Here is a 144,179-nt window from a genome sequence, read left to right on the forward strand (position 1 = left end):
TAGCCGACGCTCTGTCCCGGTTGCCTGAATAACATTCATCTGAGCCACAGGAAGCCGTTTACCAACTGTCATGCTTTAGTTATTTTTTTTTAGGTTCTCCTGTGACATTAAATATTCCGTGTCCAATTTATTTACTTCCCTTTTTTTTCTCTCTTTCAGAGAATTCCTTTGTACTTTTCTTGCAGAGAAATTGTTGTTTTGATTGATTTTTCTTTTATGGCATAGATTTTCCTTTTTATTCTCTGCATACTCTTACAAAAAAATATGACTACTATTCTAGTAGTCACATTTTTTTTCTCTGAAGGGGGAGGAGTGTTACGACCCTGGGTTCCTCAAGTGGAAACCAGAGGTCAAAATTGAACTAAATAAGCTACGTTATATTAGCAAGACGCAAGTCGATGTGTCTGTTCGTATCTTCCCTGCCAAACATAGGACAAATCTTGTTGCTCACAAGCATTCAAACTCTTGAGCTTGTTGTGGATTAAGTATAACATTGTTATAAGATTAACTACCCTGAGAACGAGGAAAGTAACAATATGTTGAATAGGGGAAGATTTTTAATGTGTTTAGCTGCACGATCAATTAGGCTCCTCCCGGCACCACCACAATGCGGGAGGCCTGAGCTGGTCGCTGGAAGCGTTCTTCTCTGGCTGGCGTTCGTGGTGTCGAGACTTACTCAATGGCTGCACCCCTACTCTGTGGCTGCACCTCCCCTCTTCTACCTTCTCCTCTTACTTATTTCCCTTACCTTAAGTTCCTGTACTATTAAGTTAAGTACGGTGTGTTTTAAGTGTGCCTACTCTGGTAGCAAAGATTGGTGAGACCTGGGGGTAGTATTTGCCAGTGTTTTGGGTACCCCTAAGTGTTGTATTTTTGTATTAGGGTACCACGTGGTCTCACTACCCTAAGCTGCATCCAGCTTCAGTGCTTATCCAGTAGTACTTTACCCTAGCTTGTTCACAGTGTAAACCTTGTATCCTGTCTATGTGGACCAAGGCTTTTAACGTAAGATAGTGTGGTAAAGTAATTATTATTATTGTTATTGGTGTGAGTGTATATGGGGGGTTGTTAAGGGGTTAATAAATAAGTAAGTTAGTAACGGAGTATCCCTTCTTCCTGTGTGGGAGTGCTATGATCAACCTCTCGTCTGACATGGTCTAGTAGCAAGTTATTATTACTGTGGATAGTTTGTTTTGGGGGCCGGGCCTTTTAGTTCTCCCATATTTGATAACTCTGTATTCTAACTACCCTTACCCCTTAATAGTAATAGTTCCCCCATAGCAAGTCCACCATTTTCATAACAGTGGCGGAGATAAAGATGCTTACCTAACTACGGGAAAGCGACGTCTAGCTCATAAATGCCCTGCTTACGTTCTCGAGCTAAAGCTCCCAACTATGGAAGATATTCTTGTGCTCTACCCAGAGTTTGCTAGTCCAGGCTATTAGACCAGACTTGCATCTCATGATTTCTGCTGATTCCATGTATGACTAACCATCCTGTGAGATGGGGATAGTACTTGAACTCATAGTTAACTTTTGAGCTATACTTAGGTACACAATGTTGTTTATGCCTAAGCAGCCTGTTAAGAAAAAAGAACTGATCTCTTTATAACTATTGTGTTATAATTTAATTCGCCTGGTCGTTCGAATTTTATAAAAAAAAGGAAGAGGTTATCTCCTCTAGTATTTTTCTATAATTAAAATGTTACTAAAGGGGAAGGAAAGACCCAATGTATGCGTAAGTGCATTATTAATAACCAAATTTTCAGATGTAATCTATATCCATTGTATACAGCGTCTTGAGGATGTATGAAGTTACATCCGAAAATTAGGTTTTTAATGCACTTAAACATATATTGGGTGACAGTGTCAGACCACGAAGGAAGAATTGAAACAGGAATTTCCTTAAGTACTTTCGTATTTAATAATACATCTTCAGAAGGATTCTTATTAAATACGAAAGTACTTCAGGAAATTCCTGTTTCAATTCTTCCTTCATGGTCTGACAATGTCACATTTTCATCACGTGTAATTTTCGTAATTTGCACAACATATATGGGTCTCTCCTTCACCTTAATTCAAGCACTACGGCATGTAGTAACTTTTTCTAAAATGTTATTGTCATTATTATTATTATTATTATTATTATTGAGAAAATCATTTGGAGCAATGCCGGGAATTGTGTGTCACATTATTATTATCATCGTGATAGCCTAGTGGGCGAGCTTACCGCAGCAGGAGCGGAGAGAGCAGAGGCTAGCACCAGCAGGAGCACCAACAGCAGGGACCAGTAACTCTCCATGCTCGTACAGGAGCCACAGAACATCTGGGGCCCGGAGCCACTCCGCACCTCGATATATACACCTTGAGGATAACACACGAATATAAAAGAAATCTCTGATATGGATATGTGGGAATACAAGCCACACGCTCCACCTATCCCAACAAAGCCCCTCTCCCCGAAGCCACCCCTTGCCTCGACTCATCGCCACCCTCTACCCCTCCTCCACTCCCTCCCACCAAAGCCATCCGCCTCGTTCCCTCCAAAACCCACTTTCTCCTCCCCCCCCTCCGCCACCCCTTCCCAAAAACTGTATCTTTTAGCACACTTAAGTTATGGAAAGGTGACTCGCTGTCTCAGATCAGACGAAGCGCGAAGGACCAAAGTGTAAGAGCAAATAAGAAGATTAAGAAAGAGAGAGGAAATATTGAGAACAAAAATTGCTGCAGAACTTTTCAGAAAGAAGTTTTATGAATTTTGGGATTAAATATTAAAAATAATAACTTTATGTAAAAGCCTCACGGATGTCATAGATGACACCTCTGGGCCCCATAAAATATCTAATGCTTCCGGTGGATGTAGTATACATGCATTTCGCTAAAGCCTTTGATAAGGTACCACATGAAAGACTGGCAACGAAATTACAGGCCCATTGTATAAATAGTAAAATATTAGAATGTATAAAACAATGGTTGAAAGAAAGAACACAAAGGGTCGTGCTAAATGGGAACGAATCTGAATAGAGAAATGTGGTAAGTGGGGGTGCTACAGGGGTCCATTTTGGGGCCTACCCTTTTTGGCATATACATCAATGACATAGATGAGAATATTACAAACCACGTCATCAAATTTACAGATGACTCAAAGATGTATGGTAAAGTGGGAAATCATAATGATATTGAAGCCTTACAAAGAGATCTACATGAATTCCACAAATGGTCGAGACTAGTAATTGCTTTTTCACCTACAGGGTTAAAAGCCCATGGAACCGCCTACGTAAATACCAAAACTGTGCTAAGTTTTAAAATCTACCTGAAAAAGAATAAGGCAAATGGGGGGACCTTCGACAAGCCGCCGGCTTTCTGTCCTCGTTTGGGCCATTAGGGTTAGTGGCCCTCGGGTAAATCAGGTGTTCAAAGATTAATATTCGCCGTTGAACCACAATGCACTATACAGGATATATGTGACTGAACCTGACCTCTAACTACTACAGCTGTACGGAACACCTGTTTATGTCTTGCCTACAATTTTCAACACCTGCACTCTGTATCCCCCTGTAATGGTTGTTGTAACAGTTGGTAAAGACGCTAAAAACGGGAGGTATTATTTTTAACATGTCTCTTTAACATCTCCACTGACAACATGAAAGTGAGACGCTGAGACTCAGCATTTATCTGTGCATGTGTTGTACAGACTTTATCTCCCACGGCACATCGCTATCACCAACACCTGTACGTGTTCCCACTACAAGGACTCTCCAGCAACTTTGTCCTCGTCTCATGGCTACCCAACCATTTCCCTTCACACGTTATATGATAATAATTCATTTTGTCTAGGGACATGAAGATATATTTATATCTTGTACGTACACACATGCGCATTAGGCTACACGTTAGGCGCTTATATCGAAATCCCCACCGAAGGTCGACAATATTTAACTAACTCTCGGGCACCTATTTATTGCTAGGTGAACAGTGGCATTAGGTAAAAGAAATATGACTAATCATTGCTGTCCCGGCTGGGGTTCGAACCCGAGGTATACTGTAGTCCTGAACACAGTCCTAATGTAAACTCTGTATACACTGAGAAGCAAGGTACACCTCTGTATACATATCCTAGCATATATATATATATATATATATATATATATATATATATATATATATATATATATATATATATATATATATATATATATATATATATATATATATATATATATATATATATATATATATATATATATGTCGTACCTAGTAGCCAGAACGCACTTCTCGGCCTACTATGCAAGGCCCGATTTGCCTAATAAGCCAAGTTTTCCTGAATTAATATAGTTTCTCTAATTTTTTTCTTATGAAATGATAAAGCTACCCATTTCATTATGAATGAGGTAAAAAAATTTTTATTGGAGTTAAAATTAACGTAGATATATGACCGAACCTAACCAACCCTACCTAACCTAACCTAACCTATCTTTATAGGTTAGGTTAGGTTAGGTAGCCGAAAAAGTTAGGTTAGGTTAGGTTAGGTAGGTTAGGTAGTCGAAAAACAATTAATTCATGAAAACTTGGCTTATTAGGCAAATCGGGCCTTGCATAATAGGCTGAGAAGTGCGTTCTGGCTACTAGGTACGACATATATATATATATATATATATATATATATATATATATATATATATATATATATATATATATATATATATATATATATATATATATATATATATATATTATTAAATATGACCGAAAAAGTAAGATTAATAATTCTAACACGAATTTTCTCAATCTTTCGTACATTACGCTTCACTGTTGGAGGTAAATCAAAAATCACTTCTCCAAAATTCCTTTTTATTTCTAGTCTGACGCGACACGGGCGCGTTTCGTAAAACTTATTACATTTTCAAAGACTTCACAAATACACAACTGATTAGAACTTACGTCTCTCTGATATTATATCTACATTTGAGTGAGGTGGGAAGGGTGATGTGGCATTAACACAAGACAGAACAGGAGGGGATATTAATAGGGTATTAAAAGTATCAACACAAGATAGAACAGAAACAATGGGTATTGAATAGAAGTGTTTGTAGAAAGCCTATTGGTCCATATTTCTTGATGCTTCTATATTGGAGCGGAGTCTTGAGGTGGGTAGAATATAGTTGTGCAATAATTGGCTGTTGATTGCTGGTGTTGACTTCTTGATGTGTAGTGCCTCGCAAACGTCAAGCCGCCTGCTATCGCTGTATCTATCGATGATTTCTGTGTTGTTTACTAGGATTTCTCTGGCGATGGTTTGGTTATGGGAAGAGATTATATGTTCCTTAATGGAGCCCTGTTGCTTATGCATCGTTAAACGCCTAGAAAGAGATGTTGTTGTCTTGCCTATATACTGGGTTTTTTGGAGCTTACAGTCCCCAAGTGGGCATTTGAAGGCATAGACGACGTTAGTCTCTTTTAAAGCGTTCTGTTTTGTGTCTGGAGAGTTTCTCATGAGTAGGCTGGCCGTTTTTCTGGTTTTATAGTAAATCGTCAGTTGTATCCTCTGATTTTTGTCTGTAGGGATAACGTTTCTATTAACAATATCTTTCAGGACCCTTTCCTCCGTTTTATGAGCTGTGGAAAAGAAGTTCCTGTAAAATAGTCTAATAGGGGGTATAGGTGTTGTGTTAGTTGTCTCTTCAGAGGCAGAGACAACTAACACAATAGGCTTTCTACAAACACTTCTATTCAATACTCATTGTTTCTGTTCTGTCTTGTGTTGATACTTTTAATACCCTATTAATATCCCCTCCTGTTCTGTCTTGTGTTAATGCCACATCACCCTTCCCACCTCACTCAAATGTAGATATAATATCAGAGAGACGTAAGTTCTAATCAGTTGTGTATTTGTGAAGTCTTTGAAAATGTAATAAGTTTTACGAAACGCGCCCGTGTCGCGTCAGACTAGAAATAAAAATGAATTTTGGAGAAGTGATTTTTGATTTACCTCCAACAGTGAAGCGTAATGTACGAAAGATTGAGAAAATTCGTGTTAGAATTATTAATCTTACTTTTTCGGTCATATTTAATAATATATGTCTACAGGAAAGACTGCTACCAAAATATACTAATATATATATATATATATATATATATATATAAAACTGAAAACTCACACCCCAGAAGTGACTCGAACCCATACTCCCAGGAGCCACGCAACTGGTATGTACAAGACGCCTTAATCCACTTGACCATCACGACCGGACAAAATGAGGTGATAGCCGAGGCTATTTGAACCACCCCACCGCCGGCACTCGGATAGTAATCTTGGGCATAGCATTTTACCAAATCACCTCATTCTTTGGGGAACGCGTGAGGAACACAAATGCGAACAAGCCTGAATGGTCCCCAGGACAATATGCAACTGAAAACTCACACCCCAGAAGTGACTCGAACCCATACTCCCAGGAGCCACGCAACTGGTATGTACAAGACGCCTTAATCCACTTGACCATCACGACCGGACAAAATGAGGTGATAGCCGAGGCTATTTGAACCACCCCACCGCCGGCACTCGGATAGTAATCTTGGGCATAGCATTTTACCAAATCACCTCATTCTTTGGGGAACGCGTGAGGAACACAAATGCGAACAAGCCTGAATGGTCCCCAGGACAATATGCAACTGAAAACTCACACCCCAGAAGTGACTCGAACCCATACTCCCAGGAGCCACGCAACTGGTATGTACAAGACGCCTTAATCCACTTGACCATCACGACCGGACAAAATGAGGTGATAGCCGAGGCTATTTGAACCACCCCACCGCCGGCACTCGGATAGTAATCTTGGGCATAGCATTTTACCAAATCACCTCATTCTTTGGGGAACGCGTGAGGAACACAAATGCGAACAAGCCTGAATGGTCCCCAGGACAATATGCAACTGAAAACTCACACCCCAGAAGTGACTCGAACCCATACTCCCAGGAGCCACGCAACTGGTATGTACAAGACGCCTTAATCCACTTGACCATCACGACCGGACAAAATGAGGTGATAGCCGAGGCTATTTGAACCACCCCACCGCCGGCACTCGGATAGTAATCTTGGGCATAGCATTTTACCAAATCACCTCATTCTTTGGGGAACGCGTGAGGAACACAAATGCGAACAAGCCTGGATGGTCCCCAGGACAATATGCAACTGAAAACTCACACCCCAGAAGTGACTCGAACCCATACTCCCAGGAGCCACGCAACTGGTATGTACAAGACGCCTTAATCCACTTGACCATCACGACCGGACAAAATGAGGTGATAGCCGAGGCTATTTGAACCACCCCACCGCCGGCACTCGGATAGTAATCTTGGGCATAGCATTTTACCAAATCACCTCATTCTTTGGGGAACGCGTGAGGAACACAAATGCGAACAAGCCTGAATGGTCCCCAGGACAATATGCAACTGAAAACTCACACCCCAGAAGTGACTCGAACCCATACTCCCAGGAGCCACGCAACTGGTATGTACAAGACGCCTTAATCCACTTGACCATCACGACCGGACAAAATGAGGTGATAGCCGAGGCTATTTGAACCACCCCACCACCGGCACTCGGATAGTAATCTTGGGCATAGCATTTTACCAAATCACCTCATTCTTTGGGGAACGCGTGAGGAACACAAATGCGAAAACAGTTCCCCAAAGAATGAGGTGATTTGGTAAAATGCTATGCCCAAGATTACTATCCGAGTGCCGGCGGTGGGGTGGTTCAAATAGCCTCGGCTATCACCTCATTTTGTCCGGTCGTGATGGTCAAGTGGATTAAGGCGTCTTGTACATACCAGTTGCGTGGCTCCTGGGAGTATGGGTTCGAGTCACTTCTGGGGTGTGAGTTTTCAGTTGCATATTGTCCTGGGGACCATTCAGGCTTGTTCGCATATATATATATATATATATATATATATATATATATATATATATATATATATATATATATATATGTATATATATATATATATATATATATCCTGGTGTTATGTGCACTAGTATACCACTGTATGTGTAACTGTCATAATATATTAGTATATATACTAGTGTATTATAATATGAGTACTCTAGTTTTACATATGTGCTAGCATTATACCATGATACGTGAAGTATATTTAAATCAATAAAATTTACAGATTTAAACATACAAAAAAAGGCCCGTAAAATTAACTTCGGTTTTAGGTAAATTTTGAATATTACATAAATATTGAATATGGAATTTTGAATATTACATATTTGTGGGGTAAATTTAAAAATGATTTGTGGTCTAAACAAAGACATAGTTCAGATGGACGCATGCAAATTATGTAAATTAAGAGGATTAATTTGCATTGAGTAGGGGAGGGGGGGGGGTAGGTAGAGTGGTGGGTTATTATAACTTAAGGCTGTACCTGGCAGGTTGATGGGGGTAGAGTCTGGTGATGGGGTAGATTAGTGACGGGGTAGATTCTTGATGAGGTAGTCTCGTGATGGGGTAGATTAGTGACGGGGTAGATTCTTGATGAGGTAGTCTCGTGATGGGGTAGATTAGTGACGGGGTAGATTCTTGATGAGGTAGTCTCGTGATGAGAGTAGACAAGTGATGGGGTAGTTACGTGATGGGGGGTCTCGTGATGGGGTAGACTAATGATGGGCTAGACTTGAGATTATTTTATTAGCATTATTTTTTGTTTATATCGGTGGGTACAGGAATAGTCGACTTGTGGCTCCTGTTTGTAGGCTTAGAGCTCTTCCCTTCCCATAGCTCATTGTAAGCCTCAGTCCTACTAGGTTTCCCCTGGAACACAACCCACAACATGTGTTCATCCTGGTCGACAATTACTGCTGGGTGACCAGCTACGGACTGTTGCCCAGTCGATCCTCCCTGACGGACGGTCGCACCCAGACGGAATCTCTCACACAAGCGATATATATATACAAGAGGTATACCCCCATTTATCAACCAAGGTACACCGAGTTTACGTTAGTTATGGTCTACAATGAGGAGTATACTTGCTGGCTGGTCAGTGAGCCTATGTCAGCACCCAAATAACCCTTGAGCATTTAATAGGCCTATGGTAACACATTCGCACCGCACCTCGCGAGTGATTTGGTCTGGGTTCGAGTCTTGGCCAGGGAGGACTGTCTGGGCGCCAATCTTTAACCATTCGCCCCTGTTCGCCCAGCAGTAATTGCGAACCTGATTGTTAACCGTTTGAAGAGTCTAGCTCCAAGGAAAACAGGTAAGGGTTAGGCTTGAGCTACGGGAAGGGAAATCACTCAGACTTCTAGCAGGAGACAGAAGTCGTCTCCTCCTGTACCCACCTAATTAAAATATATATATATATATATATATATATATATATATATAACTGAAAACTCACACCCCAGAAGTGACACGAACCCATACTCCCAGATGCCACGCAACTGGTATGTACAAGACGCCTTAATCCACTTGACCATCACGACCGGACAAAATGAGGTGATAGCCGAGGCTATTTGAACCACCCCACCGCCGGCACTCGGATAGTAATCTTGGGCATAGCATTTTACCAAATCACCTCATTCTTTGGGGCACACGTGAGGAACACAAATGCGAACAAGCCTGAATGGTCCCCAGGACAATATGCAACTGAAAACTCACGCCCCAGAAGTGACTCGAACCCATACTCCCAGATGCCACGCAACTGGTATGTACAAGACGCCTTAATCCACTTGACCATCACGACCGGACAAAATGAGGTGATAGCCGAGGCTATTTGAACCACCCCACCGCCGGCACTCGGATAGTAATCTTGGGCATAGCATTTTACCAAATCACCTCATTCTTTGGGGCACACGTGAGGAACACAAATGCGAACAAGCCTGAATGGTCCCCAGGACAATATGCAACTGAAAACTCACACCCCAGAAGTGACTCGAACCCATACTCCCAGATGCCACGCAACTGGTATGTACAAGACGCCTTAATCCACTTGACCATCACGACCGGACAAAATGAGGTGATAGCCGAGGCTATTTGAACCACCCCGCCGCCGGCACTCGGATAGTAATCTTGGGCATAGCATTTTACCAAATCACCTCATTCTTTGGGGCACACGTGAGGAACACAAATGCGAACAAGCCTGAATGGTCCCCAGGACAATATGCAACTGAAAACTCACACCCCAGAAGTGACTCGAACCCATACTCCCAGATGCCACGCAACTGGTATGTACAAGACGCCTTAATCCACTTGACCATCACGACCGGACAAAATGAGGTGATAGCCGAGGCTATTTGAACCACCCCACCGCCGGCACTCGGATAGTAATCTTGGGCATAGCATTTTACCAAATCACCTCATTCTTTGGGGCACACGTGAGGAACACAAATGCGAACAAGCCTGAATGGTCCCCAGGACAATATGCAACTGAAAACTCACACCCCAGAAGTGACTCGAACCCATACTCCCAGATGCCACGCAACTGGTATGTACAAGACGCCTTAATCCACTTGACCATCACGACCGGACAAAATGAGGTGATAGCCGAGGCTATTTGAACCACCCCACCGCCGGCACTCGGATAGTAATCTTGGGCATAGCATTTTACCAAATCACCTCATTCTTTGGGGCACACGTGAGGAACACAAATGCGAACAAGCCTGAATGGTCCCCAGGACAATATGCAACTGAAAACTCACACCCCAGAAGTGACTCGAACCCATACTCCCAGATGCCACGCAACTGGTATGTACAAGACGCCTTAATCCACTTGACCATCACGACCGGACAAAATGAGGTGATAGCCGAGGCTATTTGAACCACCCCACCGCCGGCACTCGGATAGTAATCTTGGGCATAGCATTTTACCAAATCACCTCATTCTTTGGGGCACACGTGAGGAACACAAATGCGAACAAGCCTGAATGGTCCCCAGGACAATATGCAACTGAAAACTCACACCCCAGAAGTGACTCGAACCCATACTCCCAGATGCCACGCAACTGGTATGTACAAGACGCCTTAATCCACTTGACCATCACGACCGGACAAAATGAGGTGATAGCCGAGGCTATTTGAACCACCCCACCGCCGGCACTCGGATAGTAATCTTGGGCATAGCATTTTACCAAATCACCTCATTCTTTGGGGCACACGTGAGGAACACAAATGCGAACAAGCCTGAATGGTCCCCAGGACAATATGCAACTGAAAACTCACACCCCAGAAGTGACTCGAACCCATACTCCCAGATGCCACGCAACTGGTATGTACAAGACGCCTTAATCCACTTGACCATCACGACCGGACAAAATGAGGTGATAGCCGAGGCTATTTGAACCACCCCACCGCCGGCACTCGGATAGTAATCTTGGGCATAGCATTTTACCAAATCACCTCATTCTTTGGGGCACACGTGAGGAACACAAATGCGAACAAGCCTGAATGGTCCCCAGGACAATATGCAACTGAAAACTCACACCCCAGAAGTGACTCGAACCCATACTCCCAGATGCCACGCAACTGGTATGTACAAGACGCCTTAATCCACTTGACCATCACGACCGGACAAAATGAGGTGATAGCCGAGGCTATTTGAACCACCCCACCGCCGGCACTCGGATAGTAATCTTGGGCATAGCATTTTACCAAATCACCTCATTCTTTGGGGCACACGTGAGGAACACAAATGCGAACAAGCCTGAATGGTCCCCAGGACAATATGCAACTGAAAACTCACACCCCAGAAGTGACTCGAACCCATACTCCCAGATGCCACGCAACTGGTATGTACAAGACGCCTTAATCCACTTGACCATCACGACCGGACAAAATGAGGTGATAGCCGAGGCTATTTGAACCACCCCACCGCCGGCACTCGGATAGTAATCTTGGGCATAGCATTTTACCAAATCACCTCATTCTTTGGGGCACACGTGAGGAACACAAATGCGAACAAGCCTGAATGGTCCCCAGGACAATATGCAACTGAAAACTCACACCCCAGAAGTGACTCGAACCCATACTCCCAGATGCCACGCAACTGGTATGTACAAGACGCCTTAATCCACTTGACCATCACGACCGGACAAAATGAGGTGATAGCCGAGGCTATTTGAACCACCCCACCGCCGGCACTCGGATAGTAATCTTGGGCATAGCATTTTACCAAATCACTTGTACATACCAGTTGCGTGGCATCTGGGAGTATGGGTTCGAGTCACTTCTGGGGTGTGAGTTTTCAGTTGCATATTGTCCTGGGGACCATTCAGGCTTGTTCGCATTTGTGTTCCTCACGTGTGCCCCAAAGAATGAGGTGATTTGGTAAAATGCTATGCCCAAGATTACTATCCGAGTGCCGGCGGTGGGGTGGTTCAAATAGCCTCGGCTATCACCTCATTTTGTCCGGTCGTGATGGTCAAGTGGATTAAGGCGTCTTGTACATACCAGTTGCGTGGCATCTGGGAGTATGGGTTCGAGTCACTTCTGGTGTGTGAGTTTTCAGTTGCATATTGTCCTGGGGACCATTCAGGCTTGTTCGCATTTGTGTTCCTCACGTGTGCCCCAAAGAATGAGGTGATTTGGTAAAATGCTATGCCCAAGATTACTATCCGAGTGCCGGCGGTGGGGTGGTTCAAATAGCCTCGGCTATCACCTCATTTTGTCCGGTCGTGATGGTCAAGTGGATTAAGGCGTCTTGTACATACCAGTTGCGTGGCATCTGGGAGTATGGGTTCGAGTCACTTCTGGGGTGTGAGTTTTCAGTTGCATATTGTCCTGGGGACCATTCAGGCTTGTTCGCATTTGTGTTCCTCATGTGTGCCCCAAAGAATGAGGTGATTTGGTAAAATGCTATGCCCAAGATTACTATCCGAGTGCCGGCGGTGGGGTGGTTCAAATAGCCTCGGCTATCACCTCATTTTGTCCGGTCGTGATGGTCAAGTGGATTAAGGCGTCTTGTACATACCAGTTGCGTGGCATCTGGGAGTATGGGTTCGAGTCACTTCTGGGGTGTGAGTTTTCAGTTGCATATTGTCCTGGGGACCATTCAGGCTTGTTCGCATTTGTGTTCCTCACGTGTGCCCCAAAGAATGAGGTGATTTGGTAAAATGCTATGCCCAAGATTACTATCCGAGTGCCGGCGGTGGGGTGGTTCAAATAGCCTCGGCTATCACCTCATTTTGTCCGGTCGTGATGGTCAAGTGGATTAAGGCGTCTTGTACATACCAGTTGCGTGGCATCTGGGAGTATGGGTTCGAGTCACTTCTGGGGTGTGAGTTTTCAGTTGCATATTGTCCTGGGGACCATTCAGGCTTGTTCGCATTTGTGTTCCTCACGTGTGCCCCAAAGAATGAGGTGATTTGGTAAAATGCTATGCCCAAGATTACTATCCGAGTGCCGGCGGTGGGGTGGTTCAAATAGCCTCGGCTATCACCTCATTTTGTCCGGTCGTGATGGTCAAGTGGATTAAGGCGTCTTGTACATACCAGTTGCGTGGCATCTGGGAGTATGGGTTCGAGTCACTTCTGGGGTGTGAGTTTTCAGTTGCATATTGTCCTGGGGACCATTCAGGCTTGTTCGCATTTGTGTTCCTCACGTGTGCCCCAAAGAATGAGGTGATTTGGTAAAATGCTATGCCCAAGATTACTATCCGAGTGCCGGCGGTGGGGTGGTTCAAATAGCCTCGGCTATCACCTCATTTTGTCCGGTCGTGATGGTCAAGTGGATTAAGGCGTCTTGTACATACCAATTGCGTGGCATCTGGGAGTATGGGTTCGAGTCACTTCTGGGGTGTGAGTTTTCAGTTGCATATTGTCCTGGGGACCATTCAGGCTTGTTCGCATTTGTGTTCCTCACGTGTGCCCCAAAGAATGAGGTGATTTGGTAAAATGCTATGCCCAAGATTACTATCCTAGTGCCGGCGGTGGGGTGGTTCAAATAGCCTCGGCTATCACCTCATTTTGTCCGGTCGTGATGGTCAAGTGGATTAAGGCGTCTTGTACATACCAGTTGCGTGGCATCTGGGAGTATGGGTTCGAGTCACTTCTGGGGTGTGAGTTTTCAGTTGCATATTGTCCTGGGGACCATTCAGGCTTGTTCGCATTTGTGTTCCTCACGTGTGCCCCAAAGAATGAGGTGATTTGGTAAAATGCTATGCCCAAGATTACTATCCGAGTGCCGGCGGTGGGGTGGTTCAAATAGCCTCGGCTATCACCTCATTTTGTCCGGTCGTGATGGTCAAGTGGATTAAGGCGTCTTGTACATACCAGTTGCGTGGCATCTGGGAGTATGGGTTCGAGTCACTTCTGGGGTGTGAGTTTTCAGTTGCATATTGTCCTGGGGACCATTCAGGCTTGTTCGCATTTGTGTTCCTCACGTGTGCCCCAAAGAATGAGGTGATTTGGTAAAATGCTATGCCCAAGATTACTATCCGAGTGCCGGCGGTGGGGTGGTTCAAATAGCCTCGGCTATCACCTCATTTTGTCCGGTCGTGATGGTCAAGTGGATTAAGGCGTCTTGTACATACCAGTTGCGTGGCATCTGGGAGTATGGGTTCGAGTCACTTCTGGGGTGTGAGTTTTCAGTTGCATATTGTCCTGGGGACCATTCAGGCTTGTTCGCATTTGTGTTCCTCACGTGTGCCCCAAAGAATGAGGTGATTTGGTAAAATGCTATGCCCAAGATTACTATCCGAGTGCCGGCGGTGGGGTGGTTCAAATAGCCTCGGCTATCACCTCATTTTGTCCGGTCGTGATGGTCAAGTGGATTAAGGCGTCTTGTACATACCAGTTGCGTGGCATCTGGGAGTATGGGTTCGAGTCACTTCTGGGGTGTGAGTTTTCAGTTGCATATTGTCCTGGGGACCATTCAGGCTTGTTCGCATTTGTGTTCCTCACGTGTGCCCCAAAGAATGAGGTGATTTGGTAAAATGCTATGCCCAAGATTACTATCCGAGTGCCGGCGGTGGGGTGGTTCAAATAGCCTCGGCTATCACCTCATTTTGTCCGGTCGTGATGGTCAAGTGGATTAAGGCGTCTTGTACATACCAGTTGCGTGGCATCTGGGAGTATGGGTTCGAGTCACTTCTGGGGTGTGAGTTTTCAGTTGCATATTGTCCTGGGGACCATTCAGGCTTGTTCGCATTTGTGTTCCTCACGTGTGCCCCAAAGAATGAGGTGATTTGGTAAAATGCTATGCCCAAGATTACTATCCGAGTGCCGGCGGTGGGGTGGTTCAAATAGCCTCGGCTATCACCTCATTTTGTCCGGTCGTGATGGTCAAGTGGATTAAGGCGTCTTGTACATACCAGTTGCGTGGCATCTGGGAGTATGGGTTCGAGTCACTTCTGGGGTGTGAGTTTTCAGTTGCATATTGTCCTGGGGACCATTCAGGCTTGTTCGCATTTGTGTTCCTCACGTGTGCCCCAAAGAATGAGGTGATTTGGTAAAATGCTATGCCCAAGATTACTATCCGAGTGCCGGCGGTGGGGTGGTTCAAATAGCCTCGGCTATCACCTCATTTTGTCCGGTCGTGATGGTCAAGTGGATTAAGGCGTCTTGTACATACCAGTTGCGTGGCATCTGGGAGTATGGGTTCGAGTCACTTCTGGGGTGTGAGTTTTCAGTTGCATATTGTCCTGGGGACCATTCAGGCTTGTTCGCATTTGTGTTCCTCACGTGTGCCCCAAAGAATGAGGTGATTTGGTAAAATGCTATGCCCAAGATTACTATCCGAGTGCCGGCGGTGGGGTGGTTCAAATAGCCTCGGCTATCACCTCATTTTGTCCGGTCGTGATGGTCAAGTGGATTAAGGCGTCTTGTACATACCAGTTGCGTGGCATCTGGGAGTATGGGTTCGAGTCACTTCTGGGGTGTGAGTTTTCAGTTGCATATTGTCCTGGGGACCATTCAGGCTTGTTCGCATTTGTGTTCCTCACGTGTGCCCCAAAGAATGAGGTGATTTGGTAAAATGCTATGCCCAAGATTACTATCCGAGTGCCGGCGGTGGGGTGGTTCAAATAGCCTCGGCTATCACCTCATTTTGTCCGGTCGTGATGGTCAAGTGGATTAAGGCGTCTTGTACATACCAGTTGCGTGGCATCTGGGAGTATGGGTTCGAGTCACTTCTGGGGTGTGAGTTTTCAGTTGCATATTGTCCTGGGGACCATTCAGGCTTGTTCGCATTTGTGTTCCTCACGTGTGCCCCAAAGAATGAGGTGATTTGGTAAAATGCTATGCCCAAGATTACTATCCGAGTGCCGGCGGTGGGGTGGTTCAAATAGCCTCGGCTATCACCTCATTTTGTCCGGTCGTGATGGTCAAGTGGATTAAGGCGTCTTGTACATACCAGTTGCGTGGCATCTGGGAGTATGGGTTCGAGTCACTTCTGGGGTGTGAGTTTTCAGTTGCATATTGTCCTGGGGACCATTCAGGCTTGTTCGCATTTGTGTTCCTCACGTGTGCCCCAAAGAATGAGGTGATTTGGTAAAATGCTATGCCCAAGATTACTATCCGAGTGCCGGCGGTGGGGTGGTTCAAATAGCCTCGGCTATCACCTCATTTTGTCCGGTCGTGATGGTCAAGTGGATTAAGGCGTCTTGTACATACCAGTTGCGTGGCATCTGGGAGTATGGGTTCGAGTCACTTCTGGGGTGTGAGTTTTCAGTTGCATATTGTCCTGGGGACCATTCAGGCTTGTTCGCATTTGTGTTCCTCACGTGTGCCCCAAAGAATGAGGTGATTTGGTAAAATGCTATGCCCAAGATTACTATCCGAGTGCCGGCGGTGGGGTGGTTCAAATAGCCTCGGCTATCACCTCATTTTGTCCGGTCGTGATGGTCAAGTGGATTAAGGCGTCTTGTACATACCAGTTGCGTGGCATCTGGGAGTATGGGTTCGAGTCACTTCTGGGGTGTGAGTTTTCAGTTGCATATTGTCCTGGGGACCATTCAGGCTTGTTCGCATTTGTGTTCCTCACGTGTGCCCCAAAGAATGAGGTGATTTGGTAAAATGCTATGCCCAAGATTACTATCCTAGTGCCGGCGGTGGGGTGGTTCAAATAGCCTCGGCTATCACCTCATTTTGTCCGGTCGTGATGGTCAAGTGGATTAAGGCGTCTTGTACATACCAGTTGCGTGGCATCTGGGAGTATGGGTTCGAGTCACTTCTGGGGTGTGAGTTTTCAGTTGCATATTGTCCTGGGGACCATTCAGGCTTGTTCGCATTTGTGTTCCTCACGTGTGCCCCAAAGAATGAGGTGATTTGGTAAAATGCTATGCCCAAGATTACTATCCGAGTGCCGGCGGTGGGGTGGTTCAAATAGCCTCGGCTATCACCTCATTTTGTCCGGTCGTGATGGTCAAGTGGATTAAGGCGTCTTGTACATACCAGTTGCGTGGCATCTGGGAGTATGGGTTCGAGTCACTTCTGGGGTGTGAGTTTTCAGTTGCATATTGTCCTGGGGACCATTCAGGCTTGTTCGCATTTGTGTTCCTCACGTGTGCCCCAAAGAATGAGGTGATTTGGTAAAATGCTATGCCCAAGATTACTATCCGAGTGCCGGCGGTGGGGTGGTTCAAATAGCCTCGGCTATCACCTCATTTTGTCCGGTCGTGATGGTCAAGTGGATTAAGGCGTCTTGTACATACCAGTTGCGTGGCATCTGGGAGTATGGGTTCGAGTCACTTCTGGGGTGTGAGTTTTCAGTTGCATATTGTCCTGGGGACCATTCAGGCTTGTTCGCATTTGTGTTCCTCACGTGTGCCCCAAAGAATGAGGTGATTTGGTAAAATGCTATGCCCAAGATTACTATCCGAGTGCCGGCGGTGGGGTGGTTCAAATAGCCTCGGCTATCACCTCATTTTGTCCGGTCGTGATGGTCAAGTGGATTAAGGCGTCTTGTACATACCAGTTGCGTGGCATCTGGGAGTATGGGTTCGAGTCACTTCTGGGGTGTGAGTTTTCAGTTGCATATTGTCCTGGGGACCATTCAGGCTTGTTCGCATTTGTGTTCCTCACGTGTGCCCCAAAGAATGAGGTGATTTGGTAAAATGCTATGCCCAAGATTACTATCCGAGTGCCGGCGGTGGGGTGGTTCAAATAGCCTCGGCTATCACCTCATTTTGTCCGGTCGTGATGGTCAAGTGGATTAAGGCGTCTTGTACATACCAGTTGCGTGGCATCTGGGAGTATGGGTTCGAGTCACTTCTGGGGTGTGAGTTTTCAGTTGCATATTGTCCTGGGGACCATTCAGGCTTGTTCGCATTTGTGTTCCTCACGTGTGCCCCAAAGAATGAGGTGATTTGGTAAAATGCTATGCCCAAGATTACTATCCGAGTGCCGGCGGTGGGGTGGTTCAAATAGCCTCGGCTATCACCTCATTTTGTCCGGTCGTGATGGTCAAGTGGATTAAGGCGTCTTGTACATACCAGTTGCGTGGCATCTGGGAGTATGGGTTCGAGTCACTTCTGGGGTGTGAGTTTTCAGTTGCATATTGTCCTGGGGACCATTCAGGCTTGTTCGCATTTGTGTTCCTCACGTGTGCCCCAAAGAATGAGGTGATTTGGTAAAATGCTATGCCCAAGATTACTATCCGAGTGCCGGCGGTGGGGTGGTTCAAATAGCCTCGGCTATCACCTCATTTTGTCCGGTCGTGATGGTCAAGTGGATTAAGGCGTCTTGTACATACCAGTTGCGTGGCATCTGGGAGTATGGGTTCGAGTCACTTCTGGGGTGTGAGTTTTCAGTTGCATATTGTCCTGGGGACCATTCAGGCTTGTTCGCATTTGTGTTCCTCACGTGTGCCCCAAAGAATGAGGTGATTTGGTAAAATGCTATGCCCAAGATTACTATCCGAGTGCCGGCGGTGGGGTGGTTCAAATAGCCTCGGCTATCACCTCATTTTGTCCGGTCGTGATGGTCAAGTGGATTAAGGCGTCTTGTACATACCAGTTGCGTGGCATCTGGGAGTATGGGTTCGAGTCACTTCTGGGGTGTGAGTTTTCAGTTGCATATTGTCCTGGGGACCATTCAGGCTTGTTCGCATTTGTGTTCCTCACGTGTGCCCCAAAGAATGAGGTGATTTGGTAAAATGCTATGCCCAAGATTACTATCCGAGTGCCGGCGGTGGGGTGGTTCAAATAGCCTCGGCTATCACCTCATTTTGTCCGGTCGTGATGGTCAAGTGGATTAAGGCGTCTTGTACATACCAGTTGCGTGGCATCTGGGAGTATGGGTTCGAGTCACTTCTGGGGTGTGAGTTTTCAGTTGCATATTGTCCTGGGGACCATTCAGGCTTGTTCGCATTTGTGTTCCTCACGTGTGCCCCAAAGAATGAGGTGATTTGGTAAAATGCTATGCCCAAGATTACTATCCGAGTGCCGGCGGTGGGGTGGTTCAAATAGCCTCGGCTATCACCTCATTTTGTCCGGTCGTGATGGTCAAGTGGATTAAGGCGTCTTGTACATACCAGTTGCGTGGCATCTGGGAGTATGGGTTCGAGTCACTTCTGGGGTGTGAGTTTTCAGTTGCATATTGTCCTGGGGACCATTCAGGCTTGTTCGCATTTGTGTTCCTCACGTGTGCCCCAAAGAATGAGGTGATTTGGTAAAATGCTATGCCCAAGATTACTATCCGAGTGCCGGCGGTGGGGTGGTTCAAATAGCCTCGGCTATCACCTCATTTTGTCCGGTCGTGATGGTCAAGTGGATTAAGGCGTCTTGTACATACCAGTTGCGTGGCATCTGGGAGTATGGGTTCGAGTCACTTCTGGGGTGTGAGTTTTCAGTTGCATATTGTCCTGGGGACCATTCAGGCTTGTTTGCATATATATATATATATATATATATATATATATATATATATATATATATATATATATATATATGTATATATATATATATATATATATATATATATATATATATATATATATATATATATATATTTATACTGTATATAAGCCCAGCGCCAAATAACCATCGCTATGGAATTCCTCGGAGCAAGTAATTATCAAAAGAATTAGACACCAAGCCTGTCCTCGGGGCGACATTGACGTCACATGTTTCTTCCGTCCAGACAACTTCACAGAAAAAGGATTGCAGCGATAACTCAAGAAATTAGGTAATAAACTTTTCTGGCCATTCTCTCGCTTCAGCGGAGATATGTTACGAATATCCAGGTCAAGTTGTTTGCGCCTGCTGGATTGAGTTTCAGTACTTGGACCCCGGCCTTTGGTTGTTAGTTTTCTATGCAATGGGTTCAGAAACTCTTAGATTTATTTATATATGCAATGAGTGGTATTAGACTCGAATATCTGCTGAAAGCTTACTCTTCTTAGACCAAAGAAATATTTCTATTGCATTTCTGTGGAATACCTGCTCCTGTAGCTTCAATCCATACATAGTCTCTCGTCCTTCTGTAGCACGAGCTAAACATATCATCTTTATCTACATTTTGTAAAACTACAGAAGATCTTGCATGTCCAGATCATGTCTTCATTTTCTCGTCTCTTACCTAAAGTGTTAAGAACTAATTCCTATAGTTTTCCCCGCACTCAAGTCCTCTCAGATCTGGGGCCGGTCTTGTGCCATACGTCTGAACTTTCTCCAGTTTTGTTGTGCTGAGTAGGGAGGGAGGCTGAGAGGGTTGTAGGGAGGGAGGTTGAGAGGGTTGTAGAGAGGGAGGTTGAGAGGGTTGTAGGAAGGGAGGCAGAGAGGGGTTGTAGGGAGATTTAGCAATTTAGTTAAATTATTAAGCTCCCATATACCCATCCTGTGGGTGGTAGTGGACCCCATATCCATCCTGCGGGTGGGAGTGGACCCTATATCCATCCTGCGGGTGGGAGTGGGCCCCATACCCATCCTGCGGGTGGCAGTGGACCCCCATACCCATCCTATGTGCGGTAGTGGAAAACAGAGGCACAAAATAGCCTCAGAAACTGAACCCCCTAAAATTAATTTGACTAAACTAGTTAGAGTCGTGATAAGTTACACATAATTGTATTTGCTTACCAAGCACCCACTCCATCCATGCTATGTTTGGGGGAGGGGGAAGTTTATAATGATATTAACATGCACTACTCACACAAAGAAAACTTGAAAATTTCGGTTAAAATTTCTAGAAGTACATCGTTTTTAATTATCTCTAAATTCTACGAATTTTTCACATTCAATTTCACAGTGACACAGGTTTGTGAATAGTTCTGTTGACAGAGAGTATACATTTGGTCAGATCTACTTCAGCAGCTGGTATAGACTTTTTTAGGATAGGCTACAAGTACCTCTAGCCTATAAATCGTAACGTCTAGACTCAGAGTATGCTGATAGATGACCCAGAGATATGTAGCTCTTTCTCCGTGATTATTAAATTGAATAACGAGTGTGAATTTCACTCTGCCTCAGGTCCACTAAATTGTGTTCTCGGTATATTGCTGCACTCAGGCAGCAAAATACCGCTGAACTGCATCGATTACCGCTGAACTTCGATTTCCATCCTAGGCAACCCTCTATGGTAATCAACGGATTCCTCGTTAAGAGCACAAACTGTATTGACCTAGTTGTGCTTACGGAGGTTGAGCTTAGGCTCCTTGGTCTCGTCTCTCAACTGTCAATCAACTGGCGTACAGGTTTCTGAGCCAGTTGGGCTCTATCATATCTACACTTGAAACTGTGTATGGAGTCAGCCTCCACCACATCACTTCCTAATGCATTTCATTTATTAACTACTCTGACACTAAAATAATTCTTTCTAATGTCTCTATGGCTCATTTGGCCATTCAATTTCCACCTGTGCCCCTATGTTAAATAAACTGTCTTTGTCTACCCTATTAATTCCTACGAGAATCTTGTATGTGGTGATCATGTCCCTCTTAACTCTTCTGTTTTCCAGCGACGTGAGGTTTAATTCCCGTAGTCGCTCCTCAGAGCTCATGCCCCTCAGTTCAGGCACTAGTCTGGTGGCAAAACTCTGAACCTTCTCCAGTTTAGCCTTATGCTTGACGAGATATGGATTTTCTCGTCTCATAATTTGCCTTTCGATACGCCAGCCCCTTCTTTTCTAGTTCTGTTTTGGAGGAGACTGCTCCTAGCTGTACCAGGTACGCAAATATCAGTACACTGTGATCACTCATTCCCAAGGGGGCTTGCAACTTAACTTCCCTTATATCCGACTCATTCAGGGTTGCAACCCGTTCTCGCACTTGCTTATTGTCAATATTGGCTTTTTTAATAAGTGCATATGTGACATACTAATTGATTGTGAATATTTTAGTTTACCTTGAAAAGCTTCATAGAAAACACCAACCTCACCTAACCTTCTTAGTATGTTAAGATAAGCATCTTATTGCTTCTTATTTACAATTATTACTTAACCTATCAACGGTATAGGTTAAGTAATAATTGTAATTTCCGTTCTCGCACTTGCTTATAGTGTGAATATAGGGTGAATATCAGATCAAGCATGGCTGGTTCGCCTTCTCCTCTCATTCTTATCGGTCCATTGATGTGTTGGCTTAGAAAGTTTCTTGTTGCCACGTCCAGCAGCTTAGCTCTCCATGTGTCTGGTCCTTCATGTGGTTCTCTGTTCTCCCAATCTATCTTCCCGTGGTTGAAGTCTCTCATGATTAGTAGTCTGGATCCGTTCCTGCTAGCTACAGAAGCTGCTCTCTCTATTATGTTAATATTGGCTATGTTGTTTCTATCATATTCCTGTCTGGGTCTTCTGTCATTTGGTGGGGGATTATATATGACTACTATTATAAGTTTTGTCCTGCAATTGCTATGGTACCTGCTATGTAGTCACTGAAACCTTCACAGCCCTGAATAACCATCTCCTCAAAACTCCAACCTTTTCTTATCAGCAGAGCTACACCACCATCACCTCCTCTTCCTTCTCTCTCCTTCCTCTCTACATAGTAATCTGGCAGAAACACTTAATTTGTTATGGTTTTCGTTAGCTTTGTTTCTGTGAGTGCTATTATGTCTGGGGTTTTCTTCTAGTGCCCATTCTCCAAGTTCACTTGTTTTATTTGTAATCCCATCTACGTTAGTATACATTGCCTTGAAGCTCACTTTCTTCTGTTCATTCTCTCTAGCGCGCGCGCGCGCGCGCGTGTGTGTGTGTGTGTGTGTGTGTGTGTGTGTGTGTGTGTGTGTGTGTGTGTGTGTGTGTGTGTGTGTGTGTTTTCACCTAGTTGTGCTTGCAGGGGTTTAGCTCTGGCTCTTTCGGCCCGCCTCTTAACTGTCAATCAATCAACGGATTATTTTTTTCACACACACACACACACACATCCCCAGGAAGCAGCCAGTAACGAGAGACCACGGGGTGAGAGTGAGGCATACACAGGTGTCAACCAAACCCCAGGTGTTCACCCCAACACTTGTTCACCGTGAGGCGGTGTCGCTATGGTGGGCGCACTCTACTCTCGCACGGGCGCACTCCCGGGCCGTCCCTTGCTACCGAGGAACACAAACAGTGAGTCCTTTTTCTTGTACTGTCAACATTCACCAAGCACTCTACCCGTCCACACACTCTCCTCTGAGTGCGTGAGCTACGCACTCAACAAACATCGGTGTTTGTGAAAGTGTTCTGTGCAAACGAGTTTTGCTTCGTGTGTGTTCAACGAGCTGAACCCAGGTTCGATTCCCGGGTAGAGCACGTTTCCGAACACCTGATTCTTCGATCACCTGGCAGTAAATAAGTATCCGGGAGTTAAGCGACTGTTGTGGGTTGCATCGCGGGAAGGTCAGGCGCTGGCCTAGTGAGGACCTCAACAAGCTAGTTACACAACGTAAACCCTGTCAGAGTTTACGGGCTCACCATAGCCCGTGCTACTGGAACTTATTGCTCTGAGTAGGTGAATCTAGAACAACAACACTGTCAGAGTGCGCGGTGGGTTCCAAGGTCCTGCGCCAAGCTGTATGGTATATATGATGTTTTTATATCTATACCTAGCATAGAGTGTCTGCTTGTCTGTCTGTTCAAAGTTAGAGGTCATGCTTCAAAGTTGGGGGTTGGAGGCCCAATTCCCCCGAATTGGCAGAGGGAATGGTCTGAGGTACGGGATGAACATAGGCTCGTCGAGGGTCGCCATAATTCAACAGTTAGCAGCGTGACAGGGGCACACTCGGACCCCCACGACGACTTTTAGCACTGCCGGCCACTACACAGACAAAAATATTTTGAAGAAAATGCACATAATATATTTTTCATATATAAATGTACATTATTATGCACTGATGTCGGGAAAATTAACAGAAATTTCCTGCTGTTTAAACTAAGTCAATAATCTCATAAAACACGTAGATTATATTATGAAAGATTTCCAATAGAAAACGAAGCCAACTTACAACTTCCAAAGGGGGAGCTTTAATGAGCAAATCCACAAGGGCCGTGATGAGGGGTTCGAACCTACGCACGGGATGTTCCTAGATGAGCCTTAGTCAACTGTGCCACGACATGGTAAGTCATTGTATACCAAGTAGTATGGTATACCATGACATAATTAAATAATTAATAATTTATTGTGTCGGGGGGACAGACAGCCAGTTTATCAATACATGTTAAGCTTATATCCAGCATTCTCCCCAGGGTCGAGTTAGTGACCCTTCCCAGGAATCAACCACACAGTAAGCTGACTAATTCCTGGGGTGACAGGATGATGAAGATTAAGCCACCCAAAAGGTGGCACGGGCATGAATAGCCCGTAAGTGGTGGCCCTTTTGAGCCATTACCAGTATCAAGAGCTGATACTGGAGATCTGTGGAGGCGCGACTGCACCCTGCGTGACGGGAGATGTCTCCCGGACCAAATGGTGAGCAAATGGGGGTGACAGGAAACGCACTCAGCCTTTTCTATCCCGCCCGGGACTCGAACCCGGAATTCTGGACTGTGAGTCGAGAACAAACCCGACTGTTCTACCGCGCGCGGGTTGTGACAGGCGATAGCTGATGGACGGATGAGAATGAAGGAACCGATATACAAAGCACAATACTCTATTTGTTTAACCTTCGTGATTCCATGTTTATTGTCTCGCGAGGAAATCCCTAGTAGATCACCCGGAAGTACTCACCCTGCGGAACACATGAAACGGGTTATGAAGTGCGAGACGAGCGGATAAAGAACACTTTAGTCTTAGTGTTTTTCCTGCCCGAAACGCTTCGCGTAATAGTGGCTTTAGGCATTGTATGTACTAGCTCTATCTATAAATCCATCAACGTTTTGTATCTCACCTTGTATGTATGTACTTTACCTGAATAAATATTTGATTTGATTTGAAAACGAATGGATGGCTGACTGGAGACTCCAGTCAGCGCAGGGAAGCCTCTTCCCTGCGTCGCATGGACAGCGACGGCCGTTAGGAAGTAATGACATACATCTCACATATATAAAGTTAATTCTTCTGTTTAGAAGTCCGATTGACATCATTGTGTGTATTAATGGATTTCACATGCTACGGGTACAACCCTGAGTATCCAGGTTTAGCGCTCCGTGTGTCCCTCGCAATTACGGCGGTGATTAGGAATCCGTATTGATTAATTGGGTTATTACAGTGTTAAGTGAGGCTGTTGCTTGGGGGATCCATTAAATCGTTCAAGTGGAACTCCCGTATGACCCTCGGTTGTGATGAGCTTTGCTCGTCCCAAACCGTAAAGAAACTCCCAAATGTATTAGTGTAAAGTTTAGTGAATAAACATTGTTAACTATAAAATAAATAAATGTTTATTCAGGTAAGGTACATACATACAAGAGATTTTACAAAAATTGATAGATTTATAGATAGAGCTAGTACATACAATGCCTAAAGCCACTATTACGCAAAGCGTTTCTGGCAGGCGAACTATTTGATACGTTTGAGCGAAACCTTCTCATGTAAGAGATAATGCGACTCCTTATGATAGCCTGAAGTGGCGTGATTTGTTGTAGTGTTCTCCCCGGCCAAGAACTGTTCACGAGAACACATGGCCCGATAAGATTAACTTTGGAATACTTGCTGAGGGAGGCCGTTATCGCCTGAGGCCTTTATCTCGACGAGTAATTCCTGGTAGCGGTCTGATAATAATAATTTATGTATATGATATTCAAAGGAACATGTTACAGTGGTTACTTAGTGGGTGCAATAATTTTATATTATATAAAACCGTCAATTACGCACAGTGTTATGGCCATAACTTAAAATAATAAAGGAATTTAGTTATACATTTATTGGGAGAATTTTCTCTTAGTAAGCTACCCCGTCTAGCCGTAATGGCTTGGCGCTCACTCCTAATAGTTCCCGTTCTTAGTAAGCTAATACATAAATTGTTTCGAAATTTAGCAAACGATATTCACTTTTTTGTTAATGATACTCAACAATGAAAGGCATAGACTACTTTATTGTATAGTCAGTTACTTTACTGACAACTACAGTATAGTAACACTACAGATACAGTATTTAATACTCACAATAACAGCAGAAATTGTCTTGTTTATGACGAAGAAACGCGTGTGAATTTTGGAATAATCTTAGGTGTGTATGTTGATTATTCCTAAACTCTGGACTCTGCAGAACCTGAGTCTTCAGTGATGGGGGAGTCTTCGGGCAGAGGTCAGGTCACCTTTGACGAGAACCACGTCAACATCAAACTTCCCAACAGGTCAGATAACAGTACGAAGTGTGTTGAAATTGAAATTGAAATTGAAATAAGTTTATTGAGGTAAAATACACACAAAGGGATGAGGTAGCTCAAGCTATTCTCACCCCGTTCAGTGCATCGTGTTAATACATACATATATACACACATCACAAACAATAAACATATTACCACACATTCTGAGAGATAAACATCTACATTTCCTGAAGAGTGTTTGTGTAATACCGTCTTGTCTGTCTTGCTTGGTTCTTATTAGTTACACAGTTGTGGAGTTTATTGTTTTAGTATTATTTTGAGCAGTATCACATTTGTTATATACGAGAATTACTCTGTAATTCTAGTGAATAGCCTAGTCTTCGAACTGCTAATTAGGATACCAGTTAATCATTTAGACATTTAATTGTTAATTGTATAGTCATATAAGTTATTATGAAAAGAAAGCATTAACTACTACTAACATTAGCATTATACTAATATTATACATTACATACTACATTGACTAACTAACTACTATATATGGATTATAGAATTGCATGCATATCGCTATAACCAGCTCGAATGTCAATAATTATTCATGTAAATTTTCTCGTTCTGTTGGTACCAATGTGCCATTAATTTGTCAACAGCATACCTTGGAGTAATTTTCGAGGGGAGAGAAGGAATAACGTTTTTCAATTGCATTCTGCACTTCATATTATTGCATTATGCACTTCATATTATTATTAAATATATATATATAGGTTTTCTTGGTTAAGGGAACACTTTAACTAACCCGCAGTCGGTTTGCCTCCCTTGAAAAGATAAGAGCCTAGTCCTCCTGCAAGACCTGATCAGAGGTTAATGTATCACAAACCAATTATACAATGTTGTTTCTTCCGCAAGTAGGTGTCGGAGATGCCAGTGCTACAGCGAGGACCCCGACGCTCCTTCCCTGAGGGAGAGTTACGTTATTCTTCTGCGACGGATGATGACGAACTCCCCGGGGGACGCGTGTTTCCTGGTGTGCCTGGCACTGCCGAGCCTGGCACTGACGGTGGTGTCACTGTTGCTGCTGCTCCTGGCTGGCTACCGCACCGTGGCCGGAGCTCTGTTCCACTGCGGCATCTTCCTCTGCCTGGTGTGGGTGTTTGTGGTCAGGTACTTCGGCCATCGCTACTCCAAAGTCTATTCCACAGAGCATGACCTTCTGTGCCTAAACACCGCTAGGATTATATGAGGCTACGGAGAGCTATGTCCCAACTTGGCTGTGCTTGAAAATCTGACGGTTTGTTGTTGAAAGTCTGTCTGTGTGTGTGTGTGTGTGCCAGTTAGTTGTGACATTTGTTTGTGAGTGGGTCAATTATATTGGGACTTGATCAAATTGCAAAAATTTTGGCAGTATTTTTACATTTACTGACAAAATCCTGCTTCGGCATTGTTTACAACGTTAACAAAAAGCAGGTCTATGATTTGTGGACAGAGAGTGTACATAATTAAGTGTTCACACTTACACTGAAGGCACAGGTTTTATTTAACGGAAGAGCACATATTCTCTTCATCTTGGAAAATATACTATGTCTCCACATATTACATTGTCGATGATTTAAAAATTATGTTTTTACTCTTCATATTATATATATAATCCTAATTGATGTTTTTCCCTTCTATTTGTATTGTTCTGTGTATTATTACATAGCCATTGTATATACTGAAAGCTAAGGCAGCATGTAACAATCATTAAACTGAACTATAGGACTAAGTATCCCAGTTTCTAATATTAAATCCACACTACTACTAAGTGTCCCGGTAAATCCACACTACTAAAGGTTACCGGTCCTCTGTACCGAGAATTCAGGGTTCGAATCCCGGGAGGGATAGAAATGGTTGGGCGCATTTCCTATCACCTAATGCACCTGTTCACCTAGCAGTAAGTAGGTACTCAGGTACCTGGATATAAACCTAACGTGTATGAATACACTCAGGCTTCCTGTACTCCGACGCAATGAATTATAAAACTACAGAAAACTGGATTTCATAGAAGAAAAGTCAGACTTAATGGCCAAAAAGCATTATAATTAAGAGCTATGATTTGTCTAGCATAGCACAAGGCGTACACCTGTGTCTCAGCAATTGAAATAATTAACTTGGAATATTGTTATTTATGATAGATGACTACAGTAGACAGGTGACTACAGTAGACAGGTGACTACAGTAGACAGGTGACTACAGTAGACAGGTGACTACAGTAGACAGGTGACTACAGTAGGTGACGAGACTTCCGACACTGAGCTGAGAGTCCAAGCCTAAACTTTATGAATTCAAATTCAAATTCAAATATTTATTTAGGTAAAGTACATACATACAAGGAGTGATACAAATATTGATGAATTTTGAAAGGTAACCAGGACACTGTCTTGAATTTAGACAAAGATATACCCGTAGCTTTGTAGCTATTTAATTCATTTACGGCTATTAGGGGAGAGCTTCCTAGTGCATCTTAAGTGCGCTAGTGCAGGCTAGTGGACTCGTCTCTGTACAGGCTAGCAGAATCTAATTTCCATTCCATGTACGATAACCATTCAGCGAAATGGGTGTATTAACCGAGAACGTAGCGGGTTAAAATGTTTTGTGTTTGGAACATTTTTGTTCTGGATATTAGGTACGACATACATAACAAAAATTTGCTGGGTTTTAAAATACAGATAGAAAAGATCATCCGGGCAAATGTGGGGACCTTTGACAAGCCGCTAGCTTCCTGTCCTCGTCGAGGCCACTAGTATTAGTGGCTCTCTGGTAAATTCAGGTAAATCCACCGCTGCCTATTGGATGTAAAGGATATGTTTATTGTGACACTGGCTCTCCACATAAATAATAATAATAATAAATGTTTATTCTTGTACATACATACAAGATGAGTTACAGATTGTTGGATTGCTAGATAGAGCTAGAACATATTATGCCTAAAGTCACTAATATGCACAGCGTTTCGGGCAAAAATTGTGGATGTTGCTATTTATTGGAAAAAAAGACGGGAAAAACACTTAGACAAAACTAAAACTTAAAACTAAATGAGATCAAAGCATAAATAGAATTGAAATAGGGGGAAAAAAGATACAAAACTGATAATTACATGATGGGTGGAACAGCAGAAATTGCAACAGAATAGCAGAAGTAATTTTAACTAAATAAACAGAAGACTACAATTTTCTTCAAGTTTATACATGGCAGATAACAGCAGTTAAACAAGTTGGTCAATAATCAACATTATTTGAAAATAGCAAGTTACAGGTTGACATTTACGAGGTAAGTTAGGTTACATGGACTTTATTAGGTAGTTCTTAGTTTTTCTCTTAAACTGGTTGAGAGAGGTACAGCCTTTGACATGATTGGGAAGGTCACTCCCAATTCTGCTGGGTCCCTTATTTTGTAGAGCATTTCTAGTTTGGTTAAGGCGCACTTTTGGAATATCAAATAGGTATTTATTTTTGGTGTGATGCTCATGAGTTCTGTTACTACCTTCTAGGGAGCGTTTAAAGTCAGGATTGGCATTACAGTTCAGAGTTTTAAATACATAAACACTTGAGAGGATGTGCAGTGACTTAAGCAACATATGTCAGTTGCTTAATTTAGAAACAGTAATTGTGGTCGGTCTCTGGCCCAATGTTGATGTGACGATGTGCATTGAATTTTGTAACTAGTTCATCAAGACTGTAACTTGCTTAGCTAAATGAATTGTGGGGTCCCTGAGCCCATTATGTGCCTCTGTAACCCTTTCCACTACCGCCCACAAGATGGGTATGGGGTGCATAATAAATGAACTAAACTAACTAACGGTGTTACACTTTCTCTAATGTAGCTATGTCCTTCTGAAGAAGTAATCTCCACGCTTGGATACAGTAATGTATCCTATACATTTTTGCATCAGTTTGCACCAGAGAGACAATTGAATCACTACCTTCTTTTCCTACTGATATACATTATACATATATATATATATATATATATATATATATATATATATATATATATATATATATATATATACATCGGGTATTAGCTGACCACTTTACTCATATTAATGAAATTGTAGCTATATTATGAACTAATGTGAATATATTGAATGTACTACATTCGAAATTTGTTTTATAATATCTAATGTTGCCCAGTTGCCCGAAACGCTATGCGTACTAGTGGCTTTAGGTATTGTATGTACTAGCTTTATCTATAAATCCAACATTATGTTTGTAATTAATCCTCTATGTATATACTTTTACCCGAATAAACATTTGATTTGATTTGATTTGAATGTATTTTCTTGTGAATTAGAGAGGCTCGTAGTGCACCTCCCCGGGACTTGTAAACACTGGCCATTTAAACGACGACGACTGGAGATTTAAACTGTCCAAATAGCCCCGGAGGAAACACGCTAACTGCACGTCACACAAAGACGACGACGACGAAGAAGAAGAAACCACCAGAATAGTTATTATTTCAGTCTCTACGTCAAGTTAACTCACTCTAGTTAACCAACTGAAGAATAGCTCTTAGTCAGCCCAATCCCACACTTATTTTTAAATTTGTTAATTTTTAAATCTGAAGTGAAAATAGGTACTGTACTATTAACATTTCAAGATTAGGGGACAGAAAGCCCTATGGGTGTAAAAGAGTTATGGAGTCTTGTGTCACCAACTGGGGAACTTCTGTCGCTGTCTGCTTTAGAAGGTCAGGCCGTGGCTGTGGATCTTTCCTGTTGGGTAGTAGACTCGCAGTCGCTGCACTTGGGAAATGTAACACGCCCACATCTCAGGTCAGTTCTCTCTTCATGTTGAGTCAGATAGGAAGTGTAACAAATTCACTTTGTAACAAATTCACAAAATTTACATGCCCGAAACGCTTTGCGTAATAGTGGCTTTAGGTATTGTATGTACTAGCCCTATCTATAAATCCATCACTCTTTGTAAAATCTCTTGTATGTATGTACCTTACCTAAATAAACATTTGATTTGATTTGATTCACCTTGGGAAATGTTATCCCACACAAGAAATGCAACAAGTTTCCATTCATGCCAGTAACTGAATTGGTGACAGTAAGGACATTCTTGCCCCATGATTAGATGGACCTTGATAAGCTTAACAAGCTTCCAGTCTCCAACACTGGTACATCATATACTGTACCATATCATATAATGTATTATTATCTAATAATACTGTAACAAATTATTTAAAAAAAAAAATTGTTAAGGAATGCAATAGTTTGTGCTCAATTCATTGTTTGGTCTCTGCAAGTTACAGTTTTAGATCAGTGAATTTAAGCCAGATAGCATTTTGTAGCCCTTGGCATAAACTACAACAGATCCTTAAAAAAGATCGGCTTCTGTGTGTTATAGAATTTGAGTAGAATATTGCGGAAACATTTGCCTACACTATGCAATGAGATCACATCTGTATATTACTGTACAGTACTTTGTTCCTCCTTTTTCCGTGTTTTGCCTTACCAACATAAAAAAAAAACTTTCTTCAATAATAATGGAGCACAGTATAACATAAAAATATATTCTTTATGTAAAATCTACATTATGAAAGTAAAATAAACAAAATGTTCAGTATGGAAAAGTCACTTGTTTTATTAAAATATTGTACATTAGAGGCCACCATCCCTTGGTTACGTACTCAGGCAGAGCATATGTGCAATGTATTATAATTGAATAAATAGCTTTGTACAGTATTTCTCATTTTTTTTTTTTTTTTTACAATGCCATGTACTGTATTATATTATAAAGCCTGTTCAAATATTTTGTTAAGTAATCACACCAAATCGCAAACAGTCCACCCCTCGGTTTTATTTTCTATTAATGTACAGTATGGAATGAGCTCGATTATCTGGACTATATGAGAAGGACTCCACATCCGATAAACCCAACATCCGGTGACAAACACTCCCTCCCCATACCTTCATGCACCTCCACCCATTAAATTTATGCTTTAAATTTAGTTGATTGAGAGTTGAGAGGTGGGGCAAAAGAGCCAGAGCTCAACCCCCGCAAGCACAACTAGGTGAGTACAACTAGGTGAGTACCCTACCTTTGCCCTCCCACCACCCAACGCCCACCCAACCCTCGTCATCACCCAATCCTCACCCTCTCTACCCATGCCATGCCCCCATCCTCCCCTTTCCCAGCTCTTTCCGTAAGATAGACTATCAGGCTGCACAGTCTGTGTCCCCTCTCTCCCTTCTTTGCTGCCTGTCTCCCTCCTTCCATCACCAGTTTGCTGAGAAATTTAAATAATTTCACAAAGGAAATTTTATAACTAATTGTGATGAGCTGTGAGAATGATGGCAAGTGGTGTACAACTAGTGTTAGGCCGGGCATTTCACGTGTTTATCTCTCAGTGGTAAAGGTTCACATTTTATATTCAGCGGCAAGTCGAACCTCTGATTTTGGAGATTTTTCTTTTATGCTTTAAATGTTAACTTATATGCCGGAATATACAGTAAACTCTCTGCCTGTCTATTTGTATCCAGACAAACCTCCGGTATTCCGGATTCTATGGGCATTCATCCGGATATGGACATAAAATATTCCAGATGCGATTTTGTCCAGATGACCCCAACGTCTGGTTTAGCGGAATTCGGATAATCAAGTTCATACAGTACTTGGGTTCCCTGTACTATGCCTATCCTAATTAACCTAAGGGTGGTAAAAGAATAGCTCGGGTATTGCAAATTTTGTGTTAAAGTGTTCACTATAAGTATTTCTGGCACACAATAAGATATTAGTGATAGGAATTTTTATTTGTTATATATATATATATATATATATATATATATATATATATATATATATATATATATATATATATATATATATATATATATATATATATACTATAATATATATATATATATATATATATTTATTTATTTATTTTGTGCAATTGCTTTGCAGGAACTTATTTTTTCGTACACTGGCTCTCTTGAATGCTGGAGTGTTGCCAGTCTTTGTATTGGAAGGGGTTGCACCAAGCCTAAAGTGGAATACTATCACATCCCGTAACCAGAGAAACTTTCATCATAAAGGCGCTTCCAAGAAGGTCTCCGTGAAGACAGGACAAAGATCCCGGTTTAAGTCGATGCTAAAGGAGGTGTGTTGCATCTTGCAGTGTCTGATGTTGTACAAGTTTGATGTAGTGTAGTATAGTGTAGAATTATATAGAGGCACCTCTAAAATTGGGATCATACAGTTTTCTGAAAATGATCTGGATTTGTGAATATTACAGATATCCAAATACTGTATTTGGCATTTGTCATAATATTTGTTTTCTTAAGCCACATGATAATTGCTTATTTAAACATGATAAATAAATAATGGTTTGCTTATATTTAATACTAAATATGATGAATATTGTAATTTTGATTTAATAAAGACACATCAATCCTTTTAGTTAACAGTATGGTCAACCATCAACCCATCCTTCTAATTGAGTGTCATATTTTGACGCATATTTTACCTAAGGTAAAAAATCATCATACTAGAAAATGATAGCAGCTCGCAAAATTGACATGCACTGTATTGTCCAGTTTTCGGTTCTGGGTCCTCTGGTAGGTTAGTATAGGGGACTTTAGTATGCCTTTGTCGATGTTGGGAACCTTAGGACAGGCTGCAACCATATTAAATTTTGCAAAAAAGGAAAATGTAAAAATAATGGGTAACTTTTTATTAAAATTTAAGGAACTGATATAAATATCTAAATTTAATTAATATGAAAATTCCATATATCCAAAGAAATACTGTGTAGTACAGGTATATGAAATCTTTGTAAAAATATCTGTAGTCAAAGAAACATCATCTTTACCAGTGATGTCTAGCAGGCATTTTCTTGCAGTGTGGTGAGCTCCTTGATCTTCTGGGCATACCGTGGGTGCAGGCAGGTGGTGAAGCAGAGGCAACGTGTGCTGCTCTCAGCTACCACCAGGTTTGTTTCACAGTATGATTTAGTCTCAAGTTACAATGGTAAACCAACTACAGTCTGAAATTCGTACTGTAAGGATTTTTCATGTGATGGATAAGTTCATGGAACAATAAACTTCAAGAATTTGAAGTTTGGAGATTCAAGGATTCTTGAAGAGACTGTAAGAGCTACAAACGTATTGCATAACCATTATCAGCGATGGTTGCAAATACCTCGGTAAAATGATAAAAAAAAGGTATTGCAGAGTAAATAGTTAGTGAGCAAACATAGAATCTTTCACTACTACTGTACTCGCCTATAAAAAAAATCTATTGAATTTAGGTAAGGGAACTGAACCAGTGATGGAAGAGTCGTCTCATGATATTCTGTTTCACTTTGGAATAACAGAATGTGAAAATATTGTGGATGTATTAAACAGTTTATGTAATTATAGTGACTTGTGTCTTAACCTGTATGTATGTTTCTAAAAATATAACTTGAATGATTCATACTACTTTATATTCATTGGGATAATTTCTTAACACTCGTGTTATCAAGAAACATTCCGATGGTGCAGTAACTTATGTAGTTTGCTTGGATTTCCACAGATGGTTAAAGGCGTCATTACCCAAGACAGTGATGTCTTTTTGTATGGGGGTCAAACAGTATTTCGCAATTTTACTGGCAATCAGCAAAAAGCAACAGTTGAGAGGTTCAGGTAATAATATGCAGTACAATATTTTTTATTTAGAATTATTATATTTATTATGATCCCAACGTGCATTATAATGTGGTGCAATCGGCTTAGCTTTTCCTCCTTTTCTTTATTTTCTGTAACCTGCTTTTTATTGTATAATTTCCTTTTTTCTGGGGGTTGCCTTCTTCCCATTCCATGGAAATGGAAAAAAAAAGAGACTGGTGAATGTATTTTGTTTATCCCAGTTTCTTGTTAAGGTTTGTAACTGTATTAATTTTATAAAATTTATTTTAAGTGTGGACTGTTCTCACCCAGTGCCTGACAGCTGAGTGGACAGCGCTTCGGATTCGTAGTCCTGAGGTTCCGGGTTCGATCCCCGGTGGAGGTGGAGATAAATGGGCAAAATATTTCTTTCACCCCTGATGCTCCTGTTACCTAGCAGTAAATAGGTACCTGGGAGTTAGACAGATGCTACGGGCTGCTTCCTGGGAGGGGAAAGGTGTAACAAAAAGGAGGCCTGGTTGAGGACCTGGCCGCGGGGACGCTAAGCCCCGAAATCATCTCAAGATAACCCACTGTCAGGGTCCTGACAGCTGAGTGGATAGCGCTTCGGATTTGTAGTCCTGAGGTTCCGGGTTCGATCCCTGGTGGAGGCAGAAAAATTAGGCAGAGTTTCTTTCACCCTAATGCCCCTGTAACCTAGCAGTAAATAGTAGTACCTGGGAGTTAGTCAGCTGCTATGGGCCGCTTCCTGGGAATATACTCATAACAAAAAGGAGGGCTGGTCGAGGACCGGGCCGCAGGGATGCTAAGCCTCGAAATCATCTCAAGATAACCTAGAGATAAAATAACCCATTCTTGTATTCAGGGCAGACTTAGGATACTATGCGATCACATCTTGTCGACCAGACCTCTTTTTCATATTGTGGTCACAGGTGGAGGTCTTAAAACTGTTGGATATGCCCAAATATTTGTTCCGTGTATTGGAGAGTCATGACATATGACATAGCTTATTAGAAAGAGTGATATAACTGTGCATGGTGCCATTTTGCAGGATGTTGCATGGAGTTTTCTAAAGCTGCAGCTCTCAGTTTCTCCCAAAATATGATCCTATTGGTCCCTCAAGAAACCAAAAGGATCAGGAACAGTTTGGAAATGTCAGATTTTGTGTTGGTGCAACAGGGATATTTTAAGACTTCCTTGATGGGTCAGAATCACCTCCAGAGGGTTCATCCCAAAATATTTACTGACCTTTCAAATGCTACTTAGCATCACAAAGGTCTCTAATTAATGCTCTCAATAATGAAATCCCTGGTTAGGATGAATACAGTGTGGTTAGAATGACATATGTAGAATGAGACACACTGGAGTGGCATGAATATAAAAAATCACGTGTTGGAATTTTGAAAATGGACAATCTGACATATACATTTATGCTGCTAGGTTGATGGAGTAAGGATATTTTGTATGAGCTCGCTTAAGCGGATTCCACTTAACCAAATATTTGGATTATCAAGCCAAAATCGCTTCCGATAATTTTCTGGCAAAATTTCATAATATCTGGATAGTAAATTGTATAACCAAAGGTTTGGCCAGATAGCTCAAACTGGCATGGAGTCCAAGTCATGTCCAGATAATTTTCTGGCAAAATTTTGCCATATTTAGACAGAAATCCAGATAACTGGAAGTTAGGTTATGTACATTTTCAAGAACTACACATTTCAAGATCTACAGTATCAAACAGGAACACAAACTATAGCAAGGTAAGCTGAACTTTCTCTTTTAAATTATTTTGTTAATTTATAGTGTGTGTGGAAATTCAAGTTAGCTTGATTGTGGTACAAAAAACTGCAAATATGGTCATTTTTGGACTTTCCTGCAAAAATTCTGCTTATCCGGATGTCTGGCTTATCTGGATGTCTGACTTATCTGGTGAGGGGTCCTTCCCATATAGTCTGGATAAGCGAGCTTAGACAGTAATTATCATGGAGGTGTGTAGTTCAAAAGTTGGTAAATCGTAAGACTGAGTTGTGTGTTGATATGATTTGGCCATGTTAAATAAAAGTATGATAAAATGGTACAAAGAGTGGCCATAGGTAATAGAATTTGAGTGTAAGAGGAGAGATTGCAGTGAAGATGGACAGGTAGTGAGTTTGTGAGTGAGGATTTAGTGCAAAAAAATTATTGTTTAGGATAATTTGACAAATCACAGGAAGCATACTACATATACAATATGTGAATTAGCAGTATTGTGCTGTAGATGTTTGACGGGAGTTGTAATGATGATGATTCTGTGTGATGCTGGTCAGTGTGGGAGATAAGGTGAATGAAATACTGGTAAGTGTCTTTTGTATATTTTGAACCATCTTTTCTATGTTCTATGTTTTCCCTACATCATGTAAATGGGAACTAGGATAATAATGAGTACGTCACAATTTTTTTTACATTTCATGGACTTGCTGTAGAATTTTTTATTTTGTCGTTATTGGTCCCCTTTCTCTCTCTTTGAACGGGTGGTCATTAGTTACCTCAATATTAATTGCTAAAGGTCTTTTCTTACACCTGACATTTGGTTGGGCTTAGTCTTTGTCAAAAGTCTTCCTGTAAAAACAAAACAAAGAGGCGGCAAGTTGATACTGTATATTGATTAATGCTAAAACATTCCAGTAGTGTTGAAAAAATGTTTTTCAACACTACATTCCAGTAGTGTTGAAAATCTACAATATAAATATGAGGATGTGGAGGTATGTTGATGGTCTTCATTTACCCTATACAGTACTGTATTTGTATTAGAAGACAGCTGTAAGTTACATAATTAATTACAGGATCTTATAGTGGTAAATTACAAAATTGTGTATTTATATTGGCTTTAAAATTTTCATCATAGTATGGAAATCCTAGAAGATCGACTGCAACTCACTCGTGGAGGATTAATAGTTCTTGGCATTTTGCTTGGATGTGACTACTTGCCAAGTGGTGTACAAGGAGTAGGCAAGGAGACGGCAGTGAAACTCCTCAAGGCTTGGTACGAGTCTGGTGAGCGAGACCCGGTGCGAAGGTAAAATGTAAAAGTATTTACAGTTTGTTGCGTGTAAATTATTAGTTAAATTAATAGGTCACAAATCAAGTAGAATTCATCTGTTGGATGATCTTGTAGTTTTGTGATTGTGCCGAGTTATCCGGTGGTTCTGTGGATGTGGTAGCCAACCTGGTGAATGAGGTGAGCAACCTGGTGGATGTGGTGGGCAACCTGGTGGATTGGTGGATGTGGTGGGCAACCTGGTGGATTGGTGGATGTGGTAGCCAACCTGGTGGGTCAGTGGATGTGGTGGACAACTTTGTGGCTCAGTGGATGTGGTAGGCAACCTGGTGAGTCAGTGGATGTGCTACAGTGTTCACTTCAAGTCACATTGAAAACAGGACAACTTGGATAATAAGGCTTGGACTTTCAATCTAATGCCAATGTAAATGTATTGAAAAATAACACTGAACAAAATTTCATCCTATTCCTAATAAAATGATAGTACGTACAGTAGCTATTTGACACAAAGTACCAATATGTAGTGCCGGACCACCGAAAAGTTCACATTTTGTACTTCTAAATTTATAGTGTGACGAAAAAATAGCTAAGCTCATAAACATTCCTAGGCTTAGTATAGCACATATATATGTAGTATGTTACACCTAAGATAGCATGTATTAGGCCTAGGAGGGCAGGTTAGATTAGGTTCTTTAGTGAACAAAGTTTAGTTTCTTAGTTTCATAGTTTCTTGTATAGTTTCTTTTCATATTTAAAAGAATGTCATTTGGGCTAATTCAGTTATGCAGAATGTGAATTTTTGGTGGTCCAACACAAATATTGGTACTTTGGATCAAATAGTTACTATAAATACTATCTTTTAGGAGGATGAGCTGAAATATTTGAATGATATGGATAAAAAAAACTAGAAGACAGCCAAAGGTAAAGTGAAATATTAAAGAACAAATACAGTACACAGAAATGCAGGTATATTGAAGTCAGAGTTGGAGCAAGTTTTTTATAGTAAGTCCAAGATCCGAGAAGTCCAAGTAAGTCCAAGAAAAAAAGGGAGCCGGTCGGCCCAGCGGACAGCACGCTGGACTTGTGATCCTGTGGTCCTGGGTTCGATCCCAGGCGCCGGCGAGAAACAATGGGCAGAGTTTCTTTCACCCTATGCCCCTGTTACCTAGCAGTAAAATAGGTACCTGGGTGTTAGTCAGCTGTCACGGGCTGCTTCCTGGGGGTGGAGGCCTGGTCGAGGACCGGGCCGCGGGGACACTAAAGTCCCGAAATCATTTCAAGAAGAAGATGTACGGTACTCACAATGGGTTGTGTACCAAAGATATCTTGCATGAGACTTACGAAAAGATTTGCAGAATATAGTTGTATAGTTTGTTCTTGTCTGTTTTGCAGTAGCTATGACTTGAAGATATGTACCTGACTTGTATGATAAAAGCGTCATCTTTAAATATTTGGCTCCTCACTTATTTGAGAGTTGGCAACATGAATAGTTAATTGAAAATATGTATACTAAAAGATTAAATTGTGTCAGCGAGTAAGTGATTAGTTATCTTTTTTCTTCTAGAATGTGTTCTTGGTCAACCCAAGATAACAAAGCCTCTCAGCACACTCAAATGAGTTCCAGAAAATGGAAAAATGGGTAAGTATCGATGGCTGAAATGTTTGGCAAAGTTATTACACTTAGTATAGCAATCTTGGATGCAAAAGTGTGGAAAGCATTGAAATATGGTACATACTGTACCTGTAAATGACAGTGTACCTGTACCTGTGAAAGACAGTGTTCATTAGTGTTCAGTTGGCCACACTATTTAAATATTGATGATCTTCCCAATTAATATTGTCTGTTTTATGCCATTATCTCTGCATTAGGAGCATTGAAGAACTAGAAGCAGGAGTCAGGAATAGGGTAGTGACAACAGAGGGGTTCCCCTTCACAGAAATCATCCAGGAATTTCAACAGAAGCTCAGTCGTCCAATCTCTAAAATTCAGTGGAATCAGCCATACTATGAGGAACTTGTGGTAAGCTAAAATGAAAATATTTTATTATTATATGAGCATTATAAAAAAATACTGGTGATAATCAACAAATTGCATTTAATAAATTTGTCTATAAATACCAATTGGCTTACATCAAATTGCATTTTTGTTTTGTTTTATTTAATATAAATACACAGGTACTGTATAAATTCTCTAATATACTCTTATTCAAATGTAGGAACATTTGTTTACTGAAGGTTGTTTCATTGCCGATATCATACGTCACATGGTGCCATTTGTCAGTTTTGGTTCTGTATCCTGTGATAAGCACACTTGTTCTTCCAAGTATTATTCAGTATGAGTAATATATCCACTTAATGGCAGATGACTATTCCACAGCTTTTACCATGAATAACCTTGTTTAATATCTGGCTGCATAGGTAGGCGAGAATTATATAACCATACCAGGGCCAACACCACACTTGTACCTTATCTATGTTGGCCAGATAGCATCCATTAATTGCCATGTTTTATACAGTCATGAAGAGTGTGCTTTACATGGGGAAGGGGGGAATTTGAGATACTGCCAGAAGCCACAGACTAGTTGAATGTGACTTATGAAGGAGAGGAGTCAGATCAAGCTGTCTACTGTAGATGTTGAGTATACACAGTAAACAAAAAAAAATCTTTTCAAAGAACTCAAGTGCGATCGTCAATAGGCAAAAGGCACTGGTAAACTGAAGGGTGCCTCGCCTTTGCCACCGGGAACCACACACTCGGTCGACCCATACGTATATCAACAAACTCTCCAAGCGAGGCAAAGCTCATAAACCGAGTCAAATTTTTTGAAGAAGTTGAGCTAGTAAACTGAAAAATTTGTGAAGAGAGGCATTCGTAAACTGAGGTTCTGAGTAAACTGAGCATTAATAAAGTTTTGATTGAGCAACAGAAAATAACTTGATGTTTTACAGTGATAAATTACAGGTACTAAGATATGGTGAGAATGAAGACATGAAATGAAAATACAGGATACAAAACACTAGCAAATCTATCCGTAGTAGGAAAGTTACATGTAAAGGACCTTGGCGAGTGAATGAATTAAGAGTGGGGCCTGACAGCTGAGTGGACAGCACTTCGGATTTGTAGTCCTGAGGTTCCGGGTTCGATCCCCGGTGGAGGCGGAGACAAATGGGCAGAATGTTTCTTTCACCCTGATGCCCTGTTACCTAGCAGTAAATAGTGTACCTGGGAGTTAGACAGCTGCTACGGGCTGCTTCCCGGGGAGGGGGTATGTAACAAAAAGAAGGCCTGGTCGAGGACCGGGCTACGGGGACACTAAGCCCCGAAATCATCTCAAGATAACCTCAAGATAGCCTCCTTTAACAGGTAATGATTCACCTAGTTATCACAGTCTGCTCATTATAAGATATTATCACTGCCTAACAGGAAAAACAATAAGGATCTACAGCCCTGAGCTGGCAAATTCCATTTCCTCAGTATTCACTAACCAGACTGCAGATGTCGAGAGTTGCTGAGCTGAGCTCCCAGCCTCTAGACACAGTGTTAACAGATTGTCTGTTAAAGATTTTTCTCCTACTAATTAAAACACCTAAAACTTATTACTGGCAAGTGTAGAACACAGTCAACCTTTAACATTATTCCTATAAACAGTTATTCTCCATAAATTATAGTCTCCACACTGGCTGCCTTAACTAAGGACACTGGTGTTGGAAGTATACTTGGCAGTATCTCATCAGCTGACTGTCGCGACTGGTTGAGCTTAACTGGTTATTACCCGTGACAAGGTCTGATAATAATAATACTTATTGTTTCAGAAGTAATTTTGATTAAGTAAAGTAATTTTACATTTACTAGCCTATTCAAACAATTACTGGCCAACCCAAAACATGCTTCTGGAATTTCACATACTACAGTACATATTACAGTACAGTACTTCAAAATATCAACATAACATAACAATCCATATAAAGCAAGCAATGGTTTGCAAATTAATCAGTGAATTAAGTCTAGGCTGATGTGAATTAAGTCTGTACCTGATCAACCAGGCTGTGACTCGTACGTCAGGCTGCGAGCAGCCGCGTCCAACAGCCTGGTTGATCAGTCCAGCAACCAGGAGGCCTGGTCGACGACCGGGCCGCGGGGACGCTAAGCCCCGGAAGCACCTCAAGGTAACCTCAAGGTAGGCTTGCATTAGAAAGGAATTCAAATTTAGTTATGACTAGGGTACTCCCTTATTCATAATGGTGCCATCTAGATACAGTCAGCTGATCGAGAACATTTCAAGGTCGCAGTATTTGCCGGAGCAACAAAAGCACATCTGTATAGTTTCTTTTGCAATTAATTTTTAATCATTTTCTCAGATATGAAAAATCATGAGGGCTCATATTTTTACATACTGTATTTTCAAAATAATTGCTCATGATCTTTAATTATTTCTTGGATGCAGTTTTTTATCTATTTTCTCTACAGATTGCTTAAAACAAACTGTAAAATGCTTCTCACGAGGAATCTTTCAGAAATGGTGCATCCAGAAACTAGACTGGACAGCAGAATACGCAGTGGAGAAAACCTCTCCAGTTGTAACTCGATGGATTGTGACCCATGGGACAATGCTTCGATGTCTTCAGGTAGGTTTTCGTATCAAGTTGTTGGCTATTTTATGGGCAGCATAGTCAAAATTCTCATGGTTTTACAACTTTTCTAGAGTAAAGAAAGGTGGCAGTGTTGAACGATTGTAGTACTGTACTGCAAATGATATCTGTGGTGTACTGTGGTGCAGTACATATGGGTCCTGTGCTGTATTGTGGTGCAGTACATATGGGTCCTGTGGTGTACTGTGGTGCAGTACATATGGGTCCTGTGCTGTATTGTGGTGCAGTACATATGGGTCCTGTGGTGTACTGTGGTGCAGTACATATGGGTCCTGTGCTGTATTGTGGTGCAGTACATATGGGTCCTGTGGTGTACTGTGGTGCAGTACATATGGGTCCTGTGGTGTACTGTGGTGCAGTACATATGGGTCCTGTGCTGTATTGTGGTGCAGTACATATGGGTCCTGTGCTGTACTGTGGTGCAGTACATATGGGTCCTGTGGTGTACTGTGGTGCAGTACATATGGGTCCTGTGCTGTACTGTGGTGCAGTACATATGGGTCCTGTGCTGTATTGTGGTGCAGTACATATGGGTCCTGTGGTGTACTGTGATGCAGTACATATGGGTCCTGTGGTGTACTGTGGTGCAGTACATATGGGTCCTGTGGTGTACTGTGATGCAGAACATATGGGTCCTGTGCTGTACTGTGGTGCAGTACATATGGGTCCTGTGGCACGGTGGTCTATATCCTCAACTCAAAACCAATGGTCCCGGGTTCAGTCACTAAGCAGGACAGAAATGGTTGGGCATGGTCCCTTTCACCTATTGCCCCTGTTCATCTAGCAATTAATTAGGTATCCATACAATAGGCAAGTGTTGAGAGTTGCATCATGGGAAAGGTCAGTAGTTGGCCTAGGGAGACCTCGATAGGCCTATGTATGTACTTCCTGTCCCTGATATTGTTATAAAGGTTATCTCTATATTTATATTCTACACTTGGGAAGGAAGTTGGGAAAAATTCGCTCTACAACGATCACTTTTAAATTAGTATTGGGCCTTGACGTGGGTTGGTGAAGCTTGTTTCAGCATGTATCAATGGGCAAGATGGATTCCTGTAACTCGTTTGTAATTTTCTCATGCATGTAGGGAGGCTTATGACTGAGCCACTAGTGATGCTATTAATGAGTTTATGAATCTCAAAAAAAATTCATTTGTAATTTACCCACAAAAAAAGTGGGAATGCATAAATGGTGAAATCTTGAAAATGCAATGGTTTAACATGATATAGAATACCATCATCATCTTTGCCTGTACAGCCGGTTGGTATTATGAGGCGATGTGTCCGACGTGGTGTAGTGGCATACGAGTTGCAGTGGAAAGTTATCACGTGTGACCTTCCTGAAGACACCCCAGATTACCTCATCACAGACGAACCTCTCTATCTTATCCAAAAATCATTGCCTCAACTTCTGCATGAATTTGAAGAAAAAGCCAATTCCAAGAAAAGAGGTAGGCTTATGCATTGGTTTCATTGGTACAGTACCTTCATCTTAAAGGATTGTGTTACTTATCAATATACCAATTGTAAAAGTTTATGTGAATAACATCTATTATGCACTTGTTAGTTTTATTTTACAAAATTTTAACTTTTATTTTGACATTTTATTGGTTAAATGCTTTTTATGCTAGTAAGACCCTCCAGAAAACCTGTTTATGGATTTGCATTCCTTCAGAAATGTTGGTAAATTGACAGTTTTTCTTTTATTTTAATATTTGGTTATAGTTAAATCTAGATATGCATATTACATGATGAAATCAAAATGGTATAACTTAAAAAAAAGAAAAAAGTGGATGAATGAAGGGTCGTTAGAAACTGTAAATCTATTTCTGTTTTTCTTATCAATCTGACTTATAAAAAAAATTCAAATTTCTGCCTGAAGCTCGACTTATTGATTTTTATTATTTTCTTTTGAAGGTAAAAATAAGAAGAAGCCCAAGGATGATGACAAGATACTTGTTGATGATTATCATGTGAAGTTAGCTCAAGATAACACAAAGAAACCGGATAAACATTACAAGGATGAATCCAAGACTCTGCTGGTTAAAGATGATCTCAGGAAACTGGCTGAAAACAACTCCATTCAATTAGGCAAAAATGATCTAAGCAAATTAGTTAAGACAAGCCCCATAAAAGTTATTAAAAGCAAAACTCCTAAAATTGTGACGAGCAGTGTTAGTCCCATGTACAAGAACAGCAAACTGAATGAATATATCATGTTCAGCCAAAACAAAGAACAAGCAACAATTTTTGGAGAGCCTACTTCCAAGTGTGATTATACCGAAGGTGCATTAAACCAAACGTTGAAAGATGATGATGAGCACGAAGATGATTTGTCATTTATCATTGATAGAATAATCAACATCAAGGTTAATAACAGCTCAAACCACCGAAGAATTCACCAAAAGGGTATGCCACAAATGGGAATACACCAAACAGATATGCAAAGTGGAAGTGAAAAGTGTCAGAAAAATCAGGCACCAGTATATTACACTGAAAACCAGAGGGCAGTGATAAAAGCTGAAGATCATTATACAACTTATGATCTAGACAAGGAAAATGTGAACTTAAAGAAAATAAATTGTCAGAAATTATTAGATTCTACAGTGGGAAACCTGCCGCAAGAAGTAATTGGTTGTGAAGATGACAACGAGAGTTGTCCAGAAAGTTTCTTGAATAGAGTATCCAAAAGACTTCATAAACTTAACCAGGGAAATAAGAAGGGTCCAGCCAGCCTGCAACATCAGCACCAGTCATCTAATAAACAACATGGGAGCCCATATTCTGATCATAAGTCTGTTGATTCTTGGGGAAAAAGTTCATGCAAAGAGGTGCAGAACACCAGAAATGTCAGTAGTCACAGCTTTAATGATGATACAGAAGCACTTGCATGCAATAAAAATGCTCTGTGTGAATTTAAGCAGTCCTCAGAAATGTTTGTACAAATGGAAATTTTGTGTGAAAATAATAAATCATATTTGGAAATTTTCCCCAAATCACCTGCAGATTTTTGCAGCCCCAAATCCAAGGCAGATATAAATATCAATCAAGTGTCAAAGGATCTGTTTGATGATACAGATGATAGTCTTTGTATTGTTTCATGTTGTAGTTCATCATTACCCAGACTACAGTCCACTCCATATTTATCAGACAGTGGAGGCACAGTTGGAATGAGTAACTCGGCCATGATACTTCAGGATGTTAAATTCACTCCAAATGCACATGTGATTGAAAATGCTGATGACAAATGTTCTTGTTTATCTTTTGTTTCTCCTTTGCAAGACAACTGTAATAAATTGTTGTTTGATAAATGTTTGTCTTATTCTGCCACAACGTCTAAACTCAGTGACTTATCATTAAATGATTCTCTTCCAATATTAAACAAGCAAACTATTCCTTATATTGTAAAGGACAACAATAATAGTGCTGCTTTGATCAACTGTAACTCTTCTACCTTCAACAAAACCCCCAAAACCTGCAAAGAGCGGAATTTATCAAGAGTGACCTTCAGACTCCTTGATAGCTTCAGTGATTGTGAAAACAGTGTATCAAATTATTCAGAATTGAAGCCACCTCAGTCCAGTGTCACATGTGCAAAAGAATTACAAAAGCCTTCGGGAATGAACATCATTTCTTGTGAAAACCGTGAAAAAAATATTAACTTGTGTGGCCAGAGAAACAAGAATAAGTCATTAGCTATACCAATTATGGACAAGGGGAACAAACATGGCTGCAATAATGATAAACCAGAAATTGAATATAAAGCAATGAATGGAGTTTTAACATGTGACAGCCAAGAGACAAATGATGCAAGTCCATGTCTTGTGGGAAAAGATAAGACAAAGGTTTGTGATCCCTTTTCTCCATTTGTTGGCCTGACACTAGCTGAAAGACTCAAGAAGAAATATCCCAGCAAAACATTTGTAAAATTCCTTGATAATGTTTGATCCAAAAGTAAATGCATTAGGTTACATTTATATTTATTTTGTAACATTTTCCTAATCTGATAAATTAGTATGCAGTATTAAAATAGGTATATGCTTGGCAATTTGTCAACAGTATTGCATATTTAATTTTCTTTGGATACATAATCAGAGATCAGGCTTACTTGATCCAATGCACCTTTTATGGAAAATGAGATACTGTACAAAAGATAGGAAGTGATTGACGTTACTCTTCTCTATATTGTGTGTATACATGTGTAGGTCTTACTTCCACGATTTTTGTAATCCAGCATATCTTATTTAAAATATCTTGCATAAATTGACAAAAACGGTAGTCTTTTGTGAGGTAAACTTTAAGGCATATTTGATCAATGAATGTTTGTATGTATGGTCAAATGGTATAAGTATATACTTTGCATATATTTATAGTGTTCTGTTTTTCTATTTGCACAAATGACAAATTCAAATTTTGTTTATAAAACAATTATGGGACAAAATAAATAATTAAATTTGATCTGTGAAGCATAAAATGCACACAATCTTGGCATCTAATGCTTTAAGAATTTGGATAATATCCATAGGAATTGCTATATCTTTTAATGGTGGGAGCTTTGTCTTTAAGCATTTCTATACAGTATATATGCAGCAGTACTTAAATTCATGGTTGATAAATATCCACAACTTAGTTGAAGACACTTTTGGTGACTTCTTTTATGGATGAACTTCCAATCTTCAATTTTGTATTAAATATAATTGGCAAAATTTTGACTATTTGCTTGTAATTTTATATTCCTGACCACATTAGTATCAATGCCATTTGGATGAACTCAGTACATTTAATTTGCACTTTACCTTCTTGTGATATTAGAAATCTTGTCCTTATCTAGTGTTTGTTGGTGAAAGCAAGAAAGAAGTAGTTTCAATACTTCAGCTAAAGATAATCAATGGATTTCATTTCTGTTCCAACAATATCTCTTTGATAGAGATGGAGCTTTCTACACTAAAGCATTGCGAGGCTCCTCTGATGAATTAGTAACAAATTTAAGTTTAGTTGCTCGAGTCATGTTTACTGTATTACATATTCTGGAACTATGAGAATCTTAGTCATAGTTTTCTCTCTAAATTTCTACAGTTGTTAATACCATCAATCTATACTTTGCTTTTCTCCTCTCATGCAAATTTTATTCTTGTGCTATAGTCCTCAAGAGAGAGAGAGATTTTTGCTTGTTGCTCAATCCACCACATGGATGGGAAAGAGGTGACTGATTTATGCAATACACGTTAATCTCTGGAGCCATTTTCAGACTGCTTATGGGCATCTTCTGCAATAATAACTTTACTGGCTTCTTTTGTTGGGTTATTTTGTGATCTAGCTTTTCTCTCTTTTGAAATTCTCAGCATAAATGTATATTTTTACTGTCAGAAACCAGCTTTCTTGAGTTATATTTTTTGGATAGACTGTACTAGTATTCATGAAAGTAAAGTACTTTGTTGTATTTTTCTTTATTCAGTATTTTTTTTATTTAGTAAATTGATAAGTCTAATTTCTGGACGATTAGTGTGGAAGGAAAAAGTGCATTGCTGTCTTGGTGTTTCATCAATGCTGCATGAAATTAATTATTGCTTTTGCATTGAAATTTGTTTAATAATGAAATGTATTCAATAAACCTATTCTATATGTGGAGGTTATACAGTATTGTATATATGCATGTATATGTCTTACTTCTACAGTCAAATTAAAGAATATATTTTAAATATTTTACACCAATTTATATGTACAATCACCTCTTTTTCTGATAGAGGTGAACTTTTAGGCATACATATCAATGCATGTTTGTACAAAATGTCAAATGTATAAATATACACTTTGCCTATATTTTTAGTGCTTTATTTGCTTTTCCATTTTCACAGGCATAAGTTTTCATTTATTTATACCAATAACAGTCCTGTATGAACCTCAGGAGGCCTAGTCAGACTGGTCCATGAGGAACTGATCCCCAGAACCAACACAAGGTAACCCCTCTTTCCAGATATACAGTATATACATATATTACACAGTGGCACCTCGATTAACGAATTTAATCCGTTCCAGTACCGAGCTTGTCATGTGGAAAACTCGTCTTTCGAAACAACAACAACACTGTCGTCGGAGGTGTCCGAAAACCAGCAGGAATGCTCGTTAATCGAGCGAATGCTCGTTAATCGAGCGAAAGCTCGTCAGTCGAGACAAATTTTCTGCAAGTGGCTTGCTCGTTACTCGAAATGCTCGTAACTGGAGTCGCTTCTCACTCACGGTTCCACTGTATGTATGTATATAATGTATATATGTGTATATATGTGTATAACAAATACAAGACAGGACACAAGACAATGGGTATAAATTGGATATGAGAACTGCTGAAGGCCTAGTAGCCCATACTTCCTCTTGTTGCTTCCATATTGGTTTTGGGTCTTGAAGTGGGTAGAATATAGTTGTGCATTAATTGACTGTTGATTGCTGGTGTTGACTGATGTGTAGTGCCTCACTGATGTTGAGCCGCCTGCTATCACTGTACCTATCAATGATTTCTGTGTTTGTTAAGATTTCTCTGGTGATGGTCTGGTTGTGAGAAGAGATTATATGTTCCTTGATGGAGCCCTGTTGCTTATGCATTGTCAATCGACTGGAAAGAGACGTTGTTGTCTTGCCTATATACTGAGTTCTTTGGGGCTTACAGTCCCCAACTGGGGATTTAAAGGCATAGACGACGTTGGTCTCCTTTAAGGCGTTCTGCTTGGTATCTGGAGAGTTTTTCATGACATGCCTTATTTACCAAGTAAGTCATTGACCATTTAAGCCGAGGAATGTGGATGGTACCGAGTTTACCAAGTCTGGCACGCACTGAACAGGAGGCTATTACTAGGGTTGTTGTGGCATAACTTTGCCCCTCACTTGGCCAATGCTTTCCACAATGTTTTCATTGAGTGGGTGTGGGAATGTACCAGTACAGTATTTTCCTGAAGTGAAACTTCATCACAGTCAGTGTGCATACAGCTCACAATGGAAGCACATATAATGCCTAAATGTCTTGCAAATAAAATCATATAAGAAACTGTAAATTAGTGTGTGCAAACTACAGTATTATATTTCCGACTTTTTAAAGTGACCATTACCCCTTAAAAAAAAAAAAAATTGATTCTTCAAAGTTCTTGTGTATCTCATATATAAGTATTCTAATGACATACATCAATTACAGAAATAATTTAATAAATTATTGAATAACCCAATTTGGAATGAATGGTAAATAAATATGTTCAATATTTTTGGAAAATTAAAAACATTTGTTAAGGCTTAAAAAATATTTATTGTGATAAAATATGTATGTATTAGGTGAGCAATATATCTGTTGCTCATTCAAATGAAAATTGCCTTGACTAAAGGAAAGGAAAGGAAGTAAGTTTTCAAAACTGTTTGAAAATATGTGATAGCATATCGGTGCAGGTTTTTTCAAACCATGCACCTATATGCTACAGTATCACAATGATTGACAGTTGAGAGGTGGAACCAAAGAGCCAAAGCTCAGCCCCCCCACAAGTACAATTAGGTGAGTACAATTGGCATTTTTTCATTTACTTAAAATAACAATCTATAGTTGAAATTAACCACTATTTACAATCCTAGTAACATATATATACATATATACTGCACTATATAATTTTAAGTGATGAATTTAAATAAAAGATTATCAGATTTAAATTCAGACATCACGAAAGTTGATTACCTCCAACAAACCTGAGATATTCCTAGCTTCGTACATCTTACCAAAGATGTTTGCTGACTTTCTTGAAACCCAAGTAGTAGGATACACAGTTAGTCCAGAAAAATGCCCCCTCCTTCACCCTTAATAGCTGCTCAAGGTTTTGCTCTTACAATTTCTCTCCACCTAATTTCTTTAAAATTTGCTTTTAATTATTATTCTAGCAATAATCTTATGTATATTGTGCATGAGTGTACACTGGGACCACCCGATTATATGGATGACTGGGACTGACCCCCTAGGCTTTCAGGAGAGACATTTCAGCCCTTCTGACCACTAGTTAGATAATCTAGAGATCACGCGTATAAATCGAAGACGTTAATGGACCAGATCATTTTTTCACTATGATCTCCCATTACCCAGCTGGTGGTTAAATAACTTAGAGACTTTACATGAATTTTACACCGGTTGGTTCATCCAGATATGATAAGTCTGTAGAGAATGGGAAAGTCAGGAGGAGCCGTGACAAGGACTCAAACCCACACACTTCGTACTCCCAAGCCCCACTCCCTAGTCCAGACCACTACACCACGATATGGTAAAGAGCAATGCAACTTGGGATTTAACTGAATCCTCTAGGGGTCCTCAGGCTTCCACTGAAGCCCAATCAGGGATTTCACTCGCTGCCTCCATTCCCTCTGAACGTGGCCCAGTAGTTCAACCTGCAATGCTTCTCTTTTTAAATGCACAATGAATTCACATTAATATGATGTATCAATGAGAAAATCTTAGGAGCCACGAGGAGGATTTGAACCCGCACTACCAGAGTGCATGGGGGGAAGGCGGGGCAGTGTGTGTGTGTGTGTGTGTGTGTGTGTGTGAAACCCCTGATTGGGCTTCAGTGGTCGCCTCAAGACCCCTAGAGGATTCAGCTGAATCCCAGGTTGCATTGCTTTTACCATATCTTGGTGTAGTGGTCTTCACTAGGGCATGAGGCTTGGGAGTACCATGTGGGTTTGAATCCTTGTCACGGCTCCTACTGATTTTATCATTGTTACATAATGCTATGATTTCATTGTGCCTCTGTAGAGTATATTTATAACCTTCACACACACACACACGTTGGTTGCCGGACCAACCGGGCTGTGGTAGATATGTGGGGCTGCAGGCTGCTCCAAGCAACAGCCTAGTGGACCAAGCTCTCACAAGTCAAGCCTGGCCCCAGGCTTTACTTGTGAGACCAGGGTTCTTCTACTCTCCAGGCCAGGCTTGGAGAGTAGAAGAACTCCCAGAACCCCATTAAACAAGTAATCAAACAGGTATCAAACACAAAACATATTTAAGAGCAAGCCTGCAAAATTCTATATTCAAGTATCTTTCCACTCTGAATAACAATTAGCAGACATTACAAAAATTATATACCCACCTTCCGAATACTGTAGTGATAATAAACCTAAAATTAAACTGTTAAAAAATGACCAGACTTGAGACTGTATAAAAAGATTTCTTCAGCACACTAATAATCCTTGTTGCGTATCATGTCCCCTTTGTAAATCATAAAATTACCTTCATATTCTATTTTTCTGTCTGTTTCTGCATGCTGAAGCAATAATTACCACAAGGAAATATCAGTGACTGCGAAGCTCGATGTACATTAACCTTAAAGGATGAATGACAGAAGAATGCACATAGATGTTGCTTACGGCACAATTCTTTACTTCCATCTAAAACAACAGTAAAATACTTTACAACTAAATAACTCATATTTGTTTGATACATGAATTATAATTCAAGCCTCAACCTATGACTTATAAAGTTAATAGCATGTGAATGTACCCCGAGAGATTTACAAGAGTATGTACAGTACACAGCTAATTTGTTCTGTAGCACTTAGAACTATACTGTATCTACATGAGAAGCACATCTGTTATGATTTTACACACGATGAGTATATGTACATTAATGTACAGGACAGTAGTTCAATTGGACAAAATGTTTACATGTGTGTGTGTGTGTGTGTTGTTATTTGGAATCTTTGTATGCTAAACACCAAAAACAAAAAAATATATTGTGCTGAAACAATTATGTGAAAGTAAATAACCAAATTTATAGTTCACAAAATATTTCTTATGCTAATGAAACATCAAAACGTGTCATGTATGAATATTTAAATGTTTCTATTAATATCAGGCATTTTGGGGTTTGGGTAGAGAATTTTAGAGGTGGCGAATATGTGATGGTGCGACTGGTGTTTGTGACACACACACATGCTGGTTTGTGACACACGCGCACGCTTTCATGTGAAGTGCACAAGATCCTCCTTTTGATTGTGTCATAATTATGGTTAGGAGTTTTAGTCATTTAAATATATGGAGTATAAAATGCAAAAACATTATTTTAATGTGAAAAAACAAAAAAACAGACTCATTTTCTGGGTGAGTTCCGGAGGCTCCCTCAGAGTTATCAAAGCTGATATGTATCTTTTTAGAATTTGGCATCAGTCAATGTGGGTGGAGTTCTAGGCCTATCGGGGACCACGAGCCAGAACCTGGCCCCCCTCAGAGAGGCACGAGGAGCAATGGCCTATAGAAATGCACATGTGATTTGGAGCATTCTATATCTGTCATTGACCAGGACAGGCACCCAGAAAGGTAAACGACCAAAATATACAACTGAGTGGACAGAACTCTCCAAATGAAAACGAGCAAACGAGCAAACGAGCATGACATCACACAAGCCACGCCGCATGTCTGTGCAGCTCCCTCCTTTCTGGGAGGAGGAAGGGGAAGCACCAGACCACCGTGCCAGCGATCCACACCCCAGTTCTGAGGCTGGATTAAAAAAAAAAAAAAAAAAGCCGACTGGCGGGAGGGAGGGTTAACAGGGAGCCTGCAAGACTCACCCAGAAAATGGCGTTTCATTACATTCAATGCTGGTTTTCTGGGGAAACCCCTTCAGCTCCCCAGAGCTACTTCACCAAAGATGAAAACGAAAGGAACTTACCCGGGAGGCAGTTGGTGCTCACATCTCAACTTGAGGTCGAGACAACAGGCTGCAACTGCCAACCCAAAGTGACACAGGCCCGACTAGGCCCAAGAACATTAACGAGGTAGCGTGCAGGCAGGACCCTGTTCGACCGCCAAAAACCCCATGCCCGAATGTCAGCTCAGGGCATGTTACCAAAGACAGCTGCAAGCGCAGCAAACTTACGAACGTCATTGGCATAGGGATAGACCACAGGCTGCCTAGACTTAATAATCCTGCGGACAACCTGAGAGACCCACACCTGAGAACAGGGAAAAAGGGAAACCGGATCAACCCAAAGTGCGTCCCCGGACACAGAAGTTGTGGCACGCAAATAACGGCAGAGGGCCGCAACCGGACACAACAAATGATGCACCCCCCAGCCTGACCAACCAAGCATCAACAACCCAAGGACCCCTCCGGAAAGCAGCAGTCTCATTCTTCACCAGAAAGAGGGAGACGGTTGCAAACGAACAAACCTATCACCACGACCAAAAGAACAGAAACCCCTGCGTCGGAGAAGAGCAGGAAGCTCCACAACCCAACCCCCAAAGACCAATGCCAACAAGAAAGAAGCCTTAGAAAAACAATCCTGAACCAAAGGGGCCACAACAAACCAAGGAGAAGAGAGATAGGAGAGCACTCTGTCCAAAGACTAAGACGACTCAGGAGGCGCATGAGCAGGCTGGAGGTGAAACAACGCACGAGACAGCTTGGGAAAATGCGCAGAAGTAACATCTATACTGAAAGCAAGCTGCAGCGGCTCCGCCAATGCCGCAAGATATGAGGTGACAGTATTCGGCATAAGATGACGATCCTGAAACAGCCACGAGAGAAAGGACAAAACAACCTTAACCAAAAGGTAAGTAGAACAATGAAGAGTCAAAAAGAAAAAGAAAAACCTTGCAAGAGGACAGCGTACCCAGAAGGAACAGAGTCGGCCACTGTTATAAGTGAAAACTAGCTGCGCAGTACCCCGTGCCCCTACAAGTGCAAAACTACCACTTACCCCTAGGTAGACAAGAGTGGAAACCCCCCAAAACGCTCGGGGAGGTCAATCGCCGAGCAGCAAAAGACCAACAGAGGTATACCCAAGGTGACTTGTGGAAAAGAATCCCAAGCCTCAAGGGCGGTACTGTATTTACAGGGCACTCAGGGAAGGAAACGCTAAGCACATGCAGCCCGAGTACCTGTGAATATTACTCCCAGCTTGCACGCCCACCGTAAGAGCAGAACTGAACCAAAGGACAGCACAACACAAGAGGCTGGAGCCACACGACCATGCCATATCACATCAGCCGAAGATTTGAGGTGTGGATCGCCGGTGCAGGGGTCTGGGGGCTCCCCCTTTTCCCTCCCGGGGATGGGGAAGAAGGAGCTCCTCCTCGTACCTTGCTGAAGGGGCCAGCTTCTGGCTCGTGGTCCCCCGGTAAAGAATCCAAGAACTCTCCTAAGAAAACAATGGAAAAAGCAAAATATCATCAAACAAACTGCGCCACTCATTCCTCCCCACCCATCCCCGATCCGGCTGCTCGCCCCTCAGTTTGGAGACTGAGCAAACAAAAAGAAAAACTGCCATCCGGAGGGAGGGAGGGAGGGAGGGTGTCAGGAGCCTCCGTGGCTCACCCAGAAAATGACGTTTCATTACATTCAATGCTGGTTTTCTGTGGGAAGCCCTGTTGGCTCCCTGAAGCCAGATACCCACAGATAAGTAAAACAAGGATTTACCCGGGAGGCGGCCGCACGCGTCCCTCAGAATGAAGATGAGACAGCTACAGGCACCCCATAGCCAGACAGGGTCGCTGAAGACCTGGAACATTAACCAAAGAACGGGTGACCATGACCCTGTTCAAACGCCAATACCTCTGTGCCAAAAGTTAACCCAAGACATGTTACCAAAGACCGCAGCGGTCTTTTTGGTACTGCAAACTACCGAACATCATGGGCATGAAGGTAGATGGCAGGCTGGCTAGACTTAATAACCCTGCAGACAACCTGAGAGACCTAAGCACTGGAACTGGGAACGAGAGAAACTAGATCCACCCAAAGCGCATCCAAAGACACAGAAGCAGTGGCACGCAGGTAGTGGTGAAGAGCCACCACCGGACACAACACATGATGCACACCCGGCCTGACAACCAAGCATCATCAACCCACGAACCCCTGAAGCCAGCCATCTCATTCTTCGCCAGAAAAGGAGGAGACGGCTGCAAATGAACAAAACGGACACCAGGCCCTAGGAGCAGAAACACCTGCGTTAGAGGAGAGCGTGAAGCTCACTGACCCAACTCCCAGAGGCCAAAGCCAACAAAAACAAAGTCTTCTGAAAAGAATCTTAGACCGAAGGGGCCACAACAAGCTGAGAAGAGAGAAAAGAAAGCACCCAGGGAGGGGAGGGGGGGGGACCAATAGGCGGGGGGGTTGCATACCTTTCTGGGTGCCTTCCCCGGTCAATGGCAGACATGAATATACTCTCAAAGAGTGGAGTTTTCATAGGCCATTGCTCCCTGCACTTCCCTGAGGGAGCCAGGTTTTGGCTCGTGGTTCCCGGTAGTTAAGAACTCCATGTGACTGATGCCTCAGGCTAATATAGCATATTCAGTCTGATAGCTTCAGGGAGCCGTCGGGACTTCTCACAGAAAATCCCATTGAGAAGGGAAACACATTTACATTTAATGTCTCAAATGTTACAGTCATTACATATAAGATGCTGCCATTCTTTGCATTTAAAACAATTGGGTTTTTGTAGTTTTTTCATTTGATTTAATATTTATGCACTTTTAGTTCTCACATTTTTAAGCATATGCTATTTGGCAATCTTGACTTTACAATTACAATTTAAAGTTTATAATGGGTGTTACAGTGCACACACTTACCGCCCTCCTGAGACACTTGGCTTTGAGAGACCACAATATTCCCAGTGCCTGAGGAGAGAAAATGAGGTTTTGCTTGGCAGCTAATGATTCAAGAATTTGGATAATGTCCGTAGGAATAGTTTGTTATATTTTTTATATACGTGTCTTTAGATTTAAGCAATCCTATACAGTATGCACATCCATACACACTATATCAATATTTAAATGCTAAAATCTTTGGTTGATAAATACCCAGACCTTGGAGACATTTTTGGTGACTCCCTAATATGGATAACCTCTCATCCTTCAATTTTGTACTCAATCATCACTCGAGTCTTCCTATACCTGCCTGTACCACGATTATACTTATGACCACTTCAGTATCAATATGATATTTAGAAGATCTTAGTGTATTTAATTTACACTTGGGCTTTCTGAGACACTAGAAAGCCTTCCCTTATCTAGCGTTCATTGGCGAGTGCTGAAAAGATCTCATTTCAATATTTCAGTTCAGGATAACTTGATGGATTTCATTTCTATTCCAATAAAATCTTTGTGAAGCTCTTCTAATGCAGAGGCACCAAATTTATGTTTAGTTTCTGGAATTATGTTCATTGTATTACTTTTTCTGGAACTATTAGAATCTTAGTCAGAGTTTGCTCTCTCAATTTCCACAATTGTTAATACCATCAGTCTATATTTTACTTTTCCCCTCTCATGCAAATTTTGTTCTTTTGCTATAGTCCTCAAGAGAGAGAGATTTTCGCTTGTTGCTCAATCCACCGTATGGATGAGAAAGAGGCGACTCTGATTTATGCAATACACGTTGATCTCTGGAACCATTTTCTGATTGCTTATGGGCACCTTCAGTAATAATAACTTTACTGGTTTCTTTTGTTGGGTTATTTTGTGATCTAGCTTTTCTCTCTTTGAAATACTTAGTTAATGCATTCATTTTTTCCGTCAGGAAACTTCTTTCTTGATCCGTGTTTTTTTGGACATGTTCCTGAAATTTAAAACAATTTTGAGTCTATGATCGCATATATATATACACACAAAATCATACTCAAGAATATTCATTATATACCTACATAAATTGGAGCATAAAATGTCTGGACTTCAGTCATTCGGTAACTTTTACAATTGGGCCGGGCACAATTAAAAACCCAGTGTTGAATATAATGAAACGCCATTTTCTGGGTGATACCCTTCGGCTCCCCGGAGCTATCTAGGCTGATATGCTAATGTCAGACTTTGGCATCAGTCATGTGTATGGAGTTCTGTGGGCCTACCGAGGACCACGAGCCAGAACCTGGCCCCCTCAGAAGAGGCACGATGAGCAATGGCCTATAGAAACCCCTGTGTGGTTGGAAGCATTCTGTTTGCCATCGACCGGGTCAGGCACCCAGAAAGGTAAGCATCCCAAAACAAACCCCTAATCTGGTGAAAATTACGATGAAAAACAGAAAAAGTGGATAGAACTCCCCAAACAAACGGGCAAACAAGTATGACGTCACACGTCACCGCGCCGCTGTCTACGCAGCTCCTCCCTCCCCGGTAGGGGAAAGGGAGAACCCCCGGGCCGGCAACCCACCTCTCAGTTCTGAGGCTGGACATCAAAACACTTAAAAAAATGCCGACTGGGGAGAGGGAGGGTTGCTGGGGAGCCTCCGGGTCTCACCCAGAAAATGGCGTTTCATTACATTCAATGCTGGTTTTCTGGGGGGAAGTCCCGTCAGCTCTCCAGAGCTACCTTCCCAAAGATGAAACATGGGAAGGAAACATGTTGTGCCCCGTAACATGGCGAAGGTGGGGCCCCTTGATTGACTCAAGCATGAGTTGGACATGCATATGAGTGGGACCGGACGAGTATAATAGGAGCTGCCTCGTATGGGCCAATAGGCCTTCTGCAGTCACCTTTGTTCTTATGTTCTGATTTTTGTATCCAAAAACCACGAATCAGCGCCTGGCTGAAAGAGATGCCAGGCCGCATAAACTCATCTGCAGAACGTAAGCACGAATGTGTCACGACACAACGTAGCCGAGAAGATGCCGGGAGCACCGCCAGAGGAAGAAGGCCAGAGCCGCACCTGCAGGAGAAGAGTAGGGTAGAGGCGAATGAGGCACCCCACACCCTCTGCAGAAGATGCAGGGAAAACCCAGCATCTTCCCCATAGTGGCAACCCAGAACACCTCCAGCATCTATGGGGCACAGACTGGAGAGACAAGAGGAGGGAGAGAGGCGAAGCACCCATGAGAAAAGGACGCAGAACACCAGCACTTGTGTACACCGTACAGAACAAAACAAACTTCCACGGCGCATGCGCAGGACGCATGAGGTCCAAACTGCATAACCCAGCCCAGCCAAAAGGGCGCCAACAAGGAGAACTTCAAAATATTAGCAGTGCCTAGACAGAGCACAGAGAGAAGATATAATGACAAAAGAATGAGACAGTATCGAAAACCAAGAAGAAGCACGGAAGAGGACTGATGAGTCCAAAAAGGACTGGAGGTAAGCCTCACCGGAAGAAGACAGACGTTCCAACAATGTGGTTAGAATCGAAGACCTTCCTGAACCCCTGAGATCTCACAGAAGCAAACACAAAATCACAAAGGCTCATAAAGTCACAGTCACACCTGAGACCAAAAGTCATGCAGAACCCTGATAATAGGGGAACATAACCCCGACACGGCGGAAAAGGCCCGACCCAGAGAACAGGAGGTAGAATGGAGAAAAGTACCCACCAACAGGACGGAACCGAACGGACCCGAAGGGACAAGGATCTGAACCCGGGGAGGGACCGACGCCCAACAACTCGTATGCAGAGTAGGGGTAAAGGAAAAACCCCACTCCCCGTAACTGCAAGCCCCACTCAGAAGGTAGAAAACTGCCCAACGGGGCCTGAGGGCCCCCCAAGTCAGCCCCTCCCAAAAGCCCCAGCAGGCCCAGGGCCGAGCCGTCCCCCCCACCCCAAAGCCCCAGCCTCCCAAGAAATAGGCGGGGGAGCCGTAAAATTACTAAGCAAGGAACCCACTGGCAGACTCATACAACACGGCTGGAGGAACAGGCTCGAATGCCTCTGTTGCTACCCCGGAAGGGAAAACACCCGCGACTGTCCGAGTCTCAAGACCATCGAATCCCCGCCCCGACCCTGAACCTGCAGACGGATAGAATCCGGATGCAGGGAGGAAGGGGGAACGGGTGGTGACCAGACGAAACCACAACAGGAGAAAGACAGGGGGTGTGGAAGGAAACAAAACCGAAGCAATTAACACCCCCAAGCCCTGTCACAACAACCAAAACGGGGTACCCCTGGGACTTCCGGTATTGGCGCGTTGCAACCACTTGAACCCAACGTACAATGCCCATGCTGCTTGTACCCGAATAGTGAGCATAAGCCTGGGTAACCAAGTCACAAATAAGCAACAAAACTCGCAGAACTCTGGGTCGTAGGTGCCACCGACCCCACAGGCAGCAAACGGAGGCAAAAAACAATGAGAGGCACCCTGAGACAAGGGGACAGAGCAACCCTCAAACTCGCACAAAGCGAGGGAGGGACTCAGGGGTCATATCCATCGGACCCACGCACCCCCATGGGGATTCCCAGGGTCCTGAGATGGAACTCACGCTCAGATAAACCCAGGCAGGGTACTGCTAACTGGCGCCCAAGTCTACCAAACAACCTTCAAAGAACTGAACCCCTGGGACATGTACACTCTCGGGGACCAATCAGGGGAAACCACCGGAAACAGAAGAGTACTCAGTACACAGGGGGCAAGAACCAAGGCAGACCCCCCCCACCAAGCAGGCAAACAAAAAGAAAAAGAAAACCCCCGCAAGAGGACAGCGTACCCAGGTGGAACAGAGCCCGCTGCTATGATTGGTGAAAACAAGCTGCGCAGTACCCTGCACCCCTACCAGTGCAAACTGCTCCCTACCCTAAGGCAAAGAAGGGAGACAGAACACCCAAGCACACAAAGGGCGGCCGAAAACCAAGCAGTAAACGGCCTAGCAGAGGCAGAACCTAAGGAACTTGTGAAAGGTGGCCTCACGCCCCAAGGGCAGTATTTACTGGGCACCTAGGGAAGGAAACTCTAGGTGCATGCAGCCCGAGTACTGAAGAATCACTCCCGGCTCACGCACCACCTATCTTGAGGTTATCTTGAGATGATTTCGGGGCTCTAGTGTCCCCGCGGCCCGGTCCTCGACCAGGCCTCCACCCCCAGGAAGCAGCCCGTGACAGCTGACTAACACCCAGGTACCTATTTTACTGCTAGGTAACAGGGGCATAGGGTGAAAGAAACTCTGCCCATTGTTTCTCGCCAGCGCCTGGGATCGAACCCAGGACCACAGGATCACAAGTCCAGCGTGCTGTCCGCTCGGCCGACCGGCTCCCGACCGGCTAGAAGACAGTCACCACATACAAGATACAGTGCTGAAACAACCACTGGAGCTAGGGAACACAACCATTGCCTATAGCTCCAGCCTCAGAACTGAGAGGTGGATTGTCGGCAGGGGGGTCTGGGGCTCCTCCTTCACCCTACCGGGGAGGGGGAAGCTGCGCAGACAGCGGCACGGCGGCTTGTGATGTCATACCCATTTGCCCATTTGTTTGGGGAGTTCTATCCACTTGTTCGTTTTTATGTCGCAATTTTCACCAGAATAAGGGTTTGTTTTGGGATGCTTACCTTTTTGGGTGCCTGACCCGGTCGATGGCAAACATAGAATGCTTCCAACCACACAGGGGCTTCTATAGGTCGTTGTTCCTCGTACCTCTTCTGAGGGGGCCAGGCTCTGGCTCGTGGTCCCTGGTAGGCCCACAGAACTCCATACACATAACTGATGCCAAAGTCCAACATTAGCATATCAGCCTGGATAGCTCCGGGGAGCCGACGGGGCTTCCCCCAGAAATATATATAAATACTGTTTTAATATTAGTATATTTTGGTAGCAGTCTTTCCTGTAGACATATATTATTAAATATGACCGAAAAAGTAAGATTAATAATTCTAACACGAATTTTCTCAATCTTTCGTACGTTTCTTTTCACTGTTGGTGGTAATTCAAAAATCAATTCTCCAAAATTCATTTTTATTTCTAGTCTATAAATACTGTTTTACGTATGAACTATCAGTAATCATATGTTGGAGGAATATAGTCTGTGTAGTACATTCTGTGAAGTATGGGCCAGGTTTACTTATGTATGTGAAAGAAGGTAAGTAAGTGCTAGTGACGGTCACGGACAGTTTCGGAGGTAACAGCAGAGAAAGTTGTCAGAGGTGACTTTCCAAAAGTGTTGCCATTCTACCGGAACAGTGGAAGGTTTTCACCTGTTGGCTAGTTATTATTTAGTAAACCTTCATAGTTTTATACTAACATGCTTGTTTTTTCTCCTCCATTTCCTCTACGGTTAGAGCGATTGAGTTGTTGCACACCATACCTTTGCAAAACATGCTATACTGTACTGGGAAATTCCTAATACCACCACTAAGTGTGGTGAGCTATGTGTACTAGTGGGATCAGCTGGTGACCTTGTGTGCTATATCTGTTGTTGGAGTCATTTATGTTGGGGAAGCCCGATCGAGGGACCCGAGCTTCTGTGTCAACCGACACAGTAAAAAATGAAGCTGAGGAGGATCGAGTTTACTTCACTTGCTACGGGAGCAAGGCTGAGTTCTGGAAGGAACCCTACCTCGTAGTGGACTGAGGTGTTACCCCTGTGATCAGTGGCACCCAGCAGTAAAATGGGCAGCAAAGACCCACAACAATGCCTATGGTGAAAAACTATGGTGTAAAGCAAAGTTAAATATATTTTCTCATTGGAAATGCTATTTCCAATGAGAATAAAACCTTAATTTTTGTTTGTCTAATGAGACACATCATGAATATACAAGGTACAGAAAAAACTATGAACAAACCTTATACTTTTGGGCATGGTGAGAGGACTGGGGGTGAAGAGCAGCATCTTGTGCGTTCCACAAAATACTTTCGCACAACTCACAAATGAAGATCTTGGTTGAATGAAGAAATTCAGCCCCTAAGATAATATACATGAGTATCATGTCAAAAAAAAAAAAAAAAAGATAATTCTTAGATAAAAATGTTTATTATTATTTACCCATGAATCATTCATGCTAGCTTGATTATTAGCTTTGAAATATGTAAGGATATGTAGTATACATTGCATTACATTAACTTCTAAGCCTACTTATTGACTGGCTAAACAGGACTATGACATTTCCTTACCCAAAAATGATTCAAACTAGTCCAATCATGAAGTATGCAGCACTTGTGCAGGTTAATGCCAACACTTCTTTTGTTAAATTCCCAATTCAGATAGAAGGCAATTTCTTAACTTACTGAAACTTTCATATACCTTGTCAATTTAAATACCAAGTATTTCATTAGACTACAACAATACAAAGACTAATGGATAGCATAAACAGATTATAATATGCAACCCATGGTTTAAAGTAAGTACACATGCTTATAGGGCGTTTGCAAGCACGGCAACAGTACAAGGAAACAAATACCAAATAATATACTATAATGAAGGATCAAGGGCAGTTTTCACCAGTAAACCTTAAATTAGAACATTTTAAAGTGTGGTTATGACTATGGAACTTGCTACTATATTATGACTTGTGTACATACCAACAGTTTCTGATTTTCCTTCAATAACCTCCGAGTGATTCTTGGTTGTGTATTGCGGCATCTTCTGCACCCATGTCTCTTTACTCTCATCCTACTCACACACACCAAAGGCAGAAAATTAGAATCAGCAAAATAAAATGTTCCATACTAAATTATGCAAACCAGTAACTTCTCTTGAGCAATCTGAAGCTTATAAATTGGTAGACCCAAAATATAAAATAAAAAGGCAAAAAGACAATTCATGGGCAAGTGAATGTTAATGAACTAGAAATGAAACTGAAGAGAATACAATGTTATAATATCCTTACAATAATCTATGTAATAGTGAGAGTACAGTGCCAAAGATAATAATTACCTTAAGTTTCTCCATATGGGATGACGACTCCAGGTGCTTCACAAATCCACATATATGCGTAAAAAACACATTACATAACCTGCACCAGTGTGTGCTCAAGTCCTTTGACGAGTCTGACATTTTCGCTTTGTGGGGAGAAGTCTTGTCACATTTACTATCATCTTTGTTCACTGGCTTATTTACAATATTGTTTTCCTGGACACTGTACGGTAACTGGGCTTGCCGAAGCTGCTCTGGATGGGACGTTATATTTCTACTTGATCTTGCTATGTTGCATATACTATTACCAGTTTTATGTTCAATAAGAGGTACTTGGACCCACTCTCCACATTGCTTATCTTGTGGAAGTTCCTCTTTCTTCCTTTCCTGTTCTGGCAAATGAGGTGTCTGAATTTCAAGATTTCCTTTAAGTGGCTCTTCAGTTAGAGAGGTGACATCTTTATGGTGTATGTTGACCAATTTTTCAGTTTCATGAGAAAGTTTCCGACTTTCAGAAAGGTTCTTTTCAAACATTTTCTCCTTATTGCTTGTATTCTCACTGTTATTGTTAAAACAATCTTGATGAGTTTGTTCTTGTGTTTTGGACGATAAAAAGCATCCAAGAACACTCTCTTGTTCTTCCTTTGTGTCATCTTTCAGTAACACAGCTTTCTTCAAACTTTTACTATTTTCCAAGTCATTTATTTTCTGATTGGTGAGTTTAATCTCGGCATTAAATATGAGAATCTGAGCAGATACTTTTTTGGTAACCTGAGAATTTTCCTCAAAATACTGAGAAAGTTTAGTAGTGTCACCTGAAAAATTGTTCATAACATTATCTCTCTGCAAACAGAGATTCTTCTTTTCTTTAACCAAGCTCTTTATCTTGTTCACCAAGAGTTTCTTCTGTGATAACAGTGCCTTCAATTCACATACTTTATCACCACCCTCGTCTCCACCACCAGGAATGGAGTTTTCAGACTGATTTATTGGCTGCGAAGATTTAGACGAGCTCACAGGCCACTGGTCTTTGGACACAAAGCTGCTATCATGGCTCGGGCAGTCACTACTAGAATTTCCAGTGGGTAATTTGATATTCGTATTACTGTATTTCAGTTCTTGAAGTGCTTTGTCAGGTTCATTAATAATTTTAGACTCCTTGGTTGACAAGTTAGTTTTATATCCCAAGTCTCCAGCTTCTTTTGTATCAACTGCTGATTGGCAAGAAACTGTTCCATTCACTAAAGGTGTATCAGAAACTGTTCCATTTACTGTAGGTGCATAAGAAACTGTTCCATTCACTGCTGTCTGAGAAACCGTTTCATTCACTGCTGATGGATGAGAAACTGTTCCATTAACTCCAGGTGTATGAGAAACTATTCCATTCACTGCCAATGGATGAGAAACTGTTCCATTCACTACAGGTGTTTGAGGAACTGTTTCATTCACTGCTGATGGATAAGAAACTATTCCATTCACTGCTGATGTATGAGAAACTGTCCCATTCACTATAGGTGTATCAGAAACTGTTCCATTTACTGTAGGTGCATAAGAAACTGTTCCAATCACTGCTGTCTGAGAAACTGTTCCAATCACTGCTGTCTGAGAAACTGTTTCATTCACTGCTGATGTCTGAGAAACTGTTTCATTCACTGCTGATGTCTGAGAAACTGTTCCATTCACTGGTGATGTCTGAGAAACTGTTTCATTCACTACTGGTGTCTGAGAAACGGTTTCATTCACTGGTGATGTCTGAGAAACTGTTCCATTCACTGTTGGTGTCTGAGAAACTGTTTCATTCACTGGTGATGTCTGAGAAACTGTTCCATTCACTGTTGATGTCTGAGAAACTGTTCCATTCACTGGTGATGTCTGAGAAACTGTTCCATTCACTGGTGATGTCTGAGAAACTGTTTCATTCACTACTGGTGTCTGAGAAACGGTTTCATTCACTGGTGATGTCTGAGAAACTGTTCCATTCACTGGTGATGTCTGAGAAACTGTTCCATTCACTGTTGGTGTCTGAGAAACTGTTTCATTCACTGCTGGTGTCTGAGAAACTGTTTCATTCACTGCCGATGTCTGAGAAACTGTTCCATTCACTGTTGGTGTCTGAGAAACTGTTTCATTCACTGCTGGTGTCTGAGAAACTGTTTCATTCACTGCCGATGTCTGAGAAACTGTTCCATTCACTGCTGGTGTCAGAGAAACTGTTACATTCACTGCTGGTGTCTGAGAAACTGTTCCATTCACTGCTGGTGTCAGAGAAACTGTTCCATTCACTGTTGGTGTCTGAAAAACTGTTCCATTCACTGCTGGTGTCTGAGAAATTGTTCCATTCACTGGTGATGTCTGAGAAACTGTTCCATTTACTGCTGGTGTCTGAGAAACTGATCCATTCATTACTGGTGTCTGAGAAACTGTTTCATTCACTGCTGGTGTCTGAGAAACTGTTTCATTCACTGCTGATGTCTGAGAAACTGTTCCATCCATAATTCTGCTGCTTACATTAAGTAAACTTTTATCAGCCGAATTAATTCTTGAAGTATGCGAACTACTAGAGTGTATTAAGAAATTTCTTTGTTTAGGGTTGGTGTTTGTGAGAGGTAAAGACCTGAGTGCAGGTGCAGCCTTCAAAGCCACAGTAGGTGGAGATCCTAGACTGGTGGAAGGAGCATCCTGGACTTGTGAATCAGAAACCAGAAGTGGTTTCTTCAATATGGTACGGCTAGTGGCATTATCTTGTTTATCTTGTTTATTTTCCTCCTCCAACTTAAGGACATCCCTCTGACGAGGCTTTATTATTTGCAAAGATTTGGTCTGAGATTTCAAACCCATTATGCCCTGAAAATCTTTCTTAACTTTCTTTTTAACTGCATTTTTTTTCGTGTGAACAAGTTCTTTTGTGTGATACAATATTTCAATCTCGCTTGCTACTTCGGGAGGATTTCTGAAAAGAATATCAGTGAAAATAATGAAACATAAAAAATGCATAAATCTAGTGCATAAATAAAATACATCATCAATTAATGCAATTAAAAAGCAAATAAAATAACAAATATATACATAGGAAGTGCAAGTCATAATCATTATCCAATTTCTCACTTTGATTAGGTAGGAAGGTGATTAGGTCTAGTGCAAGGTCCAATCTCCTCTTAAAATACAGGGGGATGCAGGATTTTTGTGCAGTTGTTACATCTCTATGTTAAAATTACACAATCACAACTCACCTTTTCAATTCACAAGGAGCTTCAGAAACTGTCTTCCTCTTGACCACATTTTTGTTACAATGCGCAGTGCTTGGAGAAGAATGTTCAGAATAATGACTATTCACTTCTGTCAAGCATATCACTTCATTGTCACAGTGGCTGCTTTCTGACGCCTCCTCTGTAAAGCGATCTAACTCCTGCCCAACTTCTTCCAGCCCTTTACATAATTCTTCATCAAAACAATCAAATGGAGAAGAATTGGCCTCTGATGCAGAATTGTCCTTAACAGCAGAATTTTTGAAGCGCCAGTTTGGTGAAATGGATGACCACTTAAAGACGGAAGTCGTGCTCGCTTCTGGCAAACTTGTCCTGCGGTCCTTCCCCCTGTGCACAGCTGTTGGTTTCTTTGACACTGCGTGTTGAGTTACTGTCTAAGAGTATGAATCATGTTACTGAAATTAATGACACAATTGCAGTTAATCTACGGGTATGTGTGTGTTTCTGTACTCTCCTCTTCAGTAGGATTCCAAACCCATTTGCTCCTATGAAGTCAAAATTCGCCATGCAATAAAACCAATTTTTACTACAGTATATATACACTTAAATAATTGGATAATCTTAATTACACAATTAAATCATTATTACAGGGCATCAACACAAATGTACATTTTGCCTATCATAGACACTGATTTTAAAATAAATGAATTTAAAGTACAAACAGTGCATAAAGAAATGCAAGTGAGCTCATGACACAACTAATGATAATGCAGCTTTAAAGCTGGTAACGAATAAATTACAATAGACCATTAAACGAATCAGCTAAACAAGTGCCACACAACTATTTTTACTGTTTGATGTTCAATACAGTAATTGATCAACCCCTAAAGATACAATGAGAAACTGAGTCCTATTGTAGAAAACTCAATCTATGCCCCTCATAAAGGGACTCGAGACAAGTTCAGAAATAATAGTGGCAAGTGCTAATAATCCAAATACTATTAGTCTGCTTAAGGCCCTTTAAATTCTATAAACCAGTGCTCTGGATGCCAAGGTAGTCCAACAATGGCAGTAGTGGATAATATGGCTTTGTTTACAGACAAAATGGAAGGTGGTGGAGATCATCATGATTTCATCATCAACTCTAAAATTTACTTTGGAGAAAAGGAGAAACTTTAAATGAATAACAAGAACCAAGAAGAGAGAATAAATAATTTAACACCAGAAATCTATAACTATGAGTACCTGATCCCACAACTGTGAATCAAAGAACTGCATGTAAAATTATAACATAAGATCCTGATGATTGATCTTACTAATAAAGCAAGTTACTAAAAAGAAGTAGTCAAGGTAATGGTTATCTTGAGATTATCTCGAGATGATTTCGGGGCTTATCGTCCCCGCGGCCCAGTCCTCGACCAGGGCCTCCATTTTGTTACACATCCCCAGGAAGCAGCTCATAGCAGCTGTAATGCCCAGGTACCTATTTACTGCTAGGTGAACAGATGCATCAGGGTGAAAGAAACGCTCCCCATTTGTTTCTGCCGGGGGATCAAACCCGGAACCTTAAGACTACGAATCTCGAGTGCTGTTCACTCAGCTGTCAGGTAGAAAATAGTACTGTACCAAGTTAATGGAGGAAATAGAGAATTTATTAAAGAGAAAAGATAACATTCAAAATACAGTAACAGTATTTGCAGTTGTGAATACAAGTGAATAGAAACTCGAGTACAATTTGATAGACCATTTGTTAAAAAATTTGTTAAAAATTGGACTTGAGGTGGTGATCAGGCAGAGAAGGTTAAATTGCAACCAACAAAGATTATAATAGGACTGCAAGGAGTCATTTCCTAGATTGTTGAAGGAAACCACTGAAGAAAATTAGTGTGATTATACCGTACATAAAGCTGCAGAGTAGGTGACCCTATTCCCCTCGTAGTATCGGAATCCTACTGTAGTTATAGGAATTTACCTGAAGGCCACTATCACTCTAGTGGCCTCGACAAGGACAAGAAGTCGGTATCTTGTCAAAGGTCCTTCCCATTCGTTCTGACGACTTTGTCGAGCTGGATTTTGAAATTCAGCGGTGTTTTGGCATGGACAGCTTCGGCGGGTATCATCATGATACCGGTATTCTACCGGTGATACCGGTGGTATAATATTCTACCGGTATTATACTGGTGATACTACTCTATTCTATGGGTTTATAATTCTATGGATGAAAAAGTTTCCTGTTTTCTTTGCCACATTATGGCTTGTTGAGCTTGAAACCTTTGCTCTTTGTTCATGATACATCTTACTTTTGTGCTGGCAGTATGAACAGTATCAGCATCCTAAGCCTGGCATATATATATATGTGCATGTATGTGCATGCGTGTGCAAGCTTGCAGGTGTGTAGAGCATTCATGTTTAAAATGCATATACAGTACTCATTTAAGGAATGAAACATATTATATCTTCAAGAAATCATTATATTTTCAGTTATATTCTTGCACCCCTTGCAAAAGCCATGTATGCAAGGCTCATTTATTCGTAACACGAACAAAATACTGTATATTAATTATATGAACAAAAATTTGTCGGTTTAAATTTTGTACACACAGTTGCATAATACAGTGCTTAACACCTTAACATTCTGATCCATCGGCGTTTTCTCTACAGTAAACGTTGTGGGCATCTCGGGGTCCCACTCAGAGATGCCTAAAAGTGTCTATACTGCACTAGTTTTATGTGGTCTCAATTAGTTATAATTACAAATTTGGAGTCAAAATGTTTGGTAATGAATTTACTAGAGTACAGATGTAATACAAAAAGTGTTTTTATAACAGATTATGCGTGCTGGTGATGAATTCATGAATTAGCATCCTTAGCTTTTTAATGTCATCTAAATGTTTGCTGTCAGAGTATGGATAAAGAATTTTAGTGTCATCAGAACACTAAAGTTTTAATGTTAAAACAAATATTACAGCATGAAACACAAAGTTTATTTAATAGACTTTTTGGAAATTATGTGAATTCATAAATGCCAACTTTGCCTGACTAAGAGTTTGTTGTGTTAAAGCCTAGAAATTTGTGCTTGCTTTTATATTTATTAAGTCATCCCAGAAGGGCAAAGTCAGCAGTCCTCAGCCATTCCCAGAAAACTCTAGCGTTGAAAGTTTTTCTGGTGGGCCTCTCAGTGGCTCCATGGTGTTAGCAATATCATGCCACACGACACCCTTGTAAGTGTCAGAAACCCAACTGCAGACCAGAGACCCCAAGCCTGGTTCACTCAAAGAGGTGCAGGGAGAAGGAAATACTTAGATCACCCAACCCAAGAGGAAAAAGCCACCAAAAATGTAGAGCACACTTGAACAGACAACAGCAAGGAGCCCTGCACAATTAGAAACATTACAACCCTGCTAGTTTTGTGGTTGTCTTTATTGAAAAATTATTTGTGATTTTTGGCCAGTTTTCCAGGCACACAACCTGACAAATAATTGAGGGATGCTAGTATCGTACTGTACAAGCAAAAGAAAGGGGGGTGAGGACCGATGACTTTACCCCAATCTGATTTCTTAAAATTAAGTTTCTGGAATTAGGGCAACATGTTGCAAATAACTGCTTTAAAAGAATGACAATATATATTATATAAGCAGTGGTTGTTATATTATGTGTGGAGCCTACCTTCTGATGCAACAATTTCTTGTGAGCTTGGTTAACATGGAGAAGGGTACAATCAAACCTCTCGCACTGATCTCTCTCTGGGCAAACATAGCTGTGGACATATTTACAAAACTCTGGGTGGTTTTTGCATTTGTTACGTGTCCAAAACTTGCAGGTTGTGTATCTCTTCTTTGGATTTCCAAGGCATTTAATCTGCAATTGTACAATACATTCATTCATAATCATTGCCCCATTTCTCACTTTCATGAAATGGAAAGAAAGAAAGAAACACAGTAAAAATGTATATTATAGAGTGAATGGTTGTTGATATTTGTTGAACAGACCACACACTAGAAGGTGAAGGGACGACGACGTTTCGATCCGTCCTGGACCATTCTCAAGTCGATTGTTGTTGATATTTTTCAGAAAAGAAAAAATGCCTGTTCAATCATTATGTTAATCCTGGTATATAGCCATCACGGGTACACAAGCATAACAATACTCCGGCAGTTGTCCACAGAAGCATCCCACTACTTCTTAAGATTAGGTGATCAATGCTCCTCATGAATTACCATACTCAAAACTGTACAAACAAATTATAAACAAATACATCCACTCCCTTCATACAAACTACAGTGGAGCCTCGGTTAACAAATTTAATCCGTTCCGGCACCTAGCTCGTCATGTGAAACACTCGTCTTGCGAAACAAATTTCCTCATTTAAAATAATGGAAATAAAGTTAATCCATTCCACCCCTGAAAAACATCAATATGACATTTTATGATGTAATTATAATACTGTACATGTAATTATTATAAATGTTTTGCTTTACTGTTTCAATTGTACTTGAAAAGTACAATCGAATTTGTCCGAGAATTTACGAGAACCGCACCACTTGGTGTTCTTGTTAACCGAGCGGAAGCTCGTCAATCGAGACAAATTGTCCACGAGTGGCTCGCTCGTTACCTGAAATGCTCGTAGATGGGGCTGCTTATCACCTGAGGTTCCACTGTACTTCCATAACATTTCATTCCTTGCTCTATTCACTAAATAACACAAACATTCCTCATTCTTAACCAGAAATAAATTACTGAAAATAATTTAATACAAAATTTAATACAATAACTATGATTTTTCTCTAAATATATCTGTATATGAAAGGAACAGCAGGGTTATTACTCAAGTTATTATCAGAGAAGCTTGGTGTCGGGATGGGCTGCGGGGTAAGACCAGTCCAAGACTAGCCCATATTTCAGCCAAGGTTTGGTTCCGTGAAGAAGCTATTCACCAGGCTAAATGTTATTTGTAATAAACACTTTTCTTAGAATGGTACCTCTTTCAATAACTTCTCAGCAACGTCTGCAATTTGTCCACATCTTAATGATATTTAACTTTTCACATGCCTCTTTGTGACACCCACAGCAGCTCTTCTCTCATCTGACACAGCAAACTTGTGCTTTTATAAGAGTATGTACATTTTATCAATGTTCAGCTCATACTGCATTAACTCTTTTCAAACACGTTCCTAAACATTAAGATTAAAAAATTTGCTTGTTACTTGGAAAAATATCATGTCACATCAACTTTTATAAAATTTAATTAAAAAATGCACTGACTAATTAAGAATATATTTTTTACACCCTCAGATATCCAGTAAAGATCTGCAAGTAAGTGTTTACTACCCACAAACTGCAGCCCATGTTAATATTTTTTGCATAAGCTTTTAACACTGTACTGTAACTACTACAAGGAGCTTGATGCTAAAAGGGTTGACATGACTATCAAAACATAACTCTAAGCGAAACATGTATGCTCATTGGCAAGTTTTGTCGTGTTGTGCATTTAGGTACACCAAAAGGCATGTTACAGGTGGTGTTGTCACTTTTTACATGCAAAGAAATATTATCAATACTGTATTTGTTAGTGAAATTTATATTTAGATTGCCATAAAAAGTTACTTCAATCTTTTGTTGACTTTGGCTGTGTATACAATATAAATTGTTAAATGTTTTGTTGACAATGACTGTTTATTGAAGACCACAGGTTTCCTGTCTTAATTTTTACCAGAATTGCATCCTATAAGTGTCCAAAGAATTCCTCGTACATCTAGCCACCATGTGTAGAGCTCTGAAAAAATGAAGGGTCAGCCACGAGCTGGCAGACCAATTATCCTAGTGCTCTTAAATAAAGCTATACACTGGAAGTACATGATTGCCACGTATGTTGAAATGTGTTGTAATTAAAATAAAAAAAAATCATAATCATTAAATATATGATTTGTAATGTACAAACAAGAAATAATGTTCTGCATCACGAGGAGTCGGAAACAAATGCGAGGGGTATCCCACTGTACCACTCTTCAATCAAGGTATTGGCATAAAATATGGCTTTCAAATACTGAAGGTACAGTATTATGTTTGTGTGTGTATTTTCCTAATAAAAAATTATAATCCTACAAAAAATCAACTTTTAAAAAAAAAGAAAAGTCCTGGAATAACAACGTTTCTGAACTTAGTCCTTAAAGAGGTTAACTGTGTACAGTATATATATATAATAAGAGCCAATACAGTACTGTAAATATATGTTTGAAACAAAAATGCCAAGAACAGTATATTAGATAACTTACATCCATTTTTTGTCAGGTGTTGAACACAATACTTTTCTGCAACAAAATAAAGATACATTATCAGTCAAGCAGGTAGGCTGAATATACATAGATAAACTTTATCCCAGAACTCTGAAAGTGACTACTGTACTGTGATCTATGCATATTATAATTAAACCTAAATAATCTAAATAATTATAAAACTGAATAAAGGATTAAGCACAATTAGGGCATAGTAGTGTTTATAGCTGTGCCACAAAACACACCACCGAGTGATCAGCGGGACACAGAAATGCCAGTACTGTACAGCATAAATGTGTTCTCTGTCCATTGTTTTAGTGATGTGATGCAAAGGGTCAACCCTTACTGAATGTATCAATTTCAGTGGATCAGGACATAGCCTACATATATAGCTTATATATTACTGATCTTAGTGATGGTAAACACCTTATGTATAGATGGATGTACAGTAGATCTCAACACAATTTTTTTTTTTTTAAATACTGTACAAGAGTTCTTACATTTTTGTAAAGCCACTAGCACGCAAAGCGTTTCAGGCAGGTCCTTAATTCTAATTTTCCTCAGAATACGACCTACCAAATCGTTTAACAACACTGCTGGGTGAACAGAGGCTACAGTTAATAATTGGTGCCCAGTCAATCCTCCCCGGCCAGTATACGAACCCAGGCCAAATCGCTTGTGAAGCGCCGGGCAAGTGTTTTACCACTGCGCCACAGGGACTGATTTATTCTGGTTGGCCAGAATGAAGTAGTAGCGCATGGTCTCTGAAAATGATTTGTTTAGTAAAGAGCAAAACATTTTTAGAGCTAATTTTTGCTAAAAATTATAGTTTAATTAATCAGGCACTTAGGCCTATAAAATACTGTCTGATATTTAATCTCCTGGAGCCGGTCGGCCGAGCGGACAACACACTGGACTTGTGATCCTGTGGTCCCAGGTTCGATCCCGGGTGCCGGCGAGAAACAATGGGCAGAGTTTCTTTCATCCTATGCCCCTGTTACCTAGCAGTAAAATAGGTACCTGGGTGTTAGTCAGCTGCCACGGGCTGCTTCCTGCGGGTGGAGGCCTGGTCGAGGACCGGGCCGCGGGGACACTAAAGCTCCAAAATAATCTCAAGATAACCTCCATGCAATCTTCAGTAGGACAACTAAGAACTTCCAGACATAAGGATGCATCTCCCACCTGCCACTCGCCTATTGGGTATATGGAACCGAACTCGATAAAGTTCAGTTTAAGGGGCAACAGTTTATTGTTGGAATATGGTACAGTATTTAGGAAAAGCTGAAATTTAAAACATTTCATACTGTTATATTTACATTTCTGGCAAGGGAGATATATTTCCTAAACTCTTTTGACTCTAGCCTTAACTGAAAGTGACAAGTGTGAAAATTTAACAAAAATAATTGTATTTAAATGGGAAATATAATAAACACACTAATCAAGTTTGTCTCGAATGGCATATACAAATTACATAATAAAGCAATGCCTGTCTGACTAGTTATATAACAAAACCTAATGAATTTTAAGCAAATTTTAATTTAATATTCATCTGAAATAGTACTTTAGTATTGGTAGGAGTCAGGTCTAGCAGGTCTTCACAAAACTCATATTCTCTGTAATACTCACTGTTCCATACTAACTAAACAAGTCACAACCAAAAAGGATAAATAACCAATGGCTGAATAAAAGAAGAATACTTAAATCAATAAATAATACATATGAATATGAGAACACTATTTCCCAGACACTATAATCAAAGAAGTGCTCTAATAAAACCCAAGATTCCTAGCTAATGATGATGGAATGCTCAGTCCCTGGCACTGTTAGTATATTCAATAGTTTCTGCTCATCCATTGGCACATCCCTTGCAAATGAGTTCCCAGCATTCCAAACCAATGTAAAGAACTAACTCACAGGCAGCTGTCCAGAGTCTCTGTATCTATCCCCAACAAATTACATACTGAGAAAATCAGTAGGAGCCATGAGGAGGATTTGAATCTGCACACTGGGTACACATTAAATCACTGAACCATGATATGTTCAAAAGTAATGTAACCTGGGATTCAACTGAATCCTCTAGGGGTTCTGAGACACCAACTGATACCAAATCAGCATTTTCACACATTACCCGCATACGCTCTGGTGTTCTATAGTTTTTTGGGGGGTAGAACTCCTATACCACAAACTGCAACACTATGGAGTCAGGGGTTGCTAACTTCAATTGCAAATACAGTACTTACCTCAGCGGCAGGCACCAATATGTTTCTGTGAATAATGCTACTTCTCCCACACTGCTAATTAACATTGGTGTTCTTCAAGGTAGTAAACTTGCTCCACTCCTCTTTCTCCTTTATATCAATGACTTACCAAATGTCACTCAACATCTTTAGCCAATTCTATTTGCAGATGACACAACCTCCATTTTCTCTAATGCTAACCCACATATTCTAAATTGCACCATGAATACTGAACTAAAAAAAAAAAAGTATAGTTGTAGCTAACTGCTAACAAGCTCACCCTTAACATTTAAAAAATATATTACAGTACAGTACCTGAATTTACCCGAGGGCCACTAGTATTTTAGTGGCTTCTATGAGGACAGGAGCCGGCGGGTTGTTAAAGGTCCCCTCATTTGTCCTGATGATTTTATCAAGCTGGATTTTAAAGTTCAGCAGAGTTTTGGCATTTATGGCTCCAGTGGGTAGGCAGTTCCATGGATGAAAAAAGTGTCTTCTTTTTTTTAGTCCTACACTGTGGCTTGTCGAGCTTGAAACCATTACTCCTTGTCTGCGTTACATCTGACCTTTTGAAGAAGTTGTCTGGGTCAACATCCTCCAAATGGTTCAGTACAGTACTGTATTTTGAAAGTTTTAATGAGATCAGCCCTATCAGAGGAGGCCTGACAGCTGAGAGGACAGTGCTTGGGATTCGTAGTCCTAAGGTTCCGGATTTGATCCCCGGTGGAGGCGGAAACAAATAGGCAGCAGAGTTTCTTTCACCCTGATGCCTCAGTTTACCTAGCAGTAAATAGGTACCTGGGAGTTAGACAGCTGTTAAGGGCTGCTTCCTGGGTGTGTGTAACTAAAAAGAGGACTGGTCGAGGACCGGGCCTCGGGGACGCTAAGCCCCGAAATCATCTCAAGATAACCTGAAGATATTATGTCTGATTTGAAGTATTGATAGCCCTGTGGCCCTCAACCTGTCCTGGTATGAGAGTTGACATAGTTCTGGAATTATTTTTGTTGCTCGGTGTTGAAATTTCTCCAATGAAGCTATGTCTTACTGAAGATGAGGTTTCCATGTCTGGATGCAGTGATCCAGGTGAGGGGGAGCCAGAGAATTATACAAGTGGATGACTGCCTTCGTTTCCTTAAAGTCAAAGTCATGCTCGATTATTCCCAGGGTTTGGTTACCTTTTTTACTGCTGCTCCCACTTGTTGTGCAACTTCGTGAATGATGAAATCTGACTCCAAGGTCCTTTTCTTCATCAATCTGCTGCAAGGTAATGCTGTTAATTTGGTAGTTGTGACGTGGATTGTTATACCCCACATGCAAGGTCTTGTTGAGCTTGAAACTGCCACTTCTTGTTTGTGTTACATCTGATCTTTTGAAGCAACTGTCTGGATCAACATTCTCAAAATTGTTCAGTACAGTATTTTAAGTTTTAGTGAGATCTGCCCTGTCATGCCTGGTTTGCATTGTTGTTAGCCCTGTGGCCCTCAACCGTTCCTGATCCAAGGGTTGACTGAGCTCTGGAATGATTTTTGTTTCTCGATGTTGCAATTCTCCAAAGAAGCTATGTATTATGTTCTTATATCCTATATATTAATTATATCCTAACATCCCAATCTCCTCTTTGAATTTTGTCATGCATTTTCCCTGTAAAAATCACACACATCCTATTACAACTAATTAGGTGACACACATAACCTGGCAACAACCAATAATTTTAGTGATTTATATACAAAAGGTACATAGAAGTTGTGAGAGTACATAACACTGGTGTTCTTACATTCTTGCCAAGCCACTAACTCACACTATGTCGGGCAGAGTTGTCCAGATAGACTTATATCCTCAAAGAGAAAAAAAAAGGGTACCAATGTTGGGTCATTTCCCACCGCTTGCTCCACAAAGCTGAATTTAACAACAAAAACATGACTGTCCCAGTGACATAATACTGACAGTAAACTCACATGGATGTTTCCCACCGACACAATATTTATTTATTAATTTATTTTGATATATACAAGAAGGTACATTGGGTTTATGGGAGTACATAACACTGACGTTTTTACATTCATGCATGGACCACTAACACGCAGAACGTTTCGGGCAAACGGCTATGCCCGAAAACGCTATGCTACGTGTTGTATTCGGGCATAATACAATAAAATACAAGCAGGAAACTCACATGGGTGCTTCTTTTTATGTAAAAGGATGTAGTATATCTGTCTGGAGGTGCGGGAGAGTGAAGGAGGAGCTGCCCTAAGCTCCCCTACAGCATGTTGTCCTTATCTGTGTTTATGTTGTCCCGGCCACGCTCTCCGGAACCCTCGCACTCGACTTCTACTTCAATTTCAAATCGCAATTATCTCACTAAAATTTATATTCTGATATATATATTAGATATTTATTATATTTTTTATTTATTCTTTTGTTATGATCGATTATGATGCTAGGAAATGGTGGTAAATTCTGTTTTGGGAGGGGGAAGTGTAATGGGTTCGTTCGGACACGTGGGCGAGCACAGTGGCGGGAAGTATTGACTACAGGTTGTCCTCAGGAGGTCGTCCTCGGGATGTCATCCTCGGGATGTCATCCATAGGAAGTCGTCCTCATGTGGTCATCCTAGAGAGGTCATCCTCAGGCGATCATCCTAGGGTGGTCATCTTTTGGTGGCTATCCAATGGATGTCATCCTCAGGTGGTCATCCCAGGGAGGTCATCCTCAGGTGGTCATCCTAGAGAGGTCATCCTCAGGTGGTCATCCTAGAGAGGTCATCCTCAGGTGGTCATCCTAGAGAGGTCATCCTCAGGTGGTCATCCTAGAGAGGTAATTCTCAGGTGGTCATCCTAGAGAGGTCATCCTCAGGTGGTCATCCTAGAGAGGTCATCCTCAGGTGGTCATCCTAGAGAGATCATCCTCAGGTGGTCATCCCAGAGAGGTCATCCTCAGGTGGTCATCCCAGAGAGGCCATTCTCAGGTGGTCATCCCAGGGAGGTCATCCTCAGGTGGTCATCCTAGAGGGGTCATTCTCAGGTGGTCATCCCAGAGAGGTCATTCTCAGGTGGTCATCCCAGAGAGGTCATCCTCAGGTGGTCATCCCAGAGAGGTCATTCTCAGGTGGTCATCCCAGGGAGGTCATCCTCAGGTGGTCATCCTAGAGAGGTCATCCTCAGGTGGTCATCCTAGAGAGGTCATCCTCAGGTGGTCATCCTAGAGAGGTCATCCTCAGGTGGTCATCCTAGAGAGGTCATCCTCAGGTGGTCATCCTAGAGAGGTCATCCTCAGGTGGTCATCCTAGAGAGGTCATCCTCAGGTGGTCATCCTAGAGAGGTCATCCTCAGGTGGTCATCCTAGAGAGGTCATCCTCAGGTGGTCATCCTAGAGAGGTCATCCTCAGGTGGTCATCCTAGAGAGGTCATCCTCAGGTGGTCATCCTAGAGAGGTCATCCTAGAGAGGTCATCCTCAGGTGGTCATCCTAGAGAGGTCATCCTCAGGTGGTCATCCTAGAGAGGTCATCCTCAGGTGGTCATCCTAGAGAGGTCATCCTCAGGTGGTCATCCTAGAGAGGTCATCCTCAGGTGGTCATCCTAGAGAGGTCATCCTCAGGTGGTCATCCTAGAGAGGTCATCCTCAGGTGGTCATCCTAGAGAGGTCATCCTCAGGTGGTCATCCTAGAGAGGTCATCCTCAGGTGGTCATCCTAGAGAGGTCATCCTCAGGTGGTCATCCTAGAGAGGTCATCCTCAGGTGGTCATCCTAGAGAGGTCATCCTCAGGTGGTCATCCTAGAGAGGTCATCCTCAGGTGGTCATTGAAGGGAGGTCATCCTCAGGTGGTCATCCCAGGGAGGTCATCTTGGGTCATCCTTGGGTGGGCATCCCAGGGAGGTCATCCTCGGGTGGTCATCCCAGGGAGGTCATCCTCGGGTGGTCATCCCAGGGAGGTCATCCTCAGGTGGTCATCCCAGGGAGGTCATCCTCAGGTGGTCATCCTAGAGAGGTCATCCTCAGGTGGTCATCCTAGAGAGGTCATCCTCAGGTGGTCATCCTAGAGAGGTCATCCTCAGGTGGTCATTGAAGGGAGGTCATCCTCAGGTGGTCATCCCAGGGAGGTCATCTTGGGTCATCCTTGGGTGGTCATCCCAGGGAGGTCATCCCAGGGAGGTCATCCCAGGGAGGTCATCCTCAGGTGGTCATCCCAGGGAGGTCATCCCAGGGAGGTCATCCTCGGGTGGTCATCCCAGGGAGGTCATCCTCGGGTGGTCATCCCAGGGAGGTCATCCTCGGGTGGTCATCCCAGGGAGGTCATCCTCAAGTGTTCATCCCAAGGAGGTCATCCCCAGTTGGTCATCCCAGGAAGGTCATCCCCGGGTGGTCATTCCAGGGAGGTCGTCCTCGGGTGGTCATCCTCGGAAGGTTGTCCTCGCATGGATGTCCTCCAGAAGCCGTCCTCTTGTCATACTCGGGCAGTTGTTGCTAATTGATGAGATCGTCATGCTACTTTTATTAGTGTGGTCATCAATATCAGTCGCCCTCGGATTGTCATTTCCAGTCAGCCTCAGTACAGGTAAGGACCAAGTCCCTCTAGCTTATTTTAATAATGTGAAATGGGGGGGGAGTAATACAGTATTCTTTATTGATCCTTGTATATTTTACAAATGACCTGAATTTACCTGTAATCTCACAAGTTGTTGCAATGAGGGCAGGAAGCCGGCAACTTGTCAAAGGTCCCCCCCCTCCTCCCCTCCCTGTTCCCATTTATCCTGATGATTTTGTCAAGCTGGATTTTGGTTTGTCATTTTCGGCCTCGGTGGGTAGGCGTTTCCAAGGGAATATAACCGTGTGGATGGAAAAAGCGTCTTCTGTGTGTTCTGTCCTACATTGTGGCTTGTTGAGCTTTGTGTTACATCTGACCTTTAGAAGACACTGTCTGGACCAATATCCAAATTGGTGAGTATTTTAAAGGTTTAAAAATTAACTCTTATTACTGTGTTAAAATAATTGTTACTGTAAAGGTGCAGACAAGACCCAATATATTAAAAGTGTAAAATATATTGTAAGTGTATTAAAACCAAATTTTAGGATGTATTCTACATCCTTTCTCAAGGTTCTGTATACAATGTCAGACCATTGTGTATACAACACATTGATGACAGATGTAGGTTGTATCCCAAAATTTGTTTTAATACACTTACACATATAATAGGTGTTTCCTTCACTCTCATTCCAGCACTATGGCATTATAGTAAGTTTCTCTAATTTTCTGTATTATAATTATTGCTGTATTATAATAATTATGGCTGTATTATAATTATTATTAATGTATTTTAATTATTATTGCTGTATTATCATTACTGTATTACAGTATAATTCATTGTATCTGGGGACAGGCAGCCAATTTATACATACAGTATGTTAGGCTTATATGAAGGTACTGTATACTTCCCAGGGTCAAATAACTGACCCTTTCCAGGATGCAACCCCACAAGAAGCTGGCCCCACAACTCTTTGATACCAGTTACTGCAAGGTGGATAGGGGCATTAGTTGATAGGAAAAATGCCCAACCATTTCTGTCCCACCTGGGACCTAATAATAATAATACGTGTAATAATATAATAAAAATAATAATATTAAATACAGGTAATGGTAATGTCGTCTCACAGACACAATAACATAGGATAAAAATCCACACACTTTTGTATTTGTGAAATTTATGTAAAGAATTTACAAAAAATCTTTCGCATGCTTTGTCAAAGTCAAAGTGTGTGATTAGGACAAGGTCCTAATCACACACTCAGACCTTGACAAAGCACTCAGGAGAGTGCAAAAGATATTGTGTAAATTCTTTACATAAATTTCACAAATACAAAAGTGTGTGGGTTTTTATCCTATGTTATTGTGTCTGGGAGATGACATTACCATTACCTGTACGTAATGATATTATTATTATTACTATTAATATTATTATTACTGTATAAGAAAGGGACAGACACTAGAGTAGGGGTTCTCAACCAGGTGGGAATATACATACCCTTAGAAGTGCATGTACCCCTGTAGAGACACGTGAGGGGGGGGAATCTTTAGAGGGAAGAAGGGGTATGTGACAATTCTCAAAATATTGGTACATTTTAATTTTTGAAAGACCTATTTGTAGAAAGTATCCCAAAGTGCCTTGAGCTATACATACCCCTAGAGGTATATGTACCATAGGTTGAGAAACCTGAACTAGAGCATTACATATTATAGTGTGTGTGTATAAATTAAGCCATTTAAGGATAGATCTAAGAGAGATCTCTGGCTCTCTCTCTCTCTCTCTCTCTCGCTCACTCTGTCTTTCTCTCGCTCTGTCTCTCTCTCGCTCGCTCTGTCTTTCTCTCGCTCTGTCTTTCTCTCTCGCTCTGTCTCTCTCGCTCGCCCTGTCTCTCTCTCTCTCGCCTTGTCTCTCGCCCCCAACTCCTTTCCAATAATTATCGGATCCAGGAAGCATGATAACTCCAACATTCGAGGTAAATAAAATCAATTTTTATTGAACATTAATTATATTTCAAATTTTATTAATTATGCCCATTTTTGTTTGTTTTTGGAAACCTCTCATAATATTACACCTATGGAAAATCATGTTCCAAGTACCAACCAACTAACTTATAATGGAAAATTTGGAAGACATCCCAGTTATACGCTGGGGACCCTGTAAGGGGCATCATATGGTACAGGCAGAAACACTACTGTTGTACTGTATTATGATAGGATGGGGGTGCAGTAATATATTACAAAACGTTTGTGTAGCCATAAAACCTCCTGGAGAATTTTCTGCTGTTGCTGCCCCCCCCCCCCCCCCCCTCCAATGGGAACTTCTGGGAGGGAGCAAGGTGTTGGGCTATACAGTATATACTGTAGTGATAATAGTCATTATATTGTATTAGATATACAGATGCAGATGATGAGTCACAATAATGTGGCTGAAATATGTTGACCAGACCACACACTAGAAAATGAAGGGACGACGACGTTTTGGTCCGTCCTAGACCATTCTCAAGTCGATTGTCTTGGGTATAATTTGTATGACTGTGAGACGCAATCCAGAGTCTGCATTAATGGGTAATATGACAACCATCAGAAAATGCCTTACTGGTGTTGTCCCTCTTAATTAAAGTTTGTCATTAATTCTATTCAGTACTGGTCCCCATTAGTTAAGATTTAGAAACACACAACCTCCCCAGAGATGATGTCGGTGCACCTCTGTCTGAGATGTTATTATTTGCATTAACTTTTATTATGTTTCTAATTTTATCTGTAGGTTGGAATACCGTACAAGACAAAGTGTACTAGCTTTGCATTGTATGTACTAGCTCTATCTATAAATCCATCAATCTTTGTAAAATCTCTTGTATGTATGTACCTTACCTAAATAAACATTTATTTATTTATTTATATTTATTTATAAGTAGTATGTCTTAATCAAAGAGGATAAGGGGTGCTTCACACATGCTTTAAATCATGATAATGCCCAGGAGGTTCTTTGACTACTGGCAAGATTGATTTGAGGGGGATGCAATAAATATTAGCTTGAATTTTGTATGCAAGCTAATTGTCACAATTTATCAATTATGCCAAATATATATTCACAATAATTATATCACATGGAATAACAGGTACATATATAAATCACTGACCTGAATGATTATTATATTAGTTGTGCTAAAGAATGAGCCACAGGACAGTTGATTAGCATAGGAAACTGGTAATGTGAAAGACATCATTATAAGCATAATGTTTGCAGGTCAGTTGTAAAAGGCAAGATCAAACAACATCCACAGGGGGAGTGATTAGGATATTTTGTGGTGTCTGTTGTTTGTTTTGCACTACCCCTCACTGAATGAGTATGGGGAGCACAATAAACTAGCTGCTCATCACTGCCCTGGTGGATTTGTTCATTTAGCTGCTGCTGCTTTATAACAATAAAAATCAAAATAAGGTGAGATACATAGGAATTTGCAAAATATGCTGTTTTTAAGATGGTATAAAGAATAAATCTTTGGCAAAGTACCATATTGATTATACTACAGTAATTTAAGCATCAACAGTCATTTAAGAATATGTAATCAAAGAGTATTTAAAGTACAGTGCACAAATAGTGTATAATTTGAACTAAAAGTGCGTACATTTTCGGTATGAAAATATTTCAGCCTAAAAGTGCATACAAAAGTGCATGTAAATTTGAATATGTATTCAGGAGGTTTGCGTGTATGTTGTGTCATTTTCATGAGGCTGCAGATGTGAGTGCCACTCTGTCAGGGTAAGCACCAGTGTGTGTCTCCTTTAACTGGATGGAAATGCAGCCTTACCTTTGGCTAGAGTGACCTTGATAAGCCACAGGGTTTGGTTTGGCATTGGATTTAAGACCTTATCAACCTCTGGAGGGGGGGTTATAAGGTCCACAATAGCTTACTGGTCAACCAGCAAGTATACTTTAGTCCTAGACGGAGCTCAGAAGTAAACTTCTTGGTGTATATGCTGTACACTATCAAGTGGAAAAAATGTCTCTCAGTGTGGTTATGGTCTGTTCCTCAGGCTTCCTGATTGTGAGAGGGTAGACGCATACGCTAAGGGAGCACACATCCTCTTAAATTTGAGGTCACATTTTTCAGAATATGTCACTCTTCAGGCATATTTTTGAAGTAGTGTATGGTTGTACAAGACACAATATACAATTTAGATTATCTGGAAGCTTTCAACTCTTCACTGAAACCTCGGTTAAAGTTCAACGAATCATTAATGTTCAATGTATACTGTACATACATATATTATTTTACAATAAGTTATTAAGCAGATTTTCAGTATTAGTAATGTAGGCTTTATGTCACAGCACAGGCTTTATGAAATGTTTCCTTTAGGCATAACAACTCATAATTTTCAGTTTAACTAGTTACAGTACTCTATATCTAATTGTTAAGTATGCCATATATGATTATAGACATTACATGACTATTAGCATGACTTGGATAAAAAATGTTCTGAAATTAAATTTATGAACTGTACTGTATACATGATATATAGTAAATACAAAAATGTTAAATACCATTACCTAGCATATCTGTATTACATGATTAGCAAGTACTATAAAGCAAGAATATTATTTCAAATTGCAAATCAAATGAACACCTAATATACTGTAATTACAGTACTACACTGTATATATTTGGAAAAAGCAAAAATTACAATACTGTACTGGTATGGGAATAGCCAGTATGAACAAGTTCTTTCTTAACACGAGAACACCTGGCAAATATTCAAAGCAAGTACAGTACTGTAGCAACTAGTCAGGCGACACTTCCGCGTACAGTACAGTTGCAACCCGAGTTCACATAGTTATGAGCTGTACACGCCAAGCCTTCTCGATAAATACAGCATTTGATAATTATTAAAATAATTTCCTTGGTCAACATGCAAACCTTAGGTAATAATTGTTTTGTATTCCCGCTTCACCATTTTATTAATTAAATGCTGTACAGTATTGTAAAGGCGCAGTAACAACAGTACACAGTTCCTGAGGACTGGTGAATCTGTTAAGCAGTCTTTGTAAGTCTTCAGTATGCAGTACTTGTCAGTAGTATGCACTGCCATGCTCCCACCCCTCCTGCACAACAAACAATACATAAGGAAATTTATAGTAAATAATGTACTATAATTACATTACTGTTTAATACTTGATTGAGTGGCCTTTTCTCTACTTTATAGCTTGGAGACATTACCGAGTGAAAGAGCAATGTTTCTTATGTGTTCAGATGAGATGTTTGCCCAGGACTGATGGATGGCTATTTTGAGCTGGGTTTAGAGCAATTCCCTGCAAATCCTCCTTTATCATGTGCCAGGGGTTCTCAGTTGGGTTGAGATCCAGGCTGTTATCTAGTAAAAGTTGAAAGATTATTGAAAGGAAGCTCAAAACCATGCAGTCGTCAAACCACTCGGTTTTCTTATGATGTGGGTTTTTCTCAGACAAGGGTTTCAGCAAACCTGTTGTACTTAATAAAAACATTAAAGTAAATCAATCTGTTTCCCTGGAGGTACTTTGTGAATATTTGCTGGATTCTTTCAAGCTTGCACGTGCCAGCATGTTTCAGCAGGATACTGCTCCCACTCACACCTTCAAATCTAACACCAAGTGGCTTGATGACTGCATGGTACTCTACATAAAGGATTGGCCAGGTAACAGCTCAGATCTTAACCTAATTGAGAACCTCTGGCATATGGTAAAGGAGGATCTGCAGGGGTTAAGACATCAGCTGCAACCAAGAAGGCCATCCATCAGTCTTGGGCAAACTATCTTACTGAACACCAAAGAAACTTAGCTTTTTCACATCTCCAAGCCACAAAGAAGAGAATAGGCCACCAAACCAAGTATTGAAAGGTAATTATAAAGCATTATTTGCAATAAATTGCCTTATACATTGTGTTGTGTGGGAGGGGTGACAGCACTGAAACATACTTTTGATGAGTACTGTAGTACTAAAGCAAGAAACTGCCATGTTTCTGCTTTTCATGTAAAGTTCTTAACAAATCCTTTAAGGTCAGAACGTATACGTATGTAAAGCTGGGGTTCAACTGTACCATGTTCTCTTATTATAAATTTTTCCTCCTTCATTGCTTTGTTCTGCTGTTTTTTCCTCTTACCCTTCTTAAGTACTAGACCATCCAACGAGGATCTTCACAAGGCCTGACAACATCACCTGTCAACCTTGAATGTTCAGCTGCAAATGCCAGAAGATGTGTTTCCAGTGACACGCTTGGCCCTGAAAAATTTAATATACTGTACTTTACAGTGCAATTCAGCTTTGTACTCATTTGCATTTTGATTTTATTGTGAAAACCTCAAATAGGCTGGCTGTTTTCCTCAATAACTCCAAACTACCTTGAAACATAGATATACAGCATCTACAACACAAACATTTTCACAAATATAATGTCTCTTTGTTTCTCGCAAAATTGTTATTTGTCTTAGTGGTATGAAAAATGTATATAAAAAACTCTTGTTTTTTGGGCTCACCTTTGATCTTAGTGGTTCACTATGGTGAGCACATGTAGATAGGTATATACAATGTGTGTGTGTGCATATAGTGTAATAACAGCAAAAACGCTGTTCGATTGATCATAGGATATAATATACATGTCACACATATGAGCCCCCATAATTTTGAGCTTGGCGATGTTCCACACATTGAACTATATAAATTCCACAAATTACACACTTTTGAACAATATTACATCATAAAACCAGAGAAGAAACAAATGAGAAACATCAAAATAATTGTGAAACATTACATTCACGGCAACTGCCGCCCCACAGGGTGGTGAGGCCTAGTGACCTTGAGCACTCCATAGCTCAGTGCCCATAATATGCTCAACTTCCCAGCTCCATCGCAGCTAAACTATGTCACGTACAATAATTTTTTTTAGTTTCCTGTGATCAGAGGCTGCATTTTAACAATATAAGAAGGTAAATTAATTTTTTGGAAAGAATTTATTTTCGGCGCACCACGGTTGTGTCATATTTTAATGCAGAGCAGTGCAGAGGTTAAGAACATTGAGAGAGGACCATATGTCACTTTCCAACTTCAGACTTGCTTTTAATTACCGTATTTGCCGGCATAAATGACATGTCCTCACATAGGATACATCCCTATTTTACAAAGATATTTTGTGGAAAAAAACTATTTTAGTGTGTTTCATCATACATTTATTGAAAGATATTTTAAAGTGGATTTTGTACCCCCAACTCTTACCTCTAAGATCAGCTTTATAATTGTTTATATTTTGGGCAAGAGAATTGCTATACAGGATGTGAAACTTGTATTTCTGGATGTGATGATTATGTTGCTGCATCAGGCCACCAGGGCGGCACACTCGGTGGTGGCACACCATCTTAGTGCTCTGGTTTTGTTGTCATTTACTCATTGCAAATGGCTGACAGGTGGATGAAAGTTTAACATTCCTTTAAAATTTCTAGGAGCATTTTTCATTTAGATAATGAATAAATGTTTCTTAAAGGTAACACAGTCGTTTAATAATGTATGACATATCAGGTATGGGTAATGTATGCTAGGTAAGGTGGCGAGATGATGTGAGATTCCTTCATAACTGCCGACGTATCATAAGCAATTTTTTGTAAGTTTGTGATAACAGACTGTGATAACTCGGCTTGTTTTCAATATTTTATTATTAGCAACGATTTTTGTGCCTAGCGAAATTACCCAGTAGTATGCTCGTTCGGCTCCCTAGCCTATGACGCTCAGTCTCACATCCGTAATATGGCCGCATTAGACGCAGGGCTATTTTTTATACATTTAAAAATAAAAAAGTGCATCTTATATGCTGGCAAATACAGTTCAGTATATGGATCTTGAAATACTAAAGAAACTATTCATGACTTTTGTGAGACCAAAATTGGAATATGCAGCAGTTATATGGTGTCCAAATTTCAAGAAGCACATAAAGAAATTGGAAAAGGTGCAACAGTATGCTAAAAATGGCCTCCGTGCCTAAAAAACAAGAGTTATGAGAAGGGACTAGAGGTGTTAAACATGCCAAAACTAAAAGATGGAAGAAAAAAAAGAGGTGATATGATCATCACTTACAAAATACTAGCAGGAATAGACCAAATTGACAAAGAGGAATTCCTGAAACCAGCAACTTAATTAATAAATAATAAATAAATGTTTATTCAGGTAAAAGTACATACAAGACGAGTTACAAACAAAATGCTGGATTTCCAGATAGAGCTAGTACATACTATGCCTAGAACCACTAATACGCACAGCATTTCGGGCAAAATGTGGGAAACCACACTTGGACTAACACTTAAAACTAATTGAGATCAATGCATAAATTGAATTTGGAAAAGGGAAAAAAGAATGATAATAATTACATGATGGATAGAACAGCAGAAATTGTAACACAATAGCAGAAGTAATTTTTTTTTTTCCCCACACCTAGCCCGAAACGCTATGCGTACTAGTGGCTTTAGGTATTGTATATACAGTACAGTACTAGCTCTATCTATAAATCCAACATTTTGTTTGTAAATCAACTATGTAGGTACTTTCCTGAATAAAATTTACTTTACTTACTTTTACTTTGTAAGAAAATTTTAGTCTTTTGTTTATTTAAGTTTATGCATGGCAGATATCAGCAGTTAAACAAGTTGGTCAATAATCAGTATTGCTAGAAAATAGCAAGACATAGGTTGACATTTAGGAGGTAAGGTAGGTTACATGGAGTTTACTAGGTAGTACTGTATTTAGTTTTTCTCTTAAACTGGTTGAGAGAGGTGCAGTCTTTGACATGATTGGGAAGGTCATTCCACATTCTGAGTCCCTTGATTTGCAGAGCATTTCTAGTTTGGTTAAATCACACTCTTGGAATATCAAATGGGCATTTGTTTTTGGTGTGGTGCCCATGGGTTCTGTTGCAACCTTTTAGGAAGCATTTAAGGTCTGGATTGGCATTACAGTTCAGAGTTTTAAATATATAGATCACACTTGAGAAGATGTGCAGTGACTTAATATCTACAATAGTCAAAGATTTAAGTAAGGGGGCCGAGTGCTGTCTGGGGCCAGAGATTGTTATTGTTCTACATACTGTAGTTATAAATAGTAAATATATAAATAAATAAATAACTTCACGAACAAGGGGAGACAGATTCAAGCTAAGGAAACAGAGGTGCCAAAAAAATTTAACATTTTCTATTCCAAACAGAGTGGTAGATGGTTGGAACATGTTGAGTAGGTGGTGGAGGCCAAAATCGTCAGTAGTTTCAAAGTGTTATACGACAAAGAGTACTGGGAAGACGGAACACTCTCGTCCTGTAATTCTGTAGTTCTCGTCCTACACACAAATGACAAATAAATACTTGCCTGATAAGATGCCGTCTCGGTCATTCTCTGCCACCGCTTTTACAAATGCTTTCATCAAGAAGTAGTCAGCACCACCATGTCCCCACCCAGGAGGGGCTTTAAAACTCTGAAATTTTTTTATAATAATAATAAGAATAGAATAATTTTTATATTCAAAATTAAAAAAAAAAAACTTGCCAACAGACTGTCGGATTTCTAGATAGAGCTAGTACATACTATACTATGCCTAAAGCCACTAAGATGCAGTGTTTCGGGCAAGATGTGGGAAAAAATTTAAAAACCAAGACTTGAGTAAAATTTAAAACAGAGTGCAGTAATGTACATAGTTTTATATTCTTTTACTTCAATTCTGAACTGTATTATGTTATTAATTACACAATAAAAAAATGCCTGTAAATATTTAAATCAATGCTAATCAGGAATGCAAAATTTTATATATCTTTTCATACAAAATAATTATGTAATGAATCTTAAAAGATGTAAGCTAGTGTCACTGTAAACAGTATGTAAACAGTACGACTATATGCTTACCTCCTCACACTTGTGAATTTTTGATTGCTGGGATAGGAAGTCAAAATGCTGGATTATGTGACCTTTTGACTCGTCCCACACTAACTGGCCTCGAGTACCGTACACTTCCGTTTTTCTGGCACATAATTGCTGGGTGAAGGCTATCATTGTAAGGGTTGCCGTTGCCCCATCACTGAATTGAAAATTGACAACCTGAAAGCAGCATCTGCATTATTAAAAACAAAATACCACAATCAACCAGATCTGTACTATAATACGGTTCTGCCATCTACAGTTCTCATAAACATGAAACAACATATTTTACTGAATTTCTTTAATAAATTCATGAAAAACAATTCACAGTCCAAATCTACACTCATCCAAAGATGTCCTTACACTCCATAAGAAATATTATGACTGTTTCTTTACTTAAAAATATAGCTATTCATTATTCTCCCAAAATGCTGGGCATAATTAGTCTTTATATAATATACAATTTCTGTACCCACTAATTAACCACTGTAACATGTTCTTAGGTATATTTGTTATAAATAAAATTATTATTACTTGTGCTGCAATCATATGCCTTGAACACTCATGACTTAGAAATGGTCAATCTTGATAAAATAAAAAATAACTGACAAAGGCAAAGAGCTGAAAGACTAATTCAAATTATGGTTTAAGTTGACTATTTGGGGGTATGTTATATCAGAGCTACATTGACTTGGGTATATGCCTTAGACATCAATTAAGAGGAATGATCAAATCAAGCACATAGTAGTAAGTGAAATGGTGTCAGGCTTTAAACTAAATGCAGCATTTGTGATGTAATTACGATACAGTATAAATTGTCGACACAATACAGTACCGGAATAGTAACATTACATTCACAACAGCAATAGGAGTCTCGAACACGTGACGTTCGGCATGCTTACAGCTCAGTCGATAGAGCACTCGTCTTTCATTGGGGGGGGGTCCTCGTGTTCAAGATTCTTATTCTGTATCGTTTCATTCACTAGGGCAATATGTATATTGTACATGTTTTTGTTATATGCATCCATGTACTGTAATTATATTAGAATTGCTTAAAATAAGAGTGCATATCAGTGGAACACACAATGTTGATATTTACCTGGTTGTCACAGACATCATTGTCGGTATCATAAACACATTTTCCATATGGACCTGGAAAGATTTAAAATATCTAGTAAACCATGCAACTAAACAATTACTACAACCACTATACTATTGTACTAACATCAAATGACAGCTCCTACCTGGTTGGTAAATGATAAGAGAATATCCATAGAAAAACTATAGATATTTTTTTTATACAATTATTGTATGCTTAAAATTTAAATATAAAATAAAATATTTTTCCAGAATACTCTTACATTTAATTACACTTCAATATACTTATGATTTCTTTTGAAATAATGCACTTTTTTTTAAGCCCTTAGCGACAAAGAGTTTATTAGCGTGAAGCATTTTAAGGAGCTCATTTTAAACATTAGTAGCGAGGGAAGCTATTTTTGAGAAAAGTGCTGAATGTCACCAGCTCTGAGCCACTTTACATAAATGTTCTTCCTGTTCATGAATAAAGTACAGTATGCTTAAATGGAATTGATGTTTTTGGCATTTGTAAGTTTAAAACAATGTATCAACACGGTCAGTACAGTACTATACTAGCATGAGATCACATGTTAAAGACACCCATCCCAAATACTGTACATTACAGAACAATACAGATATGGCAAAAATATAATCTAACTCTAATTAGTTTATGTATCTGTTGCTATTTTTGTATGTGAAATGGATATTTACCAGAATTTACCTGAGGGCCACTAACACTAATGGCCTCGACGAGGACAAGAGGCTGGCAGCTTGTCAAAGGTCTCCCCATTTGCCTTGATCTTTTCCAGTTGTACTTTAAAATTTAACAGAGTTTTGGCATTTATGGCTTTGGTGGGTAGGCAGTTCAATGGGGTTATAACCCTGTGGGTGAAAAAGCATCTCCTGTTCTCAGTTCTACATTGTGGCTTGTTGAGCTTGAAATCGTTGCTCCTTGTTTGTGTTACAACTGACCTTTTGAAGAAATTTTCCAGATCAACATCCTCCAAACTGTTAAGTATTTTAAAAGTTTCAATGAGATTCACTCTTGGCATGCCTGGTTTGCAGTGTTGTTAGCCCTGTGGCAATCAACCGTTCCTGATACGAGAGATGACTTAGTTCTGGAAAGATTCTTGTCACCAAATGTTGCACTTTCTCCAAAGCAGCTATGTCCCTCTGAAGATGTGGTCTCCATACAGTACTTGGATACAGTAATCCAAAAACACCAGAGATTTATACAATTAAATCACTACTTTCTTTTCCTTAGAGTCAAAGGTATGCTTGATTATTCCAAGGGTTTGGTTAGCTTTATTGACTGCTGCTGCTACCTACTGTACCATTTTGCCTATAATGGATATAGGCCATTTGCTTTGAGGATGGGATGCAAACAGGGCCAGTTTCATCCATGTCTCAGTAGCAACTAAATTGAGAAGCTATTTAATGAAACTGATACTGTACACTAGTATTTCACTCATGATGAACTAGATTACAATCCAGTTAGTTTTGGATGTAATGGACAAGGTGCCTGGGTAACAAAATACGGTGGAATCTTAGTACTCAAATAGCTCCCAACTTGAACAATTCGCCACTTGAACGCTGTGTTCATGTTCGATAGTCGACCATTTGTTCGGCACTCAAACATAAAAATGCGTCGCAGACCAGTCGGTTTCCTAGTAGCTGTTGCTCAGTGCACAACACCACTAGACTTCTCTAAATTTTCTCATGCTTTTTTTGATATTTTTTATATTTCTACTGTAAATAGGTCACCATGGCACCTAAGAAAGTGAGTGAAACTTAGTGATAAGAGCCCAGCAAAAGGAAAATTAGAACCATGATTGATATGCAAAAAGAACTCATTGTAAAATATGAAAGTGGTGCCCATGTGTCTGCTCGGTCCATTTATCTGGGAGTACATTGTTCTGAAATTAACTTGGGTCCTGCTATCTGCGAGGGGTGCTTTCCATCATGTAAACTTACCAGTCTCAATAGCTTCTGTTAATTTTTGCAAATAGCCCTCTGGTGCATCCTCAATGTCACACACGACACTCATAGGCCAGCGGGGGTTAAGAGGTGCAGGATCAAGATAAATCTTCTTGGCTGAGAAGGCACATGTTTTTTCCACTGGGCATTGTAGACAGTGGGACCCAGCACCCTCTGGCTTTTTCTCTTTTCTGTTAATATGTATTAATTTTTTAATAATGCAAAAGATTTTGAGGTTATTACTTTATGTGAGTTTTAACAAACAAGTTTTAAAAGAGTAAATATCTGCAAAGATAAAATTCATATCCGAGTTCAGTATTATATATACAGTATTATATTAACATTTCTGTAGTCTAATGTTAGTAAACAATAAAATCTGACAAATGCCACTTTTTTTCTAAACACATTGTTTACTTACCTAAAATGATGCAAGGAACCAAATGAAGAAACTTTCACACATTTCTTGTTTCTCATCCAAAATGATATGAGGTCAATATCATGACAACATTTGGCCAAAAGTGAAAAGGTGCTACGCTTAGTATTGCCCCAGTTTCCTGCAATGTAATAATGGGGTCAAAGCATTCAATACTCATGATCATTAACCAATCAATTTGTCCTAAAAATCAAAATATTAGCTAAGAAAATTAAATGTTAAATCATAGATTGTTATGTTTCTTAAAAAGGCAGATCAAAATACAACACACCAAGGAAAGGTGATGAGTGAATGCACAGTAAAGTACATATTAAAATTTCACACCAATGAAAGCAACAACAACAAAAATGGTTACACAATAATAAACACCCAACATAGGCCTTTACCTCTCACAAAAGAATGAGCAAAATGCCAAAACCCAACAGGTTCTGTGTGGTTGATGTTGACAACTTCCCCAATCACTCCAGAGTCAATTAGTTCCTTCAACTTTTGACAAGGAGGGTGGTACCTGAATTAAAAAATATATATGCATAGATATTATTGTACCACATTGCCAGAGTTGCTGAACAAATTGAATTTTGTTAAAATAATAATTTAAAGAAAGAATACATTCATTTTTAATTGAACCAAAACTAGATTAGTAACCTGAACTAACCTAAATATGTCTATTTTTTAAATACTGCCTAACATGGGCAAAACTAGGCTTATACTATAAATCATGCCTTTAATAAAATGTTAACATTATTAAATTTATATTTTTATTATACAGTACTGTATATACAAGAGTTCTTGGGTTCTTTTAAAGCCACTAGCATGCATAGCATTTCGGGCAGGTCCTTGATCTTAATTTTCCCTGTAATACAACCCACCAAATTGTTTAACAACCAGGTACACATTCACTGCTGGGTAAACAGCACAGCTAAGGATTGGAGCCTAATCAATCCTCCCCGACCAGGATAAGAACTCGGGCCAAATCGCCCACGAAACGCCAGGCGAGTGTTTTACCACTGTCCTATGGGGTCTGTTATCAGTCCCCAGGCTGTTAATAATTTTGCTAATTATTTGCCAATTGTTAATTTTTGGACTGCTGTTAATTTTGAAAAGAAATATTTTAAAATAACCTGCACAAAATCTTTCTGGCTACTAAGCAAAATGGTTCTTGCCCACTAGGTCTAGTAGTGCATGTAGTAGGTAGCAAATGAATGAAATAGCTCAGAAACATGACCTATTGACGCGCCCCAACCCACCCCTAACTGTGCCTGACAGTTCCCAGGAGTGCCCACCGACACTAACGTGTTTACTCCTTCCAGTGTTCTGACCTCAATTTCCGAGCTATGTCGGTCAATGTGGTACCAAATTGTTCGCAATTTAAAGGCGCGTATTTTTAAAACTAATCCCATAATAATCGAACAATAAATGGAATTTTAACATATTTTAATTTCGGACACAAAATGCATCCTCGGCGGACATTCGTAAGATTACATCATCAATAGACGCAGACTGCGTTGCCGCCCCGCGAAAGTGCTAATATCTAAAAGCCAAGTACTGTACGTATGAATTCGTGACTATTGACGAGTGTCACAATAGGTACTATCTAAACAGGATGGTTGGTTGCAAATATTAGTCATTTGCAAATCTTGTGTGATTTGCGATATCCTCATCTATGTCATTGATGTACAGGTATATGACAAAATGGGTTGGCCCCAAAATGGAACCTTGCAGCACCCTACTCATCACATTTCTCCAGATTCACTTCTGTTTAGGATTACCCTTTCTTTTATTTGTTTTAACCCTTTTTTTATCTACTCGAGTACAGTATTCTACCATTTATTCCATGTGCCTGTAATTTCCTTGCTAGTCTTTCATGTGGTACCTTGTTAAAAGCTTTAGCAAAATCCATGTAAACTTCACCTACCAGAAGTCCTTTGCCTGAATAACTGGTTACCGTTTCCGAAAATGTGAGCAAGTTTGTAGGGCAGGATTTATTTTTAACAAAACTATATGTTAATTTTATTAGATTGTTCACAGTGAGATGGTGTATAATTCCCTGCCTGAGGAGACGCAAAAGTTAATTTTTGTGGGTTGCATCCTGCGAGAGGTCAGTAGTTGGCCAAATCTTATCAAGGTCCCCCCTTTTCCTAGGTAAGGTGAATGTCAGGAGAAACCACTAAGCCATAATGATTAGCAACTGGAAGAGAAATAAGGACAAGGATTAGGGATAGGATGGAGGAAAGGAGTGGTGTCCAACCACTTGGATGAGCGGGGATTGAACGCCGACCTAAAGGAATTTAGACTGTCACTCTACCGTCCAGAGTCCAAATGCTCAGGTAAGAGGCACAGGCTTCCTGTCCCAGACAATGAGAATTATAGATTATATCATGATTTTAGACCAAGACAAAATCCCTACGATGAATTTAGTAGACTTGTGGTCTGTCTTAATCAACTGGCAAAAACTCGAATGCAAGTTATTTATGGATTTTATGGATAATTAATGAAATACTGGCCATAGGCATTAACTAGTACTGTATGCAATACAAGAAGCTACCTTAGCACATGGCACACTGCCAGTATAACACGAGCCTCTCTGCATGCTTCATATATAGCACGGCAATCCTCCTCGGTCACTGCCATTGGTTTTTCCAGTAGAATGTGGTACCTGAAGTGATATTACAGATAAGACATCAGTGACACATTTGCATTAGTTTCATTAGATATTTTAAAGATAATATCCATAAATACAGTACACATCATAATTCATTTCGAAAGAAAGAAGACTCGGATACACTGTATATTACAGGAGGCTGTTAATTGGAAATGTCTTCATAAGCCACAACTTATGAAAAAACTTGTGGACACATTTCCAATATATATGCACATCTGTAAAGAATGATATCCGTAATACAGCAGTTGAACCTTCACTAAACAATCCTTGAACACTGAAGGACTAGTTGTTAAGACAAGCATACTGACTTTAAAAATGGTAAAACTTTTTGCATTTATCACACTGAATATGCAACATAATCATTATCCTATAACCAACGGAGAAAAATAGTAGTGAATGGCACACTGAAATTTATGTTAACATATTCGATACATTATCTATAAAGACAAAGCTTACACTGTACAGTATTATCTACAAAATTATTCACAGGCATCATATTGCCTCAGAAGTGGAGTGACATGTCCCTAACATATTTAAAATATCAATATCTAAATGATTAGAGAAGGTAAACAATAACTCAAATGTTTATGTTGGTAATCACCTGATAACTCAAAAATGATTTACGTATTAATTTTAATTTACCGTCTTATTATATAGGTTACAGTACAATGAATCAATCATGCATGCAAATTATGCTCTTTTCTATGCAAGTGTTGAATCATCAAACAGTTTATCTGTGAGTAAAGTGATAGTGTATTAATAAAGTAGACTGAGAGATTTATTGTATATACAGATTGACAAGAAAACTGTTGTGAAAATACTGTATTAATCTCACCCATTCTTGGCAAATGTGATAGCAGGCTGAAGATGAAGTTGATCTTGAGTAGCAATGATTGCACAGTCGGCTAGTTTTGGTTTTTCAGCTAGAGGTTCCCAGCTCTCAAAACATCTATAAACCAGAGAGAGCATCAATAGTGTCTTGTAATACAGTTGGCTTTGTTCTTGACTCACAATTGGGAATTGGGAATCAATTCCTAGGCGTAGACAGAAATGGTTTAGTACGATTTCTTTCACCTAATGCATATGTTTACCTAAAAGTAAATAGATACTAGGGAGTTAAGCATCTGTTGTGTAGTTGCATCCTGGGGAAGATCGGTTATTTGACCTTGAGGGGATCTCGATACAAGCCTAAAGAAAATGTATACACTGGCTTCCTGCCCCTGACAGAACGAATTATAAACTACATGGTTTTCCATTGTCAGGGACAGGATACCTGTTCAGATTATTGCCATCCCCTTAAGCCAATGACTGACCTTTCCTAGGAAGCAACCCACAACAGTTGCCTAATTATCAGGTACTTATTTACTACTAGGAGGATAGACACATCAGGCATAAAGGAACATGCTCAGTTGTCTAATCGTAAATGGGAATCAAGCCCAGGACTACCTGGGCTTGACCACTGTAAATTTTACATATACAGTAGTGTTTAGAAATGCATTTACAATTTGGTCACAAATATTTCAACCGAGAAATTGTGTTACTTTATCAAAGCTAAAGCTAATTGATTTATAGGTAGAAATGAAGCTCTGCTGAAAGACCCTATCTTACCGGTCCTGGCACAAGGCATGCTTTCTCTGTATACGCTCTCGAGCATGAACCCTTGGCTCGGCCACAGCAACCACTTCGAGCAGGTGGGGAAAGTCTTCAGCATACCTTGCATAGTTCTTTCCTCTATTACCTGTAAGAGATAAATTATTAAAGAGTACAATTATATGAATTTTTTTAAGGTTAACATTAAAAAGTTACTTTTTAAATTGTGTTTTTTGGGAAATTTCTAATTCTAAAGTTATGAATTTATTAGGTAAGGAATGTAAACGAATTACTCTCTTTAGAGACATCAAAACACTGTCAGTGTGTTACAATAATAAGAATTGTATGGTGCCAGTTTTTTTAGTACTGAATTGCTGTTGTGATGTCTTATCTATAATAACTGTACAAATCAGTATAACCAGTCTGAGAATTAAAGGACTGAATTTCATAACTTTTCTAAATAGAGTTATGGTAATAGCTTTTCTAAATAAGAACTCAGTTACATCATTTTACTAAGAGAGCATTGTTAATGCAATCATTGTATCAAAATTTTTTAAAATAAAAACATGATTACACAGTAGGATTTAAAAATACAGTATAAAAAAACTAATGGAATAAAGGGGTAAGATTTATTGTGTTTAATTAACACCTTCAGTGAAGTTTTCTGAACAATGGCGCTCATAAAATATATAAAATACCAAGACACGAACGTCTTGGCATGCCCAGAAATCGAACTCGAGACCTACCACATTAACATGTAATATCTAATCCAACTCCAGCCTTTATTTTTTTAATGATGACATTGGATTAGATATTACATAATTTACTTGTGTGTCTCGGGTTCAACTTTCAGTCATGACAAGAAGTTTGTGCATATTTACTTACTCCCAATACTAACCCTCTGTTTACCTGTTGGTACATAATGGCCTGGGAGTTAACCAGCTGTTATGGGTTGCATCCTGGGGGAGGTCAGTTGTTGGCCTAGGGAAAACCTTGATAAGCTAAACACACTTCTATTCCCAACAATGGGAGACCTTGACCCCTTTTACAGTAATGTGGTTATATGTGTGAAATTATTAGATTTTTTTAACCGTTATTCATAAATGTCATATAGACATTTATATAGACTTACATAGATAAGTCTTACATAAACTTATATAGACTTTATTACATATAGACAAATCTCGTGAGATTTTGTACAAAATAATAGAGAACAAATTTAATGGGTTAAAGAGCTATAAAGTTTAGTAAGTTGCTGTATTACGTCACTGGTGCATATAAAGCCAGTTCCTATATAACCATAATTTCTGTATGGAATCCCAGCTCCTTATATGAGCAAATGCATTCTAATAATAACAGCAATTCCAATTATGTTCACATTTGTACTTCCATTAATACTCCCCATTAGACTGTCTTTATTAAAAAAAAATTGTGTAGTTGGATCTTGATTGTAATGTAGACAAATAAAATTTTATATGGCCAAATAATGTAGTTGAATCCTCATTTGATTCTGAGCACTGTGCACAATTTAAATTTGAGAAAGTATTGATATTTTAGAATATAATTTATAAAAATAAAATTTCAACTTATAATACTGTTCTCTTAAGATTTGAATAAATATTGATATTAACAATTACTGTATATACTTTTGAATGAATATAAAAATCTTTAGTGTTTCACTTAGGTGCTCTTAATTAAGTAAATCCTTCTGGGTTCATTGTTTTCTCCCATGAGCAGATCCCATGGATAAGAGAGTTCCGATAGCACTATATAGTATAATAAGTCCTAAATGGGGAAAATACTGTAATACTGCATCAGTGACAATGCAAGTCATTTTCTCCCACTGTACATACCTGCACCGATGATAACTGCTGTCACTTTCCTATGGGCTGTCACATGTGAGGCCCCATTTTCTTCTTGCTGGTCACACCCATTAACTTCTGACATTTTTTGTCCCATTTCTCCTGTTATTTATCCCATCTGTTACAGAATAAACTTTATTAAATCAAGTGATGCAGAGACAACGAGAACGAGCAAAAGAGGACCAAGAATCTGAAATCTGTTCATAATAAATGCAGTAAATGTAGACAAATGGAAATTAAATATTAAAACAAAACAAAATGCATGTTAAATTTGCTCAATTCAATGCAAACAAATATTTTACATATAGTATAACACTATTTTTGTAAATCTCATATGATGCAAACAGGACCAGCCGTGTTGAAAATTGTGGTACGTTGGCAGCAAATGGAAGTTTGAGCAAAATGAAAATGAAGTGAGTTAATGAAAATAATCAGATAAAATATGACCAAATAAAATTACACCCACTCTTGTATCAAATGCCAAACATAGGAAGCTAACAAAATATAGAAATAAACACAGGAGAATAAAGTGCCAAGCCATTAGTGGTTTTGCGGTAAAACTGGGGTTTTACCGGGGTTTTACACCCGGTAAAGATAATCATAATCTTTATTCAGATGAATGTGTGTACAAAGAACATAAGAGTAGTGTACAATTGTAGAGACAGGAGTTATACATGTACTAATGAAGTCACTATTATGCAAAGCATTTCGGGGAAAACATAAAATAAATAGTCAAAAAATTCAACTAAAAATGTGAGGGGGGTAAAACACTTAATACTACAAGAGAAATAAGTTTCACAAAATGAGTACGTTCATGGAAAATAACTAATGAATGCCAAAAAAGGAGATAGTATTCATTATAATATAATGGATATAATGGATGTGTTGGATATAATATAATGGATACCTACAATTATGATTGATAAACCAGTAGGTTAGGCACAAGTAACTTGGCTACATTCTTGAAAGAGTACTAATAGTGAGTTCTACATGAATGTAAATTGCTTTACTTAAATTATATTGGGGCTCACTTCCTGAGCCCATTATGTAACTATAAACAAGTTACTCCTGTTCTATAGTAACAATAGTACTATTTAAAATTTAAGTAGTATAGTACTTTAAATTTAAGTAGTAATTTATAGTACTATTTATTTATCTTAAATAAAATATTATTATTATTATTTGTTCCATAAACTCTTGTTCTTACAAGAATGTAAGAACTCTTGTATAAAAAAATAAAACAACAAAAATAAACTAACTGCCACCCCCCATTGGATGGGTATCGGGTCCATAATAAACTAAAATTAATAAATAAAAAAAAGCAGCATTGAATGGCTAAGCTAATCTAAATTAAGGTACCTGTACAGAGTTCAGAACAAATGCCATTTATAAATACAAGTAACATCACCCTATCTTGCTGAACATAGCGTCGTACATAGGGCTGTATATACTGTATGGCAATAGCAACTTAGCCAGAGGGTTCATAGAATTACCCAGAACCTCAAATTTTTGGTAATTTGATATACTGAATAAAATTAAACTGAATTTGATTTTGAAATGAGGTAAATCACATTACAGGCATTTTGACAAACCTAGTTTTAAAATGTTTAAAAATGGTGTTAATGATGTATATATAGCATTAGGTTAGCTTAACTTAGGACAGGTTGAGATGGGTTAGGTATACTGTATGTGTAAGTAATATTAACAATTGTGTAAGTAGCATGACAAGATTGTCACTTAGATAAATGAACTATGGGGGTTCAGTTCCTGAACCAATTGGGGGTGCTTCTGTAACTCTTTCCACCACCGCCCATGGGATGGGGTGCATAATAAATAAATGAAATAAGGGGGGGGGAATGATGGGTTAGGTTAACAGGTTATAAAATGTGTTAGTGAGCCGCCCTAAGAGTGAGGTGACCTGAAGACTTAACTTACAAACCAGCACTCAATAAAGTTAAGGAGTTGTGGGGTTGGGGGGGGGGTTGTGATTTTTTCATAAATAAGCTAACTTTTTTTTTTATTATTGCAAGACTCCAAAAAATGGTCGACGAGTCCGCATACCGTCTCTTGTCCTCTATTTATTCCTGAAACACCAGAGAAACTCAGTTTTACAATTCCACTACACTACCGAAACATTCAATTATAGTGTTGACTGGCAGTCATTTGAGTAGCTGGCGAGCTGCGCCTTGTCTTGTAATAAACATTAAGATGTAGAGATGTAAACCAATGTAAATCGAGTTTGTTGACATGAAAGGTAACTGTACCACCTACTATAGGTACTAGGTGAGTGCCACTGAACCTAGCGCGCCCGGAGCCACGTCATCATGAGGTCACGGCCAGTCTGGCTAGCCTCTCGCGTAATTTATTTATTTATCTATTTATTTATATACAAGAAGATACATTGGGTTTGTGAGAATACATAGCATGGTGTTTACAATCTTGTAAAGCCACTAGTACGCGCAGCGTTTCGGGCAGGTCCTTAATCTAACGGATAATTTTAAGTAGGTATAAATTTTAGCAGAATTAATAAAATAATAACAGATACATTGCAAGAAAAAAAATGAGATGAGAGAGATTAGTAAGTATATTAAAGCACATTGGTATATTAAAGCTCTGGTTGATTACATTGACAGCTTGATTGGTAATGTGTCGCAATTCTTATACGGAATCGACCATTCCGTTGAAAATGTGACGTGTTAGCATCTTAATATTGACGTTTTCTATGCATCGGTCATATAATAGTATGGCCGATGCAATATAATATTAGTCATATTTCAATTTCACTGAGAGAATTCTATGGGGGATTGTGAGATTCACTATCTCACAATGCGCAGTCCAGTAAAATCAACACAACAGCATTCTTGTAATGTTATTTCTCATTTGTACTCACTGAACTTGTGCGCCCTTTGAGGGACTTAAAGTAGAGAGGGTAGAAATAGCCTAAGCTACTCTATCCCTTTGAGATGTATTTCTTGTCTCAATAAACATACTTGAACAGCATTTTATTTTGCCTTACCCTATTAGTTTTTTCCATTGAACAGTACCCAGTAATGTGTTTACAACCCAATTGCTGCTGTGTGATCAGAGACGAGCGGGATTAGTGCCCAGTCGACCCTCCCTGCCCACGACTCAAACTCTGACGTAATATATTTGTGAGGTGTAGATTTCACTAGGCCAGCTAGTATCATGTAGTTAACGCCAATTAACGCGACCATTTGTAAGCAACTGGTTGAGTAAACAACTTGCTAATCTTGTCTAATTGAACAAATATAACGTTTTTTTTAATTCAGTTTACTGGTTTAGTCTATAGTTAATACATTATAAATATATGATAAATTATGCATGCCATAAACTCATCCTGTGAGTGGCAGTGACAAGGGTTATATGAGGGAATAGCAGGAATTGAACCCCCATAATTCGTTTAGCTAAGCAGGTTAGATCAGTGATGAGAGTGTTAGAGTTCGTTAACCTACATATTACAGTCCATGTAGGTCCACTACTGCTTACAGGATTGGTATGGGGAATCATTACCGCTCAATATGCACGTATGATATATAATCACTGATTTTCTCAAAAAAAGCGGTGAAATTCTGCGAAGAAGAAAATGCATTACCATGAGTCGGAGACTAACCGACTATGTAGCGCGCACCGAGTGGGGTACTTAAATTAATGCAAGCCGCGGACACAGCGCCCTCTTGCTCGCCTCCGCCTCACCAGTTACACTACAAAACGCTGGTGTTGTGTTTTCCACACATCAGCATTAAGGTATAACCTTCACACACACTGCGCCTATCATAATGGAGCATCACCATTGAGCGCCAAGTGCTCACGAAATTCTTCACATATTCTGCACTTGTCGCGAAGAAGGTGAAAGCTCACAAGTCTCCAAAGTGTGGGAAGAGCTTCAGTCAGCTTGGAGGTATGAAGACTCGCATGGTGCATTCGGGTGAGAAGCCTCACGAGTGTCCTGAGTGTGGGAGGAGATTCGGGGGTGGGGGTTCCGCGACGCTGGCCCTCACGGGATTGGGGGTGCTCCGACGGAACCCCCAAAGTGATAAGCCAAGAATACGAGATCTCTCTTCATTGTATTTGATTTAATCATTATAACGGCTATCCAATAATTTTATTTCTGTATAATAATTTATGGTTATTTACTAATCATTATTAGTCACCATAATTAATTCCACTTATTCGTTATAATGAGCTACTAGGCTTCATTTAAGGATTATCAATTATTAAATCATTAATTATGACTTATTAATTAATTATTTGTTTAAATAATTAATTATTATAACATAAACAAGTCCCCCACTCAGTGAGCGTTTTCTTCCAACCGCAGAAATCAACAATCATAATCACGTAAGACGTGCATACGTGATTTATAATTTTAGTGTAATCCCCAGAGCGGATTACAAAAAGGTCCAAAAAATGATCCAGTAAATTGGTCCACCATTTTGGGGCCAACCCTGTTTATCATACACATCAATGACATAGATGAGAATATTACAAACCACATCATCAAATATGTAGATGACACTGAGATCTATGGTAAAGTGGGGGAAGTGAAAGTGATATTGAGGCCTTAGAAATAGATCTACACGAACTCCACAAATGGGCAGATGGCTGGCAAATGCTTTTTTAATGTCTATAAATGCAAGACCTTACATGTGGGGGCATAAGAATTTACGTCACAACTACCAAATTGACAGCACTACCTTATAACGTATGAAGAAAAGGACCTTGGTATCAGAAGCCATCATTCACTAAAAGTTGCACAACAAGTGGGAACGGCAGTAATAAAAGCGAACCAAACTTTGGGAATAATCAAGCGTGTCTTTACCTTCAAGGAAAAGAAAGTAGTCGTTTAGTTGTGGTCTGGTGAGCCCCTCCCACCCTGGATTACTACATCCAGGCATGGAGACCTCATCTTCAGAAAGACATTTCTACTCTCACAAGACGCTACAGCCTCGACACAGAGCAGATGGCCAGATTCTGGCCATACTTGAGATACCCGCTCTCGTCCCGCATTCTTACGGGCTATTCATGCCCGTGCCACCTCTTGGGTGGCTTAATCTTTATCAATCAATCGTCCCGCATTCGAGCTCTCTACCCCCCCCCCCCAGGCCTCGCTCAAGCTCTCTGCTCCAGGCCTCGTCTAGGCTATCACCACACAACGTTACATTTACAACCGACTGCTGTAACCAAGACTATATTAATAAACATACAGAAAACCACAATTCTCTTTTGAGTCTTGTCACTCAAACTCGTATCCGTTACAGTCCGTTGCAGTCAAGGATAGAACCAGTGAAGAGCAGTGGTGCCATAGGCACAATCAGAGAACACTGTATAAACATCAGAGGTCCACGGTTGTTCAATGTCCTCCCAGCGAGTATAAGAAATATTGCCGGAACAACCGTGGACATCTTCAAGAGAAAACTGGACTGTTTTCTAAGATGGTGCAGGCGATGAGTCACAATAACGTGGCTAAAGTATGATGACCAGACCACACAGTAGAATGTGAAGGGACGACGACGTTTCGGTCCATCCTGGACCATTATCAAGTCGATTCCATTATCGACTTGATAATGGTCCAGGACGGACCGAAACGTCGTCGTCCCTTCACATTCTAAGAGAAGTTCCGGATCAGCCGGGCCGTGGTGGGTATGTGGGCCTGCGGGCCGCTCCAAGCAACAGCCTGGTGGACCAAACTCTCACAAGTCGAGCCTGGCCTCGGGCCGGGCTTGGGGAGTAGAAGAACCCCCAGAACCCCATCAAGCAGGTATTAAGGCTCAGTCAATCGGCAGCATTACTTGACTGGTGACACATAAATAACCCGATCGTATTCAAGTCATTCTGGCTTAGTACTTTACCCTTATGACTATCTTACACCTCTCCTGGTAACTACTGGGTTGTACAGAATCAAGGGTTCACTATCTTCCTTGTATGAACACCTTCCCATACTGGTATCATGATGACAGACGTGCAAAGCAGCTAAGTCAGCATGTAACAAAGATGAAATTGAACAAATCCACAAGGGCCGTGACGAGGACTCGAACCTTCGTCCGAGATCATCCCAGACGCTGCCTTTATCGACCTAGGTTCGAATGCTCGTCACGGCCCTTGTGGATTTGTTCATTTGATGCATCACGCTATTGTGATTTCTGTGTGTAATAAAATTGAATTAGACCTAGACATAGGCCTGTTAAAGGTCCCCTCGACGTGTCCTGATGATTTTATCTACAAAGATTGACTTAAGTCAAGTTGAATCAGAAAGCCTTTACTTGACCTTTGTGTTGTATGTTTAAGATCTCCCTAAAATTTAATATGTATACCTTTTATTAATGTTCTAATAAACCGTAACTACGTATCTGTTAATACTAAACTTTTTGTTCCATCGCGAAGATTGTTTAAGTCTATGCAAATATCCAGTGTTATTGGTACCGTGTTATTAATTCTCCGTTGTATTGGATCTGCCAGAAATGCAACTTGAAAGTCTTGTGATGACAAAGAAAAGTTGCATAATCCCTTGTGTTTTATAAAACAAACCAAGGCTTATAGCCGGTACTGAAGGAGAGGCAGGTCTTACCTGCTGGTGGTGCTCCCTGCTGGGTAATGGTAGCAACAGAGGCATCTTGTACACACACATTACAAACTACACACGCGCACACACCGCGCTGAATAATATAGTCGGCTCCAGCATCTGGCCAGTCCAATTCTCAACATTTACTAACCTGTCCGAAATGGTATGTGTAGGCTAGCTAGGGTGTTTGTAAGGTGCTATGCTGCTTAATGGTTTTATTAGGCGTCTCAGCCGGGAACATAGGCTTATTGAGCTTACCGAGGTCTTCCTGAGGCAACAAAAGATATTTTCCTGGATGCTGTCCACAACAGTTGCCTAGTTCACAGGTACTTATTTACTACTGGGTGAAACGAAACTCTTCTGTTAAGCTTCACTCGCAGCTACCGCGGGAGTGGGACCCGAGACCTCTCGACTGTGAACAGATTGTGTTTAACACTACGCCAACTCTGTAATAATCTTCAATGTAACCTATGCGTTTAAAAATGAGGTATTTAACATCCCCTTTGGCGAAATAACATGTGGTCATGCAGTTGATACCTGGTTGATGGGGTTCTGGGAGTTGTATTATGTGGTCATGCAGTTGATACCTGGTTGATGGGGTTCTGGGAGTTGTATTATGTGGTCATGCAGTTGATACCTGGTTGATGGGGTTCTGGGAGTTGTATTATGTGGTCATGCAGTTGATACCTGGTTGATGGGGTTCTGGGAGTTGTATTATGTGGTCATGCAGTTGATACCTGGTTGATGGGGTTCTGGGAGTTGTATTATGTGGTCATGCAGTTGATACCTGGTTGATGGGGTTCTGGGAGTTGTATTATGTGGTCATGCAGTTGATACCTGGTTGATGGGGTTCTGGGAGTTGTATTATGTGGTCATGCAGTTGATACCTGGTTGATGGGGTTCTGGGAGTTGTATTATGTGGTCATGCAGTTGATACCTGGTTGATGGGGTTCTGGGAGTTGTATTATGTGGTCATGCAGTTGATACCTGGTTGATGGGGTTCTGGGAGTTGTATTATGTGGTCATGCAGTTGATACCTGGTTGATGGGGTTCTGGGAGTTGTATTATGTGGTCATGCAGTTGATACCTGGTTGATGGGGTTCTGGGAGTTGTATTATGTGGTCATGCAGTTGATACCTGGTTGATGGGGTTCTGGGAGTTGTATTATGTGGTCATGCAGTTGATACCTGGTTGATGGGGTTCTGGGAGTTGTATTATGTGGTCATGCAGTTGATACCTGGTTGATGGGGTTCTGGGAGTTGTATTATGTGGTCATGCAGTTGATACCTGGTTGATGGGGTTCTGGGAGTTGTATTTATAAAACAACCTGGTTTCTATAAGGGAGTAAATGGTTTAGACTCACTTTATATGGTGATTCTAAACATGGTCGAGTCGGTTTAGAATCACATGGTGATTGTAAACATAGTCGGGTCGGGATTGGCAGTAAACGAGGGGAAAAAAGTGACATGTGACACTGTGTCAAAGTGAGACCCTCGTGAAAATTGCTGATTTTATTTGGATCAAAGCCGCCAGCAGCGACTAGTTTTTTGTGCACCCCTTAATCACCCTGTGAGCGGTAACGCAAAATGATTACAAGGGGCGTAAAAGGTCTTGATCAGATTTGTTATTTGACATCTTTATTATGTCTTATATTCTTGCATGGGTGATGTCATGTACATCAATGATATCATATATGTCAGTGGTGTATATGCCCGAAAAGTGTTGGTCCCAAAATGGACCCTTGTGGTACCTCACCACATTTCACCAGTTGACCAGACCACACACTAGAAAGTGAAGGGACGACGACGTTTCGGTCCGTCCTGGACCATTCTCAAGTCGATCAAGTCTCTCACAATCGACTTGAGAATGGTCCAGGATGGACCGAAACGTCGTCGTCCCTTCACTTTCAAGTGTGTAGTTTGGTCAACATATTTCAGCCACGTTATTGTGACTCCTCGTCTGCACATTTCACCACATTCATTTCCGTTTCCCATGACCCTTTGTTTTCGTTGTTCTAACCTTTGTTCTAACCTTTGTTTTAGCCATTGTTTTAGCCATTGTTTTAGCCATTGTTTTAGCCATTACAGTATTCTACCTTATTAAAGGCTTTAGCAAAGTCCACGCATAGTAGTACATCTACCAGAAGGCCTTTTTATCGGAGTAGATGGTAACCGTTTTAAAAAAATGTGAACAAGTTTGAAAAGCAAGATCTATTTTGAACAAACCCATGTTGCGTTCATTTTACAAGATTGTTCTTTGTGAGATGGTGAATAATTCTCTCGCTTAGGATTCTCTCCACGAACTTGCAGATGTGTGATGTCAAGATGATCGGACGATAGTTTTTGTACTGAGCTCTTTCTTTTTCTTTTTTTTTGAGATATATACAAGAGTTGTTACATTCTTGTACAGCCACTAGTACGCGTAGCGTTTCGGGCAGGTCCCTGGAATACGATCCCTTGCCGCGAAGAATCGTTTACTTCCCTTTCTCGGATTTCTAGAATCGGATTCCTTCCCTTTCTAAAAATAGGGGTGGCATTTCCACATTTTCAATCTAGGTGAACTATCCCTTGGCCCAGAGATTTTCTGAAAAGGAGTTTGTGTAAGCATAGTTCACCTGTCAGTTCCTTTACGACTCTGGATTGAATTCCACGCACACCTGGGACTTTTGAGTCTATTTTGTCAATGCTCTTCCTGACTATGTCGCACACTATGGCCTTGTAGCCTTTAACTGTTCCTGATACGTGAGTTGACCTAGTTCTGGAATGATTTTTGTTGTCCTGATACGCGAGTTGACCTAGTTCTGGAATGATTTTTGTTGCTTGGTGTTGCACTTTCTTCAGAGTAATTGTCCTTCTAAAGATGTGGTATGATGCAAGTGAAAAAAAAGCCTCCTGCATCAGATTTAGAAATTGTTCTCCATCTGCTTGTGATGTTGGATTTACTCAATTATTGTCTCGTGGTTAAAGTCCCTCCATTATAAAGGTTCGGGTTTCTGGTGTTGCACTGATCACATTCTGTAGATCAGCAACTCTCTCTTGCTCTACAAATAAAATAAATAAATAAATAAATATGTTTATTCAGGTAAGGTAACATAAGGTAAGGTCAATAACACCTCCAAAGGATACCTGATCAACCAGGCTGTGACTCGTACGTCAGGCTGCGAGCAGCCGCGTCCAACAGCCTGGTTGATCAGTCCAGCAACCAGGAGGCCTGGTCGACGACCGGGCCGCGGGGACGCTAAGCCCCGGAAGCACCTCAAGGTAACCTCAAGGTAAGGTACATACATACAAGTGATGTTACAATAATGGATTGATATATAGATAGAGCTAGTACATACAATGCCTAAAGCCACTATTACGCAATGCGTCTCGGGCAAGAAAAACATTAATATCTAGAACTTAATACTAATTGAGCATAAAGAATAAAAAGTGTTGAGAACAAATATCAATAAAGATAAAAAAAAAAGGGGGAACATGACTCAACCAAAGGAGGAACAAGACCCAACCGGGAAGTATACATTAGTCCTGAAAACAGTGTTGACCAGACTACACACTAGAAGGTGAAGGGACGACGACGACGACGTCACAATCGTCTTGAGAATGGTCCAGGACGGACCGAAACGTCGTCGTCCCTTCACCTTCTAGTGTGTGGTCTGGTCAACATACTTTAGCCACGTTATTGTGACTCATCGCCTGCATCTTGAAAACAGTTCAGTATTTCTCAGCATACACACACACCCAAAAAATGTTGAACACCTTTAATACAAATATATCCCTTGCCTCCCTTAAATTGTATTATGTGTATGTATAATATTATTATATTAAATGTCATGGGTTCGTATCCTGGCCGGGGAGGATTTACTGGGCGCAATTCCTTAACTGTAGCCTCTGTTTAACGCAACAGTAAAATGTTTACTTGGATGAAAAAAACGATTCTTCGCGGCAGGGGATCGTATTCCAGGGACCATAGGATTAAGGACTTGCCCGAAACGCTACGCGTACTAGTGGCTCTACAAGAATGTAACAACTCTTGTATATATCTCAAAAAAAAAAAAAAAAATATTATTATAACTCCTTGCTCGTCTGCAAATATTTTGTTAAATGTAGCCAAAATAATAATTTAACACTAATATTTACAGGAAACGCTGTGCACAATTAATGGCCTTGTAACCAACAATAAAACACCAGTATGTATGTAAGCTGTTACATTATGCATTGTATATTTTTACACGTTCAGACTATTATTTTTCGGACTATATCAACGTTTATTAATGTTACCCCCAATGTATTATTTACATTATTTTCACCCAAGTTCGTTTTCTATGTGTTTAGAGCTAGGGTAGACTATTATAAAGGCATGTCATTGTTAGTGACTATTGTGGGGTTTTCTTAGTGGCTATACTCCTTCTGATACGGCAAACATCTTCCTTTATATATTTCGTATCGCGCTATGTATTGCCTCTCTCTCTCGCCATTATACATTTCGTCTCGCTATTATTTACCGTCGAGTGACCGCGACGGGGACAGGAAGCTGGCGGCTTGTCAAAGTTCCCCCGTAATTTGCCCTGATGATCTTTTCCAGCTGTGTATTAGAACCCCAACAGAGTTTCGACGGGAAAGCTGTTCCACGGGTTTACAACCGCCCTTTATGGGTGAAAAAAGCATCTCCTATTTTCTGTCCTACATTGTGTCTTGTTTAGCTTGAACTCGTTGCTCCTCGTTCGTGTTACAGCTGACATTATGAAGAAAGTGTTGGGATCGACATCCTCCAAATTTGTTTAGTATTTTGAAGGTTACTACGAGATCCGCCGCCCTGTCATTGCCTGGTCTGCAGTGTCGCTGTTGTTGTTATAGATTCAGCTACTCGGAACAGGTTCCAAGTAGCACGGGCTATGGTGAGCCCGTAAGACAAAGTGTCGTTAGCCAAGTGGCCCTCAACCGTTCCTGATACCAGAGATGACTTAGCCCTGGCGAGACGCAATTATACATAATGTCTCCTGGCTACTAAACGCTGCTCGGACACATTATTTATCTATTTTATTTTATTTTATTTATATATTCAAGAGTTCTTACACTCGGCACGGCTGGTATTGTATGTGTGTATCGGAGTGATAATGGTTGTATTATATATCTAAATAACGTGGCGATGCATAGGCTTTTGTTAAACATTTTCGCATTCCTTCAATTATTCGTGTAGGTTTCAGTATTACAACGATTCTCAAATGAGTAGTGAGAAAACGCTGCGCCCGATTATTGGTATATAATATATGATATGTATATACATAATAAAACAAAATAATAAAAAAAAGTAATAGGGGTGTAGGAGATGAAAAGATTAAAGTGTTCAGTGAGAATACACAAGGTCTTCTCTGAATACTCTTTATTTTCTTCTTCGAGGTTGTGGGTCCCTACAATTGCACCAGAGGTGGTACCCCATATATATATATATATATATATATATATATATATATATATATATATATATATATATATATATATATATATATATATATATATATATATATATATAAATGATCACAAAAACACTGATCCAAGTATGCAGAATAACCACATGTGAAAAATAGAGAATGCTTAACGCGTTTTCGGCTAATTAGCCTTCACCAGGGAAAAGTAGAATGAAGAGTAGATCTTCATTGTCGGTGGTAATAAAAATATATGTTCTCCCAAAATTCATTTTTTAACTGCCTGAAACGCCTGAACGCGTTTCGTAATGCTTATTACATTTTCAAAGACTTAATTTACACACACAGATTCATCGAACTTATACTCATTTTGAGTGAGGTGATATGGTACAAAGTTTTATGTGAGGTGAACAAACTTACGACAGACACAAGACAGAACACGGAACAATGGGGTATAAATTGGATATGAGAACTGCAGAAGGCCTGTTGGTCCATACTTCCTCTTGAGAATGTATCTACCTTGAGGTTACCTTGAGGTGCTTCCGGGGCTTAGCGTCCCCGCGGCCCGGTCGTCGACCAGGCCTCCTGGTTGCCGGACTGATCAACCAGGCTGTTGGACGCGGCTGCTCGCAGCCTGACGTATGAGTCACAGCCTGGTTGATCAGGTATCCTTTGGAGGTGCTTATCCAGTTCTCTCTTGAACACTGTGAGGGGTCGGCCAGTTATGCCCCTTATGTGTAGTGGAAGCGTGTTGAACAGTCTCGGACCTCTGATGTTGATAGAGTTCTCTCTCAGAGTACCTGTTGAACCTCTGCTTTTCAACAGGGGTATTCTGCACATCCTGCCATGTCTTCTGGTCTCATGTGGTGTTATTTCTATGCCGGTTAGTTTTGTTAACCAGCAAAACTTAAAGTTGTGTAAATGGTAAAGTTCAGTGTTGGAGACCTGAACGGGAAGCACTTCAAACACCTGTGGTTGAGTGCTCACTAACTCCCTACACTGTATGATGTCCGACAGGTCTCCAACCCTGTTAGACAACAGGGTTGGAGACCCGTTAGACAAGAGGGTTGGAGACCCGTTAGACAACAGAGTTGGAGACCCGTTAGACAAGAGGGTTGGAGACCCGTTAGACAAGAGGGTTGGAGACCCGTTAGACAAGAGGGTTGGAGACCCGTTAGACAAGAGGGTTGGAGACCCGTTAGACAACAGGGTTGGAGACCCGTTAGACAAGAGGGTTGGAGATCCGTTAGACAACAGGGTTGGAGACCCGTTAGACAACAGGGTTGGAGACCCGTTAGACAACAGGGTTGGAGACCCGTTAGACAACAGGGTTGGAGACCCGTTAGACAACAGGGTTGGAGACCCGTTAGACAACAGGGTTGGAGACCCGTTAGACAACAGGGCTGGAGGCCCGTTAGACAACAGGGTTGGAGACCCGTTAGACAACAGGGTTGGAGACCCGTTAGACAACAGGGCTGGAGGCCCGTTAGACAACAGGGTTGGAGACCCGTTAGACAACAGGGTTGGAGACCCGTTAGACAACAGGGTTGGAGACCCGTTAGACAACAGGGTTGGAGACCCGTTAGACAACAGAGTTGGAGACCCGTTAGACAAGAGGGTTGGAGACCCGTTAGACAAGAGGGTTGGAGACCCGTTAGACAACAGGGTTGGAGACCCGTTAGACAAGAGGGTTGGAGACCCGTTAGACAACAGGGTTGGAGACCCGTTAGACAAGAGGGTTGGAGACCCGTTAGACAACAGGGTTGGAGACCCGTTAGACAAGAGGGTTGGAGACCCGTTAGACAAGAGGGTTGGAGACCCGTTAGACAAGAGGGTTGGAGACCCGTTAGACAAGAGGGTTGGAGACCCGTTAGACAAGAGGGTTGGAGTCCCGTTAGACAACAGGGTTGGAGACCCGTTAGACAAGAGGGTTGGAGACCCGTTAGACAAGAGGGTTGGAGACCCGTTAGACAACAGGGTTGGAGACCCGTTAGACAACAGGGTTGGAGACCCGTTAGACAACAGGGTTGGAGACCCGTTAGACAACAGGGTTGGAGACCCGTTAGACAATAGGGTTGGAGACCCGTTAGACAACAGGGTTGGAGACCCGTTAGACACCAGGGTTGGAGACCCGTTAGACAAGAGGGTTGGAGACCCGTTAGACAACAGGGTTGGAGACCCGTTAGACAACAGGGTTGGAGACCCGTTAGACAACAGGGTTGGAGACCCGTTAGACAACAGGGTTGGAGACCCGTTAGACAACAGGGTTGGAGACCCGTTAGACAACAGGGTTGGAGACCCGTTAGACACCAGGGTTGGAGACCCGTTAGAGAACAGGGTTGGAGACCCGTTAGACAACAGAGTTGGAGACCTGTTAGACAGCAGAGTTAGAGACCCGTTAGACACCAGGGTTGGAGACCCGTTAGAGAGAGAAGAGAATGTATATACGCAGGTTACCGTGTCATAAAAGTAAGGCATCTATGGTGGAAACTAAACTACACAGAAGCCACCGTCTGTGGACGAAGATAAACAACGAAGCTCTCTTAGGTTTGTCATTGTCGAGGACAGAGAGCAACTTGGGGCTCGTCGCGTACCTTCAGGTGATTCCGGGGCTCGGCGACCCCGCGGCCCGGTCGTCGACCAGGCCAACCACAGACCCCCTTCCCAGGATACAACACGTAATACTTGCCTAACTCCCAAGTATCTTTTTTTTTAGTGTTAGCCGAACAACGGTGTAGCGGAAACGTGGGTCAAACGTCTCGCCTTGAACGGGAATCGAACTCTGGGTCAAACGTCTCGTCTTGAACGGGAATCGAACTCTGGGTCAAACGTCTCGCCTTGAACGGGAATCGAACTCTGGGTCAAACGTCTCGTCTTGAACGGGAATCGAACTCTGGGTCAAACGTCTCGCCTTGAACGGGAATCGAACTCTGGGTCAAACGTCTCGTCTTGAACGGGAATCGAACTCTGGGTCAAACGTCTCGCCTTGAACGGGAATCGAACTCTGGGTCAAACGTCTCGTCTTGAACGGGAATCGAACTCTGGGTCAAACGTCTCGCCTTGAACGGGAATCGAACTCTGGGTCAAACGTCTCGCCTTCAACGGGAATCGAACTCTGGGTCAAACGTCTCGCCTTGAACGGGAATCGAACTCTGGGTCAAACGTCTCGCCTTGAACGGGAATCGAACTCTGGGTCAAACGTCTCGTCTTGAACGGGAATCGAACTCTGGGTCAAACGTGTCGCCTTGAACGGGAATCGAACTCTGGGTCAAACGTCTCGCCTTGAACGGGAATCGAACTCTGGGTCAAACGTCTCGCCTTGAACGGGAATCGAACTCTGGTATAATTTTTTGTAACCTGCTGCACAGTGGTTGTTTTAAAATGACAGTAATTATGATTGTTTGGAATTATTAGCCATTGAAGTGGATGACGACGTGAACAGTTAAAGGGAAGATAGGGGTGGGGTGGGGGGGCGGGGGGGTGGGGTGGTTCTAACAGGAGGTGGGGGTGCAGGGGAGGAACCCTAGATGGGGGGGGGGGTAGGGGCCCAGCAGCTGAGACAAACAGTGTATAAATGGGGGACCAGGCTGAGAGCCTGTATGTAAACTCTCTCATCTCCGTGCCCCATCCCCAAAGCAAGCGAAGGTACATTTAGCTTGACACACACACACACACACACACACACACACACACACACACACACACACACACACACACACACACACACACACACACACACACACACACACACACAGGAGTCTGGGAAGGAGCGCTGCAGCTTCCCCCGGTCACAGTCATGGGGTTAAAACACCAGACACATCCCCATCACACAAAGTTGTCTAAATGGTAATGGAAAAAGTGCTGGCCGGGTGCATGAAAGAGGGAGGGAGGGGGTCTCCATTCCTTATTACTGGAGGCTTGGGTCGTCTTAGCCTCCTGTTGGGGGTGATGCTGATGTTACGAGAGGAGAGAGATTGGCTGAGGCTGCATAAACATGGCTTGTATATCTTTTATTACTTAACGTAATAAATCTCTGTCTCTCCTCTTGGAGGCCTGGGTCGAGGACCGGGCCGCGGTGACGCTAAGCCCAGAAACCATCTCTTGGTAATCTCAAGGTAACGTCCACAGCGCTGATTTAACATTTCGACGTGATTTAAGTTAGTTTAATTTTAAGTAAGCTTAAATGAATTCTCTTTTGCCTTCCTCTGTTTCTCTCTTGTTTCTTAGTTCGCTTTTGCCAGTCTCTCATTTTATCTGTAAAATTTTGGCACTCGTTAAATCTTTAGTTACCCAGTGTCAGTTTATTTGCTTTGTATCTCCTAAATTGTATGTGCTTCCCTCCCCCCCCCTCTCTCTCTCTCTCTCTCTCTCTCTCTCTCTCTCTCTCTCTCTCTCTCTCTCTCTCTCTCTCTCTCTCTCTCTCTCTCTCTCTCTCTCTCTCTCTCTCTCCCTCTCTCTGTCTGTCTGTCTGTCTGTCTGTCTCTCTCTCTCTCTCTCTCTCTCTCTCTCTCTCTCTCTCTCTCTCTCTCTCTCTCTCTCTCTCTCTCTCTCTCTCTCTCTCTCTCTCTCCCTCCCTCCCTCCTGCTGTTATCTGCAGCTCTGGTAAGAACATTAAAGAAGATCAAAACCCTATTCGAAACACCACGCGGAGATCCGCTTCCAACATACTACCAGGGTTATGAGAGAGAGAGAGAGAGAGAGAGAGAGAGAGAGAGAGAGAGAGAGAGAGAGAGAGAGAGAGAGAGAGAGAGAGAGAGAGCGTGCTAAGGGACATTTCGCCCTGTCCTTACCCTTTTAAAAAATATGTGCTGTACTGTATTTATAAAGACTTTGTTGCTATTCGAAACTATAAATGCGAGTTTAAAAGTATATTATTGTGATTTCGAGGTAAATACACAGTGCAGAGTGGGTTTATATTTGGAATAGTTAGGTTCTGTTTGATATAGAGAGAGATTAAAAATACATAAGTAACTCCTCGCTGCCAGTGGAAGGTATTAAAAGTATTTTTGTACGTTGTAGCCATGTCCACTTTCGAGCGTGTGTATTTAATTTGTGTATAAAGATGAGGATTAGGGTGGACAGCCTTTTGCATGTCCCCTCGACGGTATGATGCAATATCCACGTTGCAAGAGACAGAGTTGCCGCCTGCCACTCTTGGCTGCAATAATGCCGGGGCTCATAGACCCCCCTCGTCAGGAGGTAGAGAAAACGGGGTTCATCAGTTTCTGCCTCAGCTGTGAGGAGAGACTGAGGCAAATGTAGCGTTTCTCAGCTGAAGGTCCTGAGCTTCGAGGAGATACCTGGTTGATACCTGGTTATCTACCTTTGTTTGGAGTATACCTGGAGAGGATTCTGAGAGTTTTCCTACTCAAGCCCTGCCCGGGGCCAGGCTTGACTTGTGGTAACTTGGTCCAACGAGCTGTTGCTTGGAGCGGCCCGCAGGCCTTCTTATTCGCTACAATCCGGCTAGTTGGTCCGGTACTTTAAGAAGGAAAGTGTCTGTCTCCTGAACACTTCTTCTTGTACCAGCAATGTTTCTTATCCTTGCTGGAAGGGTATTAAACAGCCGTGGGCCTCTGATATTATATTCTCTGATACTCTTATTATACGTATGACACCTCTACTCTTCACCGGCTCTATTCTGCATTTCCTTCCGTATCTTCCGCTCCAGTGTGTTGTTATTTTACTGTGCAAATTTAAGACCTGGCGCTCCAGTATCTTCCATGAATATATTATTTGATACCTCTCTCGTCTCCTTTGTAGAGAGTACATTTTGAGAGCTTTGACACGATCGCAATAGTTTAGGGTCTTTATCGCGTCTATGCGTGCCGTGAATGTTCTCTGTATTCACTCTATTGCAGCAATCTCTTCGGCTCTGAAAGGGGAAGTGAGTACCGAGCAGTACTTTACGTTGTTGTTTAAGATTCAGCTACTCGGAACAGAAGTTTCAAGTAGCACGGGCTACGGTGAGCCCGTACTCAAGGCGGGAAAGCGCAAGTGATTTGAAAGGTATGAGCCTTGTGATGACATCCTGGATTTGAAGGTTCTCATAATCCAACATATCATTATCCCCCCCCCCCCGGGCTCTACACACAGAGTAATCACACTAACACGACTGTATCAAAGAGGAAATCCGTAGGAGCAGTGATGAGGGCTCGAACCTATGTGGTGGGTGTTTCCACGCACACACACTCTGTGCTATATTTGCTTTGTTATGCTCGCTAAACATTAGGTCATCTGACATCACTATTCCCAGAGCCTTTACATATACAGGTAAAGGCTTGTAGTTTTTCAGTGTCTTCTAAAAAACTTGTAGACTTGTAGTTTTTTAGTGTCATTTTGTCTATTTTTTTTTCTAATTAGCATTTTGTCTAATACTTCCGTGATTTTGTCATAGTGGTTGCAAAGTATAAGACCCTACTGCTCTAAATTTTTTTTTTTTTTTTTGAATTTTGAATTTTCATCTACAGGCCTAAACTTACGCTGATTGTTGTATCATCTGCAGAGGATGACACGAGGATGATTTTGATGAGAGGATGATTTTGATGAGAGGATGATTTTGATGAGAGGATGATTTTTTGACAAAAATACAGGTTGTGACCTGTATTTTTATCTATGATACGAGAATGAGAACTATCTGTGGTTTGAGGACTGTGTCCTGAGGTACAGAGCTTTTCATTGTGTTTGAACTTGATTTTGTTTAATTAACTGTTATGTTTTGCATGTTGTTTGACACGAAATAAGATATCGCCTTACCTTACCTGTTATTCTTAAGTCATCTCATTTTATGGGCTATCACTCCATAGTCATACTTTATCAAAGGCCGTTGCTAAGTCCGTGTATTTCAATATTTGCATTTTATTTTTTTTCTAATACTTCCGTGATTGTGTCATAGTGGTTGCAAAGGATGAGATCCTACTGCTCTAAATCCATGTTTACTTGGATTGTGAAGTTAATTGTTCTCCATAGGTCTGGGCATTTGATTCTTCATCACTCTTTCAAAAATATTAACATTGTAAGAATTAAAAGCGATCGGTCTATAATTTTTAGTCAATACTTTGATACCTTCCCTTTTGCAGTGGAGCTATACCTGCTGATTGAAGTGCTTCTGGTATTTCTCTGTTTCCAAGCTTCTGGTATTACTCCTGTTTCCAAGCTTCTGGTATTACTCTGTTTCCAAGCTTCTGGTATTACTCCTGTTTCCAAGCTTCTGGTATTACTCTGTTTCCAAGCTTCTGGTATTACTCTGTTTCCAAGCTTCTGGTATTACTCCTGTTTCCAAGCTTCTGGTATTACTCTGTTTCCAAGCCTCTGGTATTACTCTGTTTCCAAGCTTCTGGTATTACTCTGTTTCCAAGCTTCTGGTATTACCCTGTTTCCAAGCTTCTGGTATTACTCTGTTTTCAAGCTTCTGGTATTACTCCTGTTTCCAAGCTTCTGGTATTACTCTGTTTCCAAGCTTCTGGTATTACTCTGTTTCCAAGCTTCTGGTATTACTCCTGTTTCCAAGCTTCTGGTATTACTCTGTTTCCAAGCTTCTGGTATTACTCTGTTTCCAAGCTTCTGGTATTACTCCTGTTTCCAAGCTTCTGGTATTACTCTGTTTCCAAGCTTCTGGTATTACTCTGTTTCCAAGCTTCTGGTATTACTCTGTTTCCAAGCTTCTGGTATTACTCTGTTTCCAAGCTTCTGGTATTACTCTGTTTCCAAGCTTCTGGTATTACCCTGTTTCCAAGCTTCTGGTATTACTCCTGTTTCCAAGCTTCTGGTATTACCCCTGTTTCCAAGCTTCTGGTATTAACCTGTTTCCAAGCTTCTGGTATTACTCCTGTTTCCAAGCTTCTGGTATTACCCCTGTTTCCAAGCTTCTGGTATCACCCTGTTTCCAAGCTTCTGGCATCACCCTGTTTCCAAGCTTCTGGTATTACCCCTGTTTCCAAGCTTCTGGTATCACCCTGTTTCCAAGCTTCTGGTATTACTCTGTTTCCAAGCTTCTGGTATTACCCCTGTTTCCAAGCTTCTGGTATCACCCTGTTTCCAAGCTTCTGGTATTACTCCTGTTTCCAAGCTTCTGGTATTACCCTGTTTCCAAGCTTCTGGTATTACTCTGTTTCCAAGCTTCTGGTATTACTCCTGTTTCCAAGCTTCTGGTATTACCCTGTTTCCAAGCTTCTGGTATCACCCTGTTTCCAAGCTTCTGGCATCACCCTGTTTCCAAGCTTCTGGTATCACCCTGTTTCCAAGCTTCTGGTATTACCCTGTTTCCAAGCTTCTGGTATTACTCTGTTTCCAAGCTTCTGGTATTACTCCTGTTTCCAAGCTTCTGGTATTACTCCTGTTTCCAAGCTTCTGGTATTACCCTGTTTCCAAGCTTCTGGTATTACCCCTGTTTCCAAGCTTCTGGTATTACCCCTGTTTCCAAGCTTCTGGTATTACCCTGTTTCCAAGCTTCTGGTATCACCCTGTTTCCAAGCTTCTGGTATTACCCCTGTTTCCAAGCTTCTGGTATTACCCCTGTTTCCAAGCTTCTGGTATTACCCTGTTTCCAAGCTTCTGGTATTACCCTGTTTCCAAGCTTCTGGTATTACCCCTGTTTCCAAGCTTCTGGTATTACCTCTGTTTCCAAGCTTCTGGTATTACCCTGTTTCCAAGCTTCTGGTATTACCCCTGTTTCCAAGCTTCTGGTATTACCCCTGTTTCCAAGCTTCTGGTATTACCCCTGTTTCCAAGCTTCTGGTATTACCCTGTTTCCAAGCTTCTGGTATCACCCTGTTTCCAAGCTTCTGGTATTACCCCTGTTTCCAAGCTTCTGGTATTACCCCTGTTTCCAAGCTTCTGGTATCACCCTGTTTCCAAGCTTCTGGTATTACTCCTGTTTCCAAGCTTCTGGTATTACTCCTGTTTCCAAGCTTCTGGTATTACCTCTGTTTCCAAGCTTCTGGTATTACCCTGTTTCCAAGCTTCTGGTATTACCCTGTTTCCAAGCTTCTGGTATCACCCTGTTTCCAAGCTTCTGGTATTACCCCTGTTTCCAAGCTTCTGGTATCACCCTGTTTCCAAGCTTCTGGTATTACCCCTGTTTCCAAGCTTCTGGTATTACCCTGTTTCCAAGCTTCTGGTATTACTCCTGTTTCCAAGCTTCTGGTATTACCCTGTTTCCAAGCTTCTGGTATTACCCTGTTTCCAAGCTTCTGGTATTACTCCTGTTTCCAAGCTTCTGGTATTACCCCTGTTTCCAAGCTTCCGTCTCCATATTACACCAAGCACTCTTCTTGGTGTTTGACATTTCTTAATAAATATGGAATATCCAAACGTCTGAGCCCCGGGACCGCGTGCATGGCCCATATCGTCTGCTTTGTTATCAGTTATACTCTCAAGAGTTCTGGATTCGTTCATGAAGTCGTTGTGTTGATCTTCAACTTCCATGTTGTTTATTGGGGTGCTCAACTGAGCCTGACACTGTTCTTTTGGGAGGTCGATCGCTGATTCTGTTGTCTGAGGCAACTGTGTCGTTCTTCAGCTAAAGTTCCTGGATTACAAGCTGAGGCAACTGTGTCGTTCTTCAGCTAAAGTTCCTGGATTACAAGCTGAGGCAACTGTGTCGTTCTTCAGCTAAAGTTCCTGGATTACAAGCTGAGGCAACTGTGTCGTTCTTCAGCTAAAGTTCCTGGATTACAAGCTGAGGCAACTGTGTCGTTCTTCAGCTAAAGTTCCTGGATTACAAGCTGAGGCAACTGTGTCGTTCTTCAGCTAAAGCTCCTGGATTACAAGCTGAGGCAACTGTGTTGTTCTTCAGCTAAAGCTCCTGGATTACAAGCTGAGGCAACTGTGTCGTTCTTCAGCTAAAGTTCCTGGATTACAAGCTGAGGCAACTGTGTCGTTCTTCAGCTAAAGTTCCTGGATTACAAGCTGAGGCAACTAGATCTTATAGCACTATTAATGTGTTTTTGTATATTTTACGTACAACGAGAGTCAGTTACACAATATATTTAAGGAGCCAGACAGTCTACCACTAGCAATTAAGAAGTCACACCTTTAGAGATTCAATGGTCATAGGTTGAGCAGGGCGTTAGGTCGTGGGAAGTGAACTTGCTTTCTGCTACGCTTATAATTGCAACCAGTGGCTGTGTCTTTCCGTCCAGCAAGCTGCTGTCTAGGTTGTAGGTAGATAGCCAGACGCTATCTCCTTGGCAGGCAGAGCTTAGCTCCCAGTCTTCCCATAAATACCCATGGAACTGTACATTTGGGACATTGAGTAAGACAGCGATAGATAGATCGCTTGTCGGTAGGCCCGCAGCCAGATTAGGGCTGTCCCTGGCCAGGTGGGGACTCTGGCAGCCGTAGCCCCTTTCCCCCCCTCTATCAAACTTAGTCTCAGAGGCTTTGGTGAGTGAACTTGTAAGGTGACGTGCATTGTGATTTCAACTTAGGTGTTGTGTGATTCTCAGTGGCAGTCAGCAGTAGGTGTTCTCAACTTCTTGTGTGGTGACTCAAATTCAGTATTAATGTTTACATATTGAACATCAAGTGAAATGGGTAAATTATGATACCCATAATAGTAAATATATAATGGATTTAACTTATTTTTGTAAATTGCCTTTTAATTCTGATCCCTAGATCATGGATTTTGAAAGCTAGAGTGGAGAGCACTCTGAAGTTTACTGGCTTAAGATTATGGACCTAAAGATTCTTGGTTATACGAGTACATGCTTACAGTTGGTATATGATAACATACAGTTATTATACAGTTAAGTACATCAGATAATATTGTTGTGCAGACAAGTTCCATTCCTTGTCTTATAAATAACTAACTTGGACGGTGGCAGCAACCTTCTACTCTTCTACTTCTATCTTTCTACTATTCTAGCTTTTTTCCTACATTCTAGCACTTTTACTTTCAATTCTTCTACTTTCCTTCATCTCATTTTCTCCCTCTCATTCTAAACTTTCCCTTTATCCTGACCATTCTTCCTCACACACCTCCCATCCACCTCTCTACCTCCCTCACCCATTTCATCATTTTTGTTTTCCTTCCATTTTCCAATACGTTACAACCTAGCAAAGGCTTCTACTAGTTCCCCCCTTGTATCACCTAGCAAAAGTCTTTTACTAGTTCCCCCCTTGTATCACCTAGCAAAAGTCTTCTACTAGTTCCCCCCCTTGTATCACCTAGCAAAAGTCCTCTACTAGTTCCCCCATTGTATCACCTAGCAAAGACTTCTACTAGTTCCCTCCCTTGTATCACCTAGCAAAGACTTCTACTAGTTCCCCCCTTGTATCACCTAGCAAAGACTTCTACTAGTTCCCTCCCTTGTATCACCTAGCAAAGACTTCTACTAGTTCCCCCCTTGTATCACCTAGCAAAGACTTCTACTAGTTCCCCCCCTTGTATCACCTAGCAAAGACTTCTACTAGTTCCCCCCTTGTATCACCTAGCAAAGACTTCTACTAGTTTCCTCCCTTGTATCACCTAGCAAAGACTTCTACTAGTTCCCCCCTTGTATCACCTAGCAAAGACTTCTACTAGTTTCCTCCCTTGTATCACCTAGCAAAGACTTCTACTAGTTCCCCCCTTGTATCACCTAGCAAAGACTTCTACTAGTTCCCCCCTTGTATCACCTAGCAAAGACTTCTACTAGTTCCCCCCTTGTATCACCTAGCAAAGGGTTCTACTAGTTCCCCCCTTGTATCACCTAGCAAAAGTCTTCTACTAGTTCCCCCCTTGTATCACCTAGCAAAAGTAAGCTAGCTGTCATAACCGCAACTATTAGTTTGCTTATTTAGTGTCTAAGACCTGAGAAAAATGTGCTTCAGTCAGCGTCATCGCTACTCTGTAAACAAACCTCACCCAACCCAATTCAACCTAGACTAAGCCAACCCAAACCCAACCGTACCTGACCTAATGAAAGTAAGAGATACAGTTTTTATGTTTTATATATTGTGTAAACGCTGTGTGACTTCACTATGACGTTATAATATTCCAGCCGTTACAGATCCTACTGAGTATTTACGCATCTCTCGTCTAGATGGGGCTACCAGCCGCCATGCTGTACCTTGAGGTAATCAAACAAACTTGTGGCTTTATTGATCAAATACAGTACAGTTACATCCTGCAATAATAGCAAGGCCATATAATATACAATACATATATACAGTTTATTCACTTTCTGTTCACTATAATAGCAAACTGCGTATCAACTAAAGCTAACACAACCAGGAAATAAGAGAGTACATTATACCGACCCGTATACACGTGAGCCACAGCTGATCTGCCAGTCACCAAAACAATAACAGTCAAGCGAGCGTCCATGCATCGGGTACAACAATAACTCCAGCCAGGTACGATAGATACAATATTTTTACTACACACACACCTGCATTTAAATTATCATCATCACGAAAAAATATAAAATACGTAATTGTTCAACACTCTCCTGGATGTGTAAGGCCCAGTTTGATCTTCGGATAGAATTTCCACCCCGCGAGGCGGAGGTAAAACTTCGCACAAGCAATTTGCAAACTTCGCCTCCTGCCTCACAAATTATATACGAACATAAAATAAAGACACGAATATGTTAAATTTATGGATTTGGAAGATGGAACGTCAGCGGGAGAGAAATTTAGCATTTCGTGTTGATCACTTGCTTTCGTCTGGGGTGGTGGTGGTTGGGAGGGGGAGGGGGAGGGGGGGGGTGTTTTTGTCTTTCCCGCCACTCGCTTTACTAGCGAGTGGCGGGAAAGAAAAATATTTTCCATGGTTGACTGGGGGTTAAAGCGAGGTAAACTGTACCCAAACCGATAGTTTACACACAATACGAAAGAGCAAGGGTTGGTTTGCAAGGCGTGCTCATGATAAAACGTGGGTTTACAAGGTTTACTGAGAGCAAATATATGTTTTCAGGTTGTATTGATCTCGAGAAGTAGGTTTACATGTTCCTTGGTGGCCAAGAGAATCCCGCTCACGCGTAAGTTCCGTAACATTGTTCCCGCACGTCTTGTAATTACGAAACAACGACGTGCCTCGACGGAGGGCTGGAAGACTCGCTGGAAGAATGTCTGGAAGAATACCTGGAAGTTATGACTGAAAGTTATGACCGGAAGCTATGACTGGAAGCAATGACTGGAAGCTATGACTGGAAGCAGTGACTGGAAGCAATGCCTGGAAGCAATGTCTGGAAGTTATGACTGAAAGTTATGACTGGAAGCTATGACTGGAAGCAATGCCTGGAAACAATGCCTGGAAGCAATGCCTGGAAGCAATGACTGGAAGCAATGACTGGAAGCAATGCCTGGAAACAATGCCTGGAAACAATGCCTGGAAACAATGACTGGAAGCAATACCTGGAAGCAATGACTGGAAACAATGCCTGGAAGCAATGCCTAGAAGCAATGCCTGGAAGCAACGCCTGGAAGCAATGCCTGGAAGCTATGACTGGAAACAATGGAAGCAATGCCTGGAAAAAATACCTGGAAACAATGCCTGGAAGCTATGCCTAGAAGCTATGCCTGGAAGCTATGCCTGGAAGCTATGCCTGGAAGCTGTGGAAGCAATACCTGGAAGCAATGCCTGGAAGCAATGCCTGGAAGCAATACCTGGAAACAATGCCTGGAAGCATTGTCTAGAGGAAGGCCTGGAAACAATGCGTGAAATAACACCCATAAACACCGACCCAGGCAACAGGGGAGCGTATTTGCAGAATAACTTTATACAACTGGACATTATTTTTTTTACAATAGGTGAAAATACTAGCAGTAGCAAGAAGGACAATGAAGGGATAAATTTACTGGTCGACTTTTATCAGTTTAATTCGACAACCTGAAAGGCAATTGTTCTGTTGACTGGAAAACAAAGGCAGAAGCACGGGGAAGAGTCAAAAGAAAATGTTACTGAAAGAATGCTTGGGACTACCATTGGCGGACTGTTTGATGATTCATCTGGAGAGTAACAGTGATAGACTGGAGGAGCGACTGTGTGGGTCCGCCTCCAGTCTGTGCTCGCCTAGTAGTGCTTGCTGGGGTTCAGCTTCGGCTCTTTGCTCCCGCTTCTCAACTGTCAATCAACCGGTGTACAGATTCCTGAGCCTATTGGGGTCTTATCATATCTACATTTGAAGCTGTGTATGGAACCTGCCTCCACCAGAATCATTTTGTGTGTACTCACTTAATTGTGCTTGCGGGGGTTGAGCTTTGGCTCTTTGGTCCCGCCTCTCAACTGTCAATCAACTGGTGTACAGATTCCTGAGCCTACTGGGCTCTATCATATCTACATTTGAAACTGTGTATGGAGTCAGCCTCCACCACATCATTTCCTAGTGCATTCCATTTATTAACTACTCTGACACTGAAAAAATTCTTTCTAACGTCTCTGTGGCTCATCTGGGTACTAAGTTTCCACCTGTGTCCCCTTGTTCGTGTCCCACCCGTGCTGAAGAGTTTGTCTTTGTCCACCCTGTCAATTCCCCTGAGAATTTTGTAGGTGGTTATCATGTCTCCCCTTACTCTTCTGTTTTCCAGGGATGTGAGGTTCAGCTCCTTTAGCCTTTCCTCGTAGCTCAATCCTCTCAGTTCCGGGACGAGCCTGGTGGCATACCGCTGAATCTTCTCTAACTTTGTCTTGTGTTTAACTAGGTATGGACTCCAGGCTGGAGCTGCATACTCCAGGATTGGTCTTACATAAGTGGTATACAGGGCTCTGAAAGATTCCTTACACAAGTTTCTGAAGGCAGTAGTGTGGTATACAGGGTTCTGAAAGATTCCTTACACAAGTTTCTGAAGGCAGTTCAGAAGGCAGTGTGTGTGTGTACTTACCTAGTTGTGCTTGCGGGGGTTGAGCTCTGGCTCTTTGCTCCCGCTTCTCAACTGTCAATCAACTGATGTACAGATTTCTGAGCCTATTTGGCTCTATCATATCTACACTTGAAGCTGTGAAAGGAGTCAGCCTCCACCACATCACTTCCTATTGCAATCCATATGTCTACTACTCTGACACTGAAATGTGTGTGTGTGTGTGTGTGTGTGTGTGTGTGTGTGTGTGTGTGTGTGTGTGTGTGTGTGTGTGTGTGTGTGTGTGTGTGTGCGTGCGTGTGTGCGCGTGCCGAGCGTGCATCACACTCCCAGGTTAGGGTAGCTCGCCTTTACCAGGAAGGAACGCCTCGCGCTGCGCCAATACGGCAGTTTGGACACCCCGTGCTCTCTGATATTTTACAAATCCGATCGGGGATTTCTGCCCGCGGGATTAGCCAGGCGAGGGAGGTTCCATTTGCGTGTACACGTGTGTCGAGCCCAAGGTCTTAAGTGTTCCTGTCTGAGGCCTTCCGGGATAATGCTGCTGCTCCTTGACGTCGAAGCTACAGAATCGGGCAGAAAACTTTGAGATAGTTGCTGAAATCAAGAGAGCTGTGAGGGGTATTAACCTCGTGCTCTTACTCTTAAGGGAACAGCACCACCTATCTACACCAACGACTGCCTCCTACCCACCTCTCTTCCCACACCTATCTACACTATCCTCCTCTCTCCCACCTACATCATCCCACTAAACTATTGATGTTCCACTAACCTGCCCTCTGGAGTGTCCACAGTGAATTAAATGCAGGGTATTTAATTAAACATAAGAACCTAAGCCACCAACCTAACCTAATTAACCCACACACAGCAAACGTGGATTTTTGTGAGCCGCTACATTTGATATTGGGAAGATACTGGAGGGACAGGTCCCAAATCTACACAGTAAAATAACAACGTACTGGAATGAACGACATGGAAGAAAATTCAGAATAGAACCAGCGAAAAGCAGAGGTGCCATAGGCACAATCAGAGAATACTGTATAAACATCAGAGGTCCGCGGTTGTTCAACGTCCTACCAGCGAGCATAAGAAATATTGCCGGAACAACCGTAGACATCTTCAAGAGGAAACTAGACTTTCCTCCAAGGAGTGCCGGACCAACCGGGCTGTGGTGGGTATGTGGGCCTGCGGGCCGCTCCAAGCAACAGCCTGGTAGACCAAACTCTCACAAGTCAAGCCTGGCCTCGGGTCGGGCTTGGGCAGTAGAACTACTCCCAGAACCCCACCAAGCAGGTACTGGTGGGATCAAAGCGTACAAAATGCGGCGGTGTTCCTGGCACTGGGCGACGCTGTGGGCAGCCACAGTGTGCTCTACCCCGAGGCTCAGACCTATAATATTAACCAGAAAGCTAATTAAGTGATTCCACCAATTTAGAGCGGATTTACTATGAGATTTGTGGGTGTAATTTTGACTATAATTCAATGAGGACGTGATGTCGTTCGGGGGAGGGGGAGGACTTATTAAAGGGTTACATACTGGAGTTGTAATAATTAATAATAATTATAATTTTAATAATTTTAGGAATAATTTTGTTTATTTTATCAGAAGTTATTTTCTTTTGAGCTTTTTTTCATAGAAGTTTATCTCCAGCAGTAAGAAGTGGGAAGGTACTGACCTCTAAGGGTAATTTAACCAATTGACCCTTATGGGATTCCTTGATTAAATACTACTATTTTATTATCTTCTTGGGGGCAACAGCAATTTTAAATTCTAATCATAAAGAGGCTTTACAGAGGTTAATATTAACTGTATTGCTAGGTTTATATTTTACGGGGTTAACAGGCTTCTGAATATATTGAAGCATCTTTTTCCATTTCCGATTCGATTTATGGTTCATCTTTTTTTGTAGCTGCTGGTAATTATGGATTACGTGTTGACCACGTAATCCACGTAATTAAACCCCACACTAGAAAGTGAAGGGACGACGACGTTTTGGTCCGTCCTGGACCATTCTCAAGTCGACTGTGGTCCAGGACGGACCGAAACGTCGTCGTCCCTTCACTTTCTAGTGTGTGGTCTGGTCAACATATTTCAGCCCCGTTATTGTGACTCCTCGCCTGCTCACGGATTACGTGTTGTTATTGTGTTTTACGTGTTTTACATACACGTTACATACGTGTTTTTCTGTATGTTTATTTCGTTTATATAAATGTCATTTTCCTCTTGCCATCATTTTGGATTTGAAGCAGTTGCTTGGTATTGGCATTTTGTGGCTGTAGTGTGAGTGTTATCTTGAGATGATTTCGGGGCTTTAGTGTCCCCGCGGCCCGGTTCTCGACCAGGTCTCCACCCCCAGGAAGCAGCCCGTGACAGCTGACTAACACCCCACGTACCTATTTTACTGCTAGGTAACAGGGGGCATAGGGTGAAAGAAACTCTGTCCCATTGTTTTTCGCCGGCGCCCGGGATCGACTCCGGGACCACAGGATCACAAGTCCAGCGTGCTGTCCGCTCGGCCGACCGGCTCCCTATTGTTGTTCCCTTATGTTTGTATTTACTGGTGAAGGGGTTAATTATTTTTTAGTATAAATATATATTTGGCTTCCAAGCAATAGGTCTAGAATCTAGAAAAACTAATTTATATTTTAATAACAAGTGTTTTATTTACTTTAGTGGTAAGAATAGTAGTAATGTTAATGGCTTCATTATTATCTAAAAAGATCGTAGTTGATTGTGAAAAAAGAGATATCTCTCTTGGAGTGTGAATTTGATCCAAAAGGAAGAGCTCGGTTGCCATTTTCTCTTCAATTTGTTTTTAGTAGCTGTAATTTTGTTAATTTTTAATGTAGAGTAGAGATTACTCTACTCTTTTGTAGCGTAATTACTCTTTTGTAGAGATTACTCTTTTAATGCCTGTGGCTTATATTCTTACATTAACTAATATTTTTACTTGATTATGTTGTGGGGAAATTCCAGGCAGCTTATCTCTCTTTTTCAAATTGACTTTAATAAAATAAAGTTATGTCTTATTTATACGATGGCTTCCATGACGTCACGGAGTCGATGACGTCACGGAGTCTCCCATTTTCCATCCTGAAGGGATTACAGACTAAGGGAGACTGTGTTATATATGTGTGTGTGTGTTTGTGTGTGTCGATTTCCCGACATATGTGGTGCTTTAAGGTTTATGTTAATTTTACTTGTTGGTTTATATTATGAGTGGAGTAAGAGAGCGCTTGAGTGAAGTGAATAAGAGTTATAGTCAATTTTGTTTTATGATTTGCACTCATAAAGTGTCGGTTAGACTAATTCTAATTAGAAAGCGAAGGTTGCGTTTAGTTTGGGCTTAACTGATGGTGATTGATTGATAAAGATTAAGCCACCCAAGAGGTGGCACGGGCATGAATAGCCCGTAAGTGGTGGCTCTTTTAAGCCATTAACAGTGTCATGAGATGATACTGGAGATCTGTGGAGGTGCGACTGTACCCTGCGTGACGGGAGATGTCTCTCCCGTGTAAATGATGGTGTAGATACCTCTAATTTGTTTTAAACGTTGTTAACCTATTCTTCAACTTTACAGTGAAAATGCATTATCTTCTAAAAATGTCTTCCCCCCCCTCCTTTTTTTTCTTACGAAAGGGGGGGGGGATGTTAAAAATAAATGATAACAAATTTTAAAATAAAAGGAATATACTTTTATCTAAAAAAAAGTTGGTAGAAAAAATTAAATTTTTAATTTTGAGAGGAGGGGGTCTTGGGGGGGAGGGTTGAGGGGGTACTGGAGGGGCCCGCGGCTCCCTCACTACCTCTCTTCCTGTCAAGCTGTCCTCCTGGGTCAAATACGCACGCACGCGCGCGCACACACACACACACACACACACACACACACACACACACACACACACACACACACACACACACACACACACACACGCCAGTTTTAAATGTAGATATGATAGAGCCCAGTAGGCTCAGGAATCTGTACACCAGTTGATTGACAGTTGAGAGGCGGGACCAAAGAGCCAAAGCTCAACCCCCGCAAGCACAAATAGGTGAGTACAAATAGGTGAGTACAAATAGGTGAGTACAAATAGGTGAGTACACACAGTACACTCAAGATCAAGAAGCACATTGGTGTTTACTCGTGTTAAGAGACCAGCTCGTTAACACTTTTTATGCTCCAAGACAAACGGAAAAACCTCCGATTACTTAATGTGTAAACAGGCCTAAGGAAACAAAACTGAAGAGAAGACGAACACAACCGAGAAAGGCAAACAATAACTCTCCTGTTTGCTCTCCACGGCAAGGGAATACTGGAGTGAGATTGGCCGAAGATTAGGGAGGAACGAGTACGGTTGGGCAAGGTTGGGGCGGGTAAGCAAAGTGTTCCAGTCATCAAAGAACTTTCCACTTAAAGCGCTCGTGTGCTGTTAGCGGCCGGGTAATTGTGATAGTTGGAGGTAATTGCATTGATGGTGGATAGTTGCTGATGGTGTTGGTATCGATGGTTGTTGGCGGTGGTTGTGGTGATTATTGGCTGTGATGGTGACACACTGATGGTGAGGGATAGATGTAGTGGCTGGTAGGATAGGAGAGGGGGGACGGTGGCGCCTGGTAATGCTGGAGGTTGCGTGGGATGGTGGAGGAAAGCCTGATTCGACCATTAAACCTGGACTAGAACCAACATCGTTAGGTTTCGTGTACACGTTAAACTTGGAAGGTCTACCAGCTTGTGTGATTCACGGTGTTAAAAATGGTGTAGTCCAATAATGGTTGTGGAGGTGTTCTGTGGTAGTGGGCGTCTGGTGAACGAACCTTCAGTCTCTAACCAATTTAGTGTCCCTGAGCGATCAGGGGGTATACCTGCTTGATGAGGATCTGGGAGTTCTTCTACTCTCCCCCAAGCCCGGCCCGAGGCCAGGCTTGACTTGTGAGAGCTGAAGAGCTTCGGGCTTTCTGCCCGAAACGCTTTGCGTAATAGTGGCATTAGGCATTGTATGTACTAGCTCTATCTATAAATCCATCAATGTTTTGTATTTCACCTTGTATGTATGTACTTTACCTGAATAAATATTTGATTTGATTTGAAGAAGAGGATAGTTCTATATTTTCAATTTGTGTCGCAGTCCAGATCTAAGGCCACTACACCTGGGGATCATTTTTTACTTCCGGAATGGTAAAGGTTCTCTTGTCATTAAATAAACAGATCAAATTAATAAATGCAACAGAGATATTCATAAGTGCATTTATCATCATCATATACTGCAGTTAGTAAGCCAGCAACGGTGAGAGAGAGAGAGAGGGCAATAACTAGCAACAGCAAGAACTTCAGTGGATGTCATTAAAGCCAGGAAGGGGACAATATTAACCCATTCAAAAAAATACAGAAAGTAATTTAAACTCAGAAACTGGTTTATGAACGTTGCATGTCGTGAGAGTCGATAAGTCGATAAAAGTGAGCTAGGAATTTAGAGAATAACTTTTTATTACATCAAGTATATTTTAAAATTAGATGCTGAAGGATGTTTAACTATAAATACTAAATAGTAGAGGTATGGTATTGCTGTTGTATCTGTGTCCTGCTTCTGACGCAGTTCTCTATTCTTAGTTTGGTGCCACCAATCACGTTTTCTGTCGAAGTTGATCAGTAGGATTCAAAAAACCATCTTTAATATCGTGATTCACAGAACTGGTACACCTTTCAAGTTTAATGTGTACATGAAACCCACTGATGTAGGTTCTAGTCCATGTTTAGTAGGTCTGTTTATTGACAGGGAAAACTGTGTCAAATTATGAGAAACCCGACAGTCTATTAACTAAGTTTATTAGCCACTGTGATGTCTTAGATCGAGTCAAACCTAACATAAGCCTAGCACCAAAGAGAGGAATTCATGCTATATCACACTGAGCCTTTTATTTACTGATATCATAGTAAAGATACTTTATTTTTACAAATTAACTGCCATTTATGACTTTTAAGATGCTTAATAAATATAAGTAAACACCATTCAATTGGTCGGTAGAGCGAAAGCCTCGCTCCTTGTGTGGTTGGCGTTTGATATCCGATGGTCCGATTGGTTTAGTTTAGTTCATTTATTGTGCACTCGATGCCCATCTTGTGGGAGGTAGTGGAAAGGGTTACAGAGGCACATAATGGGCTCAGGGATTGGTTGGCACCTTTCCTTCACCCCGTCCTTGAATCCCAGCTCCTTGTCTTAATATCCCAGCTCCTTGTCCTCATATCCCAGCTCCTTGTCCTCATATCCCAGCTCCTTGTCCTCATATCCCAGCTCCATGTCCTCATATCCCAGCTCCTTATCCTCATATCCCAGCTCCTCATATCCCAGTTCCTTGTCCTCATATCCCAGCTCCTCGTCCTCATATCCCAGCTCCTCGTCCTCATATCCCAGCTTCTTGTCCTTATATCCCAGCTTCTTGTCCTCATATCCCAGCTCCTTGTCCTTATATCCCAGCTCCTTGTCCTCATATCCCAGCTCCTTGTCCTCATATCCCAGTTCTTTGCCCTCATATCCCAGTTCTTTGTCCTCATATCCCAGCTCCTTGTCCTCACATCCCAGCTCCTTGTCTTAATATCCCAGCTCCTTGTCTAAATATCCCAGCTCCTTGTCCTTATATCCCAGTTCTTTGTCCTCATATCCCAGCTCCTTGTCCTCACATCCCAGCTCCTTGTCTTAATATCCCAGTTCCTTGTCTTAATATCCCAGCTCCTTGTCTTAATATCCCAGCTCCTTGTCCTCATATCCCAGCTCCTTGTCCTCATATCCCAGCTCCATGTCCTCATATCCCAGCTCCATGTCCTCATATCCCAGCTCCTTGTCCTCATATCCCAGCTCCTTGTCCTCATATCCCAGCTCCATGTCCTCATACCCAAGCTCCTTGTCCTCATATCCCAGCTCCTTGTCCTCATATCCCAGCTCCTTGTCTTCATATCCCAGCTCCTTGTCCTCATATCCCAGCTCCTTGTCCTCATATCCCAGCTCCATGTCCTCATATCCCAGCTCCTTGTCCTCGTATCCCAGCTCCTTGTCCTCATATCCCAGCTCCTTGTCCTCATATCCCAGCTCCATGTCCTCATACCCAAGCTCCTTGTCCTCATATCCCAGCTCCTTGTCCTCATATCCCAGCTCCTTGTCCTCATATCCCAGCTCCTTGTCTTCATATCCCAGCTCCTTGTCCTCATATCCCAGCTCCTCGTCCTCATATCCCAGCTCCATGTCCTCATACCCAAGCTCCTTGTCCTCATATCCCAGCTCCTTGTCCTCATATCCCAGCTTTTCGTCCTCATATCCCAGCTCCTTGTCTTCATATCCCAGCTCTTCGTCCTCATATCCCAGCTCCTTGTCTTAATATCCCAGCTCCTTGTCCTCATTTCCCAGCTCCTCGTCCTCATATCCCAGCTCCTTGTCTTAATATCCCAGCTCCTTGTCCTCATTTCCCAGCTCCTCGTCCTCATATCCCAGCTCCTTGTCTTCATATCCCAGCTCCTTGTCCTCATATCCCAGCTCCTTGTCCTCATATCCCCGCTCCTTGTCCTCATATCCCAGCTCCTTGTCTTCATATCCCAGCTCCTTGTCTTCATATCCCAGCTCCTTGTCCTCATATCCCAGCTCCTCGTCCTCATATCCCAGCTCCTTGTCCTCATATCCCAGCTCCTTGTCCTCATATTCCTTATAAGTTCTATATAGTCATACTAACGAAGCTCTTTCCCCCCTGTAATAACTTAAAAAGATTTTGACTTTGAGCGCTTCTAAAATCCTCTAAGAGAGTTTTGACACATTGTTCACTTGAGATACTGGTAAATGTTTTGAAAACTTGGTCGAGTAACCTAGACAACGTATTCTAAGAGGACAACAGTCAGTCTTAGTAAACATTAGAGATTGAGTCATCCAGTTGATTGGAAAATTAGAATTTTATTTTTATCGTGCATACCTTTCATGGACAGAAACATGAATTCAGTGTAATCAGATCTCAATATAATATTTAACAAAAATTGCCGTGTATTGCATAAGGTCCGTAGCCATTTAGTGTTAAAAATCGAATTAACAATTTAGAGGATAAATTAGTTAACATGTTGATGCTGTGGCTGCAGTTTTGGCTCTCCCTAATTTGTCCAGAGTTTGCAGATAAATTATAAATTATAAATATAAATACATGTAGAATAGCTCCATGTCCCCCCTGTGCATTAGTTAAGTTGCTTGTTGACCAAACCACACACACTAGGAAGTGAAGGGACGAAGACGTTTCGGTTCGTCCTGGACCATTCTCAAGTGGATTGTTCAGTTGCATCTAAATATGTTTTAATATTAGTTTACATTGTAATCTACTATTAGATCATCCGTTTGTAACAGTTGCTAAGGGGCGGGAATTATCAGGCGGAAAGCACCAAGCCATTACGACTATAAAACACTCGGAATGGATCAGGATTTGGGATGCACTTATATATAATATAAATATATATATATATATATATATATATATATATATATATATATATATATATATATATATATGTATATATATATATGTATATATATATGTATATATATATGTATATATATATATATATATATATATATATATATATATATATATATATATATATATATAATATAACATAGTTTAATCATGAGTTTTGTAGGATTAAAATTCAAATTCAAATTCTCGTCTGTTTAAAAAAAAAAACTCATTAATCGTTGAATTGTAATTACATTCACAACCCGGAAAATAATTATCAGTATTCCAATACGAGGCTTTGTTATTCGCCTAATAAACTCGAAAATTAATTCTCGATTTTTTTCAGGTAAAGTCACTTGCACTCTGGACTTGTTGACCAAGACCGAGGGAGAGACAGAGGTACTAATAACAATGGAGACAGAGACAGAGACAGAGAGATCTGTGCAAGTGGGGATAAAGACAGAAATAGAGACAGTATCAGACAAAGGCAGAGGTTTAGAAAGATAGAAACACGAAGAAATCCAATCAAATTAGAGATACATACGCACGGTCTCTCTCTCATTATATATATATATATATATATATATATATATATATATATATATATATATATATATATATATATATATATATATATATATATATATATATATATATTAATATATGCGAACAAGCCTGAATGGTCCCCAGGACTATATGCGAATGAAAATTAATATATATATATATATATATATATATATATATATATATATATATATATATATATATATATATATATATATATAATATGCGGAAAATCCACAGAGAAATGAGAAAGGGAGATGAACGTTTCGACCAATCAAAGCCGTTGTCAACACTAATCTGACTGAGAGAAACAGAGGAAGGTTGGAGGCCAACAACTGCGACCTGACCACCCATCCCCGAGGAAAGATTTACCCAGAAACAGGTATAGATTAGCTTAGAACAGTCAGAAGAAACAAGCGGTCAGAGAATAAGTATTAAAGATTAAACAAAAAGCCTCATTGAACAAACACATAACATTGGATTATAATATTGTATTGAGACATTGTAACCCTCCCGTTCAGAGTTTGTTCTTAAACTATTGTAATTTCAAAATGGGTCAAGTTTGTACATACAATTACTAACATTTAGAAGTTTTGGGCACTGATTAGGGCAAACTCAATCAAATTCCGTTCCACGAAACTTTGAGTTTTACTTTGATTATTCTCTTAGGCTATTAGGCTCGAACCACCGACCCCACGATGTGAGGCGAAACCTCTACCACTGAGGAATCTGGGAGGCCCAATAGGATAGATTTCAGAGGCCGCAAACTCCTGCACAACTGAAATTTTGTTTTGAGAAATTAGGTCTCAGGAAATTTCTAAGCGATATTCCATCGCTTAGAAATTTCTAATTGATATTCCATCGCTTAGAAATATAAGATCAAAATAATTAATAGCCTCACATCACCAACTGAGGTGCCAGTTATCCAATACCTGAGGCCGTGAAACAAGATCAAACACGACTACCTCACATGGTAATGTAATCGAGAGACCTGCTCTTACTAATGGCTTTAATTCCCTTTCCAGACATCCGAGAATGGCCAAATTTCAGTGGAGTGGACAGACAGAATTTCGACAATCACTCGGGATAGGAGCGTTTAGTTACCTGCTTGATAGGATTCTGGGAGTTCTTCTACTCCCCAAGCCCGGCCCGAGGCCAGGCTTGACTTATGAGAGTTCGGTCCACCAGGCTGTTGCTTGGAGTGGCCCGCAGGCCCACGTACCCACCACAGCCCGGTTGGTCCGGCACTTCTTGGAGAAAACTGTCTAGTTTTCTCTTGATGTCCACGGTTGTTCCGGTAATATTTCTTATAGTCGCTGGGAGGACGTTGAACAACCGGAGACCTCTGATGTTTATACAGTGTTCTCTGATTGTGCCCATGGCACCTCTGCTCTTCACTGGTTCTATTCTGCATTTTCTTCCATATCGTTCACTCCAGTATGTTGTTATTTTACCAACCCGTCCTCGACTCAAGTCCATTACATTCTGCGGTCGACCCCACAGACGCATTCATAAACTTTTACATGCTGTTCATTCAAAACGGGAATTTTCTTAAATATAAATGAATATCATAATAGCATATGGGGCATATATAGGCATAGGTTAGGTTAGGTGTTAAAGGTTCTGTTGGCCATTATTTGTATTTATCTTACATGGGTGAAGCATTTACTGAGTTGTGGTTCGAACAAAATTCGTCAGTGAAGCACTTGTTCCGGAAGTGTTCGAACGAAATCAGTTGTGAGTCGTGTGTAAACCGCTTTTCATTCATAAACACCTGAAGGTTTGGCGGGTTCATGGAATCACTTTTGGGTCTTTGTTTGGAAGACGGGCTGTATTTTACTGTGTAGATTTGGTACCTGGTCCTTCAGTTTGTTTCACGTGTATATTATTTGATATCTCTCTCGTCTCCTTTCTAGTGAGTACATTTGGAGAGCTTTGAGTCGATTCCAATACTTTAGGTGTTTTATCGCGTCTATGTACTCTGTATTCCCTCTATTTCAGCAATCTCTCCTGCTCTGAAGGGTGAAGTGAGTACTGAGCAGTACTCAAGACGGGACAACACCAGTGACTTGAAGAATACAACCATTGTGATGGGATCCCTGGATTTGAAAGTTCTCGTAATCCATCCTATCATTTTTCTGGCTGACGCAATATTTGCTTGGTTATGCTCCCTAAACGTTAGGTCGTCAGACATCATCATTATTCCCAGAGCCTTGACATGCTTAGGTTTTCTTTCTTTTTGTGGGTGTTGATGTGCGGCTTGATCGTATGTGTACTTGCGGGATGAGTGACCCTGCTCAGTAAACTTGGAAATTAAATATGTATAGTTCATTATTTTTATTATTTTCTACTACGTGTGTGTGTGTGTAGTGTGGGGGCGCTCGCCTACATGTACTCATGTATATTTGCTTGAAGGATGAGTTTCAGATCCTTTAACCCACGTTTCAGTCGCCGGTCTCCTGTTATAATGTGTCCCGAGCCTCTTGCTTTTAGCACCACCTACTCCATAAACGATGGAGTTATCCTCCACCACTTCCACCTTTTAACTTATTCCACTTGCATATTCTTAAACTGAGAATGCTTCATTACTTCCCTCTAGTTCGTCTCATTATTTTTTTTTATAGTTTCCATGTTTCCTTTCCCTGTTCATGTTAAATATGTTGTTTATGCACTTTATCAATGCCTCTAACTATCTTGTATGTTGCGATCATGTCAGCTCTTGTCTTTCTTTCTTGCGAGCATGGTGAAGTCTAGTTGTCTCGGCCCTCCACGACCCTGTTGCAAACATTGTACTCACCTAATTGTACTCATCTAGTTGTGCTTGCGAGGGGTTGAGCTTTGGCTCTGTTGAGCTAACAAGTTCCAGATGCGAGTCAGCCTAGGAATGAATGATGGTTGATGGAGTGATGTTTTTGAGAAAGGCAGTTCCAGTATGAGACTGTTGAAGGTTGAGAGCCTAGTGCTACGGGTGGCAACTACTGGTTGTCCACGGAGTTGGGCCAGGTGCTGAACTTTAAGAATGTTGGCGTTGTGCAGAACAGTAAGTCCACCAACATCTCGACGGTGTTGCAGGCCCTGATGTTCAAACCAGTCCACCAGACTTGGTCAAGACTTAAGAGATGAGTCTTCTTGCATGGTTTTCCATTTTGTCTAAAATTCTGATGAATGATAGGAGGGGCGGGTGCAGGCTATCGAGAAGATGGGGTTCATACTCAAGAAGGGAGCGAACTAGTGCTTCATAAAAGATTTTGCAACCCTTGCTGTCGAGGTGTGAGATGCACCGTAGGTTTACTAGATACCGTTTGGGCTAGGTTAAGCACGAGGCTCTTCATTGACATAGAAGAGTCAATAACTTCATGCCCAGTGTCTCAATTTCATCTGTGAACTCTAGGTTTTTGCGCCCATTTGCATGCTTGTCCGATATTCAGTGTGCAGTCTAGTTATCATCATCGCTTGTGTTTTCTCAGCCGCAAATGTGACCTGCAATCTCTTATTCCAGGTAGAAATCGTCGAGAAATAGTGGTTGATGACCCTTGTAGCCGGTGGTATTTCCTCTTTTCCATATGTAAAGGAAAGCATACAGTCATCAGCATAGGCTTGAGCTTAGGAATGAGGTGTAGTAGATTGTTGTAATAGACATTCCACAGCAGAGGACCAAGCACGCTCCCCTATGGTACGCTGGCTGATTGACTTTCGTCCTCTCTCTCTCTCTCTCTCTTTCTCTCTCTCTCTCTCTCTCTTTCTCTCTCTCTCTCTCTCTCTCTCTCTCTCTCTCTCTCTCTCTCTCTCTCTCTCTCTCTCTCTCTCTCTCTCTCTCTCTCTCTCTCTCTCTCCCCCATTATCTTTCCCTCTTCCTCCTCTTAGTATATAAAGGTCAGCTCCTTCACATAACTCTTGAAACATTAATGTTCCTCGGTGGTTAAGATACAAGTAATTACGCACCCTAATTACCTAGTTGTTCCCTAACGAGCTCCCTTAACCGCCGCAGACTGTGAGCTACGTTAACGCTTGATATAAATTAGCAGTAAGTCCTTCAGGCGCGAAGATTGCTCCGTGAATAAGAACTTGAGCAAGAACAGATAAGAACAGCGTGGGCACGAGTTAAAAAAAAAGAGCAAGAATAAAATCAAGAACACAGGAACAAAAGTGTTAAGCAAACGAACAAGAACAACATTTTGATGTTCTTGTAAAAGTCGCAAGGAAAAACACGCGAATTAACAAATGAAGTCTCTGGCGATCGAGCAGGTAAACAAAAACATGACTGTTGGGCTAAGGTTCACGTGTGTGTGGCGCTGCCCAATAAACTCGCCCTTCGGGGCAAAATTTAAATTTGGAACCAATCTGTAGCCTGATTAGAGTCCCTCTGGCATGACAGAAGCGAACATTGTCTCTTAAACACCTATTGTGTGATCCTTTAGTCTTCCAATCAGATTACAGCCAGTTAAGACAAACAGGGAATAAAGAGTAGATACCACCAGGAATGGAAGCAGGAGGAATAGTGTGAATCAGATAACGTCATAAACCTTTCCACTATCAACTGCTTCAACTAGGCTAGAATTGAATGATAGCAAATTTGTCCAAATGAACGGCCCCCTTCGTGAAACTACATTGTGAATCATTGATTAATTTTTTTTTTTTTTTTTTTTTGAGATATATACAAGAGTTGTTACATTCTTGTACAGCCACTAGTACGCGTAGCGTTTCGGGCAAGTCCTTAATCCTATGGTCCCTGGAATACGATCCCCTGCCGCGAAGAATCGTTTTTTCATCCAAGTACACATTTTACTGTTGCGTTAAACAGAGGCTACAGTTAAGGAATTGCGCCCAGTAAATCCTCCCCGGCCAGGATACGAACCCATGACATAGCGCTCGCGGAACGCCAGGCGAGTGTCTTACCACTACACCACGGAGACTGTAAATCTATGTTTTTCAAGTGCAGACGAATATAGGCTTTTGTAATTATCTCCTTAAAATTTGCTATTATATTATCAACTCTCCGCGACTCCGGCACTCTGCTCAACTCTTAATGATTTATTGAGTAAGCTCCTCAAGGGCTCATAAAGCGCTTCCCTGGAAACACAAACCGCAACTGTCTCTATTTTCCGCTTGTTACAACTTGTAATAAAGTTGTTACATCTTGGCTTAACGTATTTATGACGTATTAGAACGTTGTTACAACTTGCTATATTGGTTGTTATAACTGGTTAGGTGGTGTTAAAACTTGTTCGAACGTTGTACCAACGTCGTAGTTTCGGTGTGTGTTTGGAGGGTTCCTTGTATTCTTTAAGCACCCTGGCGAACACCTCGTCCGGCCCTAGGGATTTATTTGGTTTGAGGTTTTTCTATTTGTTTAATAACTTCCTCTCTGATAACACTAAAACTTAATAACTTCCTCTCTGATAACACTATAACTTAATAACTTCCTCTCTGATAACACTATAACTTAATAACTTCCTCTCTGATAACACTATAACTTAATAACTTCCTCTCTGATAACACTAAACCTTAATAACTTCCTCTCTGATAACACTAAACCTTAATAACTTCCTCTCTGATAACACTAAAACTTAATAACTTCCTCTCTGATAACACTATAACTTAATAACTTCCTCTCTGATAACACTAAAACTTAATAACTTCCTCTCTGATAACACTAAACCTTAATAACTTCCTCTCTGATAACACTAAACCTTAATAACTTCCTCTCTGATAACACTATAACTTAATAACTTCCTCTCTGATATCACTAAGCCTTAATAACTTCCTCTCTGATAACACTATAACTTAATAACTTCCTCTCTGATAACACTAAACTTAATAACTTCCTCTCTGATAACACTAAACTTAATAACTTCCTCTCTGATAACACTATAACTTAATAACTTCCTCTCTGATAACACTAAACTTAATAACTTCCTCTCTGATAACACTATAACTTAATAACTTCCTCTCTGATAACACTAAAGCAATCTGTCATCATCCCTCACCAATATCGAATTGCTCGGCTGAAGACATAATATTAAGTTCTTCTTAGTAAATACAGAAAATATTGAAAACATGCTCATCACTTTGTCATTATCAGTTATCTGACCTGTCTCAGTTTGTAACGACCCTGGTTATATTTATGCAAAAGAATTGATATACATAGAGTTGAAATCGGAGTTTGGAAACCGTCCCAAATAGGCTTCTGCGACGGGGTTGTCCTGGAGACCGCTGGTGTACCCCATACACCAGTTGAGAGGCGGGACCAAAGAGCCAGAGCTCAACCCCCCGCAAGCACAACTAGGTGAGTACATAGATAAATGGTTTAGAGTCGGGATTGAGCAGCAATTTTATGCTTGTTTGCAGACGATGCGAAAATTTGGCGGGAAATCGATTCATATGAAGGTTCACAATCAGTTCAAGACCATTGAATTAGACGGTACAAATAGTTGTAAGATTTCCAGATGCAGGTTTAATGTTGTCAAATGTAAGGTTCTGAGGTTCTGAGGTAACTATGATAATTACAAGGTATAAGCTGGATAGTATTGGGATTACGCACTCTGCTGAAAAATATTCTTCTATTTTAATGGTTATTAAGAATATAAAGTATACAAATTATTACATAAATGTCCGGATTAATGCAAATACGACACTGGGATTTATTTCTAGAAGCGTTAGCAGTGAGAAAATCCGTAGAAGCCGTGATGAGGATTCGAACCTATGCGGCGTGTGATGCCACGCACACGCCCTAGACAGCCAGCCAGGCCACGACATGGTCCATAGGATAGCAACCTGGAGTTCTACTGAACACACGAAGGGTTTCCTGAAGCTTCCACTGACCTACGGGCTCACCATAGCCCGTGCTACTTGGAACTGCTTGTTCCAAGTAGCGAATCTTTAACAACAACAACATTCCACTGACGCCGGACCACGAGTTTCACACACTGTGCGTGTAGCAACACTCACCGCATAGATTCGAATCCTCATCAATAATGGTCCAACTCTACGCGACTTGATAATGGCTCAAGACGGACCGAAACGTCGTCGTTTTTTCACTTTCTGACGTGTGGTTTCGTCATCATATCTTCACTCACGTTATTGTGACTCATCGTCTGCTTATTCTTCAGATATATCTTGCTCTTGTTAGGCCCCATTTAGATTATGCAGTTCAGTTGTTAGGCCCCATTTAGATTATGCAGTTCAGTTGTTAGGCCCCATTTAGATTATGCAGTTCAGTTGTTAGGCCCCATTTAGATTATACAGTTCAGATTTAGTCGCCATACTGTAGAATGGACATAAATTTACTTGAACGCGTCCAGCGTAGGATGACAAAAGTTAATCTCAGGAATTAGAAGTTTTCCACTTGAAATGAGATTGAAAAAAGCTGGATTTTCATTCTTTCGAAAATGGAAGAGTTATTAGTGACATGATAGAAGTGTTCAAATGGACGAATGTACATAGCAAAGGGGATATTAATAAGGTATTAAGTATATCAACACAAAATAAAACACAAAACAATGGATATAAATTGGGTAAATTTAGATTTAGGAATGACCTGGGTAAATACTGGTTTGGAAACAGGATTTTTGATTTGTGGAACAGATTATCGGGAATCTTAATGGACGTGGGATCACTTTATTGTTTCAAGAGTAGGCTAGACATGTATATGAATGAGTTTGGGTGGGTATAAATAGGAGCTGCCACCTATGGGCCAATATGACATGTCCAATTATGGGTTGGACATGTATATGAGTGGGATTGGGTGGTTATAAATAGGAGCTGCCACCTATGGGCCAATATGACATGTCCAATTATGGGTTGGACATGTATAGGAGTGGGATTAGGTGGTTATAAATAGGAGCTGCCACCTATGGGCCAATATGACATGTCCAATTATGGGTTGGACATGTATAGGAGTGGGATTGGGTGGTTATAAATAGGAGCTGCCTCGTATGGGCCAATAGGCCTTCTGCAGTTGCCTTTGTTCTTATCTTATGTTCTTATGTTATGACTAATATAGTTTTTTTTAATGTAATGTCCTATTAGAGGTGTTATTGTTAACTGTTCTTGTTAGAAATCCTTGTGTTAACAAGCACAAGGATAATCCCTTGATCGACAGAATATAAAAACAAACTAATGAACGAGCAAATAAACTAACGCGAAAGAACATACACGAGAACACATACACGAGAACACATACACGAGAACACATACACAAGAACACATACACGAGAACACATACACAAGAACATGTACACAAGAACACATACACGAGAACACATACACGAGAACACATACACGAGAACACATACACGAGAACACATACACGAGAACACATACACGAGAACACATACACAAGAACACATACACGAGAACACATACACAAGAACATGTACACAAGAACACATACACGAGAACACATACACGAGAACACATACACGAGAACACATACACGAGAACACATACACGAGAACACATACACAGGAACACATACACAAGAACACATACACGAGAACACATACACGAGAACACATACACGAGAACACATACACAAGAACACATACACAAGAACACATACACAAGAACACATATACAAGAACACATACGCAAGAACACATATACAAGAACACATACACAAGAACACATACACGAGAACACATACACGAGAACACATACACGAGAACACATACACGAGAACACATACACGAGAACACATACACGAGAACACATACACGAGAACACATACACAAGAACACATACACAAGAACACATACACGAGAACACATACACGAGAACACATACACGAGAACACATACACGAGAACACATACACGAGAACACATACACGAGAACACATACACAAGAACACATACACAAGAACACATACACAAGAACACATACACAAGAACACATACACAAGAACACATACACGAGAACACATACACAAGAACACATACACAAGAACACATACACAGGAACACATACACAGGAACACATATACAAGAACACATACACAAGAACACATACACAAGAACACATACACAAGAACACATACACAAGAACACATACACAAGAACACATACACAAGAACACATACACAAGAACACATACACGAGAACACATA

The 144,179-nt window shown here is 41.0% G+C and overlaps 5 protein-coding genes and 1 pseudogene across 8 annotated transcripts in view; 3 read left to right on the forward strand and 3 right to left on the reverse strand.

The window, feature by feature from the left end:
* LOC123761361 (chitin deacetylase 7) overlaps nucleotides 1-2,338 on the reverse strand; it is a 24,545-nt gene extending 22,207 nt beyond the window's left edge. Inside the window, exon 1 of the mRNA XM_069328902.1 lies at nucleotides 2,231-2,338. Within this exon, the coding sequence (XP_069185003.1) occupies nucleotides 2,231-2,326 (96 nt within the window). The 5' untranslated portion in view covers nucleotides 2,327-2,338. The remainder of the gene's footprint in view (nucleotides 1-2,230) is intronic.
* Nucleotides 2,339-23,366: 21,028 nt separating this feature from the next.
* On the forward strand, nucleotides 23,367-30,430 carry LOC123760147 (uncharacterized). Of its 2 annotated transcripts, XR_011229343.1 has the most exons (4): nucleotides 23,367-23,466; nucleotides 26,540-26,627; nucleotides 27,510-28,788; nucleotides 28,823-30,430. XR_011229343.1 is itself a non-coding variant. In XM_045745665.2 (3 exons), the coding sequence occupies exons 1-3, from the start codon at nucleotides 23,397-23,399 to the stop codon at nucleotides 27,838-27,840; spliced, it is 489 nt and encodes a 162-aa protein (XP_045601621.2). In that variant the 5' UTR covers nucleotides 23,367-23,396; the 3' UTR covers nucleotides 27,841-30,430. The 2 variants fall into 2 exon arrangements, 1 of the variants encoding a protein (XP_045601621.2); XM_045745665.2 differs by having other exon boundaries at nucleotides 27,510-30,430.
* Nucleotides 30,431-30,952: 522 nt separating this feature from the next.
* LOC123760139 (flap endonuclease GEN homolog 1) lies at nucleotides 30,953-48,759 on the forward strand. Its single transcript, XM_045745646.2, has 10 exons — nucleotides 30,953-31,410; nucleotides 33,551-33,746; nucleotides 34,488-34,577; nucleotides 35,162-35,271; nucleotides 38,138-38,308; nucleotides 39,855-39,929; nucleotides 40,160-40,310; nucleotides 42,806-42,916; nucleotides 44,198-44,390; nucleotides 44,857-48,759. Exons 1-10 carry the CDS (start codon nucleotides 31,256-31,258, stop codon nucleotides 46,884-46,886), a joined length of 3,282 nt encoding a protein of 1,093 aa, XP_045601602.2. The 5' UTR covers nucleotides 30,953-31,255; the 3' UTR covers nucleotides 46,887-48,759.
* Nucleotides 48,760-56,648: 7,889 nt separating this feature from the next.
* On the reverse strand, nucleotides 56,649-77,505 carry LOC123760162 (serine-rich adhesin for platelets). The gene is made up of 8 exons (XM_045745673.2): nucleotides 77,378-77,505; nucleotides 72,967-73,002; nucleotides 70,361-70,552; nucleotides 66,719-67,128; nucleotides 63,510-66,438; nucleotides 63,155-63,245; nucleotides 62,419-62,537; nucleotides 56,649-57,505 (listed from the first exon to the last, which is right to left on the reverse strand). The coding sequence occupies exons 2-8, from the start codon at nucleotides 72,970-72,972 to the stop codon at nucleotides 57,215-57,217; spliced, it is 4,038 nt and encodes a 1,345-aa protein (XP_045601629.2). The 5' UTR covers nucleotides 72,973-73,002; nucleotides 77,378-77,505; the 3' UTR covers nucleotides 56,649-57,214.
* A 4,206-nt stretch (nucleotides 77,506-81,711) lies between these two features.
* Nucleotides 81,712-101,641, reverse strand: LOC123760172 (putative oxidoreductase YteT). Of its 3 annotated transcripts, none has more exons than XM_045745681.2 (12): nucleotides 101,520-101,641; nucleotides 99,240-99,366; nucleotides 97,405-97,534; nucleotides 96,632-96,745; nucleotides 95,680-95,790; nucleotides 93,521-93,642; nucleotides 93,120-93,255; nucleotides 92,699-92,892; nucleotides 90,744-90,796; nucleotides 89,633-89,824; nucleotides 89,102-89,207; nucleotides 81,712-85,981 (listed from the first exon to the last, which is right to left on the reverse strand). In XM_045745681.2, exons 2-12 carry the CDS (start codon nucleotides 99,343-99,345, stop codon nucleotides 85,875-85,877), a joined length of 1,371 nt encoding a protein of 456 aa, XP_045601637.2. In that variant the 5' UTR covers nucleotides 99,346-99,366; nucleotides 101,520-101,641; the 3' UTR covers nucleotides 81,712-85,874. The 3 variants fall into 3 exon arrangements, with proteins under 3 accessions (XP_045601637.2, XP_069185005.1, XP_069185004.1); XM_069328904.1 differs by lacking the exon at nucleotides 101,520-101,641 and adding an exon at nucleotides 101,377-101,490; XM_069328903.1 differs by lacking the exon at nucleotides 101,520-101,641 and adding an exon at nucleotides 101,310-101,428.
* Nucleotides 101,642-124,752: 23,111 nt separating this feature from the next.
* LOC138367553 (cytochrome c oxidase subunit 3-like) lies at nucleotides 124,753-128,319 on the forward strand (annotated as a pseudogene).
* Nucleotides 128,320-144,179: the final 15,860 nt, after the last annotated feature.

The sequence above is a fragment of the Procambarus clarkii genome, chromosome 22 (assembly GCF_040958095.1).
Source record: "Procambarus clarkii isolate CNS0578487 chromosome 22, FALCON_Pclarkii_2.0, whole genome shotgun sequence".
NCBI classification, from domain to species: Eukaryota; Metazoa; Arthropoda; class Malacostraca; order Decapoda; family Cambaridae; genus Procambarus; species Procambarus clarkii.

Excerpts from the sequence above, each read along its gene's own strand:
- LOC123760147 (XM_045745665.2), top strand. The coding sequence starts at position 23,397 with ATGGTGGGCGCACTCTACTCTCGCACGGGCGCACTCCCGGGCCGTCCC. Across the intron at positions 23,467-26,539 it reads GCTACCGAGGAACACAAACA|AACCTGAGTCTTCAGTGATG; the intron begins GTGAGTCCTTTT and ends TGGACTCTGCAG. Across the intron at positions 26,628-27,509 it reads AACATCAAACTTCCCAACAG|GTGTCGGAGATGCCAGTGCT; the intron begins GTCAGATAACAG and ends TTCCGCAAGTAG.
- LOC123760139 (XM_045745646.2), top strand. The coding sequence starts at position 31,256 with ATGGGTGTAAAAGAGTTATGGAGTCTTGTGTCACCAACTGGGGAACTT. Across the intron at positions 42,917-44,197 it reads CAATGCTTCGATGTCTTCAG|CCGGTTGGTATTATGAGGCG; the intron begins GTAGGTTTTCGT and ends TTGCCTGTACAG. Across the intron at positions 44,391-44,856 it reads AGCCAATTCCAAGAAAAGAG|GTAAAAATAAGAAGAAGCCC; the intron begins GTAGGCTTATGC and ends TTTCTTTTGAAG.
- LOC123760172 (XM_045745681.2), bottom strand. The coding sequence starts at position 99,345 with ATGGGACAAAAAATGTCAGAAGTTAATGGGTGTGACCAGCAAGAAGAA. Across the intron at positions 96,746-97,404 it reads CATGCCTTGTGCCAGGACCG|ATGTTTTGAGAGCTGGGAAC; the intron begins GTAAGATAGGGT and ends TCTGGTTTATAG. Across the intron at positions 89,825-90,743 it reads ATGATGTCTGTGACAACCAG|GTTGTCAATTTTCAATTCAG; the intron begins GTAAATATCAAC and ends TGCTGCTTTCAG.
- LOC123760162 (XM_045745673.2), bottom strand. Across the intron at positions 67,129-70,360 it reads AGAAATTGTTGCATCAGAAG|ACAGTAACTCAACACGCAGT; the intron begins GTAGGCTCCACA and ends TCATACTCTTAG. Across the intron at positions 66,439-66,718 it reads GCTCCTTGTGAATTGAAAAG|AAATCCTCCCGAAGTAGCAA; the intron begins GTGAGTTGTGAT and ends TATTCTTTTCAG.